Here is a 118,309-nt window from a genome sequence, read left to right on the forward strand (position 1 = left end):
ATGTTTTGTGTTTTTTCACAGGAGCTGGTCGGGGTAAAGACATGGCCAACATTACAGGCCACAGAGGAAAGGACATGTCTGCCATCCTTCAAGCGGAGGAGGGCAAGGAAAACGGCCGCCCGCCCCGATCCTCCTCTGGACAGCGCAGGAAAAAACGCCGGCGACTCAACGATCTGGACAGCGACAGCACCGTAGATGAGGAGGAAAGTGAGGAAGAGTTTCGCCTCAGTGAAAGGTAGGAACGGAAAGACTAAACACTAATAAAAGAGTTTGGTTTGATCATTGCTGAATATTATGAAAGATTGATTTATATGTCTGCATTTCATGTCTCCGTGGATACAGCTCAGAAGAAGAATTCGTCGTATCAGAAAATGACTCGGAGGCTGAAACAGAGGCAGAGTCCAACAACAGCGACTTGGGCAGCAACAGCAGCGGTAAACATCACAGGTCTTCGCGGGCCAGGAAGCCACCGACACAACGGCGAAGCTCCAGAAAGCGGCGGAGACCGAAGGGGTACTCGGATGATGAAGAAGAGGAGACAGACGAGGAAGATGAAGATGAAATCGGTATTATAGTGGCATCACAGTTAGAGCCAAGCATGGCTTTTACTTTCTCACAAGTGTTGCTATTTATTTATCATTATTATAGTATTACCATTTGTAACTCATATTATTATTTTGTGTGTGTGTTCAGTGACTGAAGGCTCCAGCGAGTACAGCGACAGTGATCTGGACATGAGTCGACGGCGGTCTCGGCGGAGTCAGAAGAAGCAGGTGAACTACTGCGAGACGTCCGAGTCTGAAGGTTCACAGGCTGAAACCAACCGGGCCAAAATGAAACCCAGACGACGCCAGGAGAGCTCCGACAGCGAGGGTCAGTCATACACACAAACACACACAGTACATGTTAAGACCTCAGGATTTTGTTTTGGTAACACAATACTAGTAGTATTCATAATAACAGGTTAAAGATGAACCTGTATTGGCACAAATAAGATATTATTAGCCTTTTCTCTCCTAAAAATGTAAATATAAAAACCGTTTAGATGAACTAATATAGCTGTTTATTTCAAAATAAACCTTTTCAGCACCATGGACAGAGACATGGAGTCACTACACGTTAGTCTGCATTAGAAATTGTATCATTTGGCAACAGAGTGATACTATACTTAGAATTCCTAGGACACTATTAAAGTTTTAAATTAATTATTTAATTTGTTTTTTACCTGTGTTGAGTTCACATCAAATATCTGTTGTGTGTAAATTTTGTGCACTGCACCACAAACAATCACAAAGAAAACCAGATGCTAAAACATTCAAGAGTCAAATAGCTCCCAGAAAAGTACTTCCTTTGTACTGGTCAGATTTAACCAGCAGCTTCCCTCTTTGAGGAGAAGTAACTTCTTTCTTAGGATCTTTAAAAAAAAAAAAAAAGCCTTTTGTGAATCTCAGCTTTATAAATGCAAGAGATGGGAGAGAGCAGCCGGTAATGTTAGTTGTTAGTTGCAGTCTTTTGTCTAACACATTTGTTTCAACAGTTGTCAAGACTACCAAAAACACACTACCCACACCCTGTGTGTAAAACTGGACAAGCTTCCCTTGAAGCTACAAATGTCTGTGACATTTTTATGCCTTTCACTGTCAGAAAACAAAGCTCAAAGCCTAAATAATAAATAAACTAGTATATGTCACACAAAGCAGAAAATGATAAACTAGTGTAACTACTTTTGTAACTACTTTAAAGCAAAAAATGCTGCAGGGTGTTTTTTTGTTTGGGTTTTATATTTCTAGTTGGTTCAGAGTGATACTCTGCTCATCTGGTTATAAGCATAAACATCAGGTATATCTAGGTAACAGGAACTCCAGGCAGCTAAAAGTGCTTCTTGTTTTCTTTTCCAGCGAGTTTCTCTAGAGACTCTGAGGAGGAATCGAGGAATCCGAGGGTGAAGAGGAGAGCCGACTCCTCGGAGGAAGACTCCCGGCAGCGGCGCAGGCGGCTCGCACTAAAACGCAGGAGAGCTTCTGAAGACGACGACTCGGACGACGACTCGGACGAATCGTCGGAGGAGGACCGCCCCATCCGCAAACGGGTGAACCGCATTGACTCAGACGATGACGACGAGGAACCGGAGGAGAAACCGAAGGAGAAGAAAGCAGCTGAAATAGCAGACGAGGAGTCAAAGGGAACAAACGCAGTGGACTGCAATCCGGTGGAGCTGCCACCCACCAATGGACAGAGCATGATAAAGAGCCTCGAGGGCCCCGTCAGCCGACCCACGGCCGCCGCTCCAGGCCTCATCCCGAGTCTGGAGGCACCCAAAAACATCAGTGCCACACCAGCCGCTGCCATAGCACCAAACGGTTTGGTTGGCCAGGAGATGGCAGCGCAGGATGACGACGAAGACGACCTGTTAGGAGTCACAGACCTAGTGGACTACGTCTGCAATAACGAAGACTTGTAAAAACAAAAATATGGTGTACTGTTTCATTTTTTTGTGGTATTGTATTTTTATATTGCTTAACTTTATTATTCCCTCCCCCACCAACACCTCCAACCACCTCCTCGTCCTTTTTACCTGTGTCATCTGGAGCTCAGAGTCTCAGCAATCTCTGCTACAGTAAGAACTGGATACCTGTCACCAGTCTAATGCTGTCCCTGTGGGATTGCACAACAAATAAGGGCACCAAACTCTCATTTGGTTGATGATAATAATCCGTTTACCTGCAAACCAACCACGTCATCCAGCTCCACTGCCAAACCACCTTCTTCCTCTGAAACAATGTCCCTCATTTCTTCTGTCACATCGTCCTGTGTCTTTTTTGTTGTTGTTTTTGTTCCATCCAAGTTTTCTACAAATTTTAGCTCCTGTACTCGTCTACATTGATGGAGAATTGGCACTGAAATGTGGGTAAATAGTTTAAGATTGCCCATTTGAATGCAAAATGACTGACATTTTAAAAATAAGTCATTCCATTAGAAATTTGAAGATGAATCGTGGTTTTACATCTTATCCGTTAAAGGAAATGTTTGGCATTTTTTGGGAAAGGCAGAAAGTGTCGGTGAGAACATTGATACCACACTCGTACAGGAAATATGAAGCTACTGCAGGTCAGCTTAGTTAAGCAGACTGGTTTACTTTTAATAAGCTCTTTTCTTCCGGTCAGACAGCAGCCACAGCAGGACCTGCCTGCCTCTAGCTGCTTTAGCTATGACATGCTTTGTTTTTGGGTGCTTGGCCCAAGGTTGCAGTAGACTACGCCATGGTCCTTCATTGTATTATTTAGTTTGCAGTCTTTTAAAAACCCTAAAGAAATCTGAACATTTTTAAAACATGGCTTTGCGGCAAGTAGTTTTAATTTCAGCACTGATAGTAATACAACGGGGGAAATTTGATAATCGTTAATGATACTGATTGGCCACGATAATCATAGCATGAAGAGGTGATACAGGTCCACTTGCCAACACACAGCACGTTATGTCTTGTTTGTTAAATCTGTACAAACTGACAGTATAAAGAATGGACAGCGTATGCACAACGTCACCATTGGGTCCATCAAAATCTGTGGCACTGTCCGTGGCCGTGTTGAAAGTCCTTCCACCTCCTGGCTAATCTAAAAATCAGCAGCTGTGGATCATCAACGGACCTGAGACAGGCCGAATAACACCTGGGTGCTCAAACAAGCCGTCTGTAATGGCATCTACCTGTCAATCAAAGTGGTCGCACTGTTAATTCTGCATTATTTTAAGACTTTATATAATCTGAACAGGTGAGTTCTATAAAAATTCAGCCTCGGTACAGTTGTCATGTACGGAGAAATTGGCTATAGAGACCAAAACTGTTTGTTGTACCAGGCTGTAAACATGTTTATTTCTGCTGTGAAGTTGGACATTTTAATGTGATGGTTTATGAATATTGACTTGTTCTGTAGCCAGCCTCAAGTGGCCGTTTGAGAAACTGCAGTTTTTGGTACTTCTGCAGTGGCTTCACTTCACGGACGTGGAGGTTGCAGCTTGGTACGAACGTCAATTCGCAGACACAGCTTTGTGCAGATAAAATAGACGAGATACAACGTGTTAATGAGTTTGCTTTGTACAGAGCCACGGTAGCTTCTTCTGCCATCTGCTAGCTACAGCCTCATATTTAATGGAACATGAGTGGTAACTGTCCTCCAGAAGAAAACGAGTGAATTTCCCAAAATGTCCAAACTGTCCTGGTTAAGAGACTATTCTTGTCTAATAACCTTCTAGACTAATAAATAGGGAACCAGTCTTCATTTGTCAGCCCTCCACTTGAACTTTTTTGTTGAATGATAGACTAGTTTTTGTATATTGTATACATATATAATTATACATACATATTAAGTATGTGCGCTGCCATCAGTATCAGTGGTGAACTTTTTTGAGTACTATGTTTGTTTGGGAAAACAAAGTCAGAAGTAAAACTTGTGTCCCTCCTAATCATGACCTCTAGTTTAGTTTCCTTTTATGTTACCTTTTTTGTGATTTATTTTTTTTAATAATGTATTTTTTTGTATATCTAAACTTTTATGTGTTGTCTCTTTGATGTAAAGTGTCTTATTTTCTTTGTACATTGTCCTTCATAGAAGGTTCAAAAACCTGCAGACTTGTTGCTTTTATTAACTAAAATAACACTATGCTCCAAAACGCCCCCCTTCTTTTCTTTTAATTTTAGTTTTTTTTGTTTGTTTCTCCCCACATACAACATAACCCATGTTTCTGTTCACATTCTCCCTTTTCAGAATCTTGAGTTGACGTTCAGGTGAAGTTGCTGTAAACTGGCAACTTTTAAGACCTCAAACTAGATCAAGATTGTGAAAAAAGAATAAAAAAAACAACATAGTGGAATAATTTGTTTTGAAGCGATAGTAGGGATGCAGTTTTTGAATTCGGGGGAGGGGGGGGGACTTCACTGACCTCTGCTGGAACCAGTCTGTGTGTATATCTGTAGTTTTGGCTGTAATATATTTAGAGGCATTTTTTTAATCATGGAAAAAAATATATTGGGCAATTCTTTGGGATTGCATGAGTTTCTAATAGTTTTCTTTTTTTTTTCTAGGGAAGTAATATTGGCACAACAGTTTTTTGTAAGAAAACCAGAAAACTTTGGCATGTTTTAAGGATCTCCTAACCTGTTGCATTTTAGTGCTGACGGACTTGTGAAGTAGATGACGCAGGGTTTATCTCATCGCTGTGCAGTGAAACTGCATAGGTAAGCATGCAGTGACTTACTAAAGGCATGTTACAAGAAGCTCGGGGGAGAGAAAGGATTATTGTAGAGAGAAATCTAGGATCTGATTTAAGAGAAGAAATGAGGCCTGTTTGTAAAATATTTTGTAAATTAGTCTCAGCATGGTCTTCAGAGGATAAACCACTCTATTTATCATACTGTTTTGATACTGGCTACGGCCAAAACATGACTTCCAAGACAAAAACCTATATGTGCTGCTCGCAGTGCACACAATTTAGGCTTCTATACACAATATTTAGCTTTTAGATTAGTCGGACAGAATAAACCCAATTCTACACATGTAATAGAAGTGTGTGTTCTGGTGGGGTTGAGTCAGAGTAAAGGAACGTGGATGTCTATGTGCTGTATGTAACCCTGTTTTTTAAATTCTCCACAGAGATAAGGAGAATGTATTAATATGTATCTCAACGGTTATGTAATAACCTGTAGCAAGACCTGCATAGAAATGGAGAGAGAAATAAAGGCTGCGATGGGATTAAAGGGAGGAAGTCGGTGCCAATGACTGAAGTGTTAACAGAGTTTCCTATTTACCTCATGATGAATCTGGGAGGAAAGACACCCTGTCCACTGTGTATAGATGCTAGTAGACTGGTTGTTGGTGTTTTGTCTGCTCCTTACATTTTTTTTGTTAACTTTACTGTTATTTCTTATGAATCTGATCTTGTACATTTGTCATAATAAAATGGGTTTTAAGCCTCAAAGGCGGCCTGACTCGTGGCTTGTTCCATTCACCACCAACATTTTATATATCCAATAAATTAATTAGTTTTAATACACAGCTCATGTTTGGATTTCAGGTTCTTGAAGAAAGTGAGCATTCAGTACACCAGAAAACAGATGAATGATAGCTGAAATTACCATGAAACATGAGTGAAAAATTATAAACAAGACTTATGAGTCTATAGACATGCTACTGTATGTACAGCGCCTTTCAAGTCTCCTAACCACTCAAGTAGCTTTTGCACTACATATCTCATTCACCTATTCACACACTGATGGCACTGGATGCCATGTAAGGTGCCAACTACTCATGAGTTCGGGAGCGAATCAGTACAGTACATAGCACAATCACAGAAACATCCAAAATGGGACTAAAGGGGTTGGAGTGTTACCTGAAACTTCAGTATCAGTATACTATTCTTACTAGTTTTTAGTTTTTTTTTAATTGTTTGCACATTAATATGCATGCTGATCCATTGTAGTTTTATTCATTTAAGTAGGTTATGTTATTTATTTTTTACTGTTTGGATTGGTGGGGAGAGCATTTTTAAGAGGTTGCTATTTGTTTTTAACCAATGACTTGCTCAGGCAGTGAACGCAGCAGTGTTCCCTGTGTTTGGCAGGCGATCTTGGATCAACCTGGACCAAAGCAGACAGCTCAAAGCGACCTGAGCCAAGCCAAGCCAAACAGCATAAAGCCAGAAGGCTCACAGCAGATGAGCACATTAAAGAAACAGCAGGTTTTGATTGAAGTCTCTCAGACACTTCCTGTAGAGGTTGTCAGCATGCATGCAAGTCCACGCTAACATTCTCTTCACATATACCTGTGTTTAACAGCCATGTGGAGTCAGTCACATGTTTCTCATAAGCATGGATTTAGAATGTTGTTTATGTGTTGAATGTTATCTATGCTGCAGAGTGAACAGACGACCTCTTATTTGGCATTCGGCTGAGTCCGTGTGAGAAGCAGAGGGCTCAAAGGCCACGTTGTGTAACAGATACCATGCAGGCCAAAGTACCAAAGTGTTCCGGAGGTGGACGTGATATTCTTTTTTTATCCAAACGTCTTTAAGGAATATAAAGGACATGCACTGTTGTTTGGTTCATTATTTGTTTTGTTTAAAAAAAATTATTAATTGGTTCTGAATTTTAGGATATTTTATATAAAGCAAAATTTAAATTAAAATCTGCAAAATTTTACCTGTCAACAAATCCCATAAAACATATTTTATACATATTTCCCTGGTGGCCTATTCATCTATGCCATAGGCCAACATTGTTGTCCAAAATATATAAACAAGGTTTGCACCCCAAATCCATCTGACAACCTGAAGCAGTTTTTTTTGTATGAAGTATGTTCACACTGTCCATTTTGAGTTGAATCTGGTCCTTGACTCATCCTAATGTTTCAGGAACAACACCGATATATCTGTCTTGGGCTTCCGCACACATTTCTACCAGATGTGTGCATGTCAAACCGAACATAAACATACTCTTACGCAGGACATTTATCACATACATCTGAACACAAATGCATCCTAACCTATTGAGACCATGAACGTATATACCAATGTTCTTTGCAATGAAGCAATAGTTGTTTCAACTCAATACATTTCAATAAAAACATTAATGATTATTTTTTTGTTGCAAAAAAATAAAATAAATTTGAACATAACATTTAAAAATGGAAGACATGACCACCATAACTTTTCTTTTATAATATATCTATTTAATGAAAATATTTCATACAAGATATTACAAATGCATTTGAATTACAGTTCTATAGAAAACCTCATCTAAAAACACTGTACATTTGGCTGACAGAGTCAGAAATGTGAGAGAAGTTTGTTTATTCACATTGTAGAAATAATCACACAAGTATTACTCACAGAAACTAAATCCATTATCATCATCCAGACTCTGGAGGTATAAATGTTGTAAGTTAATTTGTCCTTGGCTCACAAAGAAATGGAAGTTACTGAAGTTTTTCACAAATTAAAAGTATGCAAAACAAATATTTCACTAGTATTCTTTTAACTCTTTGTCTACTGAAGAAAAAGAAAAACGATTGAGCGGCAGTCAGACATGATTTATGCTGGAAAACATAAAGGTTCAAAAGACAGTAAAAGCTTTGGTCATCCCAACGTCAGGCGGTGGAAAAAGGATCCGTGTTCACATATCAAATGTACTCGAAACATTTTGGTGTAGTGATTTCACAATTGTGCAAAATATATCCATATTAATCAAACTAAAACTAAAACATACCACCAAACTTTTGTGCCCTTTGCCTTCACCCTTAATTTCACATTGACTTTTGTTTTTTAGAAAGTGCTGTAATGTAGTTGAGGAAATGTCTTCCAACCCACCAGTTTCACAAGTTAAATGTAGTGAGAATACTACTTAAGCTCTAACAGTAACAACCCAAATACCTGACTTTATTAAAATTAAAGATATGCATTGGAACTTCCCGATACTAACAAAACGTAGATGTAATGTTGTTCCTTTTGCATTATGTTCTTATTTTTCCCTGCACACATTTCAGTTTCTTATTGTTTATTCAAAGTTGTGACAAAACTGTCTATACGTTGAAGTACAGAGGTTACCATGGAGTCACTGAGTTAGCTGTGGCCTACAACTTGAGCCAGAAAAACCCAGAGGCATCTACTAGTAGGAGAAATGTGGAATAAAAAGCTCTAAAAAAAGAGATACTTGACTTCACCGCTACTGTGTCTTCGGTTTCTGGGCAGTGGGGACGTCCAGCCTAATGGTACTCTTTCCAGAGAGGAAAGGGATGATCTTCTCAAACAGCAGGATGCAGCTCGCCACACCTGGGGGACACAAATAAAGAACACAGGAAGCAGTGAGTTACAATCTCAGAAACACTTGAATTTTTCCATATTGTTGTGCTTTTGACAGTCTTATGAGAACATTTGAGCAAGTTCAGATATATTTATTAGATTCCAGTATGTGGCGGTGAACACCGACACCGACCTGTGACCACCCCACAGATCGCCGCACAACCCTGTGACGGTTCGGTTGTGGTTTGGGATTCTGTTCCTTACCTAAAACTGGTCCCAGCCAGTAAACAAAGCAGTACTCTAGATAGGTGTGGCCACTGCAGGGGAACTGGACGGAGAAGGCCAAGACGGGGTTAAAAACAGCTCCTGAAATACTTCCACCTGCACAGAGGGAGAGAAAGAGCAGAGACATGTGGAGTGTGTTGAATTTGTTGATTATATGTGTTCAAGTAACAGTTAAGTCTATGAAATATCAGAAAAACAGCTTCTATTTTTGCCTATAATTAGACTAATAACACGATTCTTGCCAGGAGCAACACACACACACACACACACACAGATCACACAAGACAGCTGAATTGTGTTTTGGCTACAGGGAACAAACCTGAAATACCTGACCTCAGATAAATTAGTTTTTGATCATCAGAGTAAACACATTTGAGCTGTTTGCGTGCCTTTAATCTAATTACCATAAACCAACTGATGTATGTATTTCTTTAATGTGCTCAAAATAATAAATACAATAAAAAAGAGTACTACTGTGTTTAAATACACCATTTTAAATTATTAACATAGTTAAAGATCACTAGCAGGGCATTTGTATTGACACCTAACCTGCCACCAGATAACTTACAGGTGTTTGAGTCAGACCGGTGTAGTGCAACAATATTCAAATTTCAGTCAAATTAAACAAAGATATGTTCCCACTGGATCTAAAAACAGCTGTGAAACTTTTTACTACAGGACACTCAAAGGGTGGAGATGGGTACATGTACCTTCTCGTGATGCTTCAGGTTTATTCACAAAGTTGTTGTTTTACTCATTTACTTTACTCCCTCAGGTTTATATGACAGTGAATTAAATATGTTTGAGTTTTGGACTTTTGGGTTGAAAACAAGTGATTTGAAGAAGTCCCACTTGACTCTAAGAACCTGTGTTGTGACTGTTTTAAAACCAATAATAAGTCAGTTCATCTGAAAAAGGATTTAGGAATTAAAATAACTGTTTCATTTGTATTAAATTGTAAATTGATGGGTTTTTTTATATATATTCCCTGTTCCATGTTCAGAGACCAAGATGATTGACAACTAATCAAATGACCCTGTGACTCAATTCATCTAATTATTTTATTATATTGTTGTTTGCTGCATTTCATTTATGTATTTTTTTTAATCTTATCTAAAGGAATCTGTGTTTTCATCTTTTCTTTAATAGTTTAGCGTCTAATCAAACTAAATAGTCGCTAATTAATTCATTAATTCATTAATTAACACACCTGTGTAAACCAGAGCTGTGATGACCGCAGCGACGAGGTGAGCTCGAAGTTTTTCGTCCACTTTGTGCACATGCATGGCGGCAGCCTGCACAGTGAAGGCGCAGGCCAGCTCCACGGCCGCGGCCTCCAGTAGGGTCCCACCGAGCGGGTCGAAGCATCTGAAGCCGAACCTCTGGTGCCTGATGTGGACGTCGGAGAGACCCAGCGACCACACGGAGGCGGCGAAATACTGCGCGGCGACCGCAGCGCCGAACTGGCAGGCTATGAGGACGACAGCAGCCCGGACGGTGCTGCTGCCCCGGCAAACACTCTCCAGAGCCCCGCTGGGGTTACACGTCGCCCCCCGGAAAGTTAAAAGGTGGATAACCGTCATGGTGTAGGTGAGGGTCAGGCCGACCAGCAGCTCCAGCCGGGCTGTTTCGCCCAGAAGTTTGAGTTCATGAGTGCAGCAGCAGAGCTGGAAGGTGGACGCCGCTTCCAGCAGGTAAATCCAATAAGCTCCGGGAAAGAGGCGCGCTGCTGTCCGGCGGAGCGCCTCGCTGAGCGTCACCGCGGCTCCCAACACCGCCAGAGAAACGTACAGGTCAGTCATTTCTCCGGTTTATGCGGCCGATACAACTTGTTCTTCTTGATGGAGCAACTTTGAGGGCTCAGAGTCGACTTAACTTCCCTCCTTATCGACGTCAAAGTCCGGCCGAGCCACGCTGCCGAAGTGCGGGAATAACCGGAAATAAGGCGGTTCACCCTTCAAAATAAAAGCAAGCATCACTCGAGGCAGCAGCTTTAACTTCTGATTCAACTAAATATAAAACTTCTTACTTACCTTAGGTGGTCTCTATATATAGAGAAGATACGTCTGGTCATAATCTATAGACAGAAATCAACAATGAATTACTAACATATGATCTGTGTGATGATCTGTGCATGATCGCTTATTTCCATGTGCTATAAACCTTCATTATTGTCCAAAGGTAGTTTTAAAAAATGTTAATTTTCTTGAACAGACACACCAAATGTGTATTCACTCACAGCTGAACACAGCCCCAAACAAACGTAGCTCTGACTAATTTCAAGTAAATAGGCCTAGTGAAACTACGCTTCCCAGCTGTTTTAGGAAATGACTGACTCCTTAAAATATTACAACAATACATTAACTAATGTGTTTTTATTTTTGGGCTGGTTACTACAGACCGAGTAGGTTAGCTGAAAAGCATTGATATGTTCAGGGTTGTGGTCGTCTTATGAGATTTGTTGGCAAGAAGAAACAACACCAGTCTTTTGTGGGGCTCAAATCAATAAAAAACACATTAAAAATCCAAAAACCTGAACACAAATATGTCAGTACGCTAGATAATCAGACAGTTTTCAGTTGAACTACATTTTAATGACAAAGTGGTCCTCTGAAAACTGCTGACAGTGCCTTGCCTTCTCTGGATTATATGTAACCGGGACGTTGTTTCTTGAAAGAGGTGTTGCTGTTGTATATAATTGATCATTTAAAACTCACTTTCTGGCCTTTGGAGCACCAAGGCATTTCCACACAACAGATTTGCTCGTGTGCAAACTTTTTCCCCTTTGGAGAGACCCAGGCTAGTTCTTTCCAGTCTTTACACTAACGTAAGATAACCGTCTTCTGGCTGTAACTTCATATTTAGCATACAGACACAAGAGTGGTATCAAACCTTTAATCCAACTCTCAGAGAGAAAGCAAATAAGCATATTTATCATTCAAAATTCATTGCAACATGTTGGTGTTTTGCTTTGGAGGATATAACAGGAAATGCTGTTCATGATTGTGAGGTGCTTGACATTGATGCTTGTTGGTGTCCTGGAAGTGACTGACTCAAGAAAATTCTTGTAATTGCAGTTTGACAACAGCTGGTGGAATAATATGGACAAACCCAATTGAAAGTATTAAGACAGTGACATATGACAATGATGTAACACAGAAATGAAGCAACCAGAAAGTTTTTATGGAAACTAGTGATCATGTGTTTCACTGACTGAAAACAGAACTGAAGGCAAAAACATCCAGAACAGTATTTTCCCAGCAGAGTCAAATTGTTTACAAACTATTCATCCTTTTTGTCCTGTGTATAAATTGAAAAAAATAATGTCACTATAGGAAAGTTGATATCCTAAGTGCAAACCTAGTGTGATATCACCCACTGGTTTGTGGACAACCATTTTATAGCCTTGGACGTTACCATCTTGGTTTTGACTCACATGACAGTGATCCCAAACACACAGAAGAAGCAATCAAGACATTTGTATGGAAACTAGTGATCGTGTGATTTACTGACTGAAAACAGAACTGAAGGCAAAAGCATCCAGAACAGTAAAGAAGTGACAGGCCAAGCAGTAAATAGTCATTATTGGTCTCCCTTTTCCCTGCAGTTTGATGCTTTACATATCATTTCATGTAGTTTTATATCTACAGCTCAGTGCAGAAACATGTTAGCATTTAAGCTCAAAGCACAGCAGTAACTAAATACAGTCCCAGAGAGCTGCATGGCTGAAGGCTTCTAAGCTTGGATTCATTTCATATGTATTGGCTCTTATTCTGGCAGCATGGACCACAGTATAGAGCGTGGACTGGTAGCTAGAGAGGTGCCAATTGACCACCTGGGCACTGCTGAGGTATCCTATGTGGCTGCCCATTTCTCCACATTTGCATGTCTGTGTGTTTTAAAGCCTGGAGTTTGGCATTATAGAAGTTCCCATCTTAGGTTTTTGGAGCCAGAAATGAAAATGACACCTGACTACAGACTGGGGGCTGTGCTTACCAAGCTTCACCCAGACAATACAGAGCGGATCATAGCTTTTGCATCCAGAACATATCCTGCTGTAAAACATGAACAAACACTTGCATGCATTTGAGTAGTAGATCTGTGTCATACTACTCTGGTGGCTGACATACTGCGTCAATCTCACATGTCAGTATATCATCCTGCTGTCTAAATACTCACAGCTGAAAATAGTCCCAAACAAATGTATCTTTGACTCCTTTTTAAGTAAATAGGCCTAGTGAAACTACACTTCCCAGATTTTTTTTAGGAAATGACTGAGTCTTTATTAAAAATATAAAACATTTACACAACACACAACCCATTTGTTGGTGTGTGTGTGAATTTTTTCCCCCTTGGACAGAGCTAGGCTAGTTGTTCCCAGTCTTTATTCTAACTTAAGACTTCATATTTGGCATACAGACACAAGAGTGGTATCAATCCTTTAATGCAACACTCAGCAAGAAAGCAAATTAGCATTTATCATTATTACTGTGACATGTTCTGTCATGCATGTTGGGGGGTGGTATCCTGGGAGTGACTGCAGCTGAGAAGTTCAGTTTGGAGCAAATCCTGTATTTGCAGTTCGACAACAGCTTGAAGGCACAATGTAATCAAACCCATCTGGGTATTTAGACAGTGACATTTTCATCGACAATCATCCCAAGCACACAGATGAAGAAACCAAAAACTTTTTTTTGGAAACTTGTGGTCGCGTGTTTCACTGACTAAAGACAAAACTGAAGGCAAAAGCAGCTGTGAGTTGAGCTGAGCTTGGTTTTGTAATGAAGTAAAGTCCTCCCCTCTGCACTTTACATCATGGCACAGTAAATTCATCCCTGACTTTGCTACTGTTGATGAATCGTTCCATGCAACGCTTTCAGTCTACAGAACTGGAGTTCAAATGGACTGGAGACTGTCTCCAGAGACTGACAGCTGAGAGCTCTGCTTTAGCACCATATGACCCCACATTTACCAGACTACAGACTCACTCACACTCACATCCAAGGATCATGCTGTCCAATAATAATGCTGACTGTTTTGCTTTCCATATTATGATCTTATGTACTACCCTCGGAAACAAAATATGTCGAGATAGACATGGTTTATCTTTAATTCTAGTGTGCCATAATCAAAGTTCACTGCTGTTTGTGAGACTTGTTCTGAACGACTGAGATACAGGGAGGCTCACCAAAAAAGCAGAAAGAATGTAAAAACTGAACTTGCTCTGTAGTTTCAGTTGAGTGATGACTCTCTTGGCACTTTGTTGGGAACATTTTATTCAAAACAAATATTATGACACATGCAATGGATTCAGTATTCAAGAAGTTTCATGTTCAACTCAACAACACTGAAGTATCACATAGAACACTGGATCATGTTGACAAATACTGTATGTAGGAAAGTGCTGCACAGCCCTAAAGTACATGGAAACTGTTATCATGCCTATAACTACTCATATTCGCAGGATATGGATGTATGATATAGCCCAGTAATAGAATGCTACATAATCTTGACATCAACATGCATCATGTTGGGTGGAATATAATCATATTTAAAAAACAGGTTTCATGAGATGGTGCTGCTTAGTCAGTGTGTTGCCTACAGTACACAAAGGTCCCAGAGTCACTGGGACACACAAACTCCTCCACCATGATAAGGGGGCGATTCATGGAGGGCATATTTTATTATTTTTAATGTTACGCTACATTACTTAAGATAAAGGAGAAGGTGATTTACTTCAGGAGGAAGACACCTCAGCAAAGATCCAGGGATTAGATATTGGTATGATGGGAGTGTACAGATATCTGAGTGTGTTTACCTTTTAACAATAAAGTAGACTGGACAGACAGACTGAGGTCATCTGGAGTGTGCAGGACTCTGAATCTATGACACTGTGGTGGCAGAAGTTATTGTCTTGTTATGATCTTATTTGAACAATTACTCCGTGATAGAAACATAAAGATGTTGTGAGCATATTAAATATTGAATTTTGCGGCGTGTAATGAAGGTAGTCTTCATTACATACTTTGGGTTATTAAAAGCACAATGAGTTGACATGTTTAAGAATGTGCAAGTCACTTACCTACGTCTCCTCTCCTGCACTGTCTGCACTATTTGTGGGTTGTCGTAGTAGGAGTGTTGTTGTTGCTATTGCTGTTGATTTGTTGGTATTGCATTTTGGATAATTATGGAGCCAGCCAGGGAGAGAGGTCGTTCTGACATATGGGAACACTTCAATCTGATCGCTCCTGATAAGGTAAGTGTGCTGGCTGTTTAATAATCTTATATGTACCGTAGGAAAAGTAAAGCTACAATACAACAATATTTTTTAGTACAGAATTATAGCTCTGATCTATTAGGCTTTAGCTTTATCAACTCAAATTTCATTTTTATTTACAAATGGCTTTCTCTACAGGTCCAGTGCTTGGTGTGTTCAGCTGAACTGAAGTATCATGGGAATACTTCCTCCATGATTAGGCACTTCACTGCCAAGCATGCAGCTGCTGTGAACCAGGGGAACACAACTCAAGGTAGGCTATAACACAATATGATATGAATGAATTTCATGACTCAAAAAAACGGCTTCACTGCTTCATTAAAATGCAATTTCTCATACATCCTTATTTTATTTTATTCATTTTCTTTCTTATTCATTTTTTATTATTTGTCTTAGTGGACCAGAAGCGAGAGCTAGATGAGGCTCTTGTGAACATGGTGGTGAAAGACTCATAGCCTTTTTTTATCGTGGATGACTGTGGATTCAAGGAGTTTGTAGCATTGCTGGATCCCGCATATACTCTTCCATCCAGACAGGCTCTAAAGAACATGGTGGTCCACAGATATGAGGAGGGGAAGACCAAGGCCAAAGCGGTCATTCAGAGAGTAGAGGCTGTCAGCTAACAGCTGATATGTGGACTTCCATTAATATGGATGTATATCTTGCAGTGACTGGCCATTATGTGGATGACTCTGTGAGACTGGCCACAGTGCTGCCTTTCCCTGAAGCTCAGCTAGTAACATCACTGCTGCAACAAGGTCACTCATGGAAGAATGGGGCATTGAAGGCATGTAACCTCAATTGTGGCAGATGCTGGAGCTAATATGGTTGCCTCTGTCAGGAGTTTGAATCTAAGGCATGCTTTTTGCTTTGCGCATTCATTAAATCTAGGCGTGAAGAAGTCTCTTGATGCAACTCCTGGTGGAGATAACATACGCACAAGGGGCGTGAAGTAGTCACTTTCTTTAAAAGAAGCACAACACAGCCAAAGAGAAGCTCAGAAGTCCAGGAGCAGTTCAATTGCCCAGTGAAGAAGCTCATTCAGAAGGTGGACAAACGCTGGAACAGCACTTTCCTGATGCTTCAACGCCTGTTTGAAGAGAGACAGTCAGTGGGGGCAGAAGAGGTCACCATAACTGAAGCTTCAAGTAATGAACCCATTTTCCAAACAATTGGCTCAAGTGGTTCAGTGCTTTACAAAAGCTTCACTAGCCATCACTAGCTGCTGCTGCTGGTAGGATCACTGTACGCCCAGTCCACAGCATGTTTCATATGCAAGTCTGTATGTTTTAATGTAAATGTCGTCATATAAACACCTGGTTGGTTGAACACGGTGGTTTGTGGAATTACTGATGTTTGGTAAAGACTTTCTGTCTCCTGTCTTTATAGACGCTGCTGTGTAGCTGGACGTGTTGCTACAATATATCTTGTTGTCAGCAGAACTGATGACAGCTTTTGATTTAGAAGGAATGGATGGACAAACTTATTCTTACATTAGGAGATTTATTCTGTGTTAATTTACTTATTTAGACTTCAGTTTGTAAAGATCTCTCTAACTACGCAATATATTGAAATCATGTTTCGGGTCATGTCAACAACCCGCAAAGCCAGCGCATGAAGTCAGCTTCTAAAGATCTAAATATTACACAATCTTGTTTGAATATATAGCTGCATCCTTTAAATGTGTTTGATTAAGAGACTTGAGTGTGTCAAAACAAGATTACATTACGTTCAGCAAGTTCTGCAGCCTACTGGAAATGAAGTGGAGACAAAGGTAATCTTGGACATCCTAACTCCATCTATTCTGGATAAAGAGCCACTGTTGTATTAATGTCACTGGCAGTGGTGGAGTATTCAGATCCTTTAGTTAAGTAAAAGTACTAATATCACACTGTTAAAAACACTCTTACAATAAAAGTTTTGCATTGAAAAGTAAAAGTATGCAAGTATAATCAGGAAACTGTATTTAAAGTATTAAAAGTACTCAATGCAGAAAAATGTCCTCTGTGACTGATTATATTTAATGAATGCATGTTATAATAAAATATAAAACCAGGGATTATTAATCTGCTGATGGAGCCCAAAATGTAATTATGAAGTTATTTTACAGAAAAGTAGAAAATCCTCACATTTTAGGAGCTGCAAACATAACATGAAAAATTACTTTTAAACAGTTGGTCGATTAATTGGCAGCTGTTTTGATCATCCTTTCAGCTGTACACTTAATTTGTAAAGCGATGAGTAACTAAAGCTGTCAGATAATTGTGAAGTGAGGGGAAAAAAATACAACATTTCCCTCTGAACTGCAGAAAACAGTGGCACAAAATGAAAATACTCAAATCTGAGTAACGAATACTCTACCGGAGTAATATATTATGTCATATTCCACCACTGGTCATGGATGTCATAATCATGATAATAACAGCCCGGTTGACTGTGTACATATAAAAGAATGCCATACAGGATGTGTGATAGGATAGAAACATACTTCAAATGTGGCAGGTAAATTTATTTTTATAAATGTAAGTGAAAGGAAGAGGTAGAAGAACACTGACATTGATATTTGCCTGCAGATTGCTGCAGCTCACTGTCATCAGTGTCTCCTGTGTTTAATGCCTCCCTGAGTATGATAATAAAGGACTCACCTGAATTCACCTGAGCTAACGCTGTGCTTGTGTCACTCTGGCAACAGGTGGCAGTCAGTGATAGAGGTAGAGGCATCAACAGGAACCTGCGTAAGGCAGTGCAGAGTATACAATAAATCTACTTCCGGCACAGTTTTCAAAATAAAACATCTTATGTTGTTGCATTTAGCTCTATTTTTTTTTTTACATTTCCCAATTAAATGAACGGATATTTATTTAGCATTTTGAGTTAAAGTTTTAGTAAACATGAATAATAATGATTTATTTAATCTGCCATGTTCTGTCGCCATAAAAACGACAAACATACGCAATGAGTCACATTAAAATGAATCACACATACAGATAAACGACATTATATCAGTTTATGTGGTGGGGAATTGTCAAATAAACCAGGAGTAAACAATCTGCTGTAAAACATTACACTTCCGTTAGCCGTGTGAGTCTCTCCGTGCAGCTTGACAGCTCATCCTCCGAGGTCACCAGCGCCACATCGAGTAGCCGAGGAAGAGCTGCGCATTCCGGCGTCTTTTCCGTCGGTCGGAAGAACCGACCTGGAGGTTAACTTGGAGGTAGGATGACTAACACTACATGTTGATATGAGGAGAATATGCGCTCATAAAAGAGATGCTGAACCCGTTGAATGGCATCGATGTGTTTCGGCTTTCTGACCAGCTTAGCTCTAACAAGGTCTCATAGATCCTGTTTCCTATGTGTGGACTGAAAATCCCTAAATTTGACATTTTCATACATGCTGGACAATGTGGACAGCTGATTATACCCGATGAACAGGTTATATGAATGATCTTTAAGTCGGCCCACATGCAACACGTGAATAAAGGGCGATCATATGTGTGCATATGTGATAATTTGTTTACCAGCATACCTGCAGGTTAATGTTGAATGATGATGTGTTTATGCAGCACTGAAGAGTTGGATTACTGAGTAGAGTTTATTACATTAACAATGTGCTTTATCGTTGCTTCTTTATATAAACAACAGGTTATTTTTTGTACTATCTATCTACATATTTCAGTATGATACTATATGCCAGATATATAAGTGAATTTTAATTAAGATGTCATTTTAATAATTCAAGGAGAATTACAACCACCTGAACTGTCCTTTGCTCTCCAGCAGAGATAATGACCTGAAACACGTCTGAGTTGCACAAGAGCTGGCGTACGTGAAGAAAGAAACGTGAAGGTGAAGGCCAACACAAACTGAAGAGGTCTGAGCAAATTGGAATATTTCCTTCAACAGAGCAACTAGGATTTTCTGCAATAACAATAGTGTACCATAACTTAGTTTTTTGGCTGTGGTAAACCAAGTTTCAACAGATTTCCTGTTGAGGGTTAGTATCTAAGGCTGTTTATCGTAAGAAATCCAAGATTGAGAGGTTACTAATGGATTTTATACTTGTTATTTTGTGTGCATAGTTGCTTTTGTAGTCATGTTACAAGGCGACATAGAAATGTGATAGAAAGCAGCGTCATAATTCAACATTCTTCAACATTCATCACAATGTGACCTGTTGTGTTTTTATGTGATTCAGATGCGTGTGATCAGGGTGGAAGGCGTGTCAGAGTGTGTGTGAGCACATGGCATCCCAGCTGCAGTTTGGCCGGCTGCGTGGTCTTCGTGCAAAAGTCCTGCGGCGTTACGAGCACCGGCCTTTAGTGTCATGTCTGTCTGGTCTGTACGGCTGCCGGTGGAGACGCTATGAGAGGAGCTGCACTGAGCCGGGAGAATGTTGCTGCAACAAGGTCAGACCAGCTTCCAGCACGAGATCAGCTCCAGTCAGTAACCAATCATGCAATTCAAATGCAGAAAACACACAATTGAGACTCAGTCTTACAAACCATTTAATTGGAAAATGACTGAACAAATCAATAAAGCAGAATACCCTGTGGAGTTTTTGACCAGTAGTTGACCTCTGGTGCAGTGTTTTTTTTATGTTCTCCTGTGTGGGTGATGGTATATATGCACATCTGCAGATAGTTTCACAGGAAACACACAGGAAGAACAACACTGCTAGTGTTTTGTAGGTGCAGGCTTCAGCGCTGCGTTTTAGGTGGACAAAATTCAATGTAAATAGAAACTCAAGGCATCTTTTAACCATCAATTTCAAGTCAGCAAGTCGAAAAGGTTTTCAAGAAATGATCAAATACACTTTGAAAGCTCATTTCATTTCATTATTGAAGGCACACAGTGAGAGCAGAGCTGTTTCACAACCACAGCCACTAAAGACCTTTAAAGAGGTCAAAGATCAGTCTCTTTTTTCCAAAGAAATGAGGCAATAAATGGAGGAAAATTCTCCGTGTTAAAGTGCAGTTTAAAACATTTTTGTCTCTTCTGCCGACAGCTGGAAGGTGTCAGTTTCGCTCTGCTTGTGGTGGCGTTCTGCTTAACGCTGGTGTTTCTCTACTTCTGGGGACAAGCTAAGAACGACTACAATGACTTTGACTGGTGGGTTGAGTACTTTGCATTTTATAGCGTAATCACTGCACACATAAACATCCACAGTCATATTAACTTCCCAGGGCAAAAATAAGCTCCTGTTATTCTGTTTAACCCTCTGTTCATCCCTCTCTCTGTGCAGTGTGTGCATTTTCTCTATGTTACAATACTACCTGACTTGAGATTTACAGTTTGGTCAATTTAGGAATATGCAACATACATGTATACGAGTTAACACTCTTTAGAGTAGGAGGGAAGCAAATCTGGAGCACTCTGTAATCCACCCTGGACTGTAGCTATAATGAACCTGGGGGAGAAATCTGATGTTAGGAGTCTTTGTTTTGTGACATCCACACCAGCACAACTAAAACTCAAAACAAGTTAACTAATATTGAGCAGCAGGTAATCACACATGGATTAGACTGCATTCAAGGTCATGAAAGAGGATCCATTTGACCTGTAGTCAAAAAAATGAAGCACCAAGATTTTGGAAGATTGTCCTGGTTAAATAAATTACTTTCCGCTTCCAATACAATGTGTTACTCCCATATTAGCATCTTAGCACTGCATGCCAATTCAGTATCCAATTTCTTATGGGATTCTTCTGTTTGTGTTTGAACCTCTGCATGGTCTCGCCCCGAGCTATATTACAGAACATCCAGCCCCATAAAGAACAGCCAGGCCTCTCAGATCTACAGATAAAGGGCTGTTAATCATCCCATGATGGTAAACTCTGGGCATTCTCAGTCGCTGCACAAGAGTCTCTGGACTCCCTAAAAATATAAGAACAGCAGAATTTAAATTAGAGAAATTAGATTAGATGATTTTAGTCACTTTTTTTCTGAGAGCTGTAGCAACAGTTCATGATGAGGTATCTTTATATATGAAAATGGTTGTCTGTGATAGCGGAGATTAGAAACAAGGTAGACACAGACATGGAGCAAAGATCCTCAACTGGTCTCAAACATGGGGCACTGTGGTTCCTGGTCTGCACCCCTCAGACATGAGAGTCAGAACAGCCCATAGTGTGTTAGCCATGTAGTATATCTTCTGTTTACATATATCTTCTTTGTTTGTGTTTCAATCATTGAACAGTCTTTCTGTTTTTACTCGTGTGCCTAAATTGGCTCTTGACTGTGCAGGTTTAACTTTGGGAACCTGGGTTTCTGGTTTCCCTGGTCTGTGGTGCTGCTGGTCATCGCTGCAGCCTTCTTCACCTACGTCACCGTTCTCATGGTGAGGCGAAAACACAAACTGATGAGAGCGTTTTATACCAAGATGGATCTCGTGTTGTCAGTGTTTGATGTCATATTTACCACAGAGCTGTTTTAAAGTTCATATCTTTTTTCTTAGAAGTAGTTGTTTAAGTTTTGTGCAACCAGTCATTCTGTGCCGTGTGTATCACTACTGCTTATGTTTGTGGATTTATGGAGCCAGAGGAGTTTAACTTTCAGTGCTAATCGACTGCCAGCCTGACGCTCCAAATCCCAGAAATATATCAAAACATCAGAGCTAAACTAAAAGCCTCCAGGCTCTAGCTCAAAATGTTATGCACATATGTAAGAGTGGTGTCAATTTCCTCATGTTAGCTCTCAGAAAAAGGATGAAAAAACAAACAAAAACGTATTGCTCTAAACAGATACAGGAATGTCTCCTCCTAGAGGTCTGAATAAGAAAACCAGGTTTGTGTTGATGTTATATTGAGGCTGTATAATTTATCTCAACATCATTTATCAGATCTAATGTGTGTGTTTATTCCTCTGTGCAGCTGCTTGCTGTGTGTTTGTTGTCAGAGGGCCAGAAGCTCTATTTACACTGGAGTCACAAGGTAACCACTCTCCATTTCAGTGTGTCTGTGCGTGACGAGCGCTCTGTGTGACTGCATCATCTCCATCTTGTTGTGAAATGTTTGTGTATTACACCTCAAATCATGACTGCAGTGTTTGTGGATGGATGACATGTTTCCTTGTTGTCAGATCGGGATACTGATGAGCCTGATCTTCTCCATCGGAGCCACTGCTGTGTTGTCTGACCTGTGGAGTAAAGAATGGATGACTTTACTACTTTCCTTTCAGGTGACTCTCCTCTTCCTCCTCCTTCCATCAGCCTTCACATGCTCTCAGTGAGGTTTCCACTCCTGACGCTTGCTTTGTTTTGTATCCTGACCAGGTGACGGCACCTTATTTACATGTGGGCGGAGTCTTCCTGGCAACGGTGCTGGCTTGGCCAATAGCGTTGCATTTCTTTCGCATGAACAGCAGAGGTGAGGCGCATTTGATTTGAATATGACAGGCTGAATGATGTTGGATCATTTTAGGAAAATATTTGATTTCTTCAGGAGATTGACACCACTCATGTCCATCCATCCATTTCCTTCCACTAATCTGGGGTTGGGTTGCGGTGGTAGCAGATTTAGCCAGGCACTCCAGACATCCCTCTCCCCAACAACATGTTCCAGCTCCTGGGGGGATCCCGAGGCGTTCCTAGGCCAGATGCGATATATAGTCCCTATGTTCCAGACCTTCTGGGTCTGTCCCAGGGATCTCCTACCACTCATGTCTGTATGCTAAATATGAGGCTGGAGCCAATATGCAGTTAGCTCAGTTTAGCATAAACACTGAAAACAGTCAGGTCTTGGCTCTGTTCTAAGGTTAAAAATCCACCTACCAGCACCTCTAAAGCTCACAAATGAACATGTTATGTCTTGGTGTACCAAACATATGTAAAAATCTCGCCTATTCTCAGCAGCAGATTGTCATTTTTACACTCAATGTTCTCTTCTAACAATCAAATTAATGCATTTCCATTTGAACTATTTTATTCTTTTAAAAAAAGAATAAAAAGTTATGAACCTATTTCACTTTTTTAAATGTCAACTTGACTGGAAACCGTTGTGGAGAAATTGCTGAAGTCAAAGGTCAATGGTGAGGTCAGAAAGAAGAAAGTGAAGAAAGTGTTCAGCAGCCTCTGATGTCTTATGCTGTTTTATTTATGGACGCTTGGCCAAAGAGAATTAGAGACACTTTTAAAGTACATCAGAAGTCCCTGAGTCGGTCTCGCATTCTGACGAACTTGTGATGGTGGATGAACTTTAAACCAAAAGATCACACCCCAAATACTATACGCCCAGAATTAGTCAAAGAGAATGTCCTTACCCTTGGAGGTGTTATTGTCAACATATTCTAGGGGCACACAGATATCTGTTTACGCAGATTGGAACGTCAACAACAAGCTATCTATTACATGTATGACTAGGAAGGCAGCAACAGGTCTCTTCGACCCGGTCACCACAGTGTTGAGATATGGTGGCACCTAGTCAAAGACAAACAATTAATACTGCCGAGGACCTCAAGGCCCACACGTGACCATGTGTAGCCTAAGGATAGAAAATTCCATAACAGAAACTAGAAATCAGTGTTTGTGTTTCAGTGAGGCGGGCACTGATCATTGGGGTTTACCTGACCATCCTGTCCGCCCTCTACTTGGTGCCTCTTGGTTTGTATTCTCCTTGTATCAAAGAGGACGGGATCCTGGGCCCTGCACCAACCCTTATTGGCCACAGAGGAGCACCCATGGTGAGCAATAATCCAAGGTGACATTTTAGACTGTAAAAATAACAAGCATTAGTTATTGAGCTTTTTTTCTAGTCAGATTGTCTTACTGATGGCCTGATGTCGCACTGGTCTCTTAATCCACTTAAACTATTAGCAGTCCCCTGAACAAGAAAGAAAATGTAGACTGTGACTTTTCTAAGTCTTTTTTTAAAGTTTAAATTAAATTAGGATCAAGGCAACAACTACCAATTATTCTTATTATTGATTAAACGGTCGTTTTTCTCTATTCATTATTTCCAAATTGTAAAAGAAATGACATTCACAAAATCACAGACTCCACAGTGATGTTATCATTAGCTAATTTTGCCTGATCAACAGTCTGAAAGTCTGAGATTTTTAATTTACTGTCACATATGTCAGACAAAAGCAGCATGTTGTCACCTCTAAGAATCTGAAACCAGAAAATATGTTTGAATTTTTGCTTGAAAAAAATGACCGAAAGAATTAAAAAAAAGTATATTCCCAGAAAATTTGCAAAACCAATACAATCATCTATTAAAAGATCCTGATCTCTATAAGATTTTAAAGTCTAAATATAAGACAAAATTCAGTGCAGAGTAGTGTGAGCCTGAATATGTTGGGGGATACTGTACGATGTTTCCACTTTAGCACTGCACACAGTACTTGTAAAAAGTTGACACTGCTACTGCATGTCAGTGATCTGTTGGTCTATTGTTAACTATTGTTTATTGACTGTCATTGTGTGTAACTCTGTTTGCAGCTTGCTCCAGAAAACACAATGATGTCATTTGAGAAGGCTGTGGAAACAGGAAGTGAAGGCCTGGAGACGGATGTCACTATTAGGTCAGTCAGGAGCTGACTGCAGAAGTGTCTCATTACATTACATTACTGTCCATTATAGCAAAAATCTCATATGTTTACTGTTAATTAATACTATACTGACTATCTATAGGAAGGGACTACATTTAAAGATAATCCATCTAATAGATGTCGAGACATTTCACTGAACACCAAAAATGTTAACCTCATTGTGGAGCTTGAAGAAAAGCCAGAGGATCAACAAATTCATCCTCAGGGCAGTTTTAGTCTGGTGGATATTAACGATATTAAGATTTCTCTGGCGTATTATTCACCTTATGCTGTTGTCATGTCATGGTTGTAGCTCTGATGGGGTTCCCTTCCTGATGCACGACCACACCCTGCAACGGACCACCAACATCCATGAGATTTTCCCCAACCGGACCAAAGACCCGGCTGCCATGTTTACCTGGGCCGAGCTGGAGAGCCTGAATGCCGGGGCCTGGTTTCTCTCTGTGAGTCACATACTGTAACATTATGGAGTTATAATGTCACTGCTGTTTTCTCAGACTTGACCCAGCTTCTCCAGAGCCACATCAGAGCCAGGAGATATTCCACAATGCCTTTCTAGGTTGAACAGCAGAGCATTGGTTATAGTTGATCTGTACATGTGCCACTGATGTAACATTTTTAGTGTTTAAAATCACCAGCACCAGGGTAAAATGGCTCAGATCGTAAGATGCAGTCAAAGTTTGCACTTTAGCGTCCCTCTTCTGTGATTCCTCAGGATAGTTTGTCTGGATAGTTTTGTGTTTATCAGTGTTGTGTCTCTGAAAATTCCTTAACACAATCATTAAACACAAATTAAACAGACTGGATTTGAGTTTGGAGATGGCAGTACTGTTCACATTTTAGGGCTGACAGACATGTATTCACTAGCACTTCCATCTTTGTGACTGTCAATAGCCAGATGTTTTGAAAATGTGCCAACAAAGCTGAGAAGGAAGTGAAAATGGGTCACTTGTCAGCTACTACTGCTGGGCGAGGTCTGTTATAGACCCGATGTGGTCTGTGGGTCTCCAACTGAATGTGCCAGTTTGCAGATTAAAACATAATATCATAAATACAACAGTGAGACTTCACAAGTAAGAACAGGCAGACTCACAAACATACAGGTAAGAATGTTAATATAACAACCGCAGAATTGAGGTAGTTGATGAACATATTGGACAACATGTTACGTCACAGTATTAATTAGTTATCGATGGTTGTCCCTTTCAGCATGACCCGTTCGGTACAGCCGGCTCACTGGGGGCAGACGACCGACTGCAGGCGGGGAAACAGTCTGTCTGCAGCCTGCGGGCGTTCCTCCAGCTGGCAGCTCGGAAAGACAAACAGGTGATCTTTGACCTCTACCGCCCACCCAGAGGTCACCCTTACAGAGATACCTGGATGCAACGCACGCTGGAGGTCATTCAGAACGAGTCCTCCATCCACTCCTCGCAGGTGAGCAAAATAATGACAAACTCGGTAGTGGGTTTAACCCAGTTTGTGTGTCGCTTTGTACTGTTATGTTCAAGTCACAGAAAAGATATTCAGTCCACTGGACAATAATAAAATATTTTCAACCTGTCATCTCTTGACATAAGATAAATATTTACACATTTTGTTTGAAAAGTTATATGAAATATTAATAGTATGAATGAAGGACAAAGTCTTTTACCGTTCAGTAAACACAATATTTTTTTTTATCCAGATGGTTAAAAAACAGATTTTGAAAATAACTAAAGAGCAGCTGAAATCTTGTAATTCAATATTGCATTATTTGACAGAAGGCAGTTAATGACTCATGTCTAGCCTAGTTATTTACGATCACGGCATCTGTTTCTGTGTGTGTGTGTGTTTGTGTTGGATGTGGACTGACCAGGTGCTGTGGCTGCCATCAGACCTGCGAGCTCTGGTCCAGGAGATGGATCCTGAACTCCAGCAGACCTCTGGCAGTCGACTCCCCCTAGAGGAGCTCCAGAGGAACCACATCGTCAAACTCAACCTGCACTACAGCTCCATGTCCACTGAGCTTGTCAGGTCACTCTGTGTGTGTGTGTGTGTGTGTGTGTGTGTGTGTGTGTATCTATCTATCAAAGATGGTATTTTGTAACATATCATGACTCTGCTCCTCTTTTGCGTGCAGTGAGTACGCTGCGGCGAACATCACCACCAACCTGTATGTGATCAGCCAGACGTGGCTCTACTCTCTGGCCTGGTGTAGTGGAGTTCACTCGGTCACCACCAACTCTCCACAGCTCCTCAGCACCATGAGCGCCCCTCTCTTCCTCATGGTAACTGCTCAACTACAACTTGTACTTCATGTGTACTGCTACTGTTACAACCATCCTGTGAAAACCAGGTCATCTCCAAATGTAAAATATAAACTGATCGATTATTTGTTTATTTTATTTGTTGAGAAAATTCTCCTACTTCTGGCACTTGTCCAGGATGTACCCTGCCTATTGTCTAAAGTCAGTTACAGAAAATGGATGAATGAAGCCCTCTCTGAAACAGCAGTGATGTTTGAAGCTTCAAATGTCATCAGTAACGTTGTTTACTTCATTTGACATGAGCACTGACACTGAAACAAGCTCTGGTATCATCCGCCCATTTCTGAGAATTCCCCATAAACTCATTTCTGACCTTCTCTTCTTATATGTCATTCTTAATTATAAATATTCAATACCAAAATGGTAATTGTTTACTTGTTAATCTTTCTGGATTAATTAAAGAACCAATAGTATCATTATGAGGAGAATTTAAACTTTAAATTATGTATTGTAAGATATATATGAATCACTGACCTCTCCACTGCTTTTTTAATGTCTGTTCTCAGAGTACAGATGAGTATAACCTGATGTGGATTCTCACTGATCTGGTGTCCCTTGTCATGATCCTCATAATCTTCATCTTTCACTGGTGAATTACACACACACACACACATACACATGCGCACACAGTCAGTTACAAAACAAAACGGTTAGCAGGACAATCCTACCCTGAGTTTTGACTCAGGCAGGAGCGCTGATCTGAATGAAAACAGGGTCACATGTTGTGTTTGCTGGCAGGTGGCGAGAGCGAGGATTGTCTTTCTGCTCGGGTAGCAAAATCACAATGGACAATGGCACGTATAGCAAGTTCAAAACAGGTGAGCTGCTGTAAAGAAAACTTTACACTTATTCACTTGTTATATATATATATTCACACCAAGTGTTTTCAAGAGAATCTATTCGTCTACATCAACATCCGGTACATTTAGGCTGCTGTTTCTTGTTTTTCAGTGACGTCCATTACCGTTGTTATGTGACTAAAATCAAACAATATTTTATTTTCCCATCTCCCCTTTCAGAGATGAGTGATATATGGTCAGTCTCCAGTGTGAACTCCCAAGCAGAGAAGATACTCAACCTGCCGACTGTGACGGAGCACTAAACATCGTCCTCTGACTGCCTCATATTGCCAACCTGTCAGATCTCTGCAAAATACTCTGACTAGTGCACTTTGTTTTAATGAAATAAAGTGATGGAAACATGTCTTCACTTTGTTAGTAAATCTTTTTATCACACTAAAATGCAACGTTCTTCTCTGGTTAAATGTTGAAATTAGTCAGTAGTGTTTGTCCATTCTGGGTTACTGTGGAAACACGTGCTGTTAGTAGATATAAAAGTCTCATTCTGAGTTAACAAAAACATAACGATTATTATTTTCAGGTGATTATACACTAATGAAAACATCGTTATGAATATTATATTCAATTTCTGCAATAATCTGTACCTAAATCTGACACACTGAGACTTTTAAATTACAGTCAGCAGCTGGTTAGTTTAGCACAAACTCAACAAAATGCAGGAACACCTCTAGCTAGGTTCTGTCCAATGATATCTGCTTCCCAGCACTTTTAATAATTAACGTTATGTTTAGTTAATCCATACAAAAACTGAAATGTAAAAATGACAATTTACTTACCCCTCAACAACATGCAGAGGAGGTGACATTCTAGCCCTGAGTAGTGTCTGCAGGCTGCCTCACAGGCTTCATAAAGCCCACAAATCACAGTTAAACCATATCTGCTCTTTGCAAAATGTAATTTATTAATGTCTACATCAGTATGTGGTCACATCATGAATGAAGCAATCGTTCTTTAATATAAACAAAGTATTATGATTATGACGTGAAAATCAATGCTACTGGTTCGTACATTTAGAAAAAAAAAGACAGATGAGCATAAAATCAGTCACTATCTACAGTACATGTTTACATAGCAAGATCTAAAACTAACTACGAAGTGTAGTTTGAACTTTGTGGCACACACAGGGTCTGTCTGCACATGTATGACTAACAATGCAATAAAGATAAAAAAAAAAAAATCAGCAGGTTATTTTTAAATAAGTTTAAATCCAGATTAACTCGCAACAGTTCACAACACTGGAGTTTCTTCTCGACTGAAGCAATTGGCAAACAAACAAACTGATCAACTGGAAGAAAAGTGAGATCTGAAGGGATTCATGTGATGAATGATAAGTTGACTTTGGTGTGGTCTATGTCTTGGTCTAAAACAGACTCCATAATTGATGCTGGTTTGGTAAACTTCTAACAACTCTGAACATGAATAAGGATGCATCTGAAAAAATAAGCTAGTTTCAAGTCAAACAAATAATTCAGTGTGTTTTGGGGATTTTGAGTATATTCCAACTAATTCATGAGCAGGTAACTGCTGATCTTTTTAAAGCAAGAGTGAGAGATGTAAGAGGCTACAAGATTATCTTGATATCCTGACAAGCTGGAATTTGAGAAAACATTGTGCTGAATTCAACCTAAAAAGTTTAAAAATAGTTGCATTGGAAGCCCATTACATAAAACGTTGCAAAGATAATGAACTGAGAAACCTCAGTGATAACATAATGCACACTACAGCCAACATAACACTCAAAGAGAGAAATCCATAACTCGGGAAAAGGCAATATGTGAGTTTTAAGACAGGACCGATACATAACAGCATGAATGAAAACGTTGGCATTACAGTGTCACAGTTAACCACTAATGAATGAACCACTTTGTGGGACAACACACAGTTGGTGAAGTAACTTTGTTTACATGTATTCACACTGTGTGTGTGTGTTTGTGTGTGAGTGCAGGATTGATTGATAATCGATCAGTTTCCAGCCGTCTGCTCACTTGCTGTTGCCCCGGGAGGTTCGCTGTTTGGTCATGGTCGTCAGCATCTGGCTGATGTAAGAGGTCAGGAGGTCGTCCATTTTGTAGCCCTGAGGGGTCGGAGGTCAAAGGTCAGACATACTGTACTAAATTGATATCTATTTATTGGGATGTGTGGCTCTACAGCGTGTTTCACCGGAAAATTTGAAGTAACCACCTGTTTTAAAATGTTTACTTTGTGAATGTGTCTTCTTTAGCTGTTATTTCTCATTATGAATGAAGTTTGACTAAAAACATAACACAGGTAATTAAATATGACATTTCTGATATGATTTGTTATTAGTTAGATTACAACAAAAACAATACCAGCCATCTATAATAACTAAGTCCTGTTGTTCAGTGTATCCTTGCCACAGTTTTATATCTGTGTAGTTATATCATGACTGTCTTTAAAAAGCTGATCTGAGAGTATGCTGGAAAAGAGCTAGATGCGTTTCTGGTAACAGTGCATTTCTCAGCTCACCAGTGAGGTTTCACACAGCAGTTTGCTGCCTCGGACCAGGTTTCCAATGGTGATGTGGAAGTACGTGTTGCCGCTGCTCCAGTTGGAGATTTTGGTGAAGGGGTGAGTGGTGAGGATGTCCTGTAGGAAATATAACGACAGAGATACATGAATAGAATGAAAGTTGTGGTGCTTCAGATACAGCAGTATTTAAATGAATGCCTCCGATCACTAGTTTCACAGATTTGTCTTTAATCTGAATCTCTGTTTGTACTTTGTTTCCAAAATGGTTTGAAATATTTTATCTCGATAAAAGTGAACCAACCTTAGTCTTGGGATCAATGAGACTGACTCCATGTTTGTTGATTGCTATCAGGAGGGATTCTGGGTAATTTGGATCAGTTGTTTGCTGCAGGACAACAACAAAAAGTAGAAAAAAGAATTAAAGAAAAAATTCATTCCTCATTCAGTGCTGAAAAGTAACCAAGTACAACAACAGATTAACTTCACTACATTGATTTTAAATATTTGGTTAATAGTGACTTATAGATTCAGATTATTAATAATTATAATCCAGTGATATAATGCATTATTCTGAAATGCTACTACTGGTAGTACTTTTCCACCACTGGAAAAAAACACAATATAACGACATGAAAATATGCATCAGCTCCAAAACATACATTAACATTCAGCTTTCAAGAACTGATTAGTGCGGACAAACATCTTTACCTTGACTTCAAAAAAGGCAGAACCAAATGTGGGCCACTTGTAAATGATTTTGAGGAAGGAGAGTTTGGCTTCTTCTCGAGTCTTTCCTGAGTGTTTGTTGAACAGCGACATGACGGACTGAGAGGGAGACACACAACACAAACCAGGAAGATGTAAACACATTACATCTTGTAAAGATATACTGAGATATTATTATATCTGATTGATATAATCATCAGAATTCATCACAACTTCTCTTTTCTTGAAATGACTACCTCTAAAAAGGGACGCTATTGATCATATTTGAATAGGAATTTAAGAATTCAATTCAGATCTTTATTTCCTTTGTCCGTCTACTCTTTGTTCTTTGAGTGTTCAGCTACAAAACCATGTTCATGTCATATGTATTTCTATTTTGCAACATGTCATCTCACCCTCTTCCAGTCGTCGGGGGGCAGATGTCTGATCTGGTCCTGAGGGACGAGGTCCTTCAGAATCTTGGCAATGTTTTGGAAGTGGGATTTATCCTCCTCAAACTTCACTCTGTAGATCAGTGCCGCCAACTGGTACACCTCCTCCCTCGGACATTTGTGGTAGCCGCGTAGATACTTAGGCAGCTCCTGTGGAGAGAAGACGGTCACACAGATACTAAATTATTAGCACGTATAGTAATGTATAACGCAGTTAGTCTGCGTGCAGCAGCAGCTGTGCTCAGTGCCCAAATACTGTAGTTTTAAAAAAAAATTTTTTAAATCACTTAACACACATTGGAAAAAAATTCATAAACCACTAGAGGTCAACAAAAATAAGATATTCAGCTGCCGTTGACTCTCTCTTGATCTGCATAACTTCCCAGCTACAAAGCTACATCCATGAAAAAAAAATGTAGGTACATGGATGCCAAAATGGTGTGGTTGAGATCTAAAAACCTAACTGACTGTCCTGAAAATAAAGTCTTGAATAAAATAAGATTATTGACTGTGTGAGTGTTTGTGGAAAGTAGATTTACTTTCAGGACTTTTACTTGTAGTGGAGTGAAAGTTTCACAGTGTGGTATTTGCACTTTTACTTAAGTAAAGGATCTGAAGGCCGCTCACTTGGTAGTAGTGGAAGATGGAGTCAGCCATGGAGTCTTTTCCTGGCATGGTATTAGTCCAGAGCTTCTTCATGAAGAACACCTGATACGTCAGCGAAGGCACTACACCTAGAGTACACACACGAGAAACAGTTAGAGGAAGACAAATCATTGAGAAGATATAAAACATGTGAGCTTTAAAGAAACATTCATCTTTCTTACCGTCTTTCACATGTCTGGCTTTCTTGATCCAGTCGGTCAGGTGCCTCACAAAGTCGAAAAAGAAGTCGCCATCGGGCACACTGATGACCTGAAGAACCAGAAAACCACAAACTGAAATTCTTTCTAAAGCATGTGTCTCAAAAACAATCAGCAGTCTTTACACGAACCCTAAAGAAAAACTCTTTTTAATGCTAATTTCTGCATCGCAGATGATTGTAACCTTGTCTGTGATCTTCACAAAGAGACTGAAGCCTTCGGAGGATTTGAGCAGAAGACGTCCAGAGATGTTGTGGCAGAAATCTTTGGCCTTGGTGCTCGACTCCACTTCAAACACCTGCCAACACAAACAGGCTGAAACTGAAACAACTGCTTATACATGAAATATGTACATGTACATATATATACATATATACACATGTATATAATTAAACATTAACATTTTAGTCACCACTGACCTCGTCTGAGTCATCGGGAAAGTAAACTTTGTGGAAGATCTGAGTGGTTTTGTGCTGGATGGCCTCCACCTCCACCAGGTGAGGGGGGTACTTTCTTGACCCATTTCTACAACAAATAACAGACAGGAGAGATGAAATGGATGTAAATTGAAAATAATAGAAGGAGTAAGACCACAGGAAAGCGTATGTGTGTTTGTTACCGTAAGGCTTTCTGTAGCCGCTGCATGCAGTCTGGAGCCAGTGGATAGTGTTTCTTAGCCTGGAGGAACTTCTGGACGTGAGGCAGCAGGACATTACTAGGAGGGAACAAACCAGTGCAGAGCCAAAGCAGCTCCCAGCCCTTCTCCTCACTGTACCTACACACATAACACACACACACACACACACACACACACAGTACAACACAGTAAGAAATGGTCAAGGGGTTCTTGTGGAAAAAAATAAATAAAAAGAGGCCCCGCTATAGTGTGAGTTAGAGAGATTAGTGAGTTAAATACACTACACGGATTAAAGTATGTGGGAAACCAAACACCACTAAGCACAGTCAAAACCTTAAACCTTTTTCTTTTGCAAAGATACGTTTACACAGTTTGGACCCATGTTTGTGTCCACTGGATGAATATAAGTCCAGTATTTTTTCTCTTTTAGCTCTTTTTTGGTCTCCACCAACTCCTGAGGGAAATATCTGATTTTTTAAACGTTTTATCTGTATGTGTGTGTGTGTGTGTGTGTGTGTTAAACGTTTTATCTGTATGTGTGTGTGTGTGTGTGTGTGTGTGTATTTTAGACGTACTTGATGTGATTATCAGTGAGCTGTTTGAGAATTTGACAGAAGATCTCATCTTTGAGCGGCTCGGCCTTCAGCGCTCCTTCAAAGATCTGATCGGTGAGCTCGTTGACCAAACGCGACCGTTTGGACGGGTAGTCGCCCATATACTTCATCACGGGTGCAGCCGAGGTTAAGGACACCAACCATTAACACAACAACAAGCTGGGGACTGTGATGGAAAATCAAAAACATGTAACACACGTACAGAACCCTCAGGCCATCCACTAAAGGATATCCATGAAGGCCAGGCAGGCCTCCTGGGAGAGCTCCTCGTGAGGCAGGACTTTCTTCAGCAGAGGCTGTTTCAGAGGCTCCCTGGTGCAGCTCCACAGACGCTCCTTCCCTCTGGATTTAGAGATCATCACCCTGCTCAGAGTGCTCTTAGGAGGAGGCCTGGAAACATGCAAGAGAGGTTGGAAATGATGAAACACAAACAAACTACGCACTGGCAGGTCAAACTATACACTTTATATCTGTATGTAAGTGATTAAGAAAGATACCTGAAGTAGTCGTAGGAGAACTCCTCCAGGGTGTAGGGTTTAATTTTATCCTCCTTGTCAGAAGGACTCATGTGGGACAAAACAATGGATTCCCGCCTCTGATCAGGAGTCATAGTCACAAGAGCCTGAGAGAGGTGAAAAGGGATGTAGGAGTTATAAATCAAAGAACCTCCTCCTGAAATGTTATTATATAGATTTTTAATAATAATTCAGGTTTTAGAAAATACACTGAGTGAGATACGAAGATTGATCTCAATCTCATATCAGACTAGCCTAGCTCAGCATAAATACTTGAAGCAGGGGGAAACAATTAGCACACAGCCTCCTGCACCACAATCTACTGTCGAAACAATGTCACTTTTATTTGTAGGTGTGTAATCCAGTACAAAAACTGTACTAGAGGCAAGAGTTAATATTGCAAATTAAATTTAAGACTTTTAAATACTTCAATATCCGGTATACAGATACCAGAAGTTAGCTGATTATTGTTGTCATCCAACTCACCACTAAGTCATACTGCGGTCTGGTGATGGTTGGCAGTACGTAGACACAGTCAGCAGGGAAGTCTCCTCGTTGTTTGGTCCTGTCGTTGATACCGTGAGCCCAGCCAGAATTCATCACGTGCTCTCCATCGTGTTCGTCCAGAATGATCAGATCCCCCTTAGAGAAACTCAGGAATGTGGCATCTGCCCCTGCTGCGAGATAAACATTATATATGTTACATATTTATACTATGTTCATATAAACATTCTTTGTTTTGAATGATCGCTGAATCTTACCAGGGTTGGGACAGTCCAGCAGTCCCACCACATACTTGGACTTCTTCCTCAGACCATCGAGGAAGGCGACCACCAGATCACGGATGTCCTCTGCATTGTTGGATGTGAACGTGTACTCGTCTCCTTTGATGGTGGCCAAGGTAAAACTCTGGCCCTGGAGTTTACCCCCTCTGGAAGAGGAAATTTAACTTCAATGTGAGGCTTTTCATGGTTAACGAAAAAAATAAATAAATCCAAAATTCAATTCAAGTGGAGATGTTGGAGTTATTGTACCTGCTACTGGAGACAGCAGTGATCTCTGGGAACGAGAGCTCCAGAAGCACCTGCTCCTGTTCATCCACAAAGTAAACCCCAGTCCAGTTCACCGCCACAATCACATCGTTCTTCGGCAGACTAGGTCCTGTAGACAGACGATGTTGTATCGATGAAAACACCTACAGATACCTCCAGACAGCTACACTGTTTTCTGTTTTTGTATACCAACCTGAGAACTTAAAGGCCTCGTAGAAGCGCGAGAAGAGTAAAGGCCACTTTAAACGAGCAAAATCCACCACGTCCTCCTTCACCCTCTGCGTGTTCAGCCTCCTTTTGGTGTGTAATCCCTGCACAGTCAGTCGGAGTTAGTTACAGTCGCACATGTTGTTCAAGAAGTACAAAGAAATGTATGTTTTGGTGACTACATCAGCAGATACCTTTTTATGGGCATTGATGATAAGCTGAACCCACTTCTCTGCAGTCTTGGTTGAGGTGATTTCTCTGTCGGGGATGTAGGAGGGGATGAGGCTGAGTAGGCGGTCTTGGAGGATTTCAGAGCCATAATCCACATAGTACTGCTGAGAGGCCAGCTCTGCCAGGTCCTCCTCCTTTAGGACGGAAACAGGGCGAAGAGACGAACATGAGGAGACGAACAACAACAAATCTTCTGACTGTGATCACGCAGATTCAAAGTTTTGATGATTGTTACCAGTTAATCCTACTAAACTACATCACTCTCATGTCATCCTGTCGATGTTTTATTTTTCCAACATCAGATTTTGAGGGATGACAGGACTTGGTGCTGGTTAACAGCTTGAAAGAGAAGGATCAAACCCACAGTTTTCCTTTTTATAGGATTCTTAAATGCAGAGAGGATTCTGCTGAAGCAAAGCCCAACATTTCAGCCTATGGCACATTTTTGAAACTGCACAAAAGGTTGTGCAGTTTCAATCCTTTTAAACTTCGTTCACTACTACAGGAAGCCGTTTTCTGTGTCAGCTACACTTTAAATAAATCTGACATTCGTCTTTAAGGGGAACCTGGTTTTATTATTATCTGTAAATCTAAATAAACTACTTTGCACACTCATGAGCTGCATGCTAAACAAACAAAGCCACTCACCCTCTCACATCGGTACTCTCCGAATTTCACCCCTCGTACAATCTGCTGGTAAATGAGGTTTGTGGCGACGTAGTCCTCTGCCGGGTTGTGCCAGGGGTTGAAGATCTCCTTCCTGAAGAATAGCCTCCAGGGAGCGTTCCTCTCCTGGGCGCCCTGCTCCTTTGCATACTGCTCGCACTGGGAGACGGCGTCCATGACGTGGTCACTACCACTGCCCAGTGATGACACCTGACCAAAGCAGTTTCACAAAAGTATTCAAACATCTGTCAAAAGAAATATAACCTCCACTGCGTGGGTGAACGCTGACTTTAAAATAGAAACTGTATGTGTCACAGGAACATGTCTTGGTTTCACCTTGTCAAACAGAGCGATGTACAGAGAGAAGCCAAATCGATCTCTCAGGTTGATCTTGTCCGCCAGAGCGTTGCAGAGCTCGCTGGCAGTGGTGGCTGAGTCTGCGAGGAGCGTCTTTGTGGTGCCATCCATAAACGTTACTGGTAGCATGATGGGTTTCTTAGATTTAGTGGCCTGAGGGACAAAAAAGATCAGGTATAAGTTCAAGTACTTGTTTGTTTATGTCACTTTTAATCAATTTAATATATAGAATATTTATGGAGAATATTTTGACCTAAAAATTAAAATCATCTTTCAGATGTGGTCACTTGTTTTCTGATTTTATTGTGATCACATACACTAATTTAAGATTTTTTTTATTTAAGTTTTTTTTTTTTTTATGTTATCAGCATAAATTCATGTTTCCACACATTCACCAAGTTAAATATTTTAGATGTTTTTAATACCTCACAGAATTCAATTCAATATCAGCTTCAAATTCAGCTTCAGTTTCAGTATCAGATTTCAGTTCAGACTTAAGACCTGCAGATATTCGGAGACACAGAGCAGCAAACATGTTCAGTACCTGTAATTCCAGCCATGATGGCGGCTGGGTTCTTGTTCGGTTGACAAACGTCCTCCTCAACCTTTCGTCGCAATATGGAGCATAACCAGGAGGACCATTATTCAGAAATGTCCGTAAATACTGACAGAGAGGGGAAAGGAAGATAGAAAGACAAACACAGCAGATATAGAGTTCATCAAATTACTAATAAAGAGTCAAATTAATTGCATAAAGCATAAAAACAAACAGGTTTATCTCCATGATCATTATAAAAAAATAAAAGCTGATGTATTCCAAAGATAAGAGACAGACTGCATTGACATATTTAGATGTCTTGCTATGTAAAAAAAAAAAAGTCCAGAAACAAAATAATTGCACTTTACTGTTTTATAACACAAAGAAGTCCTCACAACAAGGAATCAGTGTGTTGATAACAATTGTTACCATTCATTTACTTTTGATTGACTCAAACTTTGAGGTGGTGTCGATAACTTCATATCCTTTAATGACTTTAATGACTCTGGTTGCTTTATTGGTGTTTATGATGGAGACAGAAAGGCTGTTATTGACTCTGCGCTGCTGTCTATTTACTGACTGAGTGTTTTCAGTGATCGATCCGTCCCATTACTACCCTTGATTGGATTTTAATGATTCCTTTCTGCAGTAAACAATAATTATTCCTCAACTCCCTCAAGTCTGTTTTTTATGTTTACCCACAGTAGAAATTGCCTTTGATTACGGGATCAATGAGAAGGATTTACAATAAAGAAGCACCTTGCTGTGCAGGACAACAAAGTGAATTCTTCACCTGTAGTAAAACCTTGGTGACATTACGTTTAATTACAGCCGTTTAAAGAACGTTATAGCAGAGATAGCAGATCAGAACGGACTAATCAGAAGGTCCTTCACACTGGGTGAAATGAGTTTGAGGATTCCTTACTTTGACAAACTTCTCTGAGGGGGCGAAGCAGCCGACGCAGAGAGACAGCAGGATCCATCCGCGGGCGTGGCTGCTCTTGGACGAATTCTGAGTGAGCTGTTTGCAGATCTGACAGTAGATCTCATCCCTGACACAGAACAACAACAGCTAAACAAAACAGCTGATTTCCCAATTGTACCCCTTTTAAAAAAGTACCAGCACATTACAGAATATAATACAGATATTACAGATATTACTGCGATTTTAGGGGGGATTTCTTCGAGGTAATTAGAAATTAAATGAATCACTGACACAAATTTGGATTTGTTGACGACATTAAAGAAAGTTCAGATACTAAAACTACAGTTGTTCATAGGTCACCTGAGGGCAGGCCGTAAGATGCCATTCCCGATGATGAAGTGAAGTTTCTCCAGGTTGGAGGTGGGTCGGTCCTCCAACATGCTGTTGCCCTGAAGGCTGTAGTCCCCCTCTGTCAACCGCCTCGTCACCTGCCACGGACAATTAGAATAAATAATAATAATAATAATGTAAGAATAAACTTCTCCATCCGGTCTATTAACGTGTTAAATATCAAAATATTTGCTATTCTCATCTTTAATCTATAAACACAATGTTGGTGATCTGTAAGTAAGCTGTTGTTAAGTGGTAAAAATGTGAAAACAGTAAATCCTGGTGAAAACCTCAAGGAAAGTTGCTGGTTTGAATCTCACCTCCTCTGCGATCTTGGATTTCCTCTTCAGGGTGAGAGACACAAGTTTATGTCTGACACTGTTCCTCTTTTGGCTGTCGATGGAGCTGTTCTGTAGACACAAACATGGAGTGACGATGACAATTTGAATGTCACAGACGTGAGCATCAGTAATGCTCAAGAGTCATTTCAGACACGTCAGCATCGTCTCACCTCTTCTTCCACCTGCAGTTCCTGAAGCTCCCTCTTGTAGGTCCTCTTGCCGAGGGTTTCGTAGATCTTAGTCATGACGGGGATCTTTTCGCTGCCGTCATTAATAACCATCTGGCATTTCGGCTCAGGGAGGTCTCCCATGAACCTCAACACAGTGATCCACACTGCTAATGCAGCCTTAAGGACACGACAAGGCAAGTCAGTTAGATTGTCTTTTCTTACACATACTTACAGGTGCAGTGCTAACTGTTTTAGTTTAAATGAATCTTTAGAGAAAGTGAATAATTGTTGTACTGGTCCTTTAAGTGGTCGATCTGCTGACTCCATTAACACACTCACCATCTGGTCTCCTTCGTCCTCGTGAAAAAGCAGAGGTTGTTTTAGTGGTCGTCTGATGTAGGTGTGAGTGGAAACACCCTGGAAGTAGGTGGCTGCAAATTTGGGGAACTTGTACTCGGACAAATCCTCTTCTTCCTCATCAGGTAACGGTGGAGCTTCATTCACTTCCTCCTCTTCAGCCACCTCAACGCGAGGAGTCTTCTCCAAGTCCTGACGGAAAAAGAAAACACATCAATGCGTGTAACATATGCAGTTAATATGTCTATTTTCAAAAGGATTTCAAGGACTCATGGGAACATGTAAATAAGAACAAAAACTGGCTTTTCATACTTCAAAACCAGCTGGTGCTTGTCCGTCCTGGTTTGGCAGCGGCCCAGAGTTCCCCAGAAAGCCGAACATACGGTCGACCATGTCTGAGTGATCTACAGGCTGCTCCTTCTCCCTCTCCATCTGCTCTAGCAGCTCCTTCTTCCTCCTCGCCTCTTCCTTCTCCTCCCTCTCCCTCTCCTCCTGCTGCTGGGCCAGTTGGACGAGCCTCTCCTGGTGTTTTCTCTCAGCCTCTGCCTTGGCCCGCCGAGCCGTCATCTGGTTTCGCAGCTGCTCCTCCTCGGCCAGGCGCTGGCGCTCGGCTTCCTGGCGATGCTGCAGCTGTGAGGGCAGGCGAGAGAGGAAACAAGAGGGGAGAAGGGTTCACAGAGGCAGGTAGGCTGTGATACTGATTAGCATTTCCTTCTGTTATCTTTTGATTACTGGAAAGAAGCTGAAGGGAAACATTCCAGGTATGAACACACAATTTCCTTTTTGTTATTTTAATTCTATGAAATGCATGACTAGACAACAAAGAGCAAAGAATATTAACTAATCTTAAAAGCTGAGCACAATATACAGAACTTTTATCTCTAAAGCAGAATAAATCTAAACTTCTACACATGAATGTGACAAGCAACCAATAGAAAGCAATGTCATAAAGACAACACAAATAAATGCACGATAATGACAACATGTAACAGCAGCCGCCTCTGGTCTGTAGTCGAGCTGCTCGACTCCCAAAGAGCTCACCCACTCCACTTCTTCCTTGTCGGGTCACTAGAACCGCAGCCATGCTCAGCAATATTATTTCTACAAGAGCTACTTATATCAAGCTGATAACAAACTGAGATTAAACAAACATTTACAAAGCAAATCATTTATTTAACATTGTCTTTCAGAACATGTGTGACAGGAGCAGAAAAAAAAATATTTCACAAACAGACATGCAGAGAGGTTTAAACAAACTATTTTTAAAGAGAAAATATAAAAGAAAGGTTTTATGGTGACATATTTTAGGCCATCACAGGTCATTAAAAATCTTTTAAAATGTGTTATTGGTAACAGTTTGGATGCAGCGTTCGCACTTCAGATTGGATGCAGTTTGTTTAAAGGTCTCACTGAGCTTTAAACAAACCACCAAACAGACATTTATGCTCGCTCTACAAAATGACTGGCCATGTGTGTGGAGATATAAATGTAGGCAGGGTCTGAACTTCTCCCTTAAACCTCCCCCAATACAACTTTGTATTTACTATTTGGATTTTTACAGACTATAAAACAATAAATGTATTACTAGTGACTATTTGCCCCTGTTTCCAGCCTTTATGCTAATCTCAGCAAGCAGCTTGGCTTCATATTTAGTGTACAGACATGAGAGTGATATTGAATCTTCTCATCTAACTCAGCAAGAAAAGTAAATTTCACAAAATGTCAAGTATTTTCTTTAAGGTCAGCTAACTGATGGTGAAGAGATACCCATTAGGTGTTGGTGTTGCATAAGAATGACCTCCTACAGTATCTAATTATGCCGCTGGATGAATAAATACAGTCAGGCGTCACATATTCCATATCAGATGGAGATATCAGATCAGATTTCTTTGCACTACACATACGTTAGTCTTCATATCTGCCATCAACACCAAATCCCCTCTCTTTCTGGCACCTTAGCAACATGGTCAAAGTAGCAGTAGTAAATATAATGACTGTTTACCTCTGCCCTGAGCCTCTGGCAGAGGCGTCTGGCTATCATGCCCCTGGTGTAGGCCTGAAGCGTCAACACGGCACGAAGACGGCGCCAAAATGTTTGCCGGATGAGGAAGCCACGGCAACGCGCTTGGATGAGAGTAACGCAAAGGCGAGTCGTCCGGTAGCTTTTGTAGTGCTTCCTTGACCTGTAGACAGCCTGAAGGCGCAAGAAGCCCGACTGCATCTGAAGGGGAGAGAAGTTTGAAAAGATGGAGTGATGTTAGTGGGGTGTTTAAATTACTGTGAATGAATGGGAAACGTGTCTTGTGCTGCTTGAATCAACATAACACAGATGAAAACCTAGAAAACTTTACATTAAATGTGTAATATTACTTACAATTTTGTAATTCTTCCTGCATTGATAGCCCCTCCAGACTTTCTGGATAAGAATCACAGCTCTCCTCAATCTGAGGAAGTTAGTCCTGCGAAGCAGAGACAGAAATTAGATTTTAAATCAGAACAAAAGACCCGTATCCTAAATCTGTTCTTTCTTTAGAGCTGAATGAGAAATGGAACATGGAGTTTTACTCATTAAATATTTATGTAGGTAGCACACTTGCAACTCAAAACACACAAAACAAACAAACAAAAAAATCTGATATTTTGGCACTTTGTGGGCTCGTAGGTACGTATAGAGTCCTTGAAAATGTTTTACCTCTCTCTAAGTCCACGCACAGACTTCTGGATGCGGATGACCTTGTCAGTAATGGCCTTGTCCCTTTCGATCTCCAGCTCCATGTCATGGTGGTCCTGACGAGGGACAAGCAGAGACAAAGCAGGAATATATTCATCAAGGATGGATTACCAAAGTTTATGCTGACATGATGCATATTCCTAAATAAAATTTAGTGTAATCAAATTAACAGTGGAAACAAGTTCCTTAGCTCATTTCTAATCTGGCTCTGAAGTTCATGGCTGTTTTTAAAGATTTATTCTTCAGTAGTAGTGAAAGTAAATTTGGGAGTATTATCTCTATATTATTTTTAAGATTTCCTTTCGCCTTTTTTGACTGTCTCAATACAAAGAGCACTGATTCAGAGTCTCGACAACTTAATCCTGAACAGGATGATGCAACAAGCTAACTTTTACACACGGACACACACAAAAAAAACAACCTTTAGAAAAATCTTGGTCTTCCCGATCTGCCAGTCATCATATTTCCCCAGCCGGGCTAGGACTATCTGCTGGCAGGTCCCTCGTAGGTTTTCCTGGAAGGAGAGAAAACTACGTTAAAGTGATGACTCCTGGACCAGTAACAACTCTTTTAAGACTCATCTGATACTGTATGATGTCAAAAAAACGTGTTGCAAATTAAAGAAATACTGTATTACAATCAGTTGAAATTATGATCTTACACAACTAGGACAGATGTATTGGTAAACATCATGTAACAGTCCAGCTTCACTCCTGTGTTGATATTAAACAAGGAATATCTAAATTTGATTTAGGAGAAAGTCATGTTGAAAAATCTTAGCAATCATTGCACCATGAGTGTGAGACTGCCTCTTCACTGACACTGAAAAACACTGAAAGCAAAACAATTTGAGGTAAGCCAATGTAGAAAAAAAATATATTTGTGTAGTTTGGTGAACTGACCATTTTATAATGTTACTGGTAGCTACTTTAAACAGGTTTACTCAGGACTGAAGAAGACAGGAGAAAACAGAAATGTAACAGACGACTGTGGTGTTGTTGACCTGTCTGTGTGCAGGTTTGATGCCAGGCATGAGGACTCTGTAACGGTCCACAAACTCTGCAAAGCTGTATCTGATGGGATAACCGGCCCGCCTGATCCTGATGGTCTCCATCATGCCGGAGTATCGTAGCTGACGAATACACAGCTCTCTGTCAAATAACTGAAAAACAAAGAGAAACAGATGTGCTAAATTCAAAAGCAGGGTAACAGAAAAAAATTCTACTCAAGGGGACAACGTGATATTTTATGAAAGCTGAAGCTAAATATAGTTGAGTTACAAAGAGACAACAGATGGTTTAATTAAACCTGTACAGTTGTTTATACTTTGTCATTATTCAAGGAATACTTCCACATTTTGGGAAATATACTTATAAGCTTTCATGTTCATAACAATGAGATTAATCTAATGTATGGTAAATAAGAAGCTACAGCAGGATAACTTAGCACAAAGACTGGGAACATAGGGAAACAGTTAGCCTGGCTCTATCCAAAGATTTTTTTAAACCAACCTAATAGCATAATTTCACTAATTAGTATGTTACATCTCTACTGTACAAACACTGAAGTGTAAAAATGTGGAGTTATGTTCTAGACTATTTCTTTGGGTGGGAGCAGTTACTTCCTGAATTTCCACTGGTTGTCCTGCAGATGACCTCCAATATAAACACAACTTCTAATTTCTTGTGTACAGTGTGTTAATAATGAGCTTTAGAGGTGTCTTTAGGCAGTTTACACTTATTTGTACTCAACAGAGACAAGAATTTAGAAAGATACTTCTAATCAACGCAACCTTGAACCTGTAAAAATGTGCAATGTAAAGTTTTTGTGTTTTGTGAGGAACATGCAGGAATTCTAACGCACATAAAAAAAATAGTTCTCACCATTGGTTTTTTGAACTCGTTGGGTTTTATACAGCGAACAAAGAACGGCTGACACACACTGAGAGTCCTCATCAGCATCTCCAGCGAACGTTTGAACTGACTGCTCAGAGTGGGAGAGCGCTTCCTCGTCTCAACACCCTGCAAACACACACACACACACACACACACACACACACACACACACACAAGGTGGCAATATATAAAACACCAGCAGTAGAGAACAAATATTTATAACCAGTGGAACTATTCTAGAAGAAAAAAATGAGAATTGTAGTTGTTGCTGAGAGCTTGGTGAAATCAACGGCTGGAAGTATAATATTAGCTGGCTGCTATGTCTTGTGTTGCTGCACCTGCTTGATGTTAGCAAAGTTGTCGACTTGCTACTTTTTGGTTATAAGAAATAAAATCATAACAAATACACATGTACAGCCGTCTATATCTACCACAGTGGTATTGCAAACTGAAACTAAATTTTAAGCATATTGCTTAAAATTTTTTTTGTGACATTAAAAAACAAGGCAACATGTATATTTTCTACATTCAAGTATCAAAATTTATCAAAATAACTGCATTAAACACAGGAAAATATGCAGAGTGGTGCAGGTTTTCTAGCACAGACACGGTCCGAATGACAGATGCATGACAGAGCGGTGATGGGAAGATTTGACTGTTATTGGAGATAAAAGAAATGCTGACACACATCAGACACCTACAGACTAAGAACTTAAAGAACTAAAAGCAGTGTTAAGATGTATCCCTTAATATGTTTTTTTTAAATTTATTCTAATAACTGAACCATTGTTTCTGCTTCTGCAGAGTGAAAAACACAAACCGGCCTCAGACTGTTGATGACAATCAGGAGTTGTTAATGGTCTGTTGAGGATAAAACACCAGACAGATGTTCACACAATGGTACACAACTAAAGCACAGGGTGCACACATATATTACTACTGTACACAACAGACAAACCAAACAGAAAACAAAATCTCTGACAGCAATAGAATCCTTTCAGTTAAGCCAAAGAGAAAACATGACAGGACTTTGTGCTTTTAAAGCCCCTCGGTTCTCTGAACCGTGACATTTTCACAGGATAAGATAGATGAGGACTGGGAAGTGCGTGTCAGAGAGTTTGCTGGTTAATTTTTCATCAGCTGCATACTAATTTTTTTATCATATAAACATGTATTTCATTCTGGTTTCTGTTACAACAAACTGCACACCTGGAGGATAAAGAGAAGAGCTTAAAGAAGGGGTGTGTGCTACTATCTGCAGCTGCACCGTGGATGTTTGGATTCATTGGGAGGGGGGGGGGGGACAAACATTGGGTTTTTGTGTGACCACATTTTGAGTGACCACATGTTGCTAAAGGCCGATGATTACCTTTGGAGTAGGGGTGCTCGGCTGCTGATAGCCACACAGAAACTGATGTCAGAGGAAAGGACAGAGAAGAGAGAGCAGAGTGAGAGGAGGGCTGTGCCCATAGTAAAAGACTAAGAAGGGAGGCAAAAGTTACCAGTGACTCTGACAAAGTCAGAGCAAATGTAAAAAAAGGAGGTAAAACATGTTAGTCCACCATTTCAAGTAATGCATGCGGTAGTGGTATTACAGTATTTGTTGGTCTCACCATGGCAACATCAGCCTGAAAGATCTGCTTGATGAACTTGTTTTTGGATGAGTGGACGAGCTGGATGATGTCAGTGTGGAGGCTGTCTCGATTTTTCTCTAGGAACCCTGAAAGAGGACGGAAAGGGAAAATCTGTAAGCTGTAAGCATGAAGTCATTTTGGACTGACGTAGCGCCTTCGTTAGGGTTTGTTTGTGCATTTTTGAATTGGACTGTTTGTCACGTCTCATCTGACCTTTATTTTACCAGAATCCTCTCCTGAGTCAAAACCACCAAAAGTCATCACAAACAAGAGAGGAGCAAGAGAAGAAAGAGCACAAAATATAACACGACAACACTGATGAAACAAAACGCACCTTTGGTCTCGTAATGCACCACACCAGCAAAGTGTTGGATACCAAACTGGGTTTCGTAGCTGTTTTTAGGACGGATGTAGTTGGAGTTGAGCTTGTGCTGTGAGTTGAGCTTATACAGCATCGTAGCATCAGTTCCCTGATAAACGAAGAAGAATGCATCAGTAAAGATCAGAAACAATTAAATAAATTGGTTTCTTATACTGAATAGTCACTAGGAATGGACCAAAACAAGCTCAGCATATCAGTAAATCAATATATCTCTGAACCACACACTGTTTTATTCATCCATTTGATATTTATGACTATTTCTAATCATAAAGATATTGTTCAAATTGCCAAACACACTCCCTTGTGTTGTACCTTTGGGAACTTGCTCTCTTCATCGATGAGGGAGATAATGTTCATGGGTTTGTTGGCAATCATGTCGAGTGCGTCCTGGTTGTCTGTGAACTCGATGTGCTGCCAGCTGATGTCCTCCAGGTTGTACTCTTCCTGCTCCAGTTTGAAAACGTGCCGTACAAAGAACTGCTGCAGGTTCTCGTTGGCAAAGTTGATACAAAGCTGTTCGAAACTACACAGAAGAAAAATCAAAGTCAAACAAAGATGGAAGCAACAACACTGTTTGACGATAGAAACTACAGTAGAAACAACATTTTTCTATGTTAGATGAATGGACCAATAATGACGGTTTTTAATAAGAATGAATCACCTGTTGACAATAAAGTTCTCGAAGCCAAAGATGTCCAGTAACCCAATCGATCTGCGCACAATGCTGCTCTCACAGGATGGAGGTCTGCATATGGCAGCATTGATCTTATCTACAATCCAGACAAACAGACGCCCATAGATCCCCTGGAAGAGGAAACTCATGGTTAGTCAGAATACGCGGCTTCATTGTCAGTCGGCCAGTCAAACAGTAAATCTCACCTTTGTACAGTTGAAATAGTTTGGTTATTTAATAAAGTTAACTGACAGAAAATTAAAATCTGATTAATAACTACTTAATTGTAATTTTTAAGCCAAAATGCCAATGTTTCTCTGGATATTTCTGTATTTGTTTGTATTCTGTATTAGTACCTTGACAAAAGCATCCCTGACATCCAGGCCTTGGTCCACACTGAGAGGCGTGGTGACACTTTCACCACGTGTGATCAGAGTTCGCGTGGTCAAACACACCATTACATCCTTGGGCTCCACCTGCAATCCACAATAAGCAACATAAAAAAAGATTTAAAAAAGATAGAAAAAGTAGAGCTGGAACAATTGTTTGATTTACTGATTAGTTATCAACTATTAAACTGAAATTAAATGAAATAAACCAATTATTTTCATAATCAATCAATCATTTTGAATATTTTTTTAAGAAATTCTTTCCAGTATTTTCTGGTTACTTTAGTCCTCTATGATATTTATATTAGATATCTGAGAACGACATCTTGGGCTTTGGGAAACAGTGATTGACATATTTATGGATCAAACAACAAATCTATGAATCCAGAAAATAATAAAAATATGGTTAGTTGCTAATAATAAGCAAACAAAAATGACAAAACAAAAGTGCTGCATTAATCCAGTTTATTGCAATTAATCTATGTCCCATTACTTAACACAGAAATATTGCTGGATTTTAAGCAGCTAATTAATTTTTCTGGTACGTACTAACTTCTATTCATAGATCAGTGTGTAGACTGTAGTGCACACACACATACACACCTCCATGAGTGAAGCAGCTGTGATCAGGTCAGGAGATCTCACAACCACACAGGCGTCCAGGTTGTCATATGTACGCGCTGAGGAACAAACAAATCAAGGACACTGTTTTCCTAACAGATCTCTACGTATTTACCATGTGATTTTTTTCCACTGACACAGTATACAGTAAGAAACACCTCTAAATATTGTGCAGTCCACCACTAAACATGGCCTTACAACAGAATTGTCAACAAAAACGTGTCCTTATAAGTTAAGTGTGTGCAGTTCATCATACCTTCAAAGCACAGATTGCCCATATGCAGGATGGCTGCCAGCAGCTTGGAAATCTCCCAGCTCTCTGTCTCAGTGAACATGAGGACCTTCATAGCGGACAGGATGCTCGAGTAATCTCTCAGGTCGTCACGACCATCACACGATGTACAGTTACCCTTGGAAGGTAAAAGATACAGAGATCTTTAGTCGTTAGTTTTGTTGTAATTGTGTTAATTGAACGGAACGGAAAGAAAACTATTATTATTCTTAAATTCTCATTTTGAGAAAAAAAAAACATCTGGTTTTCGGCCTCAGCAAAATAAACATGGGTTATATATTATAATGCTAACAAGACAATATTCTAGCTAACTGTGACATTCTAATGTTAAGTATGAATAAATATATTGGTATGTGTATTTGTTAACATAACACACTACACTAGATGTGGATGTTAATGGATCCACTTCTCTTATATGTACAGTATGAATGGTCTCTCACCATGGTGAGGTAGGAGTAGTCTGTGGCGAGGCCCAGGCCCAGCTTGGCTTTCATCTCTGGGGCCATCCCCTTCAGCATACAGTAAAACACATGGTAGTTCCTCTCATCTGAAGCCTGGAGCAAATAAAAAATAAAGTTAATGGAGACTGTATGGTATGTTTACAGATACCACTACACCCCTAAAATGTATGAGCAGCTTGCTGGATAATAAATGAAAATAGTCCCCAATAAATGTACTATTTAATGCAATTTGAGTAATGCTTCCTAAAAGTAGCAGTTCACAGCTGTTTTAGGACAATACTGAGCCTTTTTAAACTATATTTGTGACCTTATTTAAAGATTTCTTCAGTAGGAGCAAGTGGGTTTGGGTTTGACAGGCATAGGGTGAGTTTTTGTCAACAAATTGCATGAAAGACCAAAACCTATTTAGTCTTTCATGCGATTTGTTGACATAAAGTCACCAGTCTTATCCTTTAAACTTTATTTTAGATATCCAGACAGTACAACCAACATCATATTCTTTTACTAGTACTGTAAAGAAGTATTATTTTGTACCGAATTATCTCAGCTGATCAATCTAACCAAACAAAACTGATCCAAAAAGGTCTGAAGTTATTACTGTTTTCTGTACTGACACTGAGGATGTGTTTGATCAGGATAGAGTTGTATAAACTATGATCCGGTGTCTCACCTGTCGACATACACGAGACTTCTCCAGCAGGTATTGCTCTATCTTGGCTCCTTCAATGGCCCCTCGCTTGTTGAAGTGGATATCGATATATTTTCCAAAGCGACTGGAGTTGTCGTTTCGAATGGTCTTGGCATTGCCAAAAGCTGAATGAATTGACAAACTGCACAGTGAGGTGATGGGGAAAAATCACAGAGGTAGGTAGGTGGAGTGTAGTTTGATCTAACTTGTGATGTGCAGATGTGAGGTCTAAATCTTAGAAAAATCTTCACATGCATATTATCCAAAAATAAATAAAAAATCAAGAACAACTACTAAATGGAAGTTATGAAATTGTTTTTTTCAATGGCTGTTTTCAAGATCATCAACACCACAGGAAAAGAGGTCCTTAAATTAATTAGGGAAATCTATATTTACATACAAACTGGGCAAACTCTATCTGCTGAAGATGATTTAATACGACCAAAAGTTTCAGAACAGCTAGATTTAACATATTTCTTTTCAGCTTTGAATGTTCTTTTGAGATGAGCTGCTGTCTGACCTTCAAGGATGGGCGTGGCCTCCAGGACTTGCTGCTCTATCCAGGAGTGCTGACCACTGATGGCGGCGAGGAACTGCAGAATCAGCTTTGTGCTCTCTGTCTTCCCAGCTCCAGACTCACCGCTGTCACACAGAGAAGACTGTTACACACTCATACAAAACACAGACACACTCTCCTTTTCTCTGATACAGAGATAAAGAGAGAAATTTAACTTTATATACAGTCGTAGTTTAGACTTTTCAACCTTTTAATACTGCAAAGTGCCCTGTCGTGTTGGTGTAAACCTCTTGTTCATGAATGATGTGTTTTCTTCACTTTGAGTGAACATTCACACATACCTGATGATGCAGCACTGATCCTTGTTGTTCCGCTGCATATTGAAGTAACAGTTGTCTGCTATGGCGAATATGTGCGGTGGCAACTCCCCTATCTTCTTATTTGTGTAGAGGCGGATCTGGTCTGCAGTATAGATGGGTAGCAGCTGATAGGGATTGACTGCAACCAGGATTGAGCCTGTAAAGGTCTGCAGCAAGCCAAAAACACAAGAGCGGATGATTGAAAAGACCACAATTATTATTATTTCTTAAATATCATCCATTTCAGAGACAGAATATCTGAATATATTTCAAAGTTATACAGGATAATTCTAGATATGATTGTACTTTATTTGCCCCTATCACTTTGATGCTTTCTAATAATAAGCGATTACTGATCTAATTCGACTGATTGGACAATTTAACAGTGAACTAGAGGAAATCAAGGAGTTAATTGCATTAATCACATGAAATTGTAATTCTTGCAGCAAATCTGCAAGAATTATAGTCATGTATTTATCACGGATCTAGTCATCCAAATGTGTTTTAAAATGCTTCAAAAAGCTACTAAAGAAGCTGGAGACAAAATAAGTTGTTAGCACCTAAGCAAGAATTAAAATCAGTCATTAATAAAGCAAGGAAAGGTTGGACTGTAACATATGGAAACCAAGAGACGCCATGAATGAAAGCACAGTTTTACACATAAAACTTAGTTCCTTGTGATTATGGACCAAAGATTTGCTGTTGCTGCCTGAGAAAGGTCTAATATACATCCAGTATATAAAACAACTGTGAGTTACCTACTGTTTATTGTCAGTTGCCAGTTTGATAAATTAATTAAAGTGAGGTTGATGTCATATTGAGATAATTTTATATCCAATCATCAGAACTGAAAGTCTACTATGTGTATAAGTGGACCAACGTGAACATGTGGAGTTCCTCAAAGCTCAATCCTCTTTATTTATTATTATTATACGGTTATTCTATTATTATCCATTGGGTCAAATTAGGCCAAACAATAAATTCATAATTATGTAGACAGCACCCAAATGTGCATTTGCTCTGGCACTAAGGGACTACAGTCTCATAGTTTGTACCTTTGAGTTCACTGAACAAATTAATGATCGTAGTCTTTGACTGCTTTAAGCTTGAGGAAATTGAATTTGAATGAATTAGCTTTGGGAAGGAGAAACGGGATAAAGGACAACGCTCATTTAAACTCTCTTTACAAACCAGAACCCTTTTAATTTGTATTTTGATGTTTTATGTAGTATTTCTTGATTTTTCTTGATGTATAAATATTTAAAGCACATTTGTGCATGAATGGTAGACAAATAAACTAGATAATGGGAGTAAAATTAATAAAATTACATCCATGGCTGCTCTTACCACCCACAGTTACAGTACTGACATGTTGAATACAATAAATATATTAGACAGAAAAAAAGGGGAAAAAAAACATGTTAGGAAAGATGTGACATCGCAAAACCATGTTAGCTTCTTTTTTTTCTTGGTCATACAAATCTTTCTGGTTCAATTTCATACTCACCCTTCCACCACAATTTGTCTACATGGAGAGAGAGAACAAACAACCAATAAAACATTATAGAACTAACCTGGACAAAGAAATACACACCAAACTACAAGGTTGTAGGAGCTTATCCCTCTGTTCTAATGAGCTGTTAAGCATCAACTATTAGACGATATTCACAGTAAACCTATTTTAATCTGCTTTGATTAAAGTTCCTAAACAGGTGTGACCAGGTGCACTGTGCCACAGATCAGCTCAGTTGACAAGAAGCTGTGTATGAAGGACAGAGAATTCCCATTTAAAACCTATGATTGCTATTACCTAATATTACCATCAGTAACCTTAGTTAGATAAAGAAACTATCGCCCAATAATCTCATAAGGTAGTTATCTATTATCACTATTTGGCAAGACAGAGGCGTGATGGTTCTACCTGATTTAAGTTGTTTTTATTTCCTCCTTGGTTTGAGACACTGGGACTTTGTCACTGAATAATGTTGATGGTATTATTATATATATATAGGCGTTTGGGTATTAAACAAGCATCTAAAGTCAGATTGTTCAAGCAGAAACCACTCTGATCTGCTCAAAGTAGCTCTGTTCTTTGAGGAGCAGCTAAACCAGGACAACATGCTTCTTGGATACAAAGTCACACATGTAAAATGCATCTATGCCATCAAAAAGTTGTACCTAATCTACATTCAATGGCAGCATTTGGAAACAGATATTAACGTTAAGCATACAATGAAATAAAATAAATACATTTCAGTAGCAATATAACTGAAATTTCTGATAAGGTTAAAGAATACTATGCAACTCCTTGTCGTTATGAGAGTAAGTGAAAATTCACAAATGAATAGGGATTCAACAATTACCACAAGCTAACGAAAAACCATGGTGACTTGCCTCGTTCAAAGATATTTAGTTTGTGTCATAGAGGAGTATGGAAACCAGAAAATAGTCACACTTGAGATGCTGGGATCAGTTAATTTGTGTAACTTTTGTCAAAAAACACCCCCAAATGCTGAATCAATCAGATAATCAATTCATCTGCTAATTGTTCATTGTCTGCTAAATGTTTTATCTTTTCTAAATTCAGTGTGCCTCTGTAGAAATGCTTGTTTCTCTCCCCTCTCGTATTTGTCACAGCATAGGGACATTCTGTTAATTGGTTTATTTATAGTAAACAGGGTATTGGAGGTACAAGTAAACAGCTTAACCTGAATAAGATCTCAACTGAACTGTGGACAATTGCCAGGGAAAAGCTCTCTATGTTCCTATTATACTGTAGGTGACTGTAAACATTTGTGTGCTCTTTACAGACAGGAGTGGTACTAACGTAGATGACGCATTCATTGTAGCGGATGAGCAGGTTGCGGAGAATGCCGGCTTCATTGAGGTCACCCAGACGGATCATGTCTTCCACCCCATGGATGGAAGTTGGGTGCATGGGCTTAATGTTTGCGGCATTCTGAGGGCCAATCCAGTGTTCCTGTGCGAGCAGGGAAACACGTCAGAAGAGATTAGAAGGACAGTGGACTGAAAGATTCTGGTTTATTACAATCTGGGTCTTATTTAGCTAGTTTGGGTCATTAACTGGTTTGTTTCTATTGGTTATTATAACATTGTAATGAGATGTGGGAACTGCATCAGGGGCAAGAAACACAAGCAGTATGATCCGGATTATCTAAACCACTTGGTTTGAAGGTAAAAACAATTAAATTGGAGAAACAGTTGTATTATTACCAATTAGAAATTATGCCCATATCTACAAAAATAGGACTCAGGCTGTACTAAACTGTAATTTCCCTTTAAATATTTAAACAGAAGTGTGTTTATAATGTTTTTTATCCCATTAAGTATCCAGTCCAAATGCATCTCTTAGTCTGCTAGAAATGAAAGTCTCTCTGCTTGTGAGTGAGTTCTTTTTTTTGATGATGCTGCGTTCCAACATCTCAGCAATTAACTTAGTGATGATAGAGGTGTTGGACAGAGACTACAAAAACAAAATAAATGTCGAAATAAAAGAAATCCTATTACTAATAAAAATACAGGATAAAAGTAACGGTTGTTACAATAAGCAGATAGGATGTGTGATTTTATTGTGATGCCGACTTACCCTGCCTTCATCATCAAGAACCTGGATCTGTCCGGAGTCGCAGAGTTTGACCACGGCTCCCACAGGAACGTCAAACTCTCTGCCCGTTTTAAGGTCCAACCACACATAGTCGCCCTGCATTATAAAACAGCTCTGGTAAAAAATATGGATGATTTTACACTGAATAAACAAACACAAAACTGGATAAAAGAGGAGGAGGAACTAATTGATTTTAGGCTACCAACAAGTTTTAACCACAGCCACAGGTGAGTGTCTGTGAGCTAGTATTTATGTGTTACTTTTATCATGTCATTTGTTCTTCTATAATCTTCCCGTTTTTTGTGCCTGTGATTATGTCATTATGTATGTTGAATAACGAGGAAATAAAGTTGCATCACAGGGCCACAGTTTCCAACTTTTTCAGCTGCCAATTCTCTGAATGGGAGGATTAAGTCTGGAAAAGGCTTAAATCTGACATGATGTCCACAGGCTGGAAACAAACCTGGGACCCAGCCTTTCGTACTCGGGCTGTATACTCAGCACAAATCTCAGTATTCACCCCTACAGTCTAGACCATGACCTTAAAGATGCTATTTTTGCTTCCATTTAACAACATCCAGATGTCGCCCATTGAATGAGATTCATAGCTGAGACTCTGAGACTTAAACAGCGCAGTGTGTCTGAGTCATGCCCCACAGGACTCTGGGAGGGAAAAAGGCACCAGGATCTAGTTATAAAAGAGAAACTATTGATGGCCTGATATGAGGGTAACCACGTCAGACTGACAAAGGAGACATGTCAGCTTTGTCTATATTTATACCAGCGCTACTGAAATGTGAAACAACAGTGCCCACATTCTTACTTTGTCATCCAGTATATTTAACGTCATTTATCATACTTTAGATGTTGTCTGTTGCACTTGCACTTAATTTTGACCCCTGTGCACCGTACCTGTGGCTGTCCCACAATGACAAACTCAAGCCTTACAAATATGCACTGATAAATTCTACTGTAGACAAAACCTATTATTATAAAGTATTACTTATATGCATTACTGTGCTATGCATGCAGTACTGTGAACATAAATGTAAGTAGATAAGTCTGTGTCCACCAAATCTAAAATAAAATAAAATACAAACACATTCTCTCACTTATCTCTAGTTGCGTCTAGCCATGCAAACTGAAAGAACAATGGGCCTCAAAGCAGAGATTATTTTTTAGGTAACACGACGAGTGATTTTAAAAAACAAATTTTCTTGTTATTATCAACGAGAATCTGTCTGACATGACTGAGACAGAAATTATGTTTACAGATGAGGTAATGTGTTAAAGTTTATTCACATTTCTCTTAGTCAGGTTCCCTGACTCCCTTCCTTCCTCACTCTCTGACGTATCCTTGGTTTCCCCAGACGTTAGACAGAGTGAAGGGGATATGATGCCATTGACAGGCAACCAAATGCACATTGTTACCTTGAATAAGGCAATAATCTAAGTACACAACTTAATACTGTAAGCCATTCAACAATGGTGTACTAGTTTTTAGACATAGACGCAGAAATGTTACATACTATGCCGGTAGCACCCTTTGCTTTGCTTTATAATTAATCAATTATAATGTGTCTGCCTTTACTCTTGCAAGAACCTCATTTATTTATCAACTTCCATTTTATCTTATTTTCTCTGACATTATAATTGCCTTTTGCTTATCTGGGTTTTAGACAGGCTTTTTTTCATGAACAGTGTCACCTACAATGATTTATTAACATATGTTTTTCTATAGTTCCCTGCCAGAACATCCATATGTGTTAGAACAAACATTTTATTATTTATAGTTTAAAACATGGGCCATCTAGCTTTTAACCTGCAACACACAAACAATGTTGCTCCTTTATTTTCACCATGTTCACGCTTTATCTTCATCTCTAACATAATATCAGCCATCAGCTGTTTATTTGCAGGCTTTTGGTTTTAGGAATAATCAGCTCGAACCTTTAACAAGTCAGCAGTAGACAGTGTTCAACCAGTTTATCCAGTAGCTTAAACATTATATAAAGTGTAAATGTCCAAAAACTGACATTTAAACAGGGTGTGAGATGATAGCAGCTACTGAGGCGATCAAACCGTTTCTACCCAACCTCAACCTATATAACTAACCTGCTGTAGTATGACCATGGTTCAGCCTCAGGTTGATAGCAGGACATCAGAAGTCACAGTATGTGGGCTCTGCAAAGAAGACAAAGACATCATCAAACAAAGAACAAACTGCTTCATCAGAATTAGTAAGCTGTAAATATAAATAATAATGTATAGACACTGACAACAATGCTTAGTACTGAACAAAAGATGCATTTGATCAATTGTATATACTATTATCAAACATGTTGTGGAAGCAGGATCCACCAATGACATGCGTGTCTAAGATGAACAGTTCAATCTACACCAATCCACATTCATTTAGACATTGCAGGGTCAGAGCAGCCATGTGGTTCAGCTGGACGTGGGGGAGGGAGGGGGGGTTAAAGGGTCTGTTAAAGGCTTATTTGGATTCCTGGGCTAATCCCATCACTTAAGTACGAGCCATAGTTGTTGCAGTTATGAACGCTGAATCATTTTTTCCCCCCACTGAGCCGCCTTTCTTCCTTAACCCTCATTAACAATGACGATGGTAGAGTACTGGATGCAGTGTGCTGACCCTTTTGTTTCTAGTTAACTGTGTCACTCAAAAGTAGAAGAATAATTTTGAGTCTTTTGACATTTTGCAGATGTCAACATAATATATATTTAAAGATTAAAGTGTAAAAAGTAACATTTTAAGTAAAAAACTAAAAAATGTTTACTGATTTACTTTCAGCTGCAGTCCATGTTTGTGAGCAAATAGCCTATTTTAAATGCTGTACTCAGTCCATTTAGGAGGTATAATGAAATCAAATGCATATATTTGAATGAACTATTAGAGCAGAGCTGAATGATTTGTATGAAAGGTGAAATGGAACTGAGATTACTTATTTTTACATGCTAATTCCTTTTAGGAATTTCAAAACAACTTGGCAACATAAAAAACTTGTGTGGCTGAAAAAAACTGTATGAGTGATAAAGATAATTCATGTGGTGGGGGGAGGGGCTAAGTGTATTAATGATCCATTAGTGGTTCAATAAGTGGATTAGTTGGATGCGCCTCACTGTAAATTAAAAGAACCTATGTCAGATTCATCTCAAACTGGAGGACTAAAAAACCGGCACTGCTTTAAATAGTATGCAGTTCATTTCCAGCCAAGTCGATCCATATGCAGTCACAACATGCTCAGTTAATGCCAAGACAGAGCCTCTTATCCAGAACTACAGGGTGCCAGTCTGGCAACTGTCCCAAACACAGACCTACAGATCTGTGCTTAAATTTACAGAGTGGACTTCACTGTATCCACAACCCCACAGGTACCTGTGAAGTTTTCCACAATTAATTATTCTGCTATTAAAGTCTCATATATACATAAAAAGCTGTGCTAGACGGACCACAAAGTAAAACTCAAGCAAAAGATTGTGAAGCAGAAAGATAGTTTTTTTTTAAATCCCATGTTGAGATAAATATAATATTATTTCCTTGTACACAGGTATATTATCATTTCAGTGGAATCAATTTGGAGCGTTCCCCATGCTCATGAAAACAGAATACAGAAAGATGCCTCTTTGTTGTGGTTAGGAGGGATTTGCTACCTGTTTTGCGACGGTCAGGTTTGAGCCAATTTGTTGTGTTAACCATTGGGTATGGATCAGGTTTTGTTATTTAGCAGAAACGTTTGTCTTTCTCTGATTGAGCCAATCATGTCTTTGCACGTCATGAGTTGCAAAAAACAAAGAAAATGTAGAAAGAAAAAAAAACTCTACATAATAAGGAAAGTGGATTCAGTGCTTCTACGTAGCCTGGTATAAGTGCAGTCAGATTCTCTGAGCACAGCGGTTGACCTCACAATGATTTCCTTTGAGGTCAAGGAAAAGTGTTTAGGAAAGGAAATAGGACATCATTTTTTTGACTATTCGCCCGCAGCCTGTGAGGTTGTAATTACTCACAGGGTTGCTTTGAGCTAAATGTGACAATGCTAACATGCTAATGCTTAGCAGTTATAATGTTTTGCATCTTAGCTTGTTAGCACGCTAACATTTGCAGTGCTATACACAAAGTAGAGCTGAGCCTTGTGGAAACCTTTGCAGTTTCTTTTGCTAACGTATTAGACAAATCACACTTTTGGTGGTGGTGCTGGATGAAAAGTCACATGATCATCAAAGTTATTAGGATACATCGCCTGGGAATGATTACATTTCATGGAAATCCATGCAAAAGTTAATGACATTTCAGCCAGACCAAGTCTTTGGACTGACCAACGTTGCTAAAAAACGAGCTTATGGACCAGAACAGACTGGTAAACTCTGATGCAATGTCAGTAAAGTGTGACTTGCCAGGTGCTTACATGCTCCTAGTTCTATAATCAGCTCATATTTGATGATTTTATTGTTCATTGTTTGCTATATTATCATTTGCCAAGACCCTAAATGAAGGTTAAGTATTATACAACTGCACTTAAGATGCTAAGCCTTCACAGATATCTCAAGATCTTCTGATTCTCTTCACAGCACTTCACCATTTCTCTGGCTGTTGAGAGATCCTCTACTGTGCAATTATTGTCCATAATACCAAAGGTATTTCTTCAAGTGCAACAGAAATGTTTTATTAGACCAAAGAGTTCAAAACCTCAACTCTCTGTCTTCAGAGCTCATGAGCCCCCATGTCGACCTGGTCAGAGATTTTCATGTAATGGCCAAAAGCAATCTTGATTATGTCTTGGCTGCTAATCTGTGTGTGTGGCCTTTAATTCTTTTCTAACAAGCATGTGTACAGTATGTATATCGGTTCTGACTCACATGGCAGGGACTCAGAGGCACCGAGAGGCGTGAGGAATTCATCATCGATGAAGAAAGTTTAATGTTTCCACGTCTCCCATGAGTTCTGTGGTTCAGTCTCTGCAAAAAACAACGCACAGAAGTGAATCTTAACTTTAAAACATGAATGCTGTTGGGGCAGAATCAGGTACTTTTGAAAAGTGAAATTTTGGGCTACTTGTACTACACTAAAGCCATATACAATACTTTCAAATCTATTTACCTGATAGTTACTAGTAGAAGTCCTAGCCCACTTAAATCTTCATCAAATAATAAGAAATAAAAACATTCATTTTCACTCTTTTGAGTCTTGTATTATGCCAATTTTTGCCCAATTTCCTTTCAGTTATGTTTCTTTTTTCATCAGGTTTTCCATTAAAATGTTTTCTTCAACATTTACTAGACGTCCCTCAATTCCCCATACTGTTAACACAATTTTAACCAAATATGTGTCTCTTCCAATTATCCTGTTGCACTTGTTGCATGTTATTTTCTGACGTTTCCAAAAATCATGTGAGTAATCAAATGATCAACACTTGCGTTAACGTATTTGACGTCTATTTAACTGCTTACTTTGAGCTTGCAGAGAGTTTAATGACAAGACTGATACCTATGTGTGTCTGTTTAATGTGAAGCCGGAGCTAGAAGCTTGTCAGCTTAGCATAAAGTCGAGAAACTTGGAGAACAGCTAGAATGGCTCTGTCCAAAGGTAACAAACTGTGCTTACCAGTGGCTCTAAAGCTCACTAATTATTATTAATCTGTCATTTGTTCAATTTCTACAAAAAAAAAACCCACATAAAAATGATGATTTATGCTTTTTGTGTGTTTCCCCCTGATTCCAGTCTCTGTGCTAAGCTAAACTAAGCATATTAGTATATTATATTATATATTTACCACAGAGACATAAATGTGAGTGGTATCAATCTGTGAATTTCTCAAAATGTCGGTACACATATATACAACTGTACAGTCAAACACTGATTGCGGTGCACCAGTATTAAGCATTAGTTATCAGTGATAGACACACTGCAGCTCAGAGGAGGGAGGCAGGTGTCCTGAACTGGTGCTTTGTTTAAAGCTAATTCACATTTTTCTGAGCTCAGCAGCAGTAAGAGTGAGGCCAAAGCCAAACTAGGAAGTGGGTCATAATACTCATTAAATGCTCAGCATTGCTTATGTAAAATCACTGATTCGATTGTACAACAATATTTTAAGCACTCAATAATGATTGTATTAGTTTATTTTATCATATTCTCAGCTGTTTTTATTGTGTCTACAGAGTGGTTTTGAATGTCTACATTCATTTCTTGGTTTTGAATGTCTACATTCAAAAGATTCTCGACACCTTCCCAAAACTCCTTACGTGAGGTCCATTTAATAACCTTTCGGGAGTGTTTAAGTGGATCTCATGTTCACAACCATGTAGTAAAAAGCTCTTGTAAAAGGCTAAAAAGTGGAAACATTGTCAATTAAACAATTAATCAATAGTGAAGCGATAATCTGACATTTGTTTCAGTCATTTTTCAAGCAAAAATAATAAAGAAATTGCCCTAAATTCTCTGTTTTCCGGTTCACAAATGACAGCATTTGCTGTTTTCCATTGTCATAACTCACAACAAACTAAATATCTTTTTTTTTTTTAACAAAACAAGGCATTTGAAGACGTCACCTTAGCCTCTGGGACACGCGTTTTCTTTCTTTTTTTTGACATTTCATTGACTATATGGTTAATCTTGGAATGAAAATAGGCAGTTACAGTCCCTATATTCTTTTGCAGTCATATCCTCCTGATTCCTGCCTTTATGCTTAATATAATTACTGCTTTCTACTTTTATAGTTCCTACTAAAATCCTTTAATGCTTTTAAAGTTACTTTCTGTGCTGTTTTGGTCTGTTCAGGGGACACTTGTCTTATCTGACAAGATGTAATCTCTAATGAAATCTTAATTGCATGCCAAGAAACCATTCAGACTTTATGCAACAAATACATACACACTACAGCCAACTGTAATTACTTGAAGGGTATATAATGGCGCCTTTAAGTGCTGGCACAGGACGAAGAGCAATAAGAGGCTTTGGCCTAAAGCTACAGCAGAGCACTGTGGCCTGGCTACAGGCTAAGCTCTCGGCCTCAACGCATGTTCACCTGCCCCACTTACCTCTAAACACACTTCTTCTTCCTCCTCTCCTGTCCTGTTTATCTGGAAAGGTATGTGAGGAGTCCCAGAGTTGACTGGATGGTTATTCAAGATGGTGTAAGAAGCTAGAGGTTGATCTCTCTGCGCCTGTCTTTGTCCGTCAGTCTCCTTATTTTGTTAAAAGTCTTTCCAGAGGCTTTCACCTGTTTCCGTCCTCTTTCAACTTGGTTCAGTGTTTGCGGCTGAGTTACAGTTTGATGTCTGGGTCAGTGAGCGGGTTCTCCAGGCTGTGTCTCATTCATTGCTGCTGATCCTGATTAGCTGGGAGGTGGAGCCTGTTGGTGGCAGATACAGAGACCAGCTGGGAGGTGGAGAGGGAAGTGACCCAGGTAATGGTTTCCAAGTTCTTGCTTTGTCACCACGTCGTCATTTTTTAAGGGTCAGTTCACAGAAATGACAAGAGAACAGAAAGCACGGGTACTGTCTGATATTTCTGCCTCCACCAATATAATTGAGGTGGTGCTCACAGCATTGAAAATTTACATATAAATTCTCAATAGCAACATCTTCACAGAAAGAGCTCTGCTGTTACAGTACTTACTCATCGAGGGCCATCATGAGGTCAACCAAATACCTGGAAAGAGAACAGCAGCCCTATTAACATCAGTTGTACTTTCTGTTACAACATAGTTTAGTTAGCTAATGTTAACATTATGCAGCCCTGGACTCCATAGAGGAAGTGGGTGAGACATGAACAACTCCTCTAACCCGACTCTTTGACACCAGCATGTCTTTCTTCAGCATGACTATATTTATGACTAATTTCTTATCCATCTCGTGTATATGAGCTGCTGTGAGAAGTGAACTCCTATCTCGTATTATCTTTGTGTATTAAACACAATAGCCATGTTTCGGAAACCAGTTAACAAATCTGGCTTGAAGATCCATCACAAACTTTAATGAGCAAAGGAAAATACTGAACCTTTGTAAAGATATGGAGATCTTTTACATAGCTTTTCTAAGTGGCCTTGAGTATTGACTGATATCATAATTTTTCTAGTTGTATATGTTTTATGTTTTTGTCATTTAACCCCGACCTTGTCAAAGCATGAATAATTAAATTTGAAATGTTCTGAGGGTTTGTTCGTTCAAGTGCTTTGGAGTTGTTAAATAAATGACGATGCACCTCAAGTGACTTCTTAGTTAGAATAAAGATAAAATAAAATAAAATCATGACACACCCAGGATAGGTTTTCCTGTTTTATTTCAAAGTCATGCCACAAGTTGACATTAAATACAAAAGAAAAAATAATAATTTCAGATTGTAGCTATAAAATAACCACAGTGTAACCGAGAACCAAATTCAACGAACACGCGTTGAAAAAGAAAAACAAAGCTCACGCTGAAAAGAACACACAGACAAGCACACGGTACAGAACATACAGCACAGCTCTCTGAAACCTAGCTATCAGTAAACATACCAGTTTGGAACGCAGGGTAAAGTGGATATATAAAATTAACAAGGTTATAAAATACTGATAAAAGATACTTGTTATAAAGACCATAGCATCTTCTAGAAGTGTCACCATGCAGTAGGTATTCCAGTCTCTAGTTAATAAACATCAGCAGAAAAATACAAGAAGAATCACAAGCTCATTCCTTGAGTGGACAAGACTCGATCTCAGATAAAAATGTCAGTGACAGGAATGCAGAATGTATCCAGTGACCTGGTACGACGGAGTCAAATTCAATAGTCTACAAAACGCTGTCCAGTGTCTTGTAACATTAGACACATGCAGCAGTATCTATAAGATCAGCAGGCAAGCAAACCTCAGCTGCTATCGCATCATTGTTCTGTCTAGAAATGATAAATGGGGGATAAACGCCTCTTGAATAATCACAGAGATTTTAGGGAAGTATATGCTGCTTGTCAGACCTTAAACCAGATAATGTGATCATACCTCTGTCTCCTGCTAGCAACGGGTGGGAAGATGACCTAGAGAAGTGGCCTCAGATAACGTACGGTAGCATATTTAGCTATTGTGTTGAAATATTCAGATGTCTAAATTTGTCTTCCTGACAGGCTCCCACATCATTTCTTTCTTTCTTTCTTTCTTTCTTTCTTTCTTTCTTTATCTCTGAAGAAAGGGAAGAAACCTGTAGCAAAATCTTGCAGACAGGTTCAGAGATGTCATTGGGAATAAGTTGAGTAATTCACTTGATTCCTCCTAGTATTCTTGCTGATAACTAGAGGTAGTGAACAAAAACATCTTCCTTTTGAAATAAATGTCTAGACTATACTGTATAACATCCATCAAAACATGGATCCCATAATAATAACCGGTAAGTTGCTGCTACTTTTATATACATACTGTATACTGCAGGTTACTGAATACAAAATATTAGAAAACTGGATACTGTTTTAATGCATGCAAGTGTGCAACACAAGCCTTCTACTTCACACAGTATGTTTATCAAAGTAGCAACAGCGGATTATGTTTCACAACACTCTGAGAAACCAAAATATATATTCTGTGATTCATAATGGTGCGAGCAGATTTGAAGCGGTTTTGCTACATGCACTGGCATTTTTGGATTTCGTACAAAAGTCACCACCGTTTTTTGAGCAGTTCAGCTTCATTCCAATGGTTTCATGTTCGTAAAACCTGCTTTGGCATGGCCGTGCGGAAAATCTGTACAGGAGACTGATAAGCTTCATAGCAACTGTCAAAAAACCAGTCAAAGTCTGTAAACTCCAACCATGCCTGGTTAGTCTAGTAGCTGGAGTGTTTGTGTATATGTGTGTGTGTGTGTGTGTGTGTGTGTGTGTGTGTGTGTGTGGTAGTTAACAGTGAAAGCCATAACACTTTTGGCAAAGAATCACAATGTGCAACAATTATAACAAGTAACCATAGCAATGCAATGAAGAATCACTTCATGACAAAGACAAAAACACAAAAAAACATATGGTGGAGAACAAAAAAGTTATAAACGCCCGACCAACAGTTACATGGCAAACATTTCTGCAATGTACAGTACGAATTCATCACCCACTAAGCATGATTTTCTGTAGACCATTCGTCTTTTTGGCACTGCTGTGGCACATGAGTAGAAGCTTGAAAAGGAACGCCTTGATTAGATTTCACATTGAGCTTGACGCGCTGTTATTTTGGCTCCTTGCTCTTACTGTTTACTGAGGGATTGTGAGTGACACAATGACTCTGAAGCCTAAAATGTTTCATATATCAAAGCTGTCAGGTTGTGTGTTAGCGGTTATATTTCTGTGCCACTTCCATACAAGGGGGAGCCAGGAAATAACACAGCAGGTCACTGCTTAAAACCTGATGTGAAACCTCAAAGTAAAATGATGGTTCTGGCATCACTCGAAGAGAAACGCTGGAATATAAAATCTATGATCACAGAAGGAACATGGCACATTCATGAAGACAAATTCACTCCTTGTCTCTTAACCCCTTTATTGTCCATGGATGCATGAGGAGATCATCTCTCTCACTGCTCTTCTCTCTACTGTTCTCTTTACACATTAAAGACACGTATGAAGTTCACTCTTGAATGTTTGTAAATGTGTGTGTATATATATATATATGTGATGGCTGTACTTTTGTGCTTTGAGCTACAAGCTAACGTGAGCTTGCAACATATTCACTATGAGAATGCTAACATGTTGATGTTTAGCAGGTATGATGTTTAAAAACCATGCTCACATTAGCTAATTAGCATTAACACCATTAGTTTTGCAGATATTTGGTCATTAAATTAACAAAAAATCTGACTCAGTGATGGAGCTAATGTTCACCAAGATGCTCAGTGTTCATCCTCATGGGAACATAAATATATGTTCAAAAAGCCAAGGTGATGCTTTTGATAGTTCAACAGACACGTTACTGTACCGTGCACAGAGACATATCAAGATAGCTTACTGCAGTAAATGAAAAATGCTATAGAGTACTGTATCTGTTACTATATCGATTATAAATGAGCTAGAGAAATGTATTTAATATGTTTGTCATATACAAGCAGTGTGCATTAGAACCGCAGCATCCAGTGGACATAAAGGGGTTAATTAAATGTTCATTCAACCTCTACTCTCTACAAAGATCAATCAATTAGCTCCTAATGTAGACTGCTCATTAGCTGCTACACAGCTAGCTGTTTACTGTCCAACATACAGCTCCAGGTAATAAAGCATTTGTCAAACACTGATGGCTTCTAGCCCATGGGAATATATTAACTACTGCATGTGAGCTAGCTTTTGAGGAATGTATGGTTGCTTCTCACTGGTGGCTTATTAACACTGTGTTTACGTGGTGGCCCTCTTTAGCACGTGGCACATCCAACTTCATCATATTTTGTTTCTCTACTAACAAACTAAAATTCATCACACAAATGTACACGGCTAATAAGGAGCAGGTTTCAATTACGTACTGCCATAAATAAAGATCAAACTGTACACATTATTTCACAGCGATTACAATGGTATATGTTACTTTATACACTGACTGAAATAAGACAATACGCTTGAATTGGCTTTCCTGAATGTACCATGTAGCAGTTATTAGCCTAAAGTCACCTAAATTGGGTTTTTGTCAACAAAATTGTGAAAACAGTGTGTGTCTGTTAGTCTTTAGTTGATGCCAGTGTCACATAACCCCAGTTTGACTCTCCACTGTATAACCATTACATTTGATTTGTACAGCGAAACACTGATTTTTTGAAAAATAACCACTGTTTGGAAGAAATATCCACAATCCTCAAAGACTCTTCTAATCATCTGGATGGATTCAGTCGATTGAACAACAAATCCACATTTTAACATACTTTCCAAGTTGTGACTATAATTCCTATCCAGGAAGCTGAATCACACGCATCTGTGTGCCCTTTTAACTGTGTTTGAAAATATACAATAAAAGAACGCGACATTAATTAGTGGACAGATACAAGTAAGAGCATAATTCTTTCAGTTTGGTTCATGTTGTACAAATTTATCAAGGGCATCTGTCATTTCCTGGCAGCATCTTTGAACACTCACTTATGACAATAACACACTGTTTTTGTGTGCTACCGTTGATTGAAAACTACATCTGAAGATTATTTCATGTGGCATGAGGCTGTCTGAATCCGGTTCAAACCTTCCTGCCCCAACAGCTCAACACAGACAGTATGTAATATCTCATAGGAAACCATCTGGAAAGTTAATTTTTACATAATTGATAGACATTGTGAGCGACAGGGACTGGGAGAAGTGTGTTGTAATGCAATGTGACGGCTGCCTGTTTATTGCACAGTTTATTTTTTCATCCAGATGGTTAAAAGATTCTTTGAAGACTCTGGAAATTCCTCCAAAGTAGCGGTAAACGACCTTCTGAAACATTATTCTTCAGAAAATTGGATGCTTAGCTCGAATGTAACAGTAAAACATGAGAGTTTCATCAGTTAGTGTCACCTCCTAATTTGTGTACTGTCAGTTTAATCAAATCTAACTTGCAACCGATGCCTTTGGCACTGATAATCTCTCACATTAAGTCATCAGTCTACCCTCAGTTAACCATTCCATTGCTGATTTGGAACATCACAGTATTGACCTGGCGGGGATTAGAGTTACAAATATGTACGGTCACACCTGGAAGCTGATCTGTACAATAACCATTACGAGGCTCCACTGGTGCAGTTAGGAGTTCAGTGCCTTGCACAAGGACACTCCATCGAGTCTCAGTGCTCAGCTATCCAGGCCCATGCTCACATCTAACCGTACACTGCTTGGCACTACAGTTTCCAACAACGTCTGCCTGCACACTAAACCATCACTCAATTTCTGTCCCTCTGTCAGACTGAAAACAATACAGAAAGAGCACAGAGAAGATAAATAGCACCTAAATAGTAGTCAACAACTGCTGCTAATGTTCACCGATGCTAGAGGCATTATGAATGCACCACTGTGTTACAAGACATAACTGTTTCAAACCTGTTGATATGATCAGACTGACTAGAGGTGCATTAGTGTTAGACATGCTGCCTGCTCAAAACTAGCATTTTCCAAGACTTTTGAGATAGAAAGAATAAATATATATAGTAACAATTGAACAGTACAATACAAGGCCATGAACATATTGGAAAATAACCCATGCAAGACACATTTATAAAGATGCTGTACACAAAGGTGTGTGATCAGTTAAATGCCATGTGTGACAGTTCAAGTAATGGAAAAAGGCGCTGACAAATCAGGAAAACGGACTTGATAGTTGGATCGAGAGATTAGTCCACTAACTGTTTGTCTTACATTCAAAGGAAATGTTGATAATGACTGTAATGTACATTTTTAATTCTTATGAAATGTGGGGAAGAAAAAGAAAAAAATAAGACATACCCAAGAGTCAAAACCTGGAATGAAAAGTCTGTGAAATGAGATTGCACTTTTGAAAAAAAAAAAACAACAAAAAAAACACAAGTTGTGATTTTCTGTCTGGCCTTCTGTCACAAAAAGCCTCGGTGCTAAAAGGTCAAAGGATGGCCACATAAGCTATACAAGAAATGCCACCAAAGATAGTTTACATTGTACCAGTGTTGGTTCAATATGCAAAATCCACCTGAAATCCTCCTGAAATCACTGAACAGTTCATCCAATGTCCCATGTTGTTTTGATGCTGTGGAGGCCAGGACCAAGGTGATGGCACAGGTTGTTTGGCAGGATGTCTCTTCTGCTCTCCCTCCTCTCTTTTTCATCCTTAAGGGTCCTTTTCCCCCCGCTTCAAAATGAAATAAAGTGCAAGGTGTGTGTTCCCATAAAGGGCGATTTTCCTTTCGTTCCACACCTTTCTTCGGAAATCGTTTTCTTCCAGGTGCAACGTGGATTAACAGATAGACATTCACCCCAAACACTCTCATTCAGAGCTAGGCTGCAACTAGTAGGACACATACACACACACATGCACGCACACACACACACATACAAGCACACACACACACACACACACACACACGCACACACACACACACACAAGTATGCCTGTTCTGTGCCATCAGCAGAAGCACAGCTGCTGTCTCTTGGGGTCACGTGGCATAAGTCTTTGGCCCCGGCCAACAGACTCAAGTCAGAGGAAGCGTCAGGCAGTGGTGTTGCCGTTAAGAGATGATGTGGCACAGGGGGTGGTGGTTTGTAGCTAGGCTTGGGCCAGGCCTGGGCGGTCCAAAAGGGACTAAGAGAGCGGAGGGTCTGGCTCATCTTTGGTCCCATAAAGCACTTGATTATGTCAGGGTGAATCTTTGCACTCCGCTAGACTGGAAAGGTGTACATGTGGGTGGAGATCGAAGAGGAAGGGCAGCACTATCAAAAGCACCAGCTGCTAAGCTACGACCGGAGAGATGTGCAGCACAGGCAAAGAGTTTTTTTTTTGTTTGTTTTTTTGTAAAGCCATGCAGTTTTGAGATCGTCCATAGCAACCGGCAGAAAGCGTTCTCGGGAAGTCTGAAATGGTACTAGTGATGGAAGACGGGAGGCAAGATTTCACACGAGCGCGCTCACAGAATAACACAGAAAAGCTCTCAGTAGAGGGAGAGAATAGCTGCTATTGGCTATCGTTTGTAAAGTCCACAGTAAAAAGTGACAGACAGTGCGGCATGCTCTCTGAAGCACCGACAAACTGGTGAAGACTTGAGGTGTCTGGGTGAGCGGACCAGGTGGGACGATTATCCACAGATATAAAAGAGTGTACACGTGATGTTTTTTTATGGGAGACACAAACTGAAACTATGACGAAAAGCGGGCTGTAATGCAGATTTTTGAGGAATGGAGGCTGTGCTAACACTGAGGACAGCTGATAAAGAGTACTTAACGTGACCCACCCCCTCCCAACGCCTTTTCAAGGTGGAGAGACAGACTCAACCTTAAGGCAATGCATAGCCCTTGGAAACATTGGCACATGCATGGAGAGTGCAGAAATGTCTGCATATGTGTAGTATGTGCGTGTATGAGTGTGTGTATGTGACTGAATATAACTCTATGCATATGAAAGAAAAAAAGAAGTTTGTAGATTAGGGTCAGACTAAGAACGGATTTGATAAAATCTCAGGCTAATGATAGCCTTTTCTTGAAAATCAGTTCAACTGTAGCTCAGTTTAAGAACTTTAAGAACAAATTTGTGATGCAAACAGTAAATAATGGGACGGAGATTAAATACAAACCCCATATATTGTCAATAGACACCTTCCTTCTAGGTAAACTGAATTTAAATGCTGAAGCAAAAAAATAAAATAAAATAAAAAATCAAGCAAACGGCAGAAAAAAACTCAAACAAACACCGTGAGCTACCGCAATGGTTTGAGGATGAACAGTGAACATGAACGACGGGCACGCTTGAACGCCACCTTGAGAGTTAATCGTTATAACCGTATAAACGAGCGCATCAGATGTTGGTGAGCGTGGTCGAGGTGATGAGGCGCACAGTGAGCGTGCCCGGGAGGTCGTTGTCCTGGCGGTTGCCCTTGTCACGGAGGTGAAGCGTGTGCTGCTCCTGCCGCTCATTGGGGTCGCTGAACATGATCACCTGACCCAGGAAGGTGTCCACGATCATGTTCTTGTTGTAGATCTGTTGGCCGCTCGTGGTAGGAAGGCAGAGATCCGAAAAGAGAAAAAAAAAGGGGGGGAAGGAAGCAGGAAAAGGAGAGGAGAGAAAAGAGGCAATAAGTCACAAAATAGAAAACCACAAGAGAAAGTACACAGGGTGTAGACGTGAGTGACACCAAGAAGCACAGAGAGGAAGCATGAATGAGAAGAAGTGCTGATGTACAGGAGTAATGTGAAAAATAATAAACCTTACTTCCACAGCACTTTTTGAGAATTAAGTTATGTAACACTTTATAACTGATTAAAAAAAAAAACAGAAAATCTGAAAATAGATATGTATCGACAAAACTGAACTTTCAGTGCTTTTGATTATGAGGTGGCACCACCAATTTCACACTGGATGTACAAAGACAAGATTTGCAACCAAGAATTTATCCTATCTAAAAAAAAAAGGTGAAAGAGTGGATCAGGACGACAGAGTAGGGTTGCACTGACACGATCCATCAGATGGTGTCAATACTAACCTTATTAAGCAGATCAGTATCGGTGAGACGTCATTAATCTACATTAAAGACAGTTTTCTGCTGCACTCTGTTCATTGAGATAACACACTGCTGATACGTCATCACTTTCTGCATCTTCAAAAAATAAATTTTGACGTGCAGGCGGTGGTAGGCCTTTACTGTGAAACTGAAAGTGAAATGAATAGCGTGGAATATCATAGACTTGGATACTTTGTTTAGCAGGTCAGTTTCTCTCTTTAACTTAACCGGTCGTGGAAGATGACCGTCTACCAATAAGCTAAGTTCTGCTCGAGGTTTCTGTCTGTTAAAAGGAAGTTTTTCCTTGCCACTGTCGCCAAGTGCGTGCTCATGGTGGGAGTTGTTGAGTCTCTGTGAATACTAAAAAGAGTACGGTCTAGACCTGCTCTGTATGAAAAGTGTCATGAGATAACTTTTGTTATGATTTGGCGCTATATAAATAAAATTGAATTAAAGTTTTGGTTAGAGGAAAGAAAGACAGAGCCGTGCATAATTCAAGTGGTTTGGCAAAGAAATCCAGAAACATGTAATTACACTGAGGGAAGTGTTTTCACTGTGAGGACACAGAGGACTCAGCTGCAATCATCATTTATCACAGTAGCTCAGCTCTGTTCACAATCTATTCACAGAAGCATGCTGGTGTATGAATGTCAATTACAGTAAAGAGTTCAACACGGAGATTAACAGGTTTTAAATTTTGAATAAGAGAGGGATGAATTGATTCTCTGTATCATTTGATACCAACCTTGGGTTTGGGTATCAGTACCCGGGTAGAAAAACTATTCCGGGCCCAGTTTCTCTCTTCCACCTCTTTTCACCAAGATACAAATGCAATATGCAATTTCACAGGTCTGATTGAGTAAATGCAACATCATATTACCAACAATAATTCCCTAACAAGTATGCCGGCTTAAACATATTGCCTGATATGAAGCCTGTAATTGATTGGTTATGGATATTCAGCAAATTTCTTTAGCAACCCCACTCTCATGTGATCACACACTCAGAGATGAAGTGGGAAAACTGGATGGAAAAGGCAGGTGAGATATGTCTTGTTAGAGATCAGGAGCTGAGAAAAATAACAATAAATAGAGCACTCAAAGCGTGTATGATAATAAGTGTTGAAACATGCTGGGATAAAGACAGCCTGTAGTTATCCCTGGGGGAACCAGAGAAACGGAGCTTTACTTGTAGCTCCTGGTGTTAAAAAAAGGATCAGGAACTTTGGATGGAGTTTGCTCAGCATTTCTATATCTTGTGTATCATTTCATTCATAAAATGCACTGGGAAGCACTAATAAGCATTAAAAACAACAATGAAGATTAAAATAGAGCGAGATGAAGAAGGAGAGAATCTGAGAATGACTCAAAGGTTCATCTACTTGGAGAGAAGCATTGTAGAGATTTCCACCTCTGCATGTCTCATTATGTATTCATTCATTATATCCAGTCACGCAACAGTAAATATAAAACAGGATGACTGTGTGTGTTGTTGCTTCTTTGTGTGTCTAAATTGTGTCACAAACGCCGGCTTCATTCTTTTTTAATCCATCGTGGATCCATTTAGTCTTCACGGTTCATCAAATGTGGTGGAAACTCAAACAGGACTTTTTCGTTCCCCGGTTAAATGTTTCTGGTTGCATAGTTTTTTGGTTAAATAGGGCTGTTAGATATCTCCCTATTTTTTCTCTCTGATGCCAGCCTATGCAGCCATGGAGGGTTCATTTAAGCATGAGAGGAACATGAAACATAAACCATAACTCTGCCAGCAACAACTCAATGATCCACACTGCCACCAGGCAGCAGAAGTGCCTAAATCACCTTCGACCAATTTCAGCAAGATAAAGGAGGTTAATGTGTTTCCTGTCTTCACTGAGAGGGCTGTGAAGTTGGATACTCCACAGATGAAATCTGTGTTCCAACCTTTTGCAACATCTGTTTGGTTTTGCAACTGCAGCACAACAAAAAATGATTGCTGGAAATTGTAATCATTGCAAGTGCAAGCATCTCGGATGATTTGTTCGGTCCTCCTGATGCCTGACAGGACCTGAACTGCTACAGTTTTAGTCAAAGGTATCATGAATTTATGGTTTAGCCACTTCTCAGTGTTCAGACCCACAGTGGGATGGCTGTAGAGTGACAGCTCACCTCGATGTGGATGCCGTCCTTGGGTTTCTTGCGGTAGAACAGGCCTTTGATGTCAAAGTTTGGGCAACGTGTGTCCTTTTGGACTGGTGAACGAACCCTCTCTCCTTCACAGGTGATGATCACGTAGGGATCTACAGCTGATGGGAAAAAAAAGTCTTTAAATCAGCAGATAACAGACACTGTGATTATTATCCATCTGGTTTGTTTAATATATCAGATTTTACGCAGTGATTAGGTGAAGAGGTTATTTCAAAAAATTGCAAGAAATACATGATTTTTTTTGGTTTCCAATTCATTCCCAGGTTCTAATTTCAAAAACTTTTTTTACACTACCATAAAATCATTTGACCTGAACCCAAAGAATCCTGCATGCTGTTATCATTTGAACAAATTATATGAACACAAAGTTTCAGTCCTCAGACCTTCATCAGCCAAAATTCATACAGACGAAAAACTGAGGGTGAAAACTTTGTTAACAAAGTTCAAGTAATGGACAGTGTGCAGGATTCTTTGCTTTTCTTTATTATCATTAATTAATCTGCCAATCTAGTTGATCAATTGGGTGATTCATAGTTTGATTGTTTGTTCAAACAAGAAGATAAACAATTTACTCTTTTACTATGTAAAACAAAGAAAAGCAGCGACGCCTCACCACTGTTTAATTTTCTGCCAATTGACTAATCGATGAACTGTTTGAGGTATGACCAAGTTTGATCATTTAGTGTCTAATAAACAAGAAGCTCCGGTCTGCTAATGACGTTAAACAGGAGTCAGAATTGATCAAAAGTCATAACTTATATTGTAAGAATTACTACAAAGTTCTTGCACATCATGAAGTCTTAGAAACAGGTGTGTTCGATCAAACAATGCACACTGTACATCACTTGTATTCTCTTTTTTTTAACCAATATTCCAGTTCATATATTTGTAAACATTCTCTCCTTGTTTACTTTAATCAGATGTGATCAGTACAGGGTTTAATTATAAAAGGTGCTCATTGACTTTAATTTGTTTTGACGTCAGGGAGTTGCTGCTGGTGCCCTCTGATTCCCCAGAGCTATGTTTAGGTACAATATATGTTGTTATTGGAGCAGTATGTCTACATTAATTTCACCTGAAATGTTGTTAATAAAGTGAGTAAAGTGATCGACAGAATGCAGGATTTCTTTTTTCTTAATTTTGAAACCAATCTCTTCACCTGTACTGCTCACCAGTGGTGGAAATAAAATGAAATAAGTACAATTTTGAGTTACTTGTACTTTATACTTCTACTCCACTACATTTCAGAGGCAAATATTGTACTTTTTACTCCACTACATCTTACTACAACTGTAATAACTGGTTACTGTACAATTAATTTTACCTAAAACACATAAGCTCATAAAATATATTTTTTAAAGGTTAAACCAGTGGTTCCTCACATTTTCACAGAAAAATCTGTCTCTGGTTGACGCCCCTTGTTTAATTTGGGATTTCTGAGTTGTTGCAGTTTACACTTAAGACATTCCCTTTCTAAACTTCTCACATGGTTTCATTTAAATAACTGTTTGAGACCCAAATAAGTACCAATAATACAAAAAACCAAAGATTAGAAAGTCCAAAAAGTTAATATTACAACTTTGTTTTTTTGTTTTTTAATCTTTCCTATCCCAGTAAATCATCTGTTGATCATGTAGCAACCTCTGCAGCTATAAAAATTAAATGTGGAGCCAAGTGCCAAAACCTGCAGTTCCTCAAACAGCCACTGGAGGATGGCTCCAGACGTGAGTCCAGGTGAGTACATTTTTAAATAACTCACCTGTTCAAATTATATTAAGGCTTAAAGTTCTGCATAATTAACAGTGTGACTGCTCTGACTGACAGATGGGTACTGTCAGAGGTGGCTTGTTTGAGCAACCAGGCTTCATTCAACTCACCTTAGCTCCACCCATGCTTTACGTCTTTGCCTTTTTTTAAATTAGCTGCTAGGTGGCAGAGAATAATTAAGATGGCAACAGCCAAAACTACCACATTCTAAGCTTCATACTGGCTCTTCAGAAACCCTTTTAGGTTGTTCTTGGTTGGGAACCACTGGAGTAAACTACCTGACTGTTGTCATTAGTGCATCAGAATCAACAATTGAATAATGTCATATGTGATAAAACATTACTCTGAGGGGGCATTTCACTGCAGAGCGAGCACTTTTGATATTTAAAGTATATTTTTCTGATAATGCTTCTGTATTTTTTACTTAACATTATTTTGAATGTATGACTACTAGTAATGGAGTATTTTTAATTGTTTTATTTCTATGTTTACTTAGTAAATGATCATAGTACTTCTTCCACCACTGCTGCTCCATCATAAAAGGAATCTCAACATAAAGCCACTATGTGGAGGATATGAACATTTCTGATTTTGGCGCCATCCGATGGACTCTGACCCAGAGACACAGAATGAAAAGCCGACAGCACTGCAAAGACTTTTTTTTTTACGGGATTGTCTAATTTCTATGTTATGACATCAGAATAATTTACTATAATCACATAAAAAATCTACACATAGTGGCTTTAAAAGTGAGTGAGTTGTAAAGGTTACAGGTTTGTGCACACAGTGTAAGAGCTTTAAGGTAGTAAGAGCTGTATACTGCAGACTACAACATATAATTAACTACAGTTTCAGCAGATGGTGCTGTGGTACCTCGTGCTTTGCTCAGAAGTCTGTCCTTATTGGGATTGAGGCAGTGAAGCTCTGTGGGTGTTCACAGGAGTTTACAATACAGGAATATGATCATCAGCATGCAAATACAATGCACCAAGTCAAGTGAGGAAAGAGCTGTGTGTAGTAGTCTTACCTCCATTGGAGTCCTGTCCCTGCAGACCCTCAGCATTCAGTACATGGACCTGAGTGACCAGCTGAGGGTAGCCACACATCCCCGTCCAACATGTCTGAGGAGGCTCATCCAGAGTCAACTCTCTGGGAAAGAAATGGTGTATGTGGTTGTTAGAGAACTGCTTAAGCCAACTGGACTGATGCACTGAGCAGGGATCTGTTTTACATTAGTACTTCAAACTGCTGTTTCTTCAACAGTATACAGTACATGAGAGACAAATTAGTGTGTAGTGACACAAACTTAACTACATAACATAAGTGCTTGTCCCAAGAGGTGAAATGAAAAACTGTGTGAAATGCTCTTCTGGGAAATGATGTCAAAGAGAAGCAGCAGCTGTGCAGGCAGGTAGCAAAAGAGTGGGAATCAGGCATTTAAAAGATACGTTCACAAGTTTTCAAGTCTGAAAAAGACCCATGCCCATGTCTGACTTTTTTTGCCTTCATTTGTGCAGCAACATCCAAAGATAGAGTGGAGACAACATGCCACAAAGTTGGCCAGAACCAAAGCACTCGCCACAGCAAAGACTCAGATCCAGCCGCTACACATGGGGAGCACCACCAGGTGAGACATCGAGGAGTGCGTCAAGAGATAACTTTTAAATGTGATTCCGGTGATGGAGGACAAAATCCACAGTCTTTGTTTAAAAGTAAATTTATCTAAAGTTAATATGAGTTTCATGAGACAGGTCAAGTGGATTTCTTTCCAAGGTTTTAGAAATTCTCTATTTGTGTTACTCTACCTCCACTTCAGTCTATAAAGCACTATCCTTACAGTTAACTGGTTTATATATTTTAAGCACTGTGTACAGACTATATTTATATATAGAACCTATATCTATACTTCATTAATATTTTATATATTCCTTCTTTGTACTGCAACCATGCCAATTCATAATTGAATACATTATGCTGACATAAGTAAATCCTTTCTATGAACATGTTGGGCTTTGTGACTTGTTGAAATTGAACCCGCAAGTCTTACTATCAAACTTAATACATTTTATAGTGCTAAATTGGTTGTAAAATATTGAGCAAAACACTTAGCAAGCAGGCTAGCTACCAAATCTGTTAAAATTATACTTCGGTGACGAAGAATGAACAGGTTATACTGGTTAGTCCGCTTATATTCAGGGAATAAATAAAAAAGCAAACCTCAGGTAATGTTTTACTCACACAACAGCAAGTCAAAAACTGGCTTTACTTCAGTTACATATACAGTATGCACACTGTGGTAGGTAGTATGTGGCTTTATTGTGACATGTACAGTTTATGTTCAGGAAACTGTTGCACTTTGTGCTCAATGGTAAGATATCAGATTTACTTGCAGTCTGAAGGCACATCAGTGAAGACACGGAGCAGGAAGTCGCCCTGCTGCCCGGGGTCAAAGGTTGTGGGAATGATGACGTAACGGCCCTCTTTTAGCTCCTTCCTGAGGAAGACGCAACGCGAGTTGATGTAGATGGAGCCAGCTACTTTCTGCTGGGCTGAGTGCATACGGTACTTCCGATTTAGCTCCACCTGCAGGGTGAGAAGACGTTATAGCAGAAATGTGTCCGTTCTGACATTCATATTTGTGCATGTGTTTGTTTTGTGTTTGTTTCTACCCGGTGAATATCAAAACCTATGGCAAGGTTTTCCCCTTTGCCCTCTTTGGGTGTGGCTCTCTTCTCTTTTTGCTGTAAGCAGATCAGCACCTCATCCTCCACCTTCTTCACATCAAACACGTACTGGGAAGAAAAAAGGGGGACGCCACATCACACTCCAACACCGGTCACACGTCGCTCTATTAACATACATACAAACAAACACGAACTGAACTAACCTGAGGGTTCTGCAGGAAGGTGGCCTTGTGATTGATGCAGCCTCCGGACCGGTTGCGAAGGGGGTCCTGGCGGTGGATCCAGGAGCCCCTCATCACCTCCTCCTCCCAGGTTTTGTGGATGCTCAGGTAGGAGGTGTTGATGAGGCGGCACAGAATTAGGTCTGTGAAGTACTGGCAGAAGTCGTCAAATGTCATCCTGCAAGAGGGCAGGAAAAGGAGAGGAGAGAAGAGATCGGAGAGAGTGGATACCAACTAGAGGGAAAAGCTTGAAAGAAGAAGACCTTGAACAGGTACAAAAATAGAGGAAATGAGATCAGGAACAAAGAAAAGGGTTACATGTTAAAGGGAGACTAGGATTCCTAGTGCTCACATGGAATGAGATTAAAAATTGACCAATACGGGCTTTGGAAAGCCTGTTATTTTTACCCCCTTAATAAATGGGTCTAAGATAAGGGAACAAAAAAATGGTAAATACTTAAATGGTTCTCACCAGAACTCGCCGTCGTCCTGCACAGTGACACCGAGTTTTTCTCTCTCGCTCTTGCTGACCTTGTTCCACTCCTCTGAACTGCAGATAGCAAAGACAGGGGAAGCATCAATCTGACAAGTTACAAGAAACTGTGAATGTATCTGACGTTGATTGCCCGATTTAAAGTTTCTCTAACATCAAGTAACAAGTAATTTGTGATCATTTTATTATTTCACTTTGATGGATTTGTCCACAGCTTTTGAAATTGCATTTCCGTATACATTAGTTTTGCCATCTTTGGAGTTAAGTGGGATCACAGACAAACAGTCTGAGTGTATTGATATTTAATATATTTTGTTAAAAAAAATCGGCCTAAAACCATGTATATCCTCAAACCTGTAGTAACGCCTCTTTACTTACTGTATTCTGAGTGCAGAGAGAACCACACCTTTATTTGAAACAGACTTACTTTAGAGGCAAAGCATTATTTTTTATTTACCATGTTTTCTAAGCATATTTTGTCATTTGCTTCCAATTTTAATTTGCTTAATTTTGCTTTCAGAGTTGAAAGCTAGTATATCATTTTCAAATTAAGTAGCAGCTCAGGTAACTCTACTCTCTGCTCTGGTAAACTTTAATGAGAAATATACACAGGAAGAGTTTAGTTTCATTGCTTTCCCATTATTGGCACAGGTTCATAGCAGCTTAACTTACATCCACCATTTTGTCAGATCAGAACAAGTATTGACGAGGATCGTTTATCTACTCCCCAAATACTCTTGTTGAAATATCATTTGTAAGTATTCTTTTCTTACAGTAGGTTTGTTTTTGTTTTTGTTTAGTACAATTTCGTTTTTCAATGAGCTCAGCTCACAGTTAACTAAACTAGCCACTAAACTAACAGTCTGGAGCTAATTATTTATTCTGTGTAACTGTTGAATGACTGTTGGGCTACATAACTGAGCTGGGCTGATCACTGTGCTGCATTTCCTGAAGCAACATAACTAGCTAGTCTATACCTCTGTGAATCAGGTCTCCTTGTTAATGCACTACATTTTGGCTTTGTTCAGGCTGCAGGCAAATCAGATTTGTTTTTAAATGAGATCTTTAAGACACTGTGCCAGCAGGTGATTTATTTTAGCATCTGTCCACAGACAGTTGTATTGTCCTTCATACTCCCACTCTGCACCTGGATTTGGATTTGAGTGAGTCTAGAGTGTCAGGACTAGGACAAATCCCAATAAATCTGATAGGAATTGCATTTTAAACTGCATCCAAATGTGGCTTGAATCTGATCTGATTGTCCAGACTTTCTAAATCTGGATACAATCTGAATGTATACCAAAAAACGAATTTGGGCTGTCTGTGTATTATTTGAATACTAGCTATCACAACGTACATCACTTTTATGCAATATTATCAGTCCAAAGACACCAACTGAGAATTATGTTTTGTGTTGGGTTCATTTAAATGTGTCATTTGAGGTATGTTCAAAAAAAAACCAACAACAAACAAGTGAAGAATGAATTATTCAAAAATGATTAGTAGGATTTATTGTATGTTAATAACGAGACATTAAGCTGTGAATCTTTTAATGATCATACTAACTAATTGTGAAATTGAAATCCTCAGTAGCTTTTTAAATAATGTATGTGTCTATCTCTCATGGGCACGATCATATTGTGTCAGTGTCAGTTAAAAAAAATGCCTTATTTGTGCATGTGTATTTGTTAGTGTGACCCTAAACATCAGGGTCCGATCTGTATTCACTGCTCAGGGGAAACACGGGCATTTACTGGATGCATTAGCTCTGTGTTTATGCCTTTACTGTTTATGATTCACTGACAAGCGTCCACATCTCAATGGTCTGTCAGACTCCATTTACAGTAAGAGGTTTTATCAAATAATGCATGAATTATTCAGTGAGAGAGAGTGAATGACTGAGAAAGAAGAGAGATGACTCACGTCTCTTTAATAACATCTTTCTCTCTTTTGGGCCTTATCAATAATTCAGACTATATTATTATCCCGCTTTACCACCTCCCTGTTTATTTCACAGAGTCTGGTAGCTAACAATTGAAAGACTGAGAGATGTCAAGGGAGCAATGCAGTAATGCAAGAGTAATGCAAAAAAAAAAATACAACTAGAATAAAACAGTGTCTTCTTGGGAGAAATAACAGCTTTCCCCACTTACTTTAAAGGCCACTTGTGGTTTTTACTTAGTTTTGGAAGAGTCTCAAGAAAATGATATGCGAGCTCCACCGTTTGATGCTGCTCTCTAAAAACAAGCTCCAACAAACAGGGCTGAATTCAGTCATTCGTCTTTGCTCTTTTGTTCGGGGCCCATTAGCTTGATTGCATATCCATTTTTCATTGTCTACATGACATTTCTCATTGTGCAGCTTTCTTGCCTGCGTTGTGGGCATTACATATGGGTCGGTCTTTGTTCAGTCGTTTATTGTTTGCTCATTCATCATGTGCACCTCTAAGAAATTCTGAGAGACGAAGGGAATCGGGGCGCTTTGTCATTTTACAATTAAATTAGTGAAATTGGTTAAATTGGTACAAGTCGTAACAAGGTCACGTAAGGAAGGACAAATACATTGTTTGTACTGCTCTGGAAATATTCCATGTCTGACTCACCTAGATCACTGTGCAAAATAAGGACTAGATAGACGGAGACAGCTCAATAAGCCTCAATGAGACAAGAGATTTGAATATTCGTAGTAGTTCATCCACACTTGTAGGTGGCAGTGTTGTGATTACCTGTCACTCCAGGGGCCACTCCACTCCTTCTCTCCCCAGGGATTCCTCATGCGGATCATGTGCAACTTCTCCGATTTGAAGAAGGCCAGCAGTCCGTGACCTAGCCGCACTTTCCGTACGTCAGTCACAGCGTAGGCATGGCCTTTGACCAGACCGCAGTCCAACCGCGCCTCCATGTCTTCTACTGTGGTTGCCTGAAACCACCCCCCAAAAAAATAGAGGCAGTTTTAGTGTTTGGAAATTTTTATGTGCTTTTGTGGATCTCTAGAAATATGTAAGAAGAGGATGTTGTTACAATTCCCTGGGAATTTACAAACAGGTCGGTGATGACAGGAAACCAAAAAGAGAGAGATGCATCCCTAGTCTGGACTAACAAAGGACGGACTGTTTATATTGTATATTGATAAGCTACTCTTGCATTAAACTTTAAATGAAACCTTAAGTTTTGTTTTACTGGGTGGGTGGTAGTTGTTCCTTTAGGTTTTTAGTTTTAGCTAGCAATCGATCGATTACGGTAACAATGTATTCATAAGTAATTGCTGAGATCTGCTGACACCACGACATCACAACATCAAAGTTCATCAGCAGGGCAACAAACTCAAGCAGTCAGATGATCCGACAGGTTGGAAACAAACCAATTATTTGAGTTGGATTTCAAACCACCTGCAATGATCCTTTATTGCGCAGGAACACTTGAATGTATCATTTTACCATCTACCTGTCATAGCATTCATTCATTCTTTACTTATTCTTTACTATCTTGACTTTGCCATGCAAATCTATGCAGTTGACTAGTATAAGCCATAGTGACTCTCTGAGGAGGCTAATATAGCTTATTAGCTGTGTTGTACCATTCAGTATCTTATATATATATTTTTAAACATTTTTGCGACAGGAGTCGATGGAACGAAATTCTTCTGAGTAAACTCTGTGAACTTATTGTCCCAGTGTGTAAATGATAAAGTAGGAAAACAAACAATGAGCTAAAAGAGTTATAAGGTGAGGATTAGACTTCTATGAAGGATCAGCAGTGTGGACTACACTTTTCATAATATGTGTAATCATTTCATCCATTGTCGGTATAAAAAATATTGATTTGTAATACTTTGTAAACTACATTTATATATTAAATCTGTTTGGTTACGTCCATTTTGCACTGTGTAAAGCCACCCAAACGTCTTCTAACAGACAAGTCTTCGTGGCAGTGCAAGAGAGCACATTTGGGAGTGTTTTTTTCTTTTTTTTTGTTGTTGCCTGGGATACCAGACACATGTATTTGAGCAGATATAACTGATGTGACACTTTCAAATTTCAGCATTGCATCATTTGCTTTGGATAGTAAAAGGAAAAGGAGGAGAGAGTCATTCGGTGGTGTTATCAGAAAATTAGTTCTTTAATCCAATAATTATGTGTTCAGTGGACTTGGCTTTTTTTGTGATACGTTACACTGCAGATTTTATACATTATACTTGTAACAGCTGAGAGCCTGATTAATTAGCCACACAACAGACAGACAGGACAAATAGATACTCTACTTAATGGAGTTCTAACACGCGTTTGTCCAAATAGAAGCTGTTAGAGGGGATACTGATCCCACTGCTCCGAAAAGACCTGCTAATGGGAGTCATGGGGGCTTTGTGTATTGCCCTAGAAGGTCCCAGGATGGGGTTATACTGATTATATTATACTATCCCCATGATACATTGCATGAATTATGGGACCTTCCTGATATTCTTTTCACTGAACCAGCATCTGAGAGAGTTAGCTGTGTAAATCAAGTGTCTTCTTTTTTCTTAGAGATTTTACGGAAATAAATGAATTAAATACATTTGCTTAATCAAAAAAATATGCAGAATCTAAAATAAATTTGATCTAAGATACAGATTGTGTTTACATTTTTCTCAACACTGTAATCTTTAGCTTTCACTACCCATTTGTGGCACATATCACATCAGTTTAAATTCTGTGATTCGATATTTTTATGCCAAAATGCACCTTGGGACTTAACTTCTAACTAGACGTCATTATTTACCTTTGCCTTTTTTCAAAGAATCAGACATCTAATGCATCATTCATCGTTTTTTTAATACTTAGATTCAAAGAGGAGAGTTTCATGATGATCCAGATTGTAGATTGTTCAAGTATCACAGGGTCTTCTTCACAAATGATTAGAAAATCATGAGATGGAGCGGCGGGTTGGTGCGCCGTCTGCAGTCGATGTACCAGACCATTGTGGGGAAGAGGGAGCTGAATCAGAAGGTAAAGCTCTCGATTTTCCAGTCCATCTACGTTTCAACCCTCACCTACTGTATGGTCATGAGATTTGGGTAGTGACCAAAAAAAAAAACGAGATTGCGGATACAAGCGGGTGAAATAGGCTTCCTCCACCAGGTGGCCAGGCTCAGCATTTGAGATATGGTTACTCCCAGAGGAGCTTAGAGTAGAGCCGCTACTCCTTCACGGCGAAAGGATAAAATCTGGAACATCGGGTTGCCACCGCAACCCAACCTCAGATAAGCGGAAGTAGAAAATTGATGGATGGATGGAAAATGGATGCAAATTGTAGAAGCGCTCCAACTGTGAGTCAGGTTGGGGTTTTTTATTTCAAAATGTATTTATGCATGTAAACCTTTGGGTTGCTTTTCCACAGGCTGACTTTGGGTCAGTTGCATACTTTGGATCTGTCAAGACACCATGCCTTTCTTCCCTGTTAATTCACACCTGTTTTCACATTTGTATGTGCAAGAAAGATGAAAATGAAATGAGAATAACAGTAGACGTGCCTCTCCCAGAGGATAGGTGTGGAATTCATACATCCCAGAATAACAATTTAAGATTGAGAAATACAAGCTAAAGTAATAAGAACAACTGATAAATGTGGAAAATGCATTTTTGTATGGTATCGGTATGACTGAGCTCTTGTTACTCTTGCAGTTGAATAATTGACCCTCAAGTGTAAAAACTCATGCATATAAAAGAGCCATATCATTTAAAAATTGAACTGCAACTGACTCTGAATTACAATAAGGGACTGTGAATTAGTTGCTGCCAGAGCAGGACGTCAGGGAATAAGATTGGCGTGAAACACAAGACCAAGGGCCAAACAGAGAAATTCATATAACAGCATATGCTTGTTTTCTTAACAAGCAGAAGTGAGTTCACAAAATGCAGAGAGCAAAGTAACCCTCTACAGGCTAGGCCAGGATTTCTCTGCCTCAAATCCCAAGGCTTTATTCATTAAGCTCTATTTGATACACATTAACAAAAACATAAAACTGAGACTTCTGGGAAGTCTAAGTAAAGAACTGGACAAACCTTGGTGAGGGTATGGCTTGCATTGTGATCCAGGTGATCTAGACTGATCTGTAGTTTTTAGGCCAGTCTTAATTAGTCTTAAATTAGTTAGATCACGTCACAAAAATAAAGGCTTATTTTAATGCATAACAGTTAGCCACCCTCCAGGCTAACTTCCATGGTTACAACCAGTGACACCTGGCTGCTGACCGGAGGCACCAAAGGACAAAAAAAGCAAAATGGCTTATAATTTGTGGCGTGAAAGAGTTTCCACAGTAACCTGTTGGAAATATACAGCACTGAGGATATTTTCAGTTGTTGTTGTTTACTCAAGGAACCTCAGCCTGACTGATGGGTTAGCAGGAGTGTTGAGCACTGGAACATTATGTAGACACACAGCATCTTAGCTCTGCACTACACTGAGATTTTATGCTACTGGAAACTGCCACACTGAACGCTGAATTTATCAAATAAAACTTAATGACTATGAGTTTTGGAAGAACTTTCTGCAGGTGTGAAATGAGCTGAACAGTTGATGTGGTTCTTCAAGCCAGAACAAATTAGTCCTACCTAACAGAGTCAAGAACTAAGCAGTTTTATGCAATAGACTAATTTAGACATCTGTCTGAAGCTATAGCCAAAGTTGAGCTTTATGAAACCTGTAGTGTGACCGTAATAAGGTCCTGTACCACTTCCTGCTATCTGAAGCTCCCTGTCAAAAAGATAAATTGAATTTAATCTTTAATTCATGATAAATCTTTATCAACTTCATTTCATTCCATGAGATCAACCCATATTGTTTACCATAAGTATCAGGCACACAAGACATCTGGTTTTCATCTACCACATAAGCCGCACACTGAGTGGGTTCAATGGGTTCCTTTTGAACCCTTTCACATAAACTCACCATTATTCTTCAATTAGTACATGTGCTTCTCTGTAGTAGAGTACCTATAACATTACACAGACTTTATGCGAATATTTTGCAAAGAAAAAGGAAAGCACATAACCATCAAAACAGACAAATCTGAAGTGCTCGCTCTTCATTTGTGCGAAGAGCCTTTGAAAAGTTTAAGAAATAATTTATGCAGAGATTTAGCACTAAAAAAGACAGCTATCTTTGTAACAAGACATAGACAATGAGTGTCTCCACAAAGTCACTTGTGACAGACAGGTTTTCATCCCTGAATTTGCAAATCAGAGCAGTAAATGCTGTAATTATTAAAGGGCTCGGGGACAGCCTTTGGTAGATTAGGCAATTTCCAGAGAACAGGTATTGAAATGCAGCAGTGCAAGCATCGTTATGGTTTGTTGAAATGTCAAGATATTATGTAGATGGATTTGCAACAGATATCCTCAGGCTGAATTGTAACAACTTTGTTGATTCTCTGACTTTTAATTTAGTGACAAAAGCACCAGACAAATTTCAGTTTGTCAGATACTTTGGTTTATGACCAAACGAACGATAATCCCATTGGCCTCAGCTGCACTTATTACAGAACAACTGCCTGTATCTGATGATAAGGATAGCCATCCATGGGTGCAGAAGGAATCTTACCTAAGCATTAAGGTATGATCGGAAAAGGAAGTTGTCATATCTGAGCTTACCCTGATGGAGCAGCTGATAAGACCGTCTCTGTTGTGGACCTTGAGAACTCTTTCAAACAGCTGGTTACGGGCTACCTCGTCTGTTGCCATCTGACCCTCCAACAGGTCCACCGGTTCTGAAACACCACCTGTGAAATCCACCAGTGCGTCGGCCGTGTTTCCCCCATCCAAAGCCTCATAGCAGCCATAAACCCTGCAGGAAGAGGAGGAGAGTCGGGTTATGCGCATTAGAGCTGCCACTGTAAGTCGATAATTCAATCAGTTAGTTGTCCGAAAATTCATCTACTAATTTTTTTAACATTTTTTAAGCAAAACTGTTAAACATTTGCAGGGGCAGCTACTCCAACGTGATGATTATTGTTATATCATAGTAAACTAAATATCACTGGGTTTTGGACAATTAAAGTCACTTAAAGATGTTACCTTGGATTTTGAGGAACTGGATGGACATTTTTCACTATTTTATAGACCAAATTAGTAATGACAGATTAAGATAATAATTAGTTGCATCCCTAATGTTCATGTGTATCTTTATCAAGTCCCCTATTGACTGAATGCTGAAAGACATTATATTCACTGCATTTTCACTGCATGAAACTGGATCTTCGGGTCATGAATAGTGTTTAATCTTATCTAGTCAGTCCAAATCCAAAACTGAGTTTTTAGGTGTTTCTTCTCTAAAACCAGATCGGCATATTTGTTGGCTCTGATACGAACTTGGCGTAGGCCTTCTCCACCATGGCACTCCAGAACTCGTTGCTGTCGTTGGAGTGGCAGTAGACCAGCTGGTTGTCCACCGTCGGTAATCGGTCGTCAATCACCACGTCCACCCACTCACCAAAACGCCAGAAACGAAAGTGGAAAATCCCGGCATAGGAGTCTGGCTTCTCTGTATCCCACTCCTGCTCCTTCCAGTCGGGAATGACCTGGAGGAGAAGGGTGGCAGGGGAGTAGGAGGATGGAGAAGAACAGCAGAAGGGCAGGTAAGCCAAACAAATATCTGGTGGTCCATGGAGCATAAATAATGTCAAGGCGGATTGGGCTGCTGAGTGAGACAGCGTACCCTCATGTCTGCCGATGCATTTAGGATTAGGGGACAAATTTATCACTTTAGCTCTCTCAGCTATAAATCCAGCTGTAGTAGGACATGGGTGAAAGGTAGTAACTGTCTGACTGCACTGTGTGTGTGTGTGTGTGTGTGTGTGTGTGTGTGTGTGTGTGGTTCAGCTGCTTGCATTAGCTGTGGTCCAGTGAAGCCCCAATAACCCAGCCTCCATTTTGTGACAAACAACAACTTATTCCTATAAAATATCTAAACACACATTGATATCAGACCTACTACTGAAAAATAAGCATAATACAGAGCAAAACAATGATAAAGACATAAAATAGATGCCTGAATGATAATAATAATACTTATTTACCAACTCACTAAGTCTATTCAATTTAATTAAGAGAATTAACCAAATGCAAAGCATGATGTAAATTTGTGTAAAATGGTATAATTAGAACCAAAATAAATGTAGCAGGTTGATTAGAATAATGTTGGGGGGCCAGTCAGCGTCAAGTCTGACAAAGTAAAATAAAACAGAACAAAAAATTGTTTAGTCAACCCACACAAAATAATAATCATGCAGATCAACACAGCAATAACCCACAAAAGCAATCAAACACACCAACAATGAGATTTCCACAATATATATATTTTCACGTACATGGAGAGAACACGCAAAGGCCCCAGCCGGGGTGCGAACCAGAAACCTTCTTGCTGTGAGGCCACATTGGTAACCAATGCACCACTGTGTGTCCACAACTTTGCATACTTGGACAGAACACTTTTGGTAGAATGTAATTAAAGACTTTATTGTGCCCAAAATTTAGCACAAACACATGTCTAAAGGACAACCATGTTGGAGAAAAATGAAATTGAATTCTGGTCTATGATGTACCTAGTTCATGTATAACATTAGTACTCATGTATTACATTACATACTTTGGTACTATGACATGAGATATTATGTTAAGAGAAGACAGATATTTGCTAAAAGTTTTGTTGGCAGCCTGCAAAAAAGGCCATTATGAAGAGACGGTATAAAGCAGAGCTGCCAACGCGAGATGGATGGCTGAAGATTGTGAATTAAATAAATGATATGGAACTGTTCACTCACAGGATAAGAGCTCAAGAGGAGCGATGTCAGGAGGAAATGGGAGAAACGGACACTGTTTACATCAACGGTGAGAAAACGAACCATCAGGCGTCGGTGATAATGTGCGAGGTTTGAATGTGAGTCATGTTCTTTCCTCGTAGGACAGAAAATATGTATGAAATATTTGTAAAGACCATCAATGTATGACTGCTATGCCAGCTTTACTGGATAGCACAAGTCAAGGTTAAATGACAACAGGGCTCCTGACGATGTCCGCTGTACTGTGACCTCTCCTCACAGGTCACGGCCTTCACTGATATTAGATTCAAATTTATAGTTATTGCACAAGGTACTGACACAACGAAATGCAGTTTAGCATCAACCAGAAGTGCAAAAAGCAATAACTTGTAGAGTACACATAGGTATATGGTCATATTGTGGAGATATACTGTATATGTGAATACAGTATGTTAAGCTATCTATATTAAGATATTGTTATTTCCGTATTGTCATAAGAGGTCCCGCGAACATTAGCATTCCTTCGGTGTTGAGTTTCTGGCCGAACAACGAATATATGTAATATAATATGTACTCTCCTTTTTGCTCTGTTCTGGTCTCCTCATTAGCTGCTAAATGTTTGACTTTCTCCATCAGCTACTCACTAACTTTGGGCTAAACACGTAGTGTACAGTGGGTTTCTCAGAGTTTAATTTTCTGCATTATATCACGTTGTGATTGCTCTTTAAAATTTATGAAGTGTTGCTTCCCCACTGTGGCTCAGTGTCGTAACAGAGCACCCAACCTAGAGGCGACCTGCGTAAAGGGCAGCCGTGAAACATTTACCAGTTTGAGTATGCCATGCAATAAAGCCTGCAAATGATGCAGTGAGCGGCACCAAGTGTGAGTTAACTGACAAGTGTTCCAGCGGGTGTCCTTGGAGATGTCAAGGTGCGCTAACTGAACAGCAGTTCCTGTCAAACCTCTCTACAGGAGGTGACACTCTGTTGATGGAGAGACTCTAGCCTCTCCAGAGGGCTGGCTTTGTGAGGCAGCAACAGCTCCTTTAAAAAATAAAAAGAGGAGGAGGGGGAAAGAAAAAAAAAAACAAAGCACTGCACCACAGAAACCTCAGAGTCATTTTGTAATCCTTTGGGAGGCAATCTCTCCTGCACTCCACCTTGCTCTTGCTTACTCTCTGACTCTGCGCTGTGGCTGGTGACAGAGCAAAGGGTCTATTTATCTCAGCTTTCATCTGGGCCAAGTGTCGCTATGCAGCAACCGAACTTTGGTAGCTCAGTGACCTGACGACTGACCAGAAAAACAAGCAGAAGGCACCTTGGCTTCCCCTGCTGTCTGTTAATACGCACACCAAGGGGAATAAAGAGGCTTTCCCCTCACTCCTTCCTCCTCCCCGTCACCTGATAAGCACCAACATAAAAGGGGGTACTTACTCTTACGGTTCCCAGTTACAGTTTTGATGTTCACATAGCTGCTCATGTAAGCCTCTACCATTTTGATGAAACAGTACTTGATGTCAGGTATTAGAGTCAAGGATCTGTAACCAAGCAAAAAGACGAGACAAACAAATGTCCGACAAACACTACTAAGCACATTCCCTGAGGGTAAACCCTGTGCTGCGGTTGCAAATGTCATTAGATCTTGTTGCCTAGCACCTCTGCTCTTCTGTACATCTGTGCAGGATCCACCCTCTCCTATCGATGCTCCACAGACATGCACCCATGCATAATGTACAAGCCTTCAGGCAAGAGCACAGAGTAAGAGCTACTCAACAGAAGGGTGAGGACGGAGAGAAAGTGAAGACGCTTAGTTTCGACATAGCTGCCAATCTAATCCAGCCTTGCACTTGGTATCGACCTCTCAGCCTGCTGTGGTGTGGCGCCCAAGCATGTCTACAGAGTTGGAGCTGCCCTTTCGGCCGGACAACGAGCTGACAGAGATGATGCGTCTGCGGGTTCAGTCTCTGCAGCAGCGAGGACAGAAGAGGCAGGATGGCGAACGCCTGCTGCGGCCCAACGAAGCCGTGTACCGACTGGACTTCTCCAAACAGTCCCTCCGATTCTCACGCTGGGTGGTGCGGCTGGCCCAGGTGGGACGCCTCACCATCACCGCCACCTCGCAGCTCTGGACTCCTGACCTCACCAACCTGATGACACGTCAGCTGCTGGAACCCGCCGGGACTTTCTGGAGGGCGCAGGGTGATGCCAACGATGCGCCGGTCCAGTGCTACGAGGCTGACGCACACGAGTTTGGTGAGAGGATTGCCGAGCTGGCTAAGGTAAGGAAGGTGATGTACTTCCTGTTTGCATTTGCAGAAGGCTGCAGCCCTGAGACTGTTGACAGCTCCATCAGCTTCATCGTGGAGAGTTGAGACTTTGCAATCCAAAAAGTGGAGAGATACTTGCTACGAACTCTTTTTCTGTGCTTGTGTATGTTTAGTTGAGAAAGAAAAGTTAATTTTAGGTTAAACGTGTATTTTTTTGGCATCGACTGCTTCCCCTTGTGTGTCAATGTCACTTCACCTGTCAACCTGTAAGGACAAGACTACACTCATCCTTCTCTTCCTCCTTTTTCAACAGAACTTATTTAGAAAGAAAATATATCTGTTACTAAGCCTCTTGATCACAAACGGTGTTCTTTTTGTGTTTTTTTGTTGTCATAGCTTATGATGTTAGGCATGAAAAAATCTAAATACAAATAAATGCAATAAATCAAAAAGCTGTACCTGTACTTTCTTAACCAACACGGATTGTTCTCTGGGTGCTGAGCCAAAATGTTATTTTCCTTCGCCTCCCGTTTGACAAACAGGCTTCCCTAACGGGTTTAGCAGAAATGAGTCCCACATGAGGTAATGATAATGGATAGAGACAGTGTGTATTTGCGTGTATGCTCGAGTATTCCCCAGTGGTTGGCTGAACAGGTTCCTGCTGCCTCATCTGTCTCTGTCTTGCATGGTCACCCTGACAAACAAGAGAGGGAAGGCATGTGGATTTCATCTCTCTGCCTCCTCCTGAAGCTCTCTGCTTTACACTGCAAGCACTTACTGTGACTGTGAATGAGAAGACGCGTGTCAGATGAGGTGTGAAAGAAAAGAAAATAACTGAGATGTCAGGAGGTATTACACTCGTGTCCTTCTTTGATACCAAGCATGTAACTAACTTGCCAACCGAACCGTCTAACCTTTAAAGGCTAAACCTGCATTTTCTCTGATAAAAAGTATAACGCTGCACTTGTCAGGAAATAAATTAATTAAATCTCTCCTACAACCTTGAATGCGTAAATAGAAGTTATTATCTAGTGGTATGTATGTTTGTATGTTTTTGCTGACTTGTTATCCTTTGACCACGAATGGCACAAATAAACTGGATTTGGGGGAATAGTTGGTCATTTTATTTTTATTATTATTAATTGATGATAAGCAGAAATACAATGCTAACATTTAAATGTACGGTGCTGATATTACATGTACAAAAGCAAGACAAAATAACAATGTTTTGTACCAGCACTCAGGTTTCACTGGGGAACTGTGTCTGCCCCTGCGAGACTTGGACGATTACTTGTTTTGTTTTCACAGGAAGTAAAGCCAACAGGAGACTGCAAATAGAAGAATATCTCTGCACAAAGACTGCTTTAACAAACAGACTTTCACTATTGTTTAGATCTAATGAACAGACTTCAAATAGAGGTCTAACTTCATCAACTATTGACTCTCTAAACTTAAATCGTGGTCCAATTTCAAACTATAAACCAACAGCATATAGGAAAACAAAGTATAGGCCCCGGAGACCAGATCTGGCCTGCTTGATAAGACCCCCAGTGTGTATTTTGTACTTTTTCCTCATTAGGATTTCTCCCCAGTCTTTGGATTTAGAGTTATCCTTAAATGTTTTAACAAGGCTGCAAAATCAGAGCAGAGCTTTTGGGTATTTATTTTTCATTTAAAACAAAAGATCGACATTTTTGGAAATGAGCTTATTTGCTTTCTAGTGGAGAGTCAGATGAGAAAATCAACACCACTCCAATAGTGAGATTTCATTTAATTAGGAGGTAGATTTAGCTGCTATGCTCAACCTATGAATAAATGCACACTGTCACACAGTTAAAAGGCAAAACTCTGCCTTTTTGCCACTTTAGATAAGACTGGAAAAGAGGCTGTTGCATCAGGACTTATGCAAGGTTGTGATGTTATGGCCCACTGTCTGGGTAGAATACAATGTGTTAGCCGTGGTTGGCCTGATCATGCATCACTCAGAAAACAACTCAGCCAATCAGAAGAGAGGGTCGTTAACATTTATGAGACAAAACACAACAAAAAATTGACCCTGCTTGCTGGATACTCAAGAGAAAAGTGTGAGTGATGAGATGAAAAACTACAGAGATGGTTTTTGGGATTTAAAAATACAAATATATCCATTTATCGATATGAAAAACAAAAAAAAACACCCGAAAAGTGTAAAATTGGGGACCTTTAAATATGAGGCTATAGCCAGCAGTCGCTTAGCTTAGCACAAATACTGGAAACTGGAGGAAAACTGCTAGCCTGGCTCTGTAATAATAAAATAATAAAATCCATATATCAGCACCTCTTACGCTCCCAATAAATAAACAGGATGTGTCTTGTTGGTTTAATCTTAATAAATTAGAAATAAATTGACTATGTGTTGGAACAGAGCTACTGGAACAGAGAGTAAACAGAGCGGAAGATACACTGCAACCATGCCCATATGCACACACTCTGTTTGAGCAGACTGTCACAATCCAACATCTCGCTACAACAGGCCAAGGCATCCTGTTTCAAATCCCATTAAACCTCAGTAATCACTTTGTTTTCTCTGTCAAGATGGGTGCCAAAGAACATTTCAGAATAATCTTGACACCCTAAACTCCAGAGCTCAGTACAGTTCAAATATTGTCTTTTGTTAATATGACACCTCCGGTTTTGTACTGAAGTTAGCAAGAGTGGATCTGTGGTGCCAATCTTCATGCAGAAGTTTACAGTTTATTATAATCAGTGGATAAAAGGCTTCAAACAGCAACAGCACTGCAAGATGCCGAAAAACAGTTATTTAGGGTAGTTACAGGGATTTTTAATGCAACTTACACTATAAGAGTTATTATTGCACCAACATGACTGAGTGACATCAATCTTCTCAGTACGAACTTGAGCGACGTTGTAAATGTTTCTACATCACGACTTTTACAGAGAGTTATTCAGGGAAACAAACATAACCTTAAAAAGGTTTTATGTATTGATGTATTTGTCTCAATTAATCAGTCCATCTGTTCATTCATTCATCCTCTATGCATCATTTGGCCTATCCAGCTAGCACTGAAAACCTCCCCTATTGGTTATCTGTGTAAAACAAAAAAAAGCTACTAATAAAGACACATTCACTACAAAAAGAAGCCAGGACATCAATCTAGCCTTAGTGCTTCCAGCACGTCCTGAGAGACTCTACTTTAGGCTCCACCAATCAGACTTCTCCTGACTGATGTAGTCTGCTGAGACTAAAGAGGCGTTATGGTGCTGTAATGAGTCCTCTGGTGTTTTCTTCTTATCATAATGGTTCCTAATGGACACAAAACACTAAATATAGAATAATTACAACTGAGTACATTGAAAGGTCAAAAAGCATTTTTGAATCTCTAAGTGTTTGACTTAGTTTGACTTATGAGTTCATCAACAGCTGGTTGTAGGGTGGTGTTGAGCCATTCAACATCTTTCTGAGGCATGTCAGGCCCTGCTGGAAATTGTCTGTCTTAGCAGCCAACCGAGCGTGTTGAATCAGCAGCAGCGGCAGTGAGAGGAAGCTATCTGAATAAATCAGGGTTTATCGCACAGTGACGTTTTCCTCTATCCCAATCAAACAACCACAGGCTGACACCACAAGAACAAAGAGCAAAGCACAACATAGAAAGTTTAAGTTTTTTTTTTCATGTGTTCTAGATAACATACACAAACTACATACAGGCACAGAACCCAAAATGAGCAAAGAAAAATCCATAAACTGACCGTCAGATGCAGTCTTAGGTTGTGTTCTTTCAAAGGAATAGTTTAACTTTAAGGCTTGTGTGTTAAATATGGAGCTGGGATCAGTACTTCATTAGGCTTGCTTGGCATAAAGACTGAAAGTAGGGGGAAACCACCTGACCGCTGAAAGTTGATTGGATTTATCTTGTTTGTTTAATCAATAAAGAGACAGAAATGAAAAAATGGAAAATTACGATTTTAGAGGCAAGTACATGTTATAACTATTTCTTCTTGCCCTTTGTCTCATAGCATGAGTTTCCCTGTTTGGTCAGCGAGCACAGGTCGGATAGGAGCTATTTGAGATGAGATCAGTTCAAAAGGGAACACAGATGCACCTATATGAGATATGAGACACACATATACACATAAAAAAAAATACACAGACTTACTTTTTGCCATAGTGACTCTCTGGAGGCCAAGCTGGAGCATGCAGCAACGAACCAGCAGTTACCCAGCTGTCCCTGATGTAAATCGTGTGCGCTGATGCCATCTACAAACAGGTGAGGGTCTTCACACAGCTCCTACACTCCCAGAGACAGACAAAGAACAGGTGAGCCATTATGTTCACTGGTGTGTGGCAGCTTTGAGTTTAAACATTTAAAAAACATTACAATTCAAGCTGAAGTTTTATATATTACTCAAGAGAAGGATTGAGGGGGGGGTCACACCGATATTTTTTGGATTTCAAGATAACGATCTTGAAGCTATGATATTTTTAGGAATTCTGTGAATGTAATTGCTGCAGGGCAAAAAAAAAAAGCCTCTGAAACAGAGTTTGTGGTGAACAAACTGTGTGTGTGGTCGACAGCACATGACACAGAACAGCATAAACGGGTTATCAAGGCAAATTCGTGAATCAGAAAGAGACCATCTGTCCTCGTGCACCCACGTATCAGATTCATGATCTTCTACCCAAGTGTGGGAGGGCTGCGTGCTTTTATGAAATCACATTTCCTGTGACTGCTGTGTTGAGGTCCATTTTCTGCCACAATGTGTACAGACAGACCTCTATTACAGCTAACAGTATGATGCCCAATGATCTGCTCTTGCTTCTTCTCTCTCTCTCTCTCCCATGTGTATTGGACTCACACACAACAATCCACATCCATAAAAAAACACACACCATCAGACATCCTGTGGTTCCTGTGATAATGCGTGGGATGAATACTACGAGCTGTGGGTCGACACTAGACATTAACCGACAGACACTCTACTCTTTTGTCTACAAACAGTGGCCACATTTCAGCATAAATATACTAGGAGAATTATTTGCACTGCCTAAAATGAACTAAATATCTCAAAATATACAGCATATGTATATATATGTGCATATATGCCTGATTTCCTGTGGTGTACCTATTTGGTCAAAATTGGAATTTCCAAAAAGAAGAAATAGTTTTATTTTTCTGCAATGATAGCGTAAAAGGTTCCAACATTTAGGGTGACAATTTTTAGTTTCAACTGAGTGTTGACGCTGCAGTTTGATTGGTGCAACATCTATGCGTATGTGCATTAAACTCACATTTTATTACTTTTATATGACAGATGCTACAAGGGCAGTTAAGCAGCTGGGGTCCCCACACTGTTCGCCGTTGCTTTGTTACTCTGTGTCGTGATTTGAATCACAGCGTATGTACAAAGTGCTGACGTTACAAGAGTTATCGCTGTGAGCTTTCTCAGTTTGTTTATTTGCCATCACTACACCTGGACCTGTTAGATATGACAGTCAACTATTTATTTATTTGTTATTTAACCCACTTTCCATTTAAAAAAAGAAGGACAAACAAAGCATTGAGTGTACAGAAGCTGCTGTTAACTCAGCAGGTGTTGAAGACGCATGTAACGTCTAGTGGAACTGCCAAACTTTAGTGGTCCAACATTGTTATGTGACTCTGTAGAGGCGCTCTACATTATTTACTTATCTGTTGAGTCTAGGGAGGGAGACAGTACTGTTTAACACAGTAATGATCAGAATGGTGTCTGCTTTCTTAAACACAAAAAGCTGCGTGCTCGACCCTGTGTAGCCCCAAATATGTGACATGCTAGAATAGAAAATTCCCTCACAGATGGGCCTTCCCAAATTTGTTTAACATTGTAAAAGAAACAGACATCTTAAAACACTAATGGTACATATCCAGTGCGATGTGTTTGTTGGCAAAAGGGGAAAAACAGCCTTGTATCAGAGATCGTTTAATGGGCTTTAATGTGCTCCTGTCATTGGTGCACTAGAATCTCTTAGAAACGTCAGTCAACCACTGCCACAGGAAACTCCTGCACCCGTAGCACTGTTTGAAGCAAAAAGTGAGTGGAATAGTACTAGTAAAACATATTCATCCATTTTTACATACACCATCTGAGGTTAATGTCACATCATGACCTGCTGATTTTACAAGTGCCATCGTTTCAGTGACTGGTCAATATTTGATTTTTAATATAAAGGTTAACACCAGCCCAATGTAAACTGCAGAACAGCTTATTTTTTACTGCAGCCTGCAGAGCTCTGCTGACAGTGGCCTGGGTGTGAACAGTCTTGTCTGTTTTCTGCTGTCTGCTTTATGAGACCGTTGGGTCGATGGGCACCTCGGTCATTACTCAACAGACAGCGGAAAGCACAGCACCACTTAACAGCTCTTTATCTTTACACACTTGGAACACTCAACTAGGGTTAGGAAAGTAAAAGAGGGAGAAAGAGGAAAGAACGACAGACTCATGTAACATATACACAGCGGCCTTCCATAGTGGGACTAAGCGAACGACTGGCTTTTATTGAAAACTGGACAGTCAGGATCAATTTGATAACCTCTGCTTGTGAACGTTTTATCTTTTAGACTTATCATATCAAGTTTAGGGTATCCACGTAAAATCCAGTCATAAAATCTTTTGTTTACACATACATTCGTCTCTGCTAGCCTCATTACAAATCTGATTGCAACTCGTCTTGTAGTACATATGTGTATGTATGTACTGTGTAGTATCAAACTTGGATTCAGAGAGCCAAGTGATAGTCACAGTTAAGGTCCCCAAAGGTTTTCAAAAACATTACAGGTCAAGTTATTATGTCACACATCATGGTTACCTTTAATTTAGTCCAAAGTGCGAATATATGATATTTTAGCTGTTTATGGCATTTAGGATGTGCAGTCAGAGTGAGTCCTATCAGTCAATGAACAACTTGATATACTACTTTCTTTTTTTTTTAATCAATCAATTGTCATTTTATTAAGTAAAAATGCTAAAGACTTGCTGGTTCCAGCCTCTAAAATGTCTAAAATGTGAGGTTTTGCTGAAATTTCTTTATATTTTCATATCTTTGGCTTTTGGGCTGTAGGATGGGAAAAAATTGAAGCCTTTGATTATTTGCAATTCAATAGTTTAAACAGTTACTTTAAAATTAATAAGCATCACAATGGATGGATGCTTAGAAACTCGCTGAAGCTATCTGCAAGTTGCAGCCTCTCTGTGTGGAGTCTGCATATTGTTTCTCCTCTGAGAGCTCTGCACAGTGAAGTGAAGTTGAGACATTTCCCATAGGTGTGAAAGTGAGTGTGAATGTGTTTGTCTGAATGTGTTAGCCCCTGTGATAGCCTGGAAATCAGTCCAGTGTGAGCTGGAATAAGCTCCTCCATCCTGCTTTAAACCTTTAAACCTTTAGAAGTCATGTGTATGTGTATAAATGCAGATCACAGCAGACACACACTATGGTGCATGTTCAAGTGTGGGAAACAGAAGCGCACACACAGGACACAACCAAGGTCAGTAATTTGCTGACTCTGCAAAGCTGATCGCTGCAAAAGCAAACTCTTAATCAGAAGCAAAGGCCACCACAGTGTTCCCTGGAGGAATCCAGTCTCTACTAGCAGCCCCTCTCACCTTACAAAGACCAGCACTGAAGCACTTTCTGTCTGAAATGTGTCTGTATGTGTAACCGGGCACAACTATGTGAAGCAATGTTTTGATGTTATTTAATGGACCCATGTCTTGACCAGTGCCAGAGTTAAGATCTCTAATCACGTTTTTTCCCTTGTCTGCAACAGCATTGATTGGTGGAGTCTGGGCAGCAGCGGGGGCTCCCTGTGGTGGCCTGCCAGCCAGGGATTGGCTCAGGTGGAAGAGTAATAGAGTATCGATCCCAGCCCGGCCCTGCAGACATTGAAGTAATGTGAATATTGTGGCTGAGAACAGCCTAATCATTTACCCTGCTACTGAGAACCTTTCAACCAGCTTCATAGCCCTCATCAGCATCATCCATCAGCCTGTGAAAGAAACCATCAGCCACACATGCAAACACACAACCAAGCACACAACCAGCCACTAGCACAAAAAGACAAAGACAAAGTACGAAAAATGGAATCGAGCTATACGACCTGCAGGGTGAATGATGGAGTACATTCAGATTTTTCATTTCTCTTGAAAATGTATGTATCCTTGAGGCAGGAACATTTTAAAGCCTGCATTGTTCACACACAAGTGTTGATCAGTGGAAGAAACTGTCAGCAGGAATCTACATCACGACACCGGTGCTCATGTGCATGCACTAGATACAAAATGAAATAGGCACCAGCTCATGAAACCATCTCCATTGCTCCACTAGTGGTCAAAAACTCCACAGGGTAGCTTTAAACACACAGTACGTCAGTTCTGCTGCTAGTGGTCTCACATAAAAACAATAAGGAAAGATGTCGTTTGATGATGGCATGCAGTGCCATGGGATTATGGGAGTTGTTGTCTGACATCTCATATTCTTTGCCCTGTTTTTATTCTTTTTAGTGTGCTCCCAGATCTTAGCAATTATCACAATTTAGTAGGTATAATATAAAAAAAAACTGATGTCCAATAATATTAAATTAAATTTGCAATGAAGCAGAATTATGTTTTAAATACCTCAAAAGTTAAGATAGATCGGCAGTGATGATAGATTTATGTTTTAGATGATGCACTGGTCCAACTTTTTCATCCCATCATACAAATTCCAATACCTTACCACAGGGTTTTTACCAATACAATAACAATCTGACACTGGTGCTCTCCTTTTCCTGAATTTATAATCTGCATACTTAATTGCATGAAACTCAGGGGATAAGACAAGGCCAGGGACTTCTGAGGCACAAAAAACAGAGCTGCTGAATTTATTAGTCAAAACCCTCATAATGACAAAAAATATGCAAAAATAACATAATACACTGAGATATGTAAAATGTAGAGCTCCTATAGACTGTATGTAGACTGTATAGAAAAATTTCCATCCTCTGCTAGTATGTATCGTCATATCGCCCCACCCTGCCCCAGCCAAGACATAAATAAACACGAATCAGTGGAAGCGATGCAGGGAGACGGAGAGGAGAAGGGCAGCAGCAGAGAGACAGACAGGCTGAGAGACAATGTGAGACAGGCTGAGAGGAGGAACATTTTATTAGAGCCTGCTCTTTATGCTTGCACGTTCTGCCACTGGGGCTTCACTGCAGCCATAAATATCGCCTGGATGCATCTGAGCAAGGATAACGCAGAGCTAAACTACCTCTGGGTCAGAGAGGGGAAAGCCTGTTAACCTTCACCCTGCTACTAATAATATGACCTCTCCTCTTTGCATTCACACTGTGAGCAACTTAATAATATATATTAAGTTAGAAATAAATATTTCTACTTATAATCATCATAACGTTCTACCACCAAAGCTTTCAAGGCATTTATTTGCAGACTGTGTCAAATTAAAACCGTGCAGGCCAGAGAAACTCAACAGATGTGTCATTCTCTACTTTCGTTTAGGTTGCTGCATTGAACAGAAGCTTTTGGCCTTGTTTTCATTTAGTTGGGAACATGAGAGAACAGCAATCCAATAGGAGTCTTGTTGAGATGTGGTTTCTTGCTTCAAACCAGAAATGGAGCTTTTCCGGCACTACATTACCACCAGAAGCCCAGAGAGTTGTGGTTAAGAAGGAAAGCTGTTTCCTGCAGCAAACAACCAAAGGAAGGGCTTTTCCCCCTGCTTTTTGTTGATAAAACACCAGCGAGGAACAATCAGGATCGTCTAAATTAATTAATTCTCATCTTTTTAGATTTATTTTCATTCTCCAAATAATTAGCCAGAAAATCTAAATGTTTCTAAGTCCCAACACAACTTAAATTTGTCTCTATCGGAAACATGAAGCACAGAAAAGAAAGCAAATCCCTAACCAATAATATTTTGCCTCTTTATTAATACATCAGTGATGATTTCCAACAGCTAGGCGCCCTAAGGGATGCTAACAAGGCTGCTACAACCCAACAAAGTTGAGATTTTGTTACTAGTTTGTTCATTACTGATCAAAGCGTCCTTGAGCAAGATACTGAACCCCAATTGCTGAGCTATCAGCGTGTGAATACGTGAATAAGTAGTAGTGTAAAAGCGTCTTGAGTGGTCGGAAGACTAGAAAGGAACTTTATAAGTAAAGTTGATTAGGCGTTTAGCCTTTAGTGGTAAGAATGGAAAAACCTGTGTGGCTGCTGAAGTTATGGAGATAGCATTAATAATGGATTTAGCGACTGGAGAGTTTTTGTGAACAATTTGAAATCTGTCCTCTCACATCAAGTCAAAATGGGGAGACAGTTTTAAATCATTAAGCAGCTGCTAAATAAATTGATATTGAAGGTTAGTCCAGTGGTCACTTCATTAATATATTATCAAGTGTCCCTGTTTCACATTAATGGGTGTATGTAAAATATTACATGAATTCAACAAGTCTGCCTGAATTCAGACCAAACACAAACTGCAGGTTTCAGAATGCCTGGAGATTTAAATTGAATCTTCTTGACTGTTTTACAGCATCAAACTTAAGTGATTGGTTATCCATTTCAGGTTTAATCAGGTAACATAAAAGAGAAAGTATTGTCTTTTTCAGAAAACATTACTGCCCCGTTTCACCAGTTTGGATGATTCTGTTTTTTTAAGCATTCCTCGCTGACAGGCTTTTAAAGCTGTAAACTACACTGAATTGTAAGTCGACATTTGAATATATATTTATTAATATCTATCTATCTAGCTGTCTGACACCATTATATTTATTGGTATAGCAACCCATCACTATGAGCTTTCAGAGAGTAATACCCTGCTTTGAATATTTATGACCGTCCTTCATGGCCGTCCGTTCACTCAACCGTCTTCATCCACAAGCACTGAGTAACAGCCGTGTACATCATTGCTGATTTTGACAGTTTTGACAACCTGATGTTATCACATGTTCAACTCTAGCCCGGTGGAACGTTTCATCAAATTTGCAACATGCAAGCTACAGTTTGCAATTCTACATTGCTTTTCCTTTCGCTCACTTTCACATGTTTATCGAATCATAACAAACACCATTCTTACAAACCCGGCATGAGCCAAAAATAATTTTCCTCCCTCGGCTGGACGGTACAGGTTATTCAGTTCTGTTCTGTGAGAGCCCTGTAGGGCTAGGGTTGCAAAGGGGTGGAAAGTTTCTGGTACTTTTCTGGATTTATTTGTGAGTAAATAACCTTTTCTCAAGTTTTATTAACATTATTATGTAGTCCACAAGTTTCAATAGTCTTGTGCTCTGGGTTCCAAAGTGTGGTCCAGGTTCTGTTCATGTAGGGGGTGTGGCCTCAATAGCCCTGCAGTAAGGAGTGTGCTATGTGATGGCAGATACTCATTTATTCCCATGAATTCCCATAAATTAATGTTAATTTCCATGGAAATGTTTGTGAAATGATAATAATAATGCAGAATGTGAGAGTGTGGAGGCCGGTGCTCTTTGAAGTGGAAGGAATGAGAAAAATAACAATAGAAAACAGCAGATTGATATGTTTGAGGTGACTCTGTTGTTACCTGATGCAATCGATAACAGAGAACAACATCAAAAGGGGGAGGGAGGCTTTGTACTAAAATATGATGCAATATACTTCTATCAATCAATCTAAGGCAGTTTAAAACAAAGAATATGGAATATGAATTTATTTAGGTTAACTGAAACATTGCTGTATCTATAGCATTATGTGTGTTTCAAAAGGAAACCGAGACTGTATTGTACTGTGTGTGCTCGTCGTCTGTGCAAAAATGCACTGCTGACTGAGTGTGTGTGTGTGTGTGTGTATGTAAAAGAGCTTATGTCAGAAATTTCAATACACTTTGATTGTTCTGAGCATGAAATTCTCTCAAACCCACGGTGTCCCTACGTAGTTTGATGCTTAACTTCACTGATGGACGGAGGGACTTGTCATGGTGTTTACTGTAGCCAATAGCAAGTGTGTGTTACAACCCATTCGCTATGCATGAATCATCATCATCACTGTACAGAACCAATTCAAATTTTACAATTTCAGATCATGTGCCAATTTTACAGAATCCTTTAAGTCATTACAAGCTGCTTTATCTCCTGTGCTTTTAACAATGGCCTCTACAAAATAATCAAAGCAAGCTTCATTTAGTTGTGTTTGTAATTCACTAAAAAATGGCTTAAGAATTCAAGTCCAAGTCAGCAACAGCAACCTTACAATAATTCAATAAAAATCTTTTAAAAACGCTGAGTCAAACTCCGCCTGCTTAGGGTTCCTCCTGACATAAACTGCTGTCAGCGAGGACACAAATCGTGTGAAAACGATGCTCCTCCTGCTTTTTTCTCCTCTTGGCTTCTTCCAGTTTTTCAGTGTGCATGACTGACATCAGCACAGACCAAAACATATAATCTGTGTGACCCAGTTTCCATGGCAATGCACGCTGGCTGTCGCTGCAGTGGCACAGAGGCAGAAGGAGGTTACTCCATCCAGAGCTACAGCCTGCTGTGTGAGGGGGATAACAGTGGCTGGGGAGTCAGCTCACTAAATCCTGAGGCAATGCATTTGATATCATCTGCCTCTGAAACATGTATACAGTACCAGCTTATACGAGAAGACTTATGTGTGGAGTGGAGCAACATCTGATGACTACTGTTATTTGGGAACTTATTCAGTCATAGGTCATCAAACTCTCTCCTGGAGGGACCTGAGAGCACTCTGATGTGAATAATATGTTGTAACTGCTCCGCATTTTACTGTTTGCCCAGCTGCATAAAATGATCATATATCTGCAGAGAGTTTGGTAAAAGTGTTAACTGACAACAGTGTCAGACCTGAGATTTTGTTTATTTTGATTGGTCCAATCCTCTGAGGCCCTCTAAACATTTGTCATTTCTAGTTACTCATATTCAGATAAAATGCAGATTAAATTCATTTAACATGCCCACAGCTTCAAAATAAAACACCATGTGCCGACTTCCGATCATAAAAACCAAAAAAAAAACAATTTAACTATGTATTCTATTTACCCATGGTAGAAGCAAATAAGCCAAGGACAAATGAGAAATCTGAACATGTCAACTCTCTGATGCACCATCCAATAGGATATGATGGCGGTGTAGCAAGCTTTGTTTGTTTAATTTGCCTTTACATACAACAGACTGCTACTCCCACCATGTAAGAAGGAGCGCTGCCGCAGGTCCTTCATTCCAACAGCTGTCAGTCTCTTGAACACCAGCATGACTTCATGACTTTCTTTTCTATATTTCCTATTTATAAGTAATTTCTTATCCTCTGTGTTAGACCTGCAGTGAATTTCCCCTTCTGTTGGATCATTAAAGTCTATTTTATCTTATGTTATGCTATTCGTAGACCATTTTCTAGACATTCTAGTGAGTGTTTTATTATTATCATTATCTATTTATTGGGTTGTCAGACGATGGATGAGCGCTTGGGGCTTGATAACAGTCAGAAAAACTATCAGTGATCAGCAACCACAAACCATAAACATCAGATTTTATTAGTTGAAACTCTTTCACTGCACCAATGGACTTACCCGAGGCCTCTTCCAGACAACACGTCCGATCCTGTTGCCCTGGTAAAAGAGTGAGTCGTCGGTGGCGGGGAAGCGGGGGTCCTCAAAGAGTAGGCCACTCTGCAAACACTGCCTCTTCAGGGTGGAGTACTGCTGCCCCTCGAAGGCCTTCACTGAAGTGAACATACTGCAACCCTGAAGAACACAACCAGGGTGACGAGGAGGGACACCAGTCAGACCAAATCTGTACAGTACCTATCACACGCACAAATACACATCATATCATCATGCTTCCACACGCGTTTTTATGAACACTGTATTTCAGCACAAAAAACGGTTTCTCTACCACGAGTCAGTTCCACTGTCATTTTGGAAACCAATTTTCCACCCTACAGCTGACTCACACAAACACACACACACACACACACACACACACACACACACACACAAAGTTGAGTGACAGCAGAATCCAGAAGTCTTTAATACCTTAACAGTGAAAGCTCTCAGTGGAAATAGGAAGTCGATGTGCGCTGCTGCCTTGAGCACAGCCTGCATTCACTGGGTCAAAATAATTAATCTGTCAATTCACTGATATCCTCGGGGGCCTAATTATCACTTCTATGCATTAAAGGAGCCACATACACATTGATCAGCTCTGTACTGTACTAGCAGGGCATACAGAGGGACTGGTGAGTTACCATGGAGGCAAACTAAGATGGAGCTGAAGGGACAATCAATACTGAAACATTGAATAAACACAACCTTTTAACCTGAACTTTATTTGATTTTCTAGTGCCTCTCCAGAATCAATTATCTGTTCCTTGCTAACGACAAGATTACACTTAAATTAATAATTAAAACTAAAGAAACAATATCTCTAGTTCTGCTGCTTATTTCTGATCATAAACACAAAAAGACACAAACTGTGAGATCTTGTTCATGTTTCACAATTTGTCACAGATTTGTCACTTTTTCATGAAGACTTTCAGATCGACAGGCTTCAGGAGCATCTGGAAAGGTATGTATGCCTAGAAACGTACTGATCAAGATGACGTTGAGCTCTGATCATTTGTGAGTTATTTAGCTTCATAATCATTTAAAAAACTTTAAAAAAACTCTAAAAGCTCATTAGTTGTACTGAAAGAAACATTCACACAGTGAATACCACCATTAAGTCTTAATGTGTGGATAGTCTATATGCTTTAGATGATAAAAAAAAATATTTTTATGGTGAACAATTTGCATACTAGCACGTCATTTCATTTAATAATCAATACTTCTGCAAGCCAAAACTATTTGACAATGAACAATAGATTTATTACAGACATTCAAAGTCTTTCAGGTCACTGAACGCCTCGACAGCAATGTTTCAAGCATGGCTGCGCTTGTTACTGGTTGACTAAATACACAGTTTATGTTTCTTGGTGGGGTTGGATGATATGACGTTGAAAGAAATGTGCCAGCTAGAGCTGCAACTAATGATTATTTTCACTATCGATAAACCTGGTCACTGTTTTCTAAATTTTATCACTTGATTAATCAAGTGATAGTTTGGGATATAGAATGTCAGAGAATAGTGCAAAGTGGCTGTGAGCTTTCCTGAAGCCCAAGTCGCTGTTATTAAACGGCTGATGTTTTATCTGACATTGAAAAAACTTACTTAGTTTGTTGCTTGTGCATTTGGGCATTTTCCAGGAATGAAGGGGTAAAACTATCTGATATTAAGATAAAAGAAAAAGGATTCCTGGAGCAAGACTTTATTTTTTGTTCTCAATGTATCCCATCATGCATCTTGTGACCCACTGCAGCCCAAGGTTGTCAATGGCAATCAAGGAAAATTAAATAATTTAATTAAATTTAAGTCAAAAGCAATACCATTTCCTCAAGGGTAGCTATCACTTCAATATCTCTGTTTGCACTAGTATATTGTGGATAATGCAGAGAAACACTGATCAAACTTCACCAATAATGTGTAACATTAGTACTCATTTTCTAAACTTTGTTAAAAACCCAATCAAATGTTTTTCGGCCATCAAAGGTGCTAAAAATATTCTACTTTTAGAAACCTAATAATGCTGTCAACAGTTTACAATAAAGCCCTACTGCTGTCTAAAATACAGTACATGTCTTCATGGCTGCACATTTAATTAAAATGTTATCAAATATGCAATATGGCCAAGTGCAAAAATGTGTGACCAAACAATATAATAATAACGATGGTGCAGAGATGCCCAGGTCTATGAATATGGTTCTCTAGATGTAAGAAATCATGTTTGTTTGGTACAAACCTCCAACAAATGTCACATCATTATGATTTTAGTTAAGTTTATTTTCATTGATGGTGAAAATAATGATGCAAAAATTATCCATTCCACTATCTATTTACTAATAATGAATCATATGGTAATCATCACAACTGTCAAAATAATCACAATGAGATTTTTTTTCTACAATGTCATGCAGCCTTAAGGTATTTCTAAGAGTTTGTTACTATCAGCACTAACTACATTCATCAACGAGCTCACAGCAGCAGATGAGTCGCCTGAATTCACACAGTAATGTTTCAATGTCACGGTAATCTGTTTAAGAAGCTTTAACAGGATTCCTCTTAATCACAGCAGGACCTTATATGAACCTGGCAGTGCACAGCTCGGACATTAACCTGAACTGGGTGGATATCTGTGTTAAGAACAAAAAGCCTCAGGACTTAAAGATATTCTAACGTGTACCTGGTGAGGTTTGCCTAATTTGAATTTATAATAAGATAAGGCTAAGGACGCTGGAGGTCACCTTTTTAGTGGCAGGGATCAGGGCTCGGCCAATCCACATCTACATGCAGATCAATACAGACCTTCAAGGTTAATTTGACAGCCAGCTTCGTTTTGACTGAACTGCCATGAATCACCTACAAATCAAAAGATTTAACCGTACCCACCTTAGGCAAGTCTTCAAACACTATAAAGTGATTGTTGGCATGAAAAAGTTGGAAATGTTATAAGTTTTATTTAAAGAAGAATGTCTTTAATGGAGACTGTTGTCATCAGCGACAAGCATTGTTCAAATGCTTAAAAGGACCTCTTGAAGTTGTGCTAACAGATAGTGGATGATGGGAGGTCAAAGTGCATGACTTTGACAACAGAGACAGCTGCTCACATTAGAGCTCAACTGATATGTCAGCCAATGTGAGCTCATTGTTTGTCTGCCACTGATTTATTTTCCATGTGCAAAATGTCCTATCCAGTACACTGGTTACAATTGTTAAAAAAAGAAACAAAAGACAAAACTTGATCATTGTTTCTGTTGGATACAATTTTATACAAGTTTTCCTCATAACCTAAACTAAATGTGTTATTAATTAGTTGTGTCCATGCGCAGGTTGTTTTACAGTTGAAACTTGCAGGGGCTGTTTAATGGACTCAATGATGTTACGACACTAAATCATCTGAAACATAACTTTGGCATTCCTACACTGCAACACTGTTACGTGATAAGTTCTCATTTCAAAGTGAACACTTTCTGAATGAAAAAACATACAAAACACATGATGCTTGAGGCATTTTTCAATGACTCTGCACTCCAGCAGGGAGGCGGAGGAGAGATGTTCAGGTGATGTAGGAGGCATCGTTCCTCTAGAGCTTTTTTAACTCCTGTTAAACTCTCAGAGGAGATGTTACTCTGATGTTGTTTCTCAGCTGCTATAAGAACAGGAGTGTGCTCTGTGAGAAACAATGGCACACAGATGAACCAGAGCAGATACATTTCATTTACACACAATGCATTTTCAGCATTTCTGTTTAAAGAAACGTGCACGTTAAATGTGGTGAAAAAGCCATAAAAATCTTAAGGCGTTGTAGAGATGTGGGCTGGACAAATCCACATCTACATGCAGATCAATACAGGCCTGCTGTCCTCAAGGTTAATTTGGTAACCGACTTATTTCGCCCTGAAAAGCACATCTGGAGTTGGTCTGGCTCACATTGCAATTAGATCTCAGACAGGCGTAAAGGGCATTGGTACAGTCTGACCCTAATAGAGTATAGATACATTACACACAATAACTTGCAACTGGATCACCAACAGCTGAGAGATTTCGGTGTGTTATGGCTAATGTAGGTTTGAGCTGTTTGCCTCAAGCAAAGATAAGGAGCGGCTTCCAAAATGACAGATGCCTCAAGTGATATCACTTCAAACTAAAACCTGTAAACATACATTGCCATGTAAAAGTTAAAGTCCCCCGATAGAGAAGAATTTCTGTCCAGCCCGTTGAATCTGCTGGTAAAAAACATACAGACGATCTATTCTTCTGTAAAGGAAAAACAATGGAGCCATACATACAAAGCATCGCTTGGGGAGTCTCTCAAGGGACCACTACACTGTGCAGGACAAGCATCAAAGATAGCTTGTGTGCTACTGAGCTTCTGCTGTAACGTTAACCTATTAGCCATGCTACCGAAAAACAGCCTATATCTATGACACACGAGCTACATCTAAGACAGCATGATGGCTAATAAGTCTACCAGTTTGGCCTATTTTGTGAATTAAAATCCAAGAACAACACAACAAGGAATCAAAATAAGGGAAACGCTTATTAATACCAGGTGTAAATGCAAAGAACTCGAGTTCAGATGACATTATCCGGGTGGACATCCTCAAAACCAAAACTGAATCCAGGACATTAGACTCCAGTTTGTCCAGAATCAAAATAAATGAAACGTACAAACATTTGAACTTATTTTCAAAAGGATCCTCACTTTTATGTGACATTGGACAAAAGCTTCTGCCCAATTATAACATCTGAATTTAAGATTTAGAGCTGAAGCAATTAGATGAATAATCGATTTGACAATTGACAGTCAAATTGACAGACTAGTTCATTCATTATTTTTTAAGCAAAGGACAACATTTGGTTGATTTTCCCATAGACTTTGATGATAATAAACTGAACATCTGTAGGTTATCAACTGTTGGACTATGTCAACTTGAGCTTTCAGAACTACGGTGGCTGTTTTAGTCTATTTTCTGACATTTTATAGCCCAAACAATTAATCAAGAAACTAATATCTAGACTCATGGATAATGACAATAATTGTTAGTTGTAGTTGTAGAATAAAACAATCAAAGTACAAAGTTCGTTTCTTGGTGTGACATTAGGCAGCTACATCAAATAAAGTCATTTTTTTAATTGGTCTGAGTTGACCTGTTCGCCTTCCAGTGGTGCTCAATGACATCAAGTATCTGGGGAAATGAACTGAAGAGAAAATGGATAAACGCCAAATCAAAAGGACAATAGGAGCAACTTGAAATCTGACTACTGTACCTTTCAAACATCATTTACCTGGAGGCATTAAGGACTAACTTGTCCTGACATTCAGGGAGATCAAATTCTTTCAGTAGACTCAGGTGATATGTTGAATCCAAACAGGCTTTGAGACTGGCTACAAAGCAGCACTCACTACAGGTAAATTCCAATATCAGCTAAAATGTAGAAATTGTACACATTTAACCACTTAAAATATTTATTAATCTCTATGATAAAATACACATATGAATGAAGGCATCTTACCTATAAAAACACAAACTGGGGGATAAGTTCCACAAGGGTAGGTCTCGCATAGCACTTGGTCTATGTTGTTACCTTGAGCCTGCACAGCCTTTGACCTTAATTAAACAAAATTTACAGCAACTTCGATTCGGAGGCATTAACAAGCTAGCTGAGTCTTGAGTGAGTGATAAAGCAAATTCCTCGGGGAACGAGGAGGTCACAGTTGGAAGCTAAATCTGACAGATGGCTTGGTGTCTTGGCTCGTGACTGCAATGGGGAAAACCATGCTGTCATCTGGCCTCTGCGAACGGCCAACAGAATTACCTGCAGAGAACGAATCCTGAGAAGCTGCTGCGCTGGATGCCTTTACTACTACTGTGGCAAGCACAACAATAAGTGCTGCTCTGAATTAAAGCTGACTTTTAGTTGTTTTGTCCCTAAGCATCTAATGTTCCAGTCTTAACCAGGACTGCCGAAAAACAAGATGTAAAAACAATATCTCCCATATGTATTATGACCGTATAAAGTTGGAATGGCTAACGTATTAGCTAACAGCTGCTTATTTACACATCCAGAAAACTGGTTCCCTTTGGTGCCACTGGTCAGCAGTTGTGATTCATTTGTATCACGGAAACATTGCTCTTAGCTCAGCATTAGCACAGCTATTGTTTTAGGCTTAATGTAAGTAAGTCAAGGCCAGTAGAAAGAACTAAGACTGGTCTAGTAGTAAAACCAGCAAGAGATGCAATGATTCATTACAAAATTAATCCACATTGTGCAACATTACAGTAGCATTCATTCTATCCAACTAACAAATTTAAGTCTGATATTCACTCTTATTAGCTCCATTTTGGTCTCCACCAACTCCCGAGAAAAATGGAACTGCTAACTAAACTAAAAAGGTACTTCTACACGTTTATCTGGTTAGATAATTTTATATTTAACTTCCCCAATTGCACATATCAAGACGTTGTTCTCTTGTTATGCACTGCTGTTCCTGTTCTAATTAATTCATTTAGATCTAATCATTTTTAAATTGTGTACACGTCTTACAAATTGTGCAGCATCTTGGGATGCCATGTGTCTCCGCTCTAAATGAAAGTTATCCATGCCTGACGTTTTCTGAAAGAAAAAGAATTCCATCAGCTGCTTCCGTTTTTTATTCACATACCAGACTAATATGACCACATCTGAACAAAGGCTGTTGATGTTTACACAATTTCACGTATACGTTTCTAAATTATGTTGCCATATCTGCGCTGTGAGTTTCTCAGTTGTTGTCTTTAAAATATTTGTTATAACATGCTCTTTTCTATATTTTTCTCATACTATATTTCTATTGTTGAATTGCTGAATATGCAAAAACATACTTGGTTATTTGAATTCTGATTGATTGACAAACAATTCACCACTATATTAGTCAGCACAGATAGTTTAGTGTAGAAAAAATACTGTTGAACTACAGACAGATGTTTGGGAAAACATGATCTGTGATGACATAAGACTTCAGCACTCCTAAAAGTGGGGAAACAAAACAGATGGCAAAGAACTGAAAAATAAATAAATAAATAAAAATAAGGTGGAAACTCAATAAGAATGGCCAGATTATAGGAGGAATGGGACTGCAACAAACCCCCAAGAGATGGGATGGATTCTGTAAAGTGGCCAAAAGTGACTAGTTTGTTTATGACATTTCTGAGATAATGGACCATAAAGAAAGAAGAGAGAAAGAGTGGCAGCAGTACATTAAGTATCCAGGGCAGATTACATTTAAAGTGTAAAACATTCGGAGACATGAGAAATAATGTGTTGCTGAGGAGAAATGTGCAGAGGAGGAGAATGTCTGCCGAGGATAAAATGACAGTTTAAAGAATTCATGACTGAAAGATGATGCAGTCCCCCCCAAACAATTGAGTCATGATTCAGAAATGACAGCTCCTGCAGAGGAGAGAGGTGAAAAGCTGGAGGGGAAAGCCTTTCAATCAATGATCAATACACAGAGGAGCCAGTAGCAGGAAACAAAGTCTCCCTTCCAACAGATGGAAGCACTGTGGACGTATTACAGTGTTTATTAATTATCGGCTACACTCAGACACCAACATGTTGCTCTAGGATAACAAATAATTCATAACACTTACTCTCTCCTCATATCTGCCTGCTGCAAAGCGTGTCCTCTGGTGTTTCACTGAACAGTATTAGAAGCCTGTAATCTTGTGAAGTTGGTGGAGAGGCCAAAGCAGTCCTAACACACCAGTCACAGTTTCAGACTGGTGTGTGATCTCAGTACACCTCATCAAATGGCTGAATATGAGCAGACTGCAAATTCGCCCTTGCTTCATTCTGCTATGCTGGCCTTAGTGAACAGGAGTAACTGCTGGTCAGCAGATGTCAGCATTCATCTCATTCTACTGCTCTAAAAAGGTCCGTTCAGTACGCTGTAGCACAGAGTTAGGTGGTAGAAAAACATGACTTTGTTCTCTGAAACAAATGTTTACAGCGGTGAGGTTGACTTGAAGAGGTGACAGAAGAACCTCGAGAATCAAGAGGAAGCCTAAAGTGAAATCTGACTATACTGCAGGTTCGGGATATGGAGATTTTCAAGCTATAAAAAAAACATTGTTAACCACTCAGCTGCCTTCCCTCGAGCAGAAAATGTTTGATTTGTGGATAAAAGTTCAGTTACTTGGACATTTTACTCGGAAAATTCAGCAAAAAGCAAACAGATAGGACAGACGGGAAAAAGAAAAAGACTGCGACAGTAAATAATATTTATCCAACAGTCGACAGGAGCGTCAGGGACAGGCTCAGGATAGGTAAATGACTAACGATGCATATTTCCAACAGGTTACTGAGGAAACTCTTACTCTTCTCATTAGTCACTCCACAGCTGTGTTTACAAACCACAAATAATGAGACGTCTTCGCCTCTTTCTTGTCCTTTGGTGCCACAGGTTAGCACTTGTCACTGAGTTTCCATGGTAACATGGCTCTTAGTTCAGAGTCAGCCCGGGGGTAGCGGCAGGCTAACTTTTTTTTGTTTGTATTTACTTGATTGGAACGGTCTAACTTGCATTAGTCTACTCTCTTAGCAAACTTCTAACACTACATACCAGTCTAAATATCGACTACCAGGAGTTCCCACCACTGACGCTTAGAACCACATCCAGCAAACTGAACAGTACCATGGACAGCTCCTGCGTGGTCCAAGCCCTGGGCAGCCAACCTTCCTTTTGACCAATCGATTGCCCGGAGAAAGAGTCAAATCTACTTACATCTAGAGAGACAGCATCACCGCAGGATAATGGTGTGCCAGCCTACACTTAAAACAATTTTCTCCACACTCTCCTCGGCATCACAGGGAGAACCTGTTACTTTACCTGTCTTATTCCAGGTATGATGTTGCCATGTTGTTGCTAGTGACTCTAGGCTACCAACTTTCCCTGGAGTGATCATTTCAATACTGACGTACAGTGTGCATGCAACAACTGATACATCGAGTGGTTAGATCTCTAAACAGCGCAAGTTGGCTGCAGGATCATAAATTTAAAGATCAGTGCAAATATCAGAGAAATATATGACGTATATGAAAAAGTCATTGAAAAAGGTGATGTTTCTCCTGATTAGATCATAACTGTTCGCAAAAAAAAAAAGCGTGCATCACCTCATTAATGTGCACAGCGGGTAGGCAGCAGATTCTGGCGGTGTTCTGGTTAGAGATCAGGGAAGAGTGTGTTCTGGGGTTGGTGTTTGGTTAGTGGGGGAGTGACTGATTGAGTCTGCTTCTGCTGACAGACTGATTACTCTCAGAGAAGTGAACAGTGAGCAGTAATGCACCAGTATGCCAGAGAGAGAGAGAGAGAGAGAGAGAAAAGAGAGGGAGGGGTGCGCCAGTACATCCCTCATCCACCACCCACGCCACCCCCTCCACCCCCCTTCCTGCATCAGGGAGGAGGGCTATCCCAGCTTCCCATCCTCCCAGCATCGTGAGCTCCTCTCTGCAGTATCTCCTCCTGCTGCCAGCTACTGTAGGCTTGGCCATGACATATAACACTTGCACTGAAAGTCACTTTCCTGTGCTTCATTGCTTCACTTTAATTCCCGTTATTGTTATTGCATGGCGATATTATCTGCTGTGAGATTACTGAGATTTGTTAACGTGAGGAAAGAAAAATGCAAAGTTACAAACCGTTTTATTTGCACTAGGAATACCACAGGAAATGAGGTTGCTATGCACTCATTAATGGAGCAACATTTAATCCTGGGAGCAGTGCATTGATTTTTTCTTGCGGTTCAATCGTGTGGAATATTGTTTTTCTCTCTCTCTAATGAGCAACAGTGCAGAGATGGCACATATTGCAGTGGCACTTGAAGTGGACTATGGTTGAGGGGCAGAGATGCTGATCGGTTTTACAGTGAAGGACCCCCAGACACAGACACAGCTGGGGAATGGACCCTAATTTTGATGAGAATAAATTCTATATGGATCTATATGGGGAATTTATTGCAGTATCAAATCAGACTGTATGTCATTCCACATGGAAAAATAACAGCAGCATGAATTAAATCAGTTAATAAACCAGACACTGCTGCAAGTACTCTGACAATTTAAAGTGATTTTAGATCCTGTAAGACCTGCTGGGAGTCTCAAGACTCCACTTTTCAGACCATTATATCTGGCAGGTAGCCTAAACTGGGGCTTACACATGGGCATAGACTATTAATGTGCATTCATTCCTCTCTCTCTGCGCTCTGCGGAACAATACTCTTCTGAAATTATAAATTTATTACTCTCCACGCAGAAGAAAACAGGCTCTATGGCATCAGACGGAGCCTGTGAAAGCAGGGGAATTCAAAAACACAAAACAGGTCCCTGTTTGATTTCAGCAAAACTTACAAGGGGCAATTACAGACGACTGATATTGCTTTATATCTTTAAATGTCACAAAACTATGTGCTTTAAAGATATCACTGCTCCTGAATGCTCCACTGATGTTATTCTCAGATATGGCTCCCTTATAGATCCATAGCAACTGTGGCTTTTTCTTAGTTGTATATTAAAATTATGATCGAAATGTGAAATTGCAGAGTGAAAGCCTCACCTTTTGCCAAACCCAATTAACGCCCATGTATGCTTATAAATATTAAAACAAGCTCAGCGGCGCACAAACAGAAACAGTGAACAGCGGCTCTCATATCTCACATTATGCCGCTATTTTTGCGCAAAGTAAAAACGTTACAGCTCATCTCACAGCGTTACAATACGGTGATTTGATTCCCTCTCACCCCCCCACCCTCACCTCACGTTACTGGCTCAGCAACCCCGGACAAGAGAGGCCATATAAATCAGAAAGGCACGGTAAGTTAGTAATAGGATCCCGGATCTCCTGAGACATAACAAGCGGCTTCGTGCGGTTCACCGACCGCCGCCTCTCCATCCCCAGCAGCAGCAGCAGCAGCCCTTCAGAGCTCCTGCCTTCTTCCCCCAGTGTTGCAAGCAGTATGAGCCGGTTTCACGTCACGGTTACCTGGACTGAGGCCTCTCCCGTGGCAACGTGGTTCTCTCTCTCTCGGGTCCTCCTCCGGGGGTCCAGCCGGTCCGGCTCTCACTCTCCTGGGGCTGCTGGGTTTCCTCACCACGCTCTCCCTGGTCCGCTGGCGGAGCTCCGCTTTCCTCTCCTCCTCACCCGAGCAGCGACGAGCTGCCGCCAAGTAGACAGCACGAAGGCAGGAAGCTGTGTACTCTCGGTTTCAAAATAAAGTCACTTTGTTTGGAAAAACGTAACGTTGTTGGGGGGGTGTATTTCTACCAATTATTTTGGCTGCGACATTTAAAGAAATTATAAACAGCATTTCTGTAATAAAAATTAACTCCGTCACAGAATTTTACATTTTTTGGTTAATTTTCAGCTGTTTTCACTAAAAAACAAACAACACTGAACAGCAGACAAACTTAGTTATATCAACAGACATAACACATAATGCTCTCAGCAGGTGTCCAGAAACACAGCTCCAAATTAATGTTAATGTTATTCTGTAAATTGCTCGATGTGTAAATAAATAGACATCTTACTAACTAAGTTTCCTCCCACATGAATCAACCTAAAAGTTGACTGTGTTCACTATTTGTTTCAAGTGCTGCCAAACTGCCTAAAATCTGTTTATGTATGTTATATCAATTATATTTTGATTTTAAAAAAATCCTGGATTGAAAATGTTATAATAAAACAACAAAATATTAATAATAATAATACTAAATAAGAAATCATAATAATAATAATAATCATAATATAATAATACTACAAGCCTGGTCATGCCATTAACCATTTTATTTTGAAGGTCTGAAGAGGAAGTACTATGTTCCCTACGCCGGTACCTGACTGTGGTCCTCAGCTCGAGAGGAGGAGGAGGAGAGGTTGCGCGCGGGTAGGAGGGGATCGCAGGAGTGATGGAGGCAGGGGGGGATGCTGCGGACTGAGCATGCGCTCAGATAACAGGCCTGTAATCCCCTTTGTCACAAATAACGAGAGGATGCAATATGCTGTAATTAAGAAAAACTATCCACCTAATTACACCCTTCCAGCTTCAACGCTGCTGATATGCAACACCTGAAGAAGATAAACAGAAAAATTAACAGTTTTATTTAATAGTAGTATGAAAAAAAGTAAGTAAACTTCACACAAATCAGCTTAAACGTTATGGGCAGGAAGCGGGAGGACATGGGACAAGAAACACTGGACAAATAGTGCATAAGGATATTTTTATAATTTGATATTATTAACCTTTGACATATACCATTAAGTATACCCATTCATTTCAAAACTTATTTAACGTTTTATTCAAGTTCATGCTGTACAATGTACTCTACGGTACTGTACTAGTGTTGGTGCTCAGCTGACCGAGCTCCAGACCAACATGGTTGTGCTGTAAAGAAACATGTGTTTTGATAAACCTTAAATTCTACAAAAATACTTATATTTCAATATCTAGTGAGAGTAAAAGTATTTAAGGTTTGTAAGGTTTGTATGTAAAGTATGTAAGGTTTATCTTTACATGTGGCCTTTGTGTATCACTGTTTGGAAAGACTAGAAAACAAAAAAAAACCTGTAAAACAGTCGACTTACAGTCATAAAATTATACCAGTGATATATACCAAATGTGGCATTTAAATTATTTCAGACTAAGTGTTTCCAATTAACAATCAATACAACGATTAATTGAATAATTCTACAATAAAAAATTAATCAAGCTGCATCACATTTATCATATAAGAGGTGGACAACACTAAATGGGGTGTGAGTGCAAAACAATATATTGGCAAATGGTATGTAAAAACATCGACCACAGATAAAACAGTCCTGACTGAAAATCTATATCCCTTTCCTATACCTTCCACACTGACCTTTTATTTTAACTGGGGAGCATCAGTCTCAAGCACACAGCTAATACACTACCAGTTAAGAATATACAAGACACATTTCATCTTTGTGCCTTAAAAGAACAAAAAGAGCAACAGTAAGTGAGAGAGAAATCAGTTTTAGTTGAACACTTGTTGTTCCTTACTTCTTCAAAACAAGGTTTGGTAGCATTGCTCTGATGCCATCTACTGGTCCACCATAAACTGCACCTCTTCTTTCCATGAGGAGGAATATTATTTAAATACACATTTTAATAAAGACGCACTGCTGCGCTACAGCTCTATGTGTGGAACTTGGCAATGTGACTACCAGGATTAGTGAGAAAGGAGATTAGATTAAGAGAAGATCCTTACATCTTGGTTGCAACCATGTTTGTAATGTGCTACAAGTCGCTGTTTCTTTAATATATTTTCCATTATGATGTGATTAAAGTAAATTGTTCCTCTGAACTGGTAGTCATTAGCTTTGGTTATTAGTCCTTAGTTCATAGATAGCAAGGTTAGTGAATCTAGACTGAAATATCTCAGCAACTTTCTATTGAATCTAGTGGATTGATAGCCATTTTGTACAGACATTCACAGTCCCAAGAGGATGAATCCCACTGACTCTAGCGATCTTATGACTTTTCCTGCAGTCAGAAAAAAGGTTGACATTTTTGGTTTTAAGTTAGATCTGGGCAACCTTCATTGATTGTCATAAAATTTGGTACAAATGGGGATCAAGTGACTTTTGCTTTTGCCACCAGAAGGTCAGTTTTTTCTTATCCCGTGAAATATCTTAAGCTAGTATATTGTAGATATAGATTCACACAAATGTTGTACATATATTTAAATGGATCTGGAGATAAATAAGTATGGGTGAGCTGCATTCATGCGCTACATATAAGTATATGCATGTATTAAATACATAGCACCACAGAAGTCAACATGGTCGGATACTTCTCAGAATTCAGCACTGTGGGAGCTTGTAAGTCTCTGAGGGTAACAGCTGATGTGGTTACTGTTCACCTCTGAACCACCTGCCGGGAGAAATAAGAGCAGTGTTCATTCAATTAATAGGATAAGGAAGAAAATGAATTAAGAAGGAGAACAGCAGAGTTGACTGTTTACGTCAAATGTAAAACTGATTATTTGTTAAATTGTGGACAGTGATGATTCTCGAGAAAGATAAAACATCAGTTTGCTTGTTGACATCATGCTTGGTTGAAGCCCCAAACATCAAACCGATTAAAGGTAGACAAAGGACAAAGGATCAGGGCATAAAAAGAAGATAATTAAGCATAAGCTCAGTGCTACATGCTAGTCCTACTTTTAGCAGGTTTATAGACTTTGTCTGAGACGCTTAGACCTGGATTTACTGATTGATCTTTGTTTTGACCCTCACAGGCTTTGGTATATGACCAAAACACTAGGCACAAAGCTGCAAACGTTTCTCTGCAGGATGGCCCAGGACTGGCGGATTAAATCAGAAAAGGTCAACTTTCAGCTTCAGACCACATAACATTTTCCTCCATAATCAACACTAACTGTAGGTGGAACAACACCAAATTTGAGGTTCCTTTTAGGATATATGTCCGGGCCATAATTCACTAGCAAAATTTCATTGAAAAACTTATCAACACTGTCTCTAGTATGCATTCCACTTCATCTTTTAGCTAAGAAGTACAGTCTAGTCCCATTGCTTCCCAATAACTATAGTGCTACATCCAAGCTTCCTTTTATTTTTATGGTCCTTAAATAAATAGTTGAAACCACCATAAACGGGATATCAAATGATATCTTAATGTGTGCAGATGCTAGGATATGTTCAGCCTTGTTGCTGCTGAGTGCATCTTTCCTAGTTGATAATTGTACTTAGTAGGCTTCAGCATTACATCAGACAGGAGTTTCCCAGTGGCCATTGATCACTATGTCTACTTAACTGCTGAGCTGACATGTGGTGTGCCACAGAGTTCAGTCTTTGGCCCTATTCTTTTTCCACTGTCCATGCTCCCCCATTGCTCCTTAATTTAGCAAACTCAAGTGAATCTCTTATCACTGTTGAGCAGATGATACCTAGTTAAATTTCTCCTTCAGCTTTATTCTGGACTACTTCATTTTTTCCTCCTACACAGAGAATAGCAGCTATTTATTAAATTTCTTATTACTTAAATACACTTAAAAGGACATAGTATGTATGTACAATTAACTGGCATCTAGTTACAGTGTAGCTGAGGTGTTGTATGTCATTCCTAGCATGTAGAAACACTGCAGTTCAACATGGAGGACTCCATGGAAGAGGACCTGCTACATCTGTAGATATGAAAGGCTCATTCTAAGTTAATAAATATACAAAGATTCTTATTTTTAGGTGATTATACACTAATTAAAACAGAGTTATACAC

The 118,309-nt window shown here is 39.6% G+C and overlaps 6 protein-coding genes across 10 annotated transcripts in view; 3 read left to right on the top strand and 3 right to left on the bottom strand.

Annotated features, from left to right (window-relative positions):
* The window catches only part of rsf1b.1 (remodeling and spacing factor 1b, tandem duplicate 1), a 14,663-nt gene extending 10,884 nt beyond the window's left edge, over positions 1-3,779 (top strand). Inside the window, exons 13-16 of the mRNA XM_010731143.3 lie at positions 22-235; positions 343-566; positions 694-873; positions 1,899-3,779. Of these exons, the coding sequence (XP_010729445.3) occupies positions 22-235; positions 343-566; positions 694-873; positions 1,899-2,461 (1,181 nt within the window). The 3' untranslated portion in view covers positions 2,462-3,779. The remainder of the gene's footprint in view (positions 1-21; positions 236-342; positions 567-693; positions 874-1,898) is intronic.
* A 4,043-nt stretch (positions 3,780-7,822) lies between these two features.
* On the bottom strand, positions 7,823-11,163 carry LOC104919184 (aquaporin-11). Its single transcript, XM_010731124.3, has 3 exons — positions 10,283-11,163; positions 9,052-9,168; positions 7,823-8,817 (listed from the first exon to the last, which is right to left on the bottom strand). The coding sequence occupies exons 1-3, from the start codon at positions 10,872-10,874 to the stop codon at positions 8,711-8,713; spliced, it is 816 nt and encodes a 271-aa protein (XP_010729426.2). The 5' UTR covers positions 10,875-11,163; the 3' UTR covers positions 7,823-8,710.
* A 7,247-nt stretch (positions 11,164-18,410) lies between these two features.
* gdpd4b (glycerophosphodiester phosphodiesterase domain containing 4b) lies at positions 18,411-28,407 on the top strand. 4 transcript variants are annotated; one of them, XM_010731122.3, is made up of 17 exons: positions 18,411-18,563; positions 19,129-19,222; positions 19,547-19,757; positions 20,357-20,460; positions 21,594-21,687; positions 22,220-22,279; positions 22,428-22,526; positions 22,621-22,714; positions 23,881-24,026; positions 24,787-24,869; positions 25,189-25,339; positions 26,106-26,330; positions 26,752-26,909; positions 27,016-27,163; positions 27,709-27,791; positions 27,941-28,020; positions 28,222-28,407. In XM_010731122.3, the coding sequence occupies exons 3-17, from the start codon at positions 19,593-19,595 to the stop codon at positions 28,302-28,304; spliced, it is 1,773 nt and encodes a 590-aa protein (XP_010729424.1). In that variant the 5' UTR covers positions 18,411-18,563; positions 19,129-19,222; positions 19,547-19,592; the 3' UTR covers positions 28,305-28,407. The 4 variants fall into 4 exon arrangements, with proteins under 4 accessions (XP_010729424.1, XP_019130325.1, XP_027134283.1 ...); XM_019274780.2 differs by having other exon boundaries at positions 19,129-19,197; XM_027278482.1 differs by having other exon boundaries at positions 18,416-18,563; positions 19,132-19,197.
* A 540-nt stretch (positions 28,408-28,947) lies between these two features.
* myo7ab (myosin VIIAb) lies at positions 28,948-55,972 on the bottom strand. Its single transcript, XM_019274787.2, has 47 exons — positions 55,955-55,972; positions 53,822-53,935; positions 53,042-53,194; positions 50,197-50,381; positions 49,859-49,980; positions 49,321-49,463; positions 48,630-48,743; positions 48,154-48,307; positions 47,880-47,956; positions 47,244-47,363; positions 46,876-47,018; positions 46,527-46,737; positions 46,167-46,302; positions 45,812-45,918; positions 44,187-44,324; positions 43,307-43,465; positions 42,725-42,817; positions 42,265-42,359; positions 41,947-42,031; positions 41,575-41,793; positions 39,885-40,202; positions 39,555-39,764; positions 39,216-39,392; positions 39,025-39,114; positions 38,675-38,802; positions 38,315-38,441; positions 37,396-37,515; positions 36,831-37,004; positions 36,477-36,704; positions 35,792-35,962; positions 35,584-35,701; positions 35,373-35,499; positions 35,100-35,269; positions 34,825-35,015; positions 34,321-34,445; positions 34,056-34,213; positions 33,785-33,938; positions 33,192-33,347; positions 32,992-33,097; positions 32,757-32,870; positions 32,537-32,624; positions 32,337-32,443; positions 31,674-31,859; positions 31,261-31,377; positions 30,854-30,937; positions 30,550-30,669; positions 28,948-30,136 (listed from the first exon to the last, which is right to left on the bottom strand). Exons 1-47 carry the CDS (start codon positions 55,970-55,972, stop codon positions 30,044-30,046), a joined length of 6,543 nt encoding a protein of 2,180 aa, XP_019130332.1. The 3' UTR covers positions 28,948-30,043.
* A 6,159-nt stretch (positions 55,973-62,131) lies between these two features.
* capn5b (calpain 5b) lies at positions 62,132-114,233 on the bottom strand. 2 transcript variants are annotated; one of them, XM_019274772.2, is made up of 14 exons: positions 114,037-114,233; positions 102,992-103,165; positions 93,558-93,689; positions 85,690-85,898; positions 84,973-85,165; positions 80,071-80,264; positions 77,325-77,402; positions 76,835-77,030; positions 76,617-76,739; positions 76,334-76,530; positions 74,975-75,096; positions 74,821-74,871; positions 72,142-72,278; positions 62,132-69,474 (listed from the first exon to the last, which is right to left on the bottom strand). In XM_019274772.2, exons 2-14 carry the CDS (start codon positions 103,154-103,156, stop codon positions 69,292-69,294), a joined length of 1,980 nt encoding a protein of 659 aa, XP_019130317.1. In that variant the 5' UTR covers positions 103,157-103,165; positions 114,037-114,233; the 3' UTR covers positions 62,132-69,291. The 2 variants fall into 2 exon arrangements, with proteins under 2 accessions (XP_019130317.1, XP_010729423.1); XM_010731121.3 differs by lacking the exon at positions 74,821-74,871.
* Positions 88,865-89,675, top strand: ompb (olfactory marker protein b). The gene has a single exon (XM_010731120.3). It carries the CDS (start codon positions 89,026-89,028, stop codon positions 89,506-89,508), a length of 483 nt encoding a protein of 160 aa, XP_010729422.1. The 5' UTR covers positions 88,865-89,025; the 3' UTR covers positions 89,509-89,675.
* Positions 114,234-118,309: the final 4,076 nt, after the last annotated feature.

The sequence above is a fragment of the Larimichthys crocea genome, chromosome III (genome assembly GCF_000972845.2).
Source record: "Larimichthys crocea isolate SSNF chromosome III, L_crocea_2.0, whole genome shotgun sequence".
Lineage (NCBI taxonomy): Eukaryota > Metazoa > Chordata > Actinopteri > Sciaenidae > Larimichthys > Larimichthys crocea.

Excerpts from the sequence above, each read along its gene's own strand:
- LOC104919184 (XM_010731124.3), bottom strand. The coding sequence starts at position 10,874 with ATGACTGACCTGTACGTTTCTCTGGCGGTGTTGGGAGCCGCGGTGACG. Across the intron at positions 9,169-10,282 it reads CACAGCTCTGGTTTACACAG|GTGGAAGTATTTCAGGAGCT; the intron begins GTGTGTTAATTA and ends CCCTCTGTGCAG. Across the intron at positions 8,818-9,051 it reads CTGGCTGGGACCAGTTTTAG|GTGTGGCGAGCTGCATCCTG; the intron begins GTAAGGAACAGA and ends TGTGTCCCCCAG.
- gdpd4b (XM_010731122.3), top strand. The coding sequence starts at position 19,593 with ATGGCATCCCAGCTGCAGTTTGGCCGGCTGCGTGGTCTTCGTGCAAAA. Across the intron at positions 24,027-24,786 it reads GCCACAGAGGAGCACCCATG|CTTGCTCCAGAAAACACAAT; the intron begins GTGAGCAATAAT and ends CTCTGTTTGCAG. Across the intron at positions 27,164-27,708 it reads GCGCCCCTCTCTTCCTCATG|AGTACAGATGAGTATAACCT; the intron begins GTAACTGCTCAA and ends GTCTGTTCTCAG.
- myo7ab (XM_019274787.2), bottom strand. Across the intron at positions 44,325-45,811 it reads TTCAGGCTGATGTTGCCATG|GGTGTTGAGACGAGGAAGCG; the intron begins GTGAGACCAACA and ends GTGTGTTTGCAG. Across the intron at positions 32,625-32,756 it reads TTGTGAAGATCACAGACAAG|GTCATCAGTGTGCCCGATGG; the intron begins GTTACAATCATC and ends CTGGTTCTTCAG.
- ompb (XM_010731120.3), top strand. The coding sequence starts at position 89,026 with ATGTCTACAGAGTTGGAGCTGCCCTTTCGGCCGGACAACGAGCTGACA.
- capn5b (XM_019274772.2), bottom strand. The coding sequence starts at position 103,156 with ATGTTCACTTCAGTGAAGGCCTTCGAGGGGCAGCAGTACTCCACCCTG. Across the intron at positions 75,097-76,333 it reads GATGTGCCTTCAGACTGCAA|AGAGTTGACTCTGGATGAGC; the intron begins GTAAATCTGATA and ends TTTCTTTCCCAG. Across the intron at positions 72,279-74,820 it reads ACTTCTGAGCAAAGCACGAG|CTGTAGATCCCTACGTGATC; the intron begins GTACCACAGCAC and ends TTTTCCCATCAG.